At 31.7% G+C, this 144,179-nt stretch overlaps 8 protein-coding genes across 8 annotated transcripts; 4 read left to right on the forward strand and 4 right to left on the reverse strand.

Moving 5' to 3' along the window:
* Window positions 1-11,494: 11,494 nt before the first annotated feature.
* On the forward strand, window positions 11,495-15,882 carry LOC131845420 (BTB/POZ domain-containing protein KCTD9). The gene is made up of 6 exons (XM_059194484.1): window positions 11,495-12,270; window positions 12,997-13,196; window positions 13,832-13,967; window positions 14,434-14,508; window positions 15,317-15,435; window positions 15,760-15,882. The coding sequence occupies exons 1-6, from the start codon at window positions 11,718-11,720 to the stop codon at window positions 15,874-15,876; spliced, it is 1,200 nt and encodes a 399-aa protein (XP_059050467.1). The 5' UTR covers window positions 11,495-11,717; the 3' UTR covers window positions 15,877-15,882.
* Window positions 15,883-17,098: 1,216 nt separating this feature from the next.
* On the forward strand, window positions 17,099-32,356 carry LOC131845432 (methenyltetrahydrofolate synthase domain-containing protein). Its single transcript, XM_059194497.1, has 13 exons — window positions 17,099-17,287; window positions 22,073-22,295; window positions 26,278-26,438; window positions 27,087-27,173; window positions 27,846-27,934; window positions 28,398-28,472; window positions 28,850-28,965; window positions 29,462-29,579; window positions 29,857-30,024; window positions 30,555-30,644; window positions 30,968-31,018; window positions 31,752-31,925; window positions 32,264-32,356. The coding sequence occupies exons 1-13, from the start codon at window positions 17,248-17,250 to the stop codon at window positions 32,354-32,356; spliced, it is 1,485 nt and encodes a 494-aa protein (XP_059050480.1). The 5' UTR covers window positions 17,099-17,247.
* Window positions 32,357-35,834: 3,478 nt separating this feature from the next.
* LOC131845433 (uncharacterized) lies at window positions 35,835-39,546 on the forward strand. The gene is made up of 4 exons (XM_059194498.1): window positions 35,835-35,924; window positions 37,804-37,974; window positions 38,621-38,773; window positions 39,370-39,546. Exons 1-4 carry the CDS (start codon window positions 35,835-35,837, stop codon window positions 39,544-39,546), a joined length of 591 nt encoding a protein of 196 aa, XP_059050481.1.
* Window positions 39,547-40,224: 678 nt separating this feature from the next.
* Window positions 40,225-46,424, reverse strand: LOC131845434 (uncharacterized). Its single transcript, XM_059194499.1, has 10 exons — window positions 46,382-46,424; window positions 45,430-45,647; window positions 44,833-45,067; window positions 44,121-44,332; window positions 43,472-43,654; window positions 42,996-43,154; window positions 42,342-42,514; window positions 41,905-41,979; window positions 41,340-41,369; window positions 40,225-40,537 (listed from the first exon to the last, which is right to left on the reverse strand). The coding sequence occupies exons 1-10, from the start codon at window positions 46,422-46,424 to the stop codon at window positions 40,225-40,227; spliced, it is 1,641 nt and encodes a 546-aa protein (XP_059050482.1).
* A 394-nt stretch (window positions 46,425-46,818) lies between these two features.
* Window positions 46,819-51,904, reverse strand: LOC131845502 (uncharacterized). The gene is made up of 8 exons (XM_059194569.1): window positions 51,693-51,904; window positions 51,024-51,106; window positions 50,054-50,271; window positions 49,549-49,716; window positions 49,009-49,197; window positions 48,343-48,515; window positions 47,710-47,787; window positions 46,819-47,008 (listed from the first exon to the last, which is right to left on the reverse strand). The coding sequence occupies exons 1-8, from the start codon at window positions 51,752-51,754 to the stop codon at window positions 46,822-46,824; spliced, it is 1,158 nt and encodes a 385-aa protein (XP_059050552.1). The 5' UTR covers window positions 51,755-51,904; the 3' UTR covers window positions 46,819-46,821.
* Window positions 51,905-58,664: 6,760 nt separating this feature from the next.
* LOC131845435 (uncharacterized) lies at window positions 58,665-66,065 on the reverse strand. Its single transcript, XM_059194500.1, has 10 exons — window positions 66,056-66,065; window positions 65,138-65,286; window positions 64,178-64,329; window positions 63,053-63,135; window positions 62,175-62,392; window positions 61,485-61,640; window positions 60,959-61,114; window positions 60,295-60,467; window positions 59,173-59,250; window positions 58,665-58,860 (listed from the first exon to the last, which is right to left on the reverse strand). The coding sequence occupies exons 1-10, from the start codon at window positions 66,063-66,065 to the stop codon at window positions 58,665-58,667; spliced, it is 1,371 nt and encodes a 456-aa protein (XP_059050483.1).
* A 1,139-nt stretch (window positions 66,066-67,204) lies between these two features.
* Window positions 67,205-72,934, reverse strand: LOC131845436 (uncharacterized). The gene is made up of 10 exons (XM_059194501.1): window positions 72,931-72,934; window positions 71,613-71,713; window positions 71,181-71,332; window positions 70,820-70,896; window positions 69,880-70,106; window positions 69,254-69,418; window positions 68,676-68,834; window positions 68,226-68,398; window positions 67,896-67,976; window positions 67,205-67,301 (listed from the first exon to the last, which is right to left on the reverse strand). The coding sequence occupies exons 1-10, from the start codon at window positions 72,932-72,934 to the stop codon at window positions 67,205-67,207; spliced, it is 1,236 nt and encodes a 411-aa protein (XP_059050484.1).
* A 6,422-nt stretch (window positions 72,935-79,356) lies between these two features.
* Window positions 79,357-109,711, forward strand: LOC131845518 (T-cell leukemia homeobox protein 2). Its single transcript, XM_059194589.1, has 3 exons — window positions 79,357-80,195; window positions 92,813-93,041; window positions 109,145-109,711. Exons 1-3 carry the CDS (start codon window positions 79,643-79,645, stop codon window positions 109,443-109,445), a joined length of 1,083 nt encoding a protein of 360 aa, XP_059050572.1. The 5' UTR covers window positions 79,357-79,642; the 3' UTR covers window positions 109,446-109,711.
* The last annotated feature ends 34,468 nt before the right edge of the window (window positions 109,712-144,179 follow it).

A 144,179-nucleotide genomic window follows, 5' to 3' on the forward strand; every position in this document is an offset into this window, starting at 1 on the left:
ACTAAACGTGTAAAGTATTGTGACAAAAATATATTCATACTATTTTTATTAAACATGAATTAGAAAGAGAGACTACTAGAAAGTGATGACCGCGTATATACACTGTATTTAATACGAGTAGATAGCGTAATCAAATATCTTTAAGTGAAAAAATTGCGAAATGTGGCAACCGTCACATATACGTATAAATAAACAGTATCACGGATATCACAAAACAAATTAAATCAAATAAAAATATCTTTATTCATGTAGGTCTATGATATGTCAAATCTACCGTCAGTTCGGAGTGCTTTGGAGGTAAGAAAAACTGACAAAGAAAATCAGATCTTTTCCTTTCAAATGAACTTTTACCTACATGATTAATTCATTCAATTGGGAAGAATAGAAATCACCAACATATGCTTTTGCATTTCTATCAAAAGGAAACAGTGTAATCAGTGGTCGTAAACCGAAATAAATTAAGACATCGGCCTTCAAATTTGCAAGCTCTCAGGTAACCAATAAAGGCCAAAATGTTTAAGTAATTTTTAAATTAAGTAATTTTAAACAAATTTTTAAATCATACAAACTACTCATGCTTTACCTAAAAACTGTGTGTCTTTTCTATATAATCTTCATATCCCACCTTTCAGAAACACAACTTCTAACGCAAGCAGCTGGTAAGGCATAAATAGGTGAGACAGAGGTACTAACTACCACAGACGACTTTTTTTAAAGTCTATTTCGATAATATTATGACCGCGACGTAACTATGTAACTGTATACATATATCAAGATGACTGCATCTCAGTAGAACGCCTGTTGATGTTGAGTCAGAATATTCCATCGATTATTCACGTATATTACGCTTCATAGATCATGATTGCCGCGAAGTTGGTATATGTTGGTTGGTATATATATATATGATTTGATTAAGAATAATGCGCTTTTTTCTAGGTTTTCTTCTTTTTTTTGTTGACAATTATTAAATACATGTTTTTGTGTGTATTAAAGATTAAGATACGATGGGACTGACTTTGGTCCATCTCATAAATGGACAAAACTCTCTAATAATGTTAATAAAGAATAAAAAAAGGTTATAACTGAATATATTGATAATGGTCGGTATTATTAAAAAAGACGGAAATAATTATACGCGTAGGTATCTACATATATACCAAGAATGCTTGCAACACAGTAAAAAATGACATATAAAAAAGGATATCAAAATAATAGAAATATTTATATGAAGAATGGTGGACAAGCCGTCAGCACCACACATTTATAAAAATTTTCATACATTATTAATTTTAGATATTATTTAATTAAGAAATTTTAATCTGAATGACTTAGAAAGAAACAATACTATTTGATGTTTGATATCGGTTAATGAATCATTGCAAAACAGTGGCGCCGGCGCTGACCACTTGCCAAATGTTTATTGAAATTGTGTGCATCCGCAAAATTTATTGACATTAAATATATTTATAATATAATATATGTATGTTGGTTTATAATGTATTTATACTAAGTGCCATAAATAAATAAATATATATAATATTATTTTATATAATTATCGGTAGGTTGGGTACAGAAAATTAATTAATTGTTATAGATATTACAGATACCTATAACTATTGCAGATTATATTATATTAGATTTCTGAGACAGCGTAATTTTACAAAAAATACTGTATAATAAAATATCATAACAAAAAAATTGTTAAGGTTATTTTATTATATGTAAGTAGAAAGTAAGTACAGTATGATTTAAAATACTTGTCTAAAATTTATTATAATAATAGTGTTAGATATATCTATATCTATCTATCTTCATTCATATTCGAACACGAGATAAGCAGAGAGAATAATTGGATTCTCTTCAGTCACTCTCACGATCTCGTCTTATGCATGTACATGCATTCATATCGGAACCTGCATGCGGTTCCGATATGAATAAATATGAGTAATTTAATTTACGTGAAATGTTTGACTTTATAACAAAAAAATATTACTGAGAAAATTTTAAGTAAAACGGTTTTTATTATGACTCTATGTGTTACTTCGAGAAATAAAACAAAAATTCTGTTATGTTTAAAATTTGCACAGATTAAGCCAGTTATTAGATATATTATTTAACGCTTCCGCCAAAACGTGTGACAAAGCGACAAAGTTACAGACATCCAAAAATAAAACTTAACGCATATTTCGCGACATACCTATTCCAGAGTCAAGAATGAGGTAAACAATTTACAGTCACGAATAAAAATAACCAACTCATAGTGATGTAACAGATACCTAGTGTATTACTCAAAGGAAATCAAAAACCGTAATTTATCGACGCATTAATAAAAATATATCACATACATGCATCGATTATTTTTAGAATAGACAACGTTCTAAATACTTGTATTTAATCTGCAAATAGGTACTGGGATTGGCAATCAAACCCACATTCCATACTAAGGAAAGGTAATTGCCGCTTATTTATCTTTCAATGGGCCTCTACCATTTACTGCAATACGATTTCTTCCAATTCATAAAACTGGTGTTATTCATGTTGATGTATATATATATATATATTCCCTGTACAATATTAATAGTACTTTTGTATTGTTATGAAAAAGAGAATGGTTTAGAAAATCATTGTTTTTCTAGCTGACTGTACATTTTTTCTTAATACTGAACAAATATCCATACGTTAGTGATTAAGGAAAATGTTTACAAATCCATACCGCCTAGGTATATAAGAATGGTGTTTACATGACAAGTCCTATGATTAAAACAAGTTTTGAACAATAATACTTATACTTTTTAAGACCCAATGTAAAAAGTTTATAACTAACATACCTACCACTAGTTTATCTAGTCTGTGACATTAACATAATATGATGTTTTTTGTTTAGTTTAAATTCTAATGTGATTGAGAAAGCTCTTATTTTATTCTTTTTCATCTACATCTATCTGTCGTGGGATATAATATTTTAATATTTTATTTTACAATAACGTTGTAAGTATATTCAAATTGTTTCAAATTTATATTTTTTACACAATTTTGGCAACATAACATGGGCCATGGGCCATGTTGGGTTGAAGGTCAAATTATGTGCCAGACATTTAAAAGATGTCCGAATGATTGACGCCAATTCTCTATAATAACAATTCGTGACATCACTTCACGGAATAGCGGAGTCAAATAGCGTGAAAACGTAATATCTTCATAGCCAGTGTATTTACGACGTTGAATATTAAATTTACTAGGACTAATATATCAGATGAAAATAAAATGAAGGGCGAAGTAGATAATTAGTGTTATTTTCATGGGCGCCTTTAGAAAAAAATAGAATCCATATAGATGAGCGACGAATATACTTATTCGTATGAGTGAAAATTAAGATTTAATGCTTGACAGGATGATCACTAATAATATAATAATTTATTGCATCAAGTATAGTACATAAGATGTATTGTTGACCAAATAATATAAATGAAAACCACATATTCTGCCTCTATAGCAAGCATACATCAAAATCGAATTAGAAATTTGAATTATGCACTTCTAGTCTATCATAAATTCTTAAAGTTTAATAATAATATTTATCTAAAAAAAAATTCTGTAATAAAAATGTTTCTATTTCTATCTACGGGCTCCTAGAATGTTTTTTTCCACAGAGTTATTATAGAACTTTGCCATATAGGAAATACTAACAAATAATTTATCTTTAAATTTTTCACTAAATTGTAAATTTTTACACTTTCTTTCAAATTAAGAAAATAGCTCGAAAGAAAAAACAAAAGAATTGAATGCCTAAAATAAGGCAATGAGAGTTTTATGAAAAAGTATATTAACACATTTATATCTCATGAATTTTAAACATCAAACGGGTAATAATAATCAAGGTAATTAAAACATGGCTACTTCGCAAAATTTATAAGATTGAAAATGTTTGTTAAAATTATTCATTGGGTGTTCATTGCAGTTTGATTCTTTAAAGTTGGATATTAAAATTGGGATTGTTTGATTAACTTTTGTTACAAAAAACGACTATGAAATACATCCCTAATTTTCAAGAAAGCACAGCCATAATTATATCTACTATAAAAAGTAAAATACAATTCATTTAATTAATTTACAAATCAATTAAATTCTAAAGCAGTATGAAACGGTAATTCCTTTTTTGTGTTTTGTCAACTATAAAAGATCAATTTATATAATAAATAAACAATCAGTTCAAATGTCTTGCACATTTTTAAAGAGAATTTGAAGGGAATCAACAAGGACATTGAAGAGATCAGTACATAACTGTACTGATCTCTTCAATGTACATACTTATTACCATATTATAAAACAATATTTCATTATTTTCTCCAGAAAATAACAGAAAAGTACGCCTGTTGCCTATACTGTACTGTACTTTAATACATATTTTGTTATTATTTTATAATATTAAAATTACAGTAGTCATTGTAGAAGTTTATAGTAGTTGACTGCAATTAGTGAAAGATTTTTAAAATAGGTCAAATATTTTTCGTGATAATGCGTACATAAGAATCATTCATTTTTAGGCTATTATTACCTATAAAAAATGTATTTGACGAATTGACATACAGTCTCTATGGCTGCCGGTAGGGTACTCTAAAAAGAAAAATTTGGTAATTTAATTTTAAGATGTCCTTCAAACTTCAGTTAGAAGCTGTTAATATACTGAATCGTTCAACTTTGCCCTGCTAAGTAAGAGCTGAACATTAAAAGTTCACAATATTAAAATGTAATGGCTTAAGTTACAAATTAAACTTTGTTATGATCACGGTTATTATCAGGTCTGGGGTTCATATTTAATGCGCATTTTATGTTTATGAATCCTTCTAATAAGTACTTTCAGAATTAGTTTCCATTGGATTTGCATCAGTAATTTTATGTTGACATTGCTTAAAATATTCTGACTAGAACACAAATGATACTAATTTGAAATATTTTTCGACAAAATTGTATATACGTTCCTTGTAATCCACATCATATTTTTTGACATAACCGGAATGGCAAATATAGGTATCAACGGCTCACCGAAATGGCAAATATATCAGCTATAGTTCTATAGTATAGTATATACAGTACTAAGGATATAAATTTGTGACGTGGTGCCCTTTATGCGTTGCCATTCTTGAGAATAAAGAATGACAAGCGTTGACCTACCTCTTCTTATTACATGACACCTATATCTTCTTATTTACATGAATTTACATGAACAATACCGAAGATATAACTTCGTGAAATGACGACTATGGTGCCATTTATACGTTGCCAATTTTAAGGATCAAGTCATCCTTTGATTTACTACTATTTCTCACCGTTCATCCGAAACACAGATTATAAAGCAAGCTGCTTAGCGACTGAAATATATGAGACAGAGGTACTCACGGTTGGTCGTGGATTTGACTCCTCGCACGGTACAAACATTTGTAATCATGAGTATGATTGTTTGTATCAGTCTGGGTGTTTTCTATGTGTATTGTATGTATTTACAAAAAAAATATCAAGTATTAATATCAGTTTTCTTGTAGCACAAACATATAACACAAGCTCTGCGTACCTTGCGACTAGATGGCGTTGTGTGAATTGTCCAGGGTATTATTATTATTATAACTTGGAATAAGGACATCTCGGTATAAAAATTATATACCCAGTATATAATTTTCCATTTTAGTATATTTAGGTTAGCCAGCTTTAATTACCTAATAAACGTACAAATGATGAGATACAAGTGCTTGTGTTTTAATTTTATTTACTCACTGTTTATACGATACTGATAATAAACTTGTGTTGTTTCAACATTCTCAACTTTACGACCTATGTAGGTATTTGTAATAGTTTCACTAACGTTCACTGAAAACTTTCAATAAATGTATCAACACAATTGCCTAGTATTATCTATTAGGTTATAATATAAATACAGTGATCGAAAGACACGTTTACTACCAATTTATTTGTCATATTAATGTGGAGAAATGAAAGACGAATACATAGGATTTACCTCCATTACGCGAAGCTGAAAGAATGACAATATTATTTTAGCAGCTATATCTACCTATATTTTACTTGCTGTGCCCGTGGTTTTACCCGCATGAAATATATATATTATAGCCTATGTTATTCTAATGTTTAAGACATATTATTGTAAAGTTTTGTCAAAATTCCGTAGTTTTTGCTTGAAAGAGTAACGAACATCCGTCCATCTATCTAACCATACTTACAAACTTTCGCGTTCATAATATTAGTAATATGTACAGATAATCAATAAAAAATATTATTACTTTTACAAATTTCGATACCAAATATTTAGTTAGTTTTTCTATTATAATTTCATATCGCAATTATGTTATGGATTGTTTATATCACATAACATCTGAAACTTGTTAAATTCTATATTACAGTGAAAAACAGATACTGTGAAAGTTCAATATCTTGCTTATTGTTTTCAGCTGAATTTGCATTACGAATAATATAATTTAACTATGACGATTTTAAAATTAAGTCTTCTATCTATATTACTAATTTTACGTGTATTTCTTATCTTCCACCATTTATAAGATTTAGAACAATATATATTTGTAATACTAGTTAAGCATCTACGGTTTAACTGACATAAGGTGTTTAGGTAATATATGCGATGGACGTATGCAACTAAATCCACCTTTTGTCTACCAATCAATGTGTACACAATTCATAGAGAATATATACATGTAATATGCAATAATCTGTGGTATATATGTTCTATACATCTGTGTTTACAGATAGTATTACCGTAGCTAAGACATCAGGCAAATACATATTTCTTTCTCCACCCCAAATCCGTTTATATAAGTAGATTAAAAATTCAATTTGTAATACTACAGTATCCAAAAACAAAAAAAAAATAGCAATGAAATCATTAAAATAATAATATCCAAACCTTTCATAAACTTATTAAGTAACCCCTGATGCAAAAATAGACGTGTGCTGGTATTTATTTGTGTGGTTGTAAATATATGTATCGTTATATTGTATTATGTATAAGTATATCGTGAAATATTAACATTAAAATATATTAAAAAAGATAGATAGATAAATAATAAAAGAGGTCTGATGGAATATTAGATGTATAATGGAATGAAAAACCTGGGAAGTTACCCCATTTCTGTTTTTAGAAATATTCAATGCATGAAAAGAAAATAAACATATAGCTGTACCCTACTTCTTCCAAAAGGCGCTGTGTCTAATATATAATTTGTATAAATAAGCTAAATAAGCTTATAATACCTATTAAATATTTGCACCGTAGCAAGCAATTTCAACAGTAACTCCCAAAATTATGGTTGCGTCAAAGTTCGTGAATTACACTAATATAATGTATGTAAACCAATGGAAACTTGGATCAAGTTTGTTAGAATCTATTATTCCCATTGCTACAACTTCGGAGAAATGCAGTGCGGTGCGGCGTTAGGAATTATTTCCGTATCCTTGTTGAAATTCTATGTCAAACATTTGTAAATTAGATTTCCGCTTTATACTGGAACTAACTTTCATTTCCACACTTCGCTATTATCCCCATTGTTAGTTTTATCGTTGTTAGATTAACTTTTAGAATAATACATGATGTAGAAATGTTTAATTTCATTTTTTATATGATCTTTAAAAACTCTCAATACATTATTTATTATACAGGAGATGATGAGAGAACTGTGATTCCACTAAAAAAAAAACCATCATCTTTCACATTTTCATACATAAAATTAGTAGGCAAATTGAGAGTGTACATTTTTACTCACAAGTTAATAACAGCTTAACTTATTTTAAATAAATGTACAACCAAATAAATTATCATTGAGAGTTATTAAAAAAAAAATAGAAAATAAATCAATACTCACCCTCCAGAGCCATGAATATAGCTGCACCCATAACACTGTACAATAATAAACACAGGGACAAGAAAAGATGTGTAAACCACTTTTTTGACAGTGTCCGTAACTTATTGACGAACCAAAATGCGGATTTTTCGCCTGCACTCAGTCCACTCTTCGCTGTATTCATTGTGAAGTCCTTAAACCCCTCAAACTGCTTAAACATAAAGTCCGAAGCCTTGTTGTGATACATGTGTTGAAAGAACGGATTTAAATGGGGGTTATTATGGGGATCAGAGATTCGGGAACCTGCTGTATTTAATGGTCTTACGCGATATTTAGAGGGACCTATGTATATCGGCGTTCCAGGCGCTGCAACTCTAGGAGTACTAGGTACTGCCGAATCAGGTATTTGAAGCGTTATCTTCGGCCTCGAAAACCTTTTTGGTGGTGGAGGAGGGGGGTAAGTTGGGGGTACGTCTGTTGTAGCCATTGTCCGTTTTTATCACAATAAACAAGGTAAAACAAACGTAGCGCCGGCGTCAAAATTACATTCACGAATTTTTAACCAACGTATGTAGGTACACGATAGACGTCCGCGAATGCGAGTAGTGACTGGACACTGATTTTATAAATAAAACAGGGAGTTCTTCCCGTGTGTCATCAGTTGATATCTTCGAGCCCAGTGAACTTAAGCCAGTTTGTTCCGTGAAAAATCTGTGCGTAAGAGTGACTCTTTTCTCCGCGAAATGTCACGGTAAGTGCTGTCCTTACTAAATATTATAAATGTGACAGTGAAATACATTAGTTCGTTTTTAGCTTTCAGTCCTAATGACTCATATAATCATTATGAAACTCGGTGTAGATGCCATAATATTTGAGATGAGTTAGGGCATAATATATGTAGATTACAAGGAAAAAGCAGATTATTCGTATTGGTAATTAGTTTCCCATTGCTACCAGTATATCCAACCTGGTCGACCTCCACGCGAACACTATCGTGGTTAATCCCCGGTGATTTCGCATAGATGGCCTAACTGACCAGAGTTTATGGTCAAATTGTCTTCTTTTATTTCGTTTACCCGTCATACCCCACCAGCGTATATCGTTAGTGCTTAAATTAAGTTTATTTGAATAAATGATTTTCTATTCTATTCTATTCTAAAAAAAAAATATTACGTTTTGTGCAGTTAATCATTATACAATATCAGAATACAAAGTAAATAAATTTTTGGGCTTATATAATAAATGCGACTAAAACTTTCAGTTACCTAGTTTTGTAAGAAGCATATCATGTATATAAGACTATAAACGTACCAAAAATATGGACAAGGAAAATGTCAGTAGCCTCTTGACACAGTCTTTGGTCTCTACACTATAGTCTATAATAATAGAGTCATCATCATTTCTAGTATACTAGAGTACACTACATTTAAGAAAAAATCAAATGTTATAAATTTTAACACAATTTTGATGTCCATTATAAAACTATAATACAACAACCACTTTGTTCTATTGTCAATAACTTCCACGCGTAGGTTATATAAGGATTTTATTTCATTCTTTTAGTTACATTATCGACAAACACATTATACGATCACCACTGCAGCAAAATAAATGAACTGAAGATCTTTATAGACCGTTGGCAAGAACTGTCTCGATCATGTTAGCTTTCAAACAAAAAATCCGCATCATAATCAGTCTATTCCATTAATCATAATACTGGACACACAAATACACAAACGTCATACTTATAAGACTCCTCTTATTGCATCGGGGACTAAAAAACGCTAATACGCAAGTTTCTTCGAGTCAATCTAAATCCATCCAATTAAAAAGTCGTAACCGCTATATTTGTGTCAAGTCGTAATAATATATTATTATTATAACGTTGGATTCGTGTTTAATGGTTCTATTTCTGTAGAAGTTCCTTTAATTTTACATTTCTTGGAAAATATTACTAAAATAATCTATACAAAACGGAAAAAATATGCTTATTTTAAAATATAAAATATTTAAGTAGGCGTAATAAGCTACACTCGATAACATTTCTTGTTTTTGAGTATAATTTAATGTATTGAAAGAGTTTACTACACTTCTTTGACTGAATTTTTCTTTGAATTTACGTTGATTTATTTAAATTACGATTATTATTATATTATTCAACAGTCTACCACATATATATCTATATAAACGAAAGTATGTTCTATAAAAGCAATTAACTACGGTTAACTAAATATTTCTATGGAATTTTATACAATAACGTGATTTTATTCTTCATGCAATATAAGTACATATATGACAATCGTTACTTGTGTACTGTAAATATTATAATAAGTTCATTTTGTTACGTATACTTCTTTCCAATGAATAGCTTCTTGCCAATGACCAAAAAAATAAAAGTTGATTACAAAAACTTTCAAAGCAATAAAACGAAAGCAAATTTAATCTTTATTCTAAAATAAATTTCTAGTTTCTTTATTTTTCCATTCCTTTTTGTTAGACTCTGTTGATACTGCGATAGGTCAAGTCAGGTAGTAAATACAGTCATATTGATCGTTCAAGATTACGCAGATGGCCGTCATAAACTTTAGTGTATACTAAGTACAATTGTATATTCTTTTGATCTTTTTAGAACTGAAAAACAAATGGTAACATGTACAGTAGTCACATAATATACTATTGAAGTGATCATTATTAAAAGTAGATAAAGATATGCCAGTTGATCATAAATTAGTAAGCGTATAAAGAATTAGGTAGGTGCATAAGTATCCTATAGATATCTATACCCAAAAATAGATTGAATTGCAGTAAAATTCTGAACAGAGACTAAAGTAAACTATATGTACAATCTCTGGAAATTTTACTACAGTTCACGACTACGTCTCTACATCTCAGGGCTGAATTACTAGCAATAAAATATTTTTGTTTGAATTTTTTTTCAGAACATTTGTCTGCAATTTTTTACTAATGTAGAGTTGTGTAAACTCTACATTAGTAAAAAGGAACAAGTTTGTGTGAAATTATCCATACTTTTCTATTTTAGAAGCATCACAGACAGATTATACGTATATATACCTAAAGTACATACATAGATTTTGATTGAATTCTCATAAGTGAAGTACCTACCAACTTTTAAAACTTAGTGTTCATTGCTCTATGCTGCAGCGGCGATAAAACGATAGTATAATAAACTTCTGGTTGCTGGAGGAAAGAAGCCAGGACATGGACCCACATATTTTAAAATGGAAAATGATGATATGGTTTTACGATATGATGACATGCGACTAATGTGTCATCGTATTGAATTAACCATTTTACAACTACATAGAATGGGCATGGTAGCAATGGAGCCATTCCATAATTAACAAGTCTCTTCATCGCCCCACAGAAGACCTGTGAAATAATGCTTAATTAGGAACAATTTTCCATGTCGGGTTGACCTTCATACGACCCCCCCTGGACACCATCCTGATAAATTCCTGGTGAATTTTTCACGATGGGCTAACTGACCTCATATTCATCTTATTATCTTCCACCTGTGTTCTGCCAGCGTAAACCGTTAGCGAAGGCGGATGCACCATTCCATTATTCTCAATAAAAAGAAAAACCAGAATTTAAACCCTGTGCACAGGAAATTTACTTACTCTATGAAATATGCTGTCTAGCGTTTGTAATTGATTGACTGTCAGTTAATAGTTGTCATTGATATTCTTTGACTTGTTTGTCAGTCAGTCTGTCAACCCTATCATTTGATGAAAATAATAAATCAATCGCTTCCAAAGCGAATCAAAAACACTCAATTTACACAAATTATTAACTCGAACGACTCGACTATATTTTTGAATAATAAAACACGTAATGAAACGTATCTATGTTTATCAAAATAAAGATGAAGAGAACGGAAAGGTTATCGCGATGGACGATTCGTCAGACTTGTTTACAGAAGTTTCAATGCACTTCGAATTACCGCAAGAAAACCTTAAATTGTTTTTCTCGAATGGTTGTCAGATAGTCGATACGCGGGTACTTAAAGACGATGATAAGATCTACCTATCATTAGAAAATAAACATTCCAACTGCTGTGATATAATTCAAAAAGTAAGTCCTGAAGAATGTACCAGTGGAAAAGCTGTTTCTGACTGGATAACACTAAATGTAGGAGGTAAACATTTTATGACTTCTCGATCTACGCTGCAAGCCAAGGAGCCGTTGTCAATGCTTGCTAGAATGTTTGCGGACGATAACAACATGTATTTAATGAATCCCAGTGCCACTGACTCAAGCGGCGCGTACTTAATAGACAGAAGTCCCAAATATTTCGAACCTATATTAAATTATCTGAGGCACGGCGAGATTATTTTAGACAAGGATGTTAATCCTCGAGGAGTACTGGAAGAAGCAATATTTTACGGTATAATAGTTTAAAAAAATAATTGTTTGACAGTTTTTCTTTCCAACCAGTAGTAAAGGATAAAAGGCATAGTACCATGTCAGTTTGACCTCACAGTCTCTGTGGAACCATTCTGGTTAATTCCTGGTAAATTTGCCTTGAATAATAATAACCCGAGACTACTTGGAAGTTATCTAATCCCAAGCTAAGCAAAGCTTGTTTACTTAGGAGTACAAATATTGGCATTGAGTAAGGAATCAAAACTGGGACCATCAGAAGTAACATAGTGTGCTAAACCGCTAGACCGACAAGATCTCTGATTGTGATTGGCTAACCAAACTCGGTTCACACACATCCTCACATTTACTGGTCATCAGCCAATGTGTAGCATTAGAAAGGATGGGTGCACCAATTCATATTCATTATACTTAATAAAAAAAATTGGGAGTTTTGCACGAAACTATTTGGCAAATAAATAACTTAACTTTTTATGTATACAAACACAGTAAAGCTATATCACCACTTATTTAACATTTTTACGACAACATAAATTCCAATTAGGAAAATAAATTTCTAATGCAATTTATATTGAATGTTGTCTTACTGGGGGTCACCACAGTGAGTCAGTTACAGACACTTTAGTTACCACACTAAAATTCTACCTAACCATACTAATTTAATATAACCATATTAACAATATACATATTATTAATTGTTAATTATATTTTATTAATATAAATTTTTCAGGCATTGATTCATTGATACCTCAGCTGAATCAACTCATCGAAGAGTACATTTGCTTTGAGGGCAATAATCAAGCATTGACACGAATAGATGTCATAAAAGCATTAATAAAGACACCCACAACTACAGAACTGAGATTTCAAGGTGTCAATTTACAAGGAGCTGATCTGAACAAGTTGGACTTAAGATATATTAACTTCAAGGTAGTTTGTTACTCATAATTACTATAAACATCAAACACATTTCTATATTGCTTTATATTTTTGTGCAGTGATCTGACTATTGTTGCATACTTGTTATTTTTATATAAAATTCTGGCCATCACAACTCAGGGAAGAGAGTCAGAGGCATTTTCAATTGTGGACTGTGTAGTGAATGCAACACTTAATATGCGATATTTTACTGGATATATTTGAATCCAATGTGGCAGACAACACCATCTTTCAGTCTAAGTCCCTGTAGTAAACCACTATGCCACAATGCTCTCAAATATTTACAATAACCATTACAATACTATAAAAGAAACCTGTCTGTTATTTAATAGAATTAATCTGTTATTAAATAATTGTTCAGTATAATTAATTATTAAAAAATACACACAAATTTACTAAAATGTCTGTTAAATTTCATAATAACTTTCATAATTCTACAAGTTAAGTGTTCATATTACATATTTGGAATTTAGAATATATTGTTATGCAAATAAAAAAATGAAATTACAAATTTTCATTCAAATTTAATTATTCAAGTGATAAATATCCAAAATTATGAGTAGATCATTAAATAAAACAATGTTTTAATTAATGAAATACTCAAAATATCACAACTCTGTTTTCAGTATGCTTGCCTATCTAGATGCAACCTCAGTGGAGCCAACCTATCCCACTGCTGTCTGGAACGGGCAGACCTGTCCCATGCTAACTTAGAAGGAGCCCAGCTTCTTGGTGTGAAGGCCTTGTGTGCCAATATGGAAGGTTAGAATCGAAAATAATATTTTAATAAGCAAAGACATATTTTTTTATATGTCCCAATAAAGTACTCAAAAAATACTTGACTGGTTTTAAAATGTAATTCACTAGAGCCAGACTTTTTACTAAGTCACCTGCATGGGCACTTGTGTCTCACACATTTCAGTTGCCAAGCAGCTTGTTTTGTAAGATGTTTTTCAGTGGAAGTGTGAAACAAGACAGAGAAATATAGGGTATGATGATGACCAGTAATACTCTTCTAATACTCTTAATTGATGAAACTTTACAGTAACATTGCCTATACATCAGAATAATACATAGACTATAATTCAATAAGATATTATTTAAATTGCGCAAAATATAAAGATAAATGACAGTGTCATGTAAGTGTTATGCAGGCGAAGTTACGCAGGTCAGCTAGTAATTCATTCATATAATATTTAACTCTATTTTTTTTATTATATATTTACAGGTGCAAACCTTAAAGGATGTAACATGGAGGATCCTCTTGGAAATAAGACTGTGATGGAAGGAGTGAATTTAAAAGGTTTCTTTTTCATTATTGTATTTTTCTTAAAAAAAAAAAACACTCCAAAATTAGGCGAAGATTTTCTCAACATACACAAATGTATATACAGGCACCTCTAAAAAACTAAGTATGTAGATTGACTCAGTATTAGCAAAAATAAAATAAATAATCCTACTAATATTGTAAATCCTCGATTTATAAAATTGGTGTACAAATGAACTATATTCTATATATGACTAACACTTAGTATACGTTTTACTTTAATTTACAATGGTACAACCGCAGGGTTTTACTAGAAATATAGGTTATGTAGAAAGTTGTTTATGTGGGTACCTCTGTTTCACTGGGGGGAAGGGGATTGTTAGTAATGTGGATTGATAACCCCACTGCTAGCAATGTAGTCAGACGCCACGCGGTTCCCCCTGGAAACCATCGCGCTGGTGCTTTATAAAAAGTAAACCGTTAGCGCAGGCGGGTGCACCATTCCATTATCAACCCAAAAAAAAAAAAATCTTATTTCAGACGCCAATCAGCTTACTTTGTAAAATAAGTTTCGGGTGTTCAATCATATACAATTACTTTGCTAGCATATGGGAGCATAGGGCAACGAAATTATATGATATGAATGCATGACATCTTTTTCTTACTGAGTTTTTCTTTTCAACACATTACATGATAGTGTTATGTATGTATATAGGCGACTGATATACCATCAAGCGTGCAATCAATTTGTTTGCCATTCCATTTACACAAAGAAAAGTTACTGAAAATAATATAGTTCTTTTATTTATCTTTACTTAATTTAGTATTTTTACTTAATTTATAGGTGCCAATTTAGAAGGTAGCAATATGGCAGCTGTTAATCTTAGAGTGGCGACGTTAAAGAACGCCAATCTTCAAAACTGTGATCTCAGGGCTGCTGTACTAGCTGGAGCTGATTTGGAGGTAATTATAATATATATATCGTACTAAGTTACTGTTACAAAGGTTGCAATCCCCGATTCCTCATTATCGCATCACCGATTGTCCTCATATCACGAAACCTATGGAATTCCAGCATTAATGCAGTAAACTTGGATATAGCAATTTTATTTCCGTGTATCTGATATTTTTAATTTACAGACAGTAATCAGTTAATCTTTTATATTAGATTTTATTTTGTAATTTTATATTTTATACATTGCTATAATATTATGCTAAGGTAGACTATGCTGTCTTATATTCTTTGTGTTTAGTTAGTGGCAATATTTTAATGATTTTTTTTTTCAGTGTTGTGATCTCTCTGGCAGTGACCTTCACGAAGCCAACCTACGCGGCGCAAACTTAAAGGATGCAGCCTTTGAACTGATGCTTACTCCTCTCCATATGTCCCAAACTATTAGATAAATTGTAGTAATAGTAATTAATATAATATTAAAAATAATTATTTATATATAATTTTATTTAAATAAAGTTTTATTTTGCTTGTTACAATTATTTATTACTTTGTTAGATTTTAGATTGACCATATTATATGTGTGGTGTTGTCACATATGTAACACTTTAGTACTGTTTGGTATAAATTAAAATTATAATATATCCATTTTGTATGTGTTATTTACACTTATAAGCGTTAAAGATGGCCATTGCTCACAAATTGAATAATATTTAAACTTTTAAACAAGTCAAGTACCATACATTAGATGTGAACAATACATAACAAACCTAACAATTACTTGTTGACAACAGACATCATCCCGTACAATACTGTATTTTTTTCTTTTCCCTGTACCCTAAACACAAATTAAGCTGCCTGGTGAATGAAAAGGATCCAAAATTAACAAGTTAAAATTTGTAAAGCATTATTGCCTCAGTGGCATAGCAAGTTGCAGCCAATAACTTTAGAATCCGAAAAAAATTCATAGGAGGGAAGGGTATTATTAGTAATTATAACAGTTAAGTAGTAATGGCTAACCACTATTACCAATTAACAGTAGAAATCACTATTAACAATTTCTGCAAAATTCCCTATGATGGGCTAACTGACTTGACCTCATTCACACCCTATCATCCTCCACTGGTGCTAGGTAAGTGTTACTGCAGGCATGTATCCTTATAATCCATTAATAACGCATATCACAACTTGAAGAGATAAATGCGAATTAATTTTCCTTCTATTCTATTATACAAGTTTACTATATAAGCTTTACAGAATTTTACACAAACTTAATAGAAATAAACCCATCTTATGAAATCACACAAAAGAAAATGTGTTGACTATCCTTCAAGTCAACGATAATATAAATATGAAAATGCCGACATCTTAACAAATTCCCTCCAATTTTAAATTTACCGCCACCGAATTACTCACCAATTCGATGCGTTTCCTCATTATAATTCTTCAGTGAAATATAAATTATATTTTACGTATCCATGTGTATTTCTACAAGTAACTGTATTAATATTATTTATGACTATACATCTTTAATATCTAAAAATATGATGAATATGAATTATAATGATTAATATTATACACATAAAAAATGGTTTGGTAAGCAGTATCACGAACGCAACCATTATTTTTTTATTGCAATGTTGACAGCATTCGCGTTTTGTACTGTCAAGTTGGATGCATTTGTTTTTTTATTCGCGTTCTATTTTTGTGTGTGACGGTTCCGTCCGGCGAAGAAGTATCTATTTTCCAAATAAATTTGATGATTTTCGTTTAGATCGTTGAAATATTTGCAAAATATCTTCAGTTTAACACCAAAATTCAATATGCAGAACGGAGACGGTGCGCCGACGGCAGTAGAAACTAGTAAGTTTAACATTTTGTTGTCAAATTAATGGAATAACAATTGTTGTTTCGCTGTTTTCTTGCTATTTTAGAGTAATATTCGTAATTTGAGTTGTCAAAAAGTAGTTAATTTAGTTTTCAGTACGTTCTACTTAATTATGTAGGTACCCACAATAAAATGCGTCTAAAATTAAAGCGCCCGAAAGTGCACTTTTATTGATATGTTCGGAATTGAATTGCATTAAATTTGTAATTTCACTTGCGTTTGATTGTTTCGTGCATTTTCTATTGCTATTTGAGCTGTTTCGTTGGCTTATAATTATTGATACTGTGGGTAGCTTAATTGGAGTGTGAACATGAGTCACATTCTTGTGTTCAACCCACCACTTTTCGTCAAAATTATAATTTATTGGGCAATTGTGAGCTGTTCGTATACTTTTTTCTACAAAGAGAAATGTGAAAATATAGAGCGACAACTGGTATAATGATATGCAATAATCTCTTCTCATTATTTTCTGACTACCTTCTTAGTACTTTTAAAATGGCATTTCCAAAGGTCATTATTTTCTATTTGGCCTGATTCATCATTGTGAAGGTCTTGTAATGATGTAAAGTAGATATTACCTCATCAAATTGAAAATTATGTTCCCAACAGAAATTTAATGTGTTTATTTCCAATATTTGTACTGTTATATTGATATACCTACCATCAATATTAATTTTGTAAGACAATGATAGAAACTTACAAATACTGCAATTGGAAAAAGCTTTCTCTATATTCTCTGTATTTTCAACCTATTTTTTAAATCATATATTTCCTGGCAAATGAAGATAAACTTGAGAATGACAATGTTGGTAGGTAGGTATATACTTAGGTATAAATTCATGTATAAATTTGTGGAGTTGTTTTATATACTTAGTCTTCCTTGTTGGGACATTAAATATAATGTTCGGGGATATTAAAAGTAATGTTCTTTTAGTTGGTAGTTGACAAATTGTAAATGTCAATAGTTTACTCCTTTATATTTGTTGAAAGAAAAAATATATATATGGTACTATACTTATTTGAGATGTTTAAAAGTACCTAATACTTCTTATTTATATCAAACTTTTCTTTTACATTTTTAAAGGATTAGGAGGGTACCTACAGTTATCTCTGTCTTTGATGGGATGGGACAAGTCACTATATATATGTAGATTTTGTTAACATTCATCAAACAGGAGGTATACAGAATCTAAAATAAATATATGGTATTATTTGTAAAATTATTTTGAAACATTCTCCTTTTTAAACTTTTATAAGGTGAAAAAAATATACAATAAACATATATTTTTTTCACACTTTTGACTACTTCCTTAAGGGAAATTGGGTTTCATTTATGCCTGAAATTATTAATAGGAAACAAATACAATAATAAAAATGTAATTATATTTAAAAATAATTTAGTAACAAGGGATTATTTAGTGTGTAGATAAATCCTCCATACACATATATATTTTCAACATACTTTTTTTACATTCTCACATCTATGTCTACCCTATAAGAAATGTGGTCCTGAGAAAGGGAGTAGCTATAAATTTTGTTATAAACTATATCAAAATTATTCTGTCATTGGGATATTGTAAGTACCGACCAAAAAATACTACAATACATCTACTGCAGTTGGCACTTATTGTATGTTTACTTTATGATATGAGTTTAATATAACAATAATTATCTGCCTCTACAAACATACATCTCCGGTCTTATGCAGTTTTTCAACTTGTGCACAGTTATTCCAACTTATCTTAGTTGTATATAGACAGATTCTGATCCTGATAAACCAGCCCAGTTCCTAACCAGTACTTGAATTCTTAAACTCTAACTTATCTTAGTTGTCTACAAGCAGGAACTGATCATGATAAATCAGCCCAATTCTTAACTGGTGCTTGAATTCTTAAACTTATCTTCACTGATCATGATAAACAAGCCCAATTCCTTGAATTCTTAAACTTTAACTTATCTTAGTTGTCTACAAGCAGGAACTGATCATGATAAATCAGCCCAATTCTTAACTGGTGCTTGAATTCTTAAACTCTAACTTATCTTAGTCGTCTACAAGCAAGTACTGATCATGATAAACAAGCCCAATTCTTAACTGGTGCTTGAATTCTTAAACTTTAACTTATCTTAATTGTCTACAAGCAAGTACTGATCATGATAAATCGGCTCAATTCTTAACTGGTGCTTGAATTCTTAAACTCTAACTTATCTTAGTTGTCTACAAGCAGGTACTGATCATGATAAACCAGCCCAATTCTTAACTGGTGCTTGAATTCTTAAACTCTAACTTATCTTAGTTGCTTACAAGTAGGTACTGATCATGATAAACCAGCCCAATTCTTAACTGGTGCTAGAATTTTTAAACTCTAACTTATCTTAGTTGTCTATAGGCAGATTCTGATCATGATAAGCAGCCTGATTATTAATCGGTACTTGTATTCTTGAGTTTGTCCAAAATTTTAAGAAACCTGTTAATGTTTAGCTATAAAATTTAGAACTTGTTTAAATGCCAATGAGCACAATGACTTTCAGAAATTGTCATTATTAAAATTGATGTACTTCAGCTGTTTCCATAAATAACACTGTGTACTTAGATACAAGTATATCAATACTATATTGTACACTAGGTATGTGTAGGTACACACAGGTGTTATATTTCACTGTAATGTCCAATCACCTTGAGTTATGAAGCAAATTGTCTATGTAACATTCATAATGAATTTGGTAGTCACATGCAACATAATGTACTTTTAGATCTTTTATAATTTAGTTATTTTTTTAAACCGAATCTATCGAAAAAGCAAGAGTTTTATGTTGAATTTGAATACATCAAACCTTTTTTTATTAATCTTATATATCTACTATAAACGGCCGAACGCGACTTTCTCCGCACACTACTTACATATTACACATATCAAGTATTCCCATCGACTTTATTTTTAAACGATTTATTGATATTAATTGAAATTATGAAAATAATGATTTACTTAGTGCAAAAGACGCAATTTATCTACTTTAAGTACCAATATAGATAAAAGTGTTTATTATGATAAGAATTAATTTGGTACCATAAAGTGTGTACTGCATATGAAACATACATAAATAAAATATGTATACAAATCACAGATTGGGTGAAATTACTTCCACTTAGAGTACATTTACATTGCAGGATTACAAATTACATAAAATTTGTATTGGTCGATAAACGTACTAACTAACGTATAATTGATTACTATAATTTTATTTTATACTGATAATTATATCCAAATCGTAATTTAAAATACATTTTTCATACCATAAACCATTTATTGATCTGTGTTATTTAGTTTATTCCACAAAAAAATGTATCATATCATAGACAACACAAGATGACATTATTAGAAATTTAACATTATTGTGGTACAACTGTAATGTAATAAAACTATGGTAAAAACAAAAAAAAAAAGAAAGAGAAAGAAAACAACTGTTGTTGCAATTATTTTTTAAATAAATGAACTTATAGACTAACTAGTATCTGTTGCCTGCGTTTTGGCTGCTTTTTTTTCTTATTATTCTTGCCTTTCATTAAGTCTTTTGCATAGCGGTGAGAAGGTAACAAATCGACATTTTTGTATTTATAATATTAGTATGGATGTTTTATTCTTGTCTATAAAAGTGTGTGTAACATTAGTTTTATAGTTTTTTTTTTGTTAAAAAGGCAACAGTCATTTTACTATATGTACATCTATCCTTAGCTTTGATGTTTAGTTGTTATAGAAAGTGTTTTTCGCATTATAAATTCATAATATAGTTCAAAATTAGATCAATTAGTTACTAATAGTAGACATTTATTTTTATTGACGCAAATTAGCAACATACTCGGCCTTTGATTGGCTCCAATTTATTTTACCAAATTCATATTCTAAGTGGCTTCACACAGGAGGTGAGCATATCGTAAGCGTAATAAATCATATAGTGTAGTGTCCCAAGAGTTTCTCCCGGCTCTTACTGTGTCTCTTACAGTGCCGATACGACTTGTATGCACAATGGACATAGTAAGAGATTGCCTCCACCATTACTATATATTTTACACTTTATTTACAAAGGAACTTCTTGTAAATATGGAGCGAATAATCTTATAATTGTATAAATATAATAATAATAATGCTTTATTTGTACAACAACAAGATTACAAAATTAAAAAGGAGAGTACGTAATAGTTGAGTACAAATATTGTCAATAAGCATTGTTTTCTGACTACCCTCATACTGCTCTTAAAATGTTATTTTCTAAGGTCTCTATTTTCGAATTGTTCGTTGTTTCACAATTAGTGTCGGTGTATTTATAGATATTATATTCCATACTCAAAAAAGGACGAAAGTTTTTTTTTGTACATGATGTTCATACTATCTTAGAATGTTGATTTTTATCCCAGATCAATAGTTTAAAAGCGGACTTTTCTCGATGTACTTAATAACGTTAATACCATTTTTTTGTGTATTAGCGATAGTTATTTTATTTGTAGTTATAGTCATTGCAACTACAGGTAACTTCTTCTGATAGTGGTTTTCAAAAACTGAATATGCGATGCGACCCGTCAGGTAATCGCAAATCTTTAGTGGCAGGGTTTTAAGACATTCTACTCAATTGACCATACCTAGTCTATGTATAGTAGTCAGTCAGTCAGTTCACATAGTAATAATAAAATATATATGTCATTCTGTATTACAAAGACTGAAAGGTATCATACAATTCTCTATAAAGAAAACAATATTCATTTCCAGCCAAAAAGCCTATACCAGAAGAGGTGACGAAGCAGTCCTTCCGCGTTAAAGTATGGAGACACTTGGAGACAAATGGACTGGCGATGTTCCCTCGTCCGGTCTACAACAGAATTCCGAACTTCAAGGGTGCCCCCGAGGCGGCGGCTAAACTTGCCGAGCTGGACGTATTCAAAAACGCCAATACAATCAAAGTGAATCCAGACAAACCACAGGAAACTGTCAGGTTAGTGTTTAATGTAGCTAGATAGATTTAAATATTTAGACTGTTATAATTAAGAATGTTAGCTGTTGCATGTCATTGATGACTATGTTAGAGGGGGGCGATATCGACCCACCACCCCTCCGATCGATCCCCCGTCCAAGTCAAACGAGTATCGAAATTTCGACGGCCTGAGCCGAAGTTCGAACCCCTAGCGGTGCCTTCAGACTATCCCTCGAATCCGTCGATCGACTATTTGTATCAGTCAGACGGAAGTTCGCCTTCAGGCGCTTCAGAAGTTCTTCCGCGGGTTTGCAATGCCATCTACACTCGTCCCCTATCGTCCGGTGAAGCTGTAAATGCCAGCTGCGGCTAACAGTATTAGAGTAGTGAAAAATAAATGTAAGAGACAATTTAAAGATAAAACAGCATTGTACCACATTCTAAGCAATTGTAAATAAATAAATAAAAATAAAATTATCATTTTCTTCATGTATTATTTTTGACGGCCTTGGTGATCTAGCAGTTACACTCTTAGCGCCTTACTTCCGATGGTCGTGGGTTTTATTCTTCGCACGGTACAAACTTTGTATTCTTGAGTACGATTGTTTGTGGTCTGGTTGTTATCTATGTACAGTATTTATGTGTTTACAAAAAAATTATAACTATTTATCATCATGTAATCATAAATGCGCTGGATGGCACGGTGTGATTGTCCTGAGATATTATTAATATTAGTTCTTAGTCGTAATAATATATTTTTTAACTTCTTTTTTTTTAGTCGAAAATGTTCTCTCTTTGAATTCGGATTTCTTATGTGATTATTTTTAGAGATATAGGTATCTTCTACATATTATACGTCGTTTTTCAAATTTACTGTAGAAATCTATATACAAGAATACCAATATTCTACGTATATTAATTTATACTTCCGAATTAAACAACATTGTATGTTATCATTCAATTGCTACGCATACGCATGCAGAGCCGCGGGAAATCCATCTCTACTGCTTTAATGTTATAATAATTATTATCATTAATGGATGAACTTGGAATGGTACCTACGGCCCGTCGTGGAGAATTCACTAGAAATTAACTAGCACGAATTCTATCTAGGTGTGTACCGCGTGAAGGTCGACCGTAAGAGTAGGTCAGTAGCCCGCAGGATGCCTATGAATTCAGAACAGTTAGCCCGTCGTGGAGAATTCGCTAGGAATTAACTAGCATGGATTCTAGGTACTAACCCGTGGAGGTCGACCACAACAGTGGGTCACTAGTCCCCATTATTAACAATCCCATCTCCCAGTAATTACTATTATATTTGCATTAAATTACATCAAAATAAGTCAACATTTTAGTGGATTTCCCATTTCGTCTACGAAATTCACAATCATTATTATAATATTCCTTCCTTATTATATAAAATATTATAATCGCGGAAGTTTGTGAGTGTGGATGGATGGATGGTTGTTAGTTGCTCTTTCACGCAAAAACTACTGAATGGATTTTAATGAAACTTTATAATAGTGTAGCTTATATATCATAATAACACATAGGCTATAAATTACATGCGAGTAAAATAGCGTTTTAAAATAAAGATACTAATTGCTTAGTAATTGACTAAATAAGTAACCAAATGACTAGAAAAAATTACTGAAACAGTACGTACGGCTCGTTCCAGTGCGGAGGCGTATATAGTGCGTTACGCAAGCCGTGACCGATATCTTGAGTAATGCATTCCATATTGAGTGCTATAACTTTCTTGCATTGTTATGTAAAACAACGTTAGACCGCGAAAATAATCGAGGTTTAATAAATTTATTATAATCGCGATCTTTGTGTGTAAAATGATGATATATTTAATTTATAGCTGTGTGTAATTTATTATTGATCGTTTTACAGCTTTACTGTAATGGATCGGTTGACTGCATGGGCGTATAAATGAGGAAAACACGTAGATTATAATAGTATAATAATACAATGATTCTGCTAACCACGGTAGAACAATGAAATATATAAAAAAAACATGAAACAAACAACTAAAATTCTCTAACAACTAAAAATCTAAAATTATAAATAAAAAAAATAATAAAATATACAAAGTATTCGTGGCGGTCGGTCGCGTACTTTTACTATATTTTCGGTATATTATACGTTTATTTAAAAAAAAAAACATATTTATTTAAATTGTTACTGTTAAAAAAATATGTTTTTTAATAAATATTATAATGCTTAATGCTGATTTGTACTATCACTATTAGAAGTCCTCTAGCTGTAATCGCGTTCACACTTGAGTAATCAATGACAATAGATTAAAAATAATAGTATTCAAAGACTAAGTTTACTTAAATCAACATTGTTTATATTGTATTTTGATTAATAGTGAACTATAATTTATTGTCACTATTCAGAAGTCGTACGAAGCCGACTAGAGTTATCATACATACAAATGAAATACCGTCCCACCTTATTGAATGTAGAAACGGTCATCAGGACACATGCTACCCCTCTTGCATTGCCATTATTGACCACTACGGTCCTTCAATATCGAATTTGGGTTTGTATTGGGACATAGTACAAAATTTCCCTCACACCATTGTATGGTAACAGAATTAAATTTCATAAACATCAATGTTCACATCGAGTGAATAGTTGTTATAGTATGGACTTTCTCCTTATTTATATTGTATAATATAATATAATATCTCTGGAAATCTAACTTAGAAACATTTTCATGCATGAATGGGTATTAGTGTCGTGTCTGATGACTTAATATATAATAAGTAAATCTAAAAATAGATGGTAAAATCCGCTATAAAATATAAAAAAAACTATTTCTAGTTATAGTAGAATGCACTCCACTTCATTTATATTATACTAGCTGTACCCGCGACTTCGTCCGCGTAAATAGTGAAAAAATATTTAACTCAATTAACACAATATAGGTCAAATAAATAAGTTTCATTGTTTTAGCTTCAAAAATGATAAAAAATAAAAATAAATATTTAATCAATAGGCTAAAAAATAAATTTCAAACTTCTAGCTTTAAACATGACGATACATCTATATAATATACTTATAAAATCTACCCTTTCAATCCTCTTGCAACCCTTTTTCACATTAAAAAGTAACCTATGTCCATTTTCAGGATCTAGTCTATATGTCTGTTTCAAATTTCAATTTAAATCGGTTCAGTATTTTTGGCGTGTAAGCGAGACAGACAGAGTTACTTTCGCATTTATAATATTAGTAAGGGAGAAACCTGCTTTGCATTTTTTAGATAAAATGAATGCAATGACTTATTAAAATAAGTAGAAAATGTATCTAAAATTTATTAATGGATATTTTTTGTTGTATCGAGATTCTCGCTATCTTTTCCCATTTTTTTGTTTAATTGTTTGCAGTTCTTATCCTTGAATTTTGTTCGTGATTTATGGACACACACCACAATCATGTTTCGTTTATCTACCACTTGCCATAAAACTTGCTCAACTCATTATACTTTTTAGTAGTTAATTTTAACATAAACAAATACAAATAGACTAAAAACTACTATGTCATCATCTATATTTCTACCCACCAATGAAATGATGCACCGGGCACAGTTACATTTATCGAAGTGATAACCTGAAGTCATCATAAACTACCAATTACCTACTACTAACCTAACTACCTATTATATTACATTGTTTGATACATTATATTAATGTAACGTTATTGCATAACTATGCAAGTTTTATTATCAAAAAAAATAACCGTTATGTTAAAAAAGTTCTGTTATAATTTACATCTATTCTTACATCTTTCATCATAATAATCTATTTTACACTTTTAAGTAGTCTCTAAATTCTGATAATCATCTTCAAGCCAGTCACTTTTTTATCAGCTTTATTGCCATTACAGTTTTGTTAATTTTGGGTTGAAATAACGACATTTTTGTACGTCTGTGATAAATAATAAAACTTTCAATCTACCTTCTTCACAAAATTAAATTAAATAATTTTAGAGTCATATGCCTGGAACAAAAGAAGACCTTGTACGTGCCGGTACCACGCCTGCAAACTGGATTCCTTAATCATTTGGAACTACCAGAGGGGCAGACCGGCCCGGCTGCTATAAGGCAAGCAGTCTCACGGAATGGAATGGAGACATATGGAAAACCTATAGGTATTTTACAAATATAACTTTTTTATAAGCAGTTTTTTTATTGCATAGGAATGGTGGAAAAATCAGTTCTTTAATAGCCCACATTAGCGTAAGCAACACTGATATGTAATGTATGTAAATATTATAAATCTGAGACTTGATTTTGGAACGCAGTTGCAATAACTTTTTTTTTTATTTGAAATATTATTGGTATATCTAGCTGAATACAAACATAGGTATATTTTATGCTTTATTGCACCAACTTCAAAAGTACACAACGAGAAATAAAACAAAGGCGGTAGGTATATACAGACTCTTTGATATATCAAATCTATCGTCAGTGACAATAAACTCGCTCGTTCTTTGATTTAAAACTCTGATCTTTTGATAGTCGCAAATATAAACTGGTTAATATAATATTGCAATATATACAATTGTTATTTTGCGTATGTTTTAAATAAAAATTTACAGCAACTTTATTACCGAGTTAGATCTCTTTTCTGCAAATCTCGTTGGTAAATAGTTTTATTATTACATTATGGAATAGACTTTTCTTTATAGCACTGAAAAAATACTCTTGTGTTTTTTGGGTGCGGAATATAAGAAATGAATTGTCATAAGAGTAATAAGCCACTAGAATCTAGAATTAATAGAAAGCTTTATTTACAGGAATAGAAGATTCCGTTTCGCTAGATTTGGTGGTCATGGGTTCCGTGGCAGTGTCCAAAGAAGGATATCGTATTGGCAAAGGACGAGGTAAATTCTCACTACATTTACATACGTACAGACATATTTCACGACTGTAATGCAAAATCCAGTAGAGAGGCATTGGAGTTGGTATTTTTTAGTGGATTATAATGGAACTAGCTGACCCGCGCAACTTCGTCTGCATCACACTTAGTTGACATTTATCATTATATTTCACCAAATTATCATAATATCTTTTTAAGTTATAGCCTCTTATGTATAAGCTATATCCTGTAAAGTTTCATTAAAATCAATTCAGTAGTTTTTGCCCGAACAAATAACAAACATCCAACCATCCATCTCCATATCCATCCATACTCACAAACTTTCCCGTTTATAATATTACTAAGACGGTGTATCCGTCTACGATAACAGCTGACGGTACAGTATACCAGTGGAAGATGATAAAATGAAGCATGAAATCATGTCAGATAGCGCATCGACTAATTCATTAGAAATTAACCACGGTCCTATGTGGATATCAAGACTTAATACAATGAAATAACCTAAGGTAACAAGGTTGACAGATGTTTATATAGCGTTAAACGTAACATGTCATATGTTACGTTCATAATACCGACAGTGGACAATATCTTTGAATAGCCTATCTAGGCTAACAGTAGTAAAAGTATTTATATTATTGAATTTGTTGCACTATTACATGTTTTTTTTTATGACCAGGTTATGGCGACCTGGAATTTGGCCTTATGATGCACATGAAAGCAATAAGGCCTAACACCATTGTTGTGACTACTGTCCATGATTGTCAGGTATTTGTCATTATTTATCATAAATGTGCATGCAAAGACATTACAGCTTCATGACCAGAATCATTCACAGATTGAGCCAGCTATTTCCATATTAAGCAATACTTGTATTGTCGAGTCTAAACTGCTCATATCAATATGTAACTACATGCTTAATAAACAATACAAAACACCTAGACCAATACAATATAATTGTATGATAGTTCATACTAATAAATGTAAATATTTATTATGAGAATAGAACATGGGACCATCGTAACTAAAGCTGAGTGCTAAATTACAAACTATCTAAGTTTAACATGCAACATAGTATACATAGAAAACGCCCAGACCATAACGAACAATCATACTCATAAATATAAGTGTTTCTTGCAAGAATAGAACCCGCGACCATCGGAACTAAAGTGGTGTGATAAATTTCAAATAGTTTAACAAGCACGCTTCTGAGTATTACTTTTATTTCTAGGTGTTAGATACGTTGCCTGCAGAGTTGTTTGGCCCTCATGATGTACCAATCGACGTGATCGTCACACCCACACAGGTACCACAAATTTAATTTATCTTCATGACTATTATCCTATGTATGAAAATTGATTCCGTCGTTATTGTGATTACCGTGGACATACAGACAGACGCGGTGGGGAACTTTGTTTTATAGATGGCATACTTATCTCTTATTGAAAAGATTTTTGTTTTAAGTTTATATAATGGTATTAGCTACCTACTTCTCTTTTTGACAAGAAAATTTAAGGGAAAAAAGTAAATAACATAATTACTTAAACGTACGTAAATTGGTTAAAACTACTCCCATGTCACAAGTCTTGGAGTCTCCTCGGAAGTTTGTCTACTCGCTGCACAAGGGACTCTGCAACCGTAAGGTGAATCCATGCAATGCTAACAAGTTCGTCTCATACTTAGGTGATCGAAACCCAACGCATGAGTCAGCGACCAGTCGGTATCTTGTGGCATCTACTGTCCAATCGGCGTATTCAGCTGATGCCAGTGCTCTCGCAATTAAGAGATATTGAGATGCTGTGAGTATTGCGTTCTTGTTTATTTATTTTTTTTGTAATTCAAATGGCGTACAATTAGGCCATGTTATGGTAAGTGGTAACCATATTTTATAGACGTGCTATTCACTACAGACATCACATCATATGACGCCCGTGATATCCTTCACGCGATGCCGTTGTGTGTGCACTATAATGTCTTGCCTTATTATGATTTATCCTGTAATGTATTGCTTTATATTATGTATTTTACACACTTCAACTTAAACACAGTTTATTTACAAAGCAAGATGCTTGTTGGCTGAAATAAATCACAGAGTACCGCGAGGGCGACTTTACGTAGTCTACCTTGGTAAATTCATTGCAACATCTTTTTTTATATTATATGATTTTTATTTCCATTCTTATAAATCGTAAATATTGATCATTTAACGCAAGGCGTTGTTTGTGATATATTATTTCTAAGGGGCTATGGTTGAGAGCAATAAATGAGGGTTAAAGTTGGTCTATGCTTGCGCAGTGCGGGCCGTGCATGCGCGCTCAAGGAAGAGGACACCGACGTGGAGGAGCGCGCCCCGCCGCGACAGCGACGTCCGCGGCGCCGCACGCGCAGCCACAAGAGCCACAGCGAGGGAGAGGTACTGTCCACGGGAGTAGGTGGTACCACCACTACAACTATTATCCCTACTACTACCTCACCTACGATTACTACCACCCCCACCACCACTACTACTACCACCCCTACTGTTACTAATTGTACCGTAACTCAAAATTGGCTTATTTTGTCACTAGATAGCGCTGTGCATATAATGTCTATTGTTACCTCATTGTCTTTCACATTATAATTGGAGCGTCTTTTCTTTTTTTATACATATATATTTTCGAGACTAACAATAGTTTTATTTTATTTAACAGGGCAACACAACAGAAGGCGAAGAAGGGAAAAGCGGCAAACCGCGTCGTCCGGCTCGTCGCCGCAATAGTAACAAGTCGGCAGGAAAGGACGGCAAGGAAGGGAAGGAAGTAGATACACGTCCAAGGCGCTCCAAGCGGCCGCGCCCCGTTATTGATTTCTCCGTTAAGGTAATTTCTAATATATGTTACACTTCTTGCAAACTCTTATATATTTATGTTTATACTACTTTTTAGTGCATTTTATGTCACTTTTGCTTTGTTACTTTTTGGTTAATATCACGCATATAGTCCACTCAATTATCGCCTACATTTAGGAGGCTAGACAGAAAGAACTAATTCTTAAAATTACTTTGCAATTGGTCCCTTTTTTTATAAATGGACATACAAAGTCCAGGGTATAATCAGAAATTCAGTTGAATTTCATGCTAGTTCTTCTCAATTGAATCTGTATACTGAACTGGACGGTAGGGAAAATATATTAATACAAAAAAAATTAAGTTCATAAGCGGCTAAAATGTCCTAAATGAATAAATGATTTTTATTTGAAAGAATAACAAATGATTTCACAATCATCGCCACTAACTGTCTCAATTGTAGTATTAGTAGAACAACGATGATATTTTATATATATATATATTTTTCATAATCTTAATATATTTTTCATAATCTTAATATATTTTTAATATTAATGTTAACAGATATCAAACATTAGCCCAAATACAAGAGTGCGCGATCTAAAGCAGGCATTGTCGGATCGCGGTGTCAAACCACAGGTTATGGTGTGGAAGGTAAGAATTTCATTAATCTTTAATTTTAATACAAGCTTAAATTGGAAACATCAGAATAAAGGTACATTTATAAATTCTACCTGGTTGTAAATGGTAAATTGTTTATATACATCATATCAACACGTGACTCCTGTAAGTACTCTCCAAGCATACTATTCCGGAGAACTAAGATGTTATGTCTTATGAAACACAGCTCACAATGAATCTGTTTTGCGGCTAGCTAAAATGGGTGTAACAAAGGTGTATTCAACTGCGTTTAATTACTTTTTAATTATAACATAACTAATCCTATTATAATTTAAATTTCGTTCCTTTTTTCACAGGGTTTCCGTGGATTTTGTTATTTGCATTTCTTCAAGCCAGGACCACAGAAGGTAATATCAGCAAAATTTGTTGTTGTATAGTTGTTTTGTAATTTAGAATCGTATTTCCTTAATTGATAATCTGAACTATTATGAATCTACAGAAACCGATCTCTTAACAAATTAAAATGTCTAACAACCGGATCTTTCTCGCATTACGCGTCTTATATTTTGTCAAATATGATTTGTCTGATATAAGTTTAATTTCCAATATATTGTGTCAATAGTCAACCTAGTGAATTGGGGAAGTAATTAACACTATATGATGAACCCATTGCTTGCAAGTTCTTCGTAAATTTGTCACGATGAACCTGAGCCAGAAATGTGAAATGAAATGAAATGTACTTGGCACTTTTTTCAAATAACGTATATTGTATGGCCATAAAAATTCTCAATCATCTCCCAGACAATTATAGAAATGCTTGCGCTATTGGGGTATTTTTTACTAACTTTTCTAATGGTGTTGGCCGCAGCTGGCCTTTCACAGGATGTCAAGGAGCGAGGGTAGATGGCATTTAAACCAGTGGATGAACTTATGGAGTGGCTGAATTCCGTATCTTGTCTCACGGATACGACTTTAGTCTAGGGTACCGCTAGGGATTCGAATCTCGGATCATGTCCTCGTAATTTCGATATCTGTTTGAATTGGACGGGGGATCGATCGAGAGGCAAAGTTTTCATTGTCATCAATTAAAAAAAAAAACGTGTGAATTGAAATTGTATTAAAGCGTTGTTGTGTGGACAGGGCGAGGGCGACAGCGCCCCGGCGGCGAGCATGGAGGGCGTGCTGGCCGCGCTCGCGGAGATGTCGCTCGGCGGCAGCGGGGACGGCGCCCCCACCGACGACGACAAGCCGCGCCTGCTGTGTGTGGAGCCCGCCCCGCCCCGCGCCCCGCCCGCCGCCGCGCCCGCACCACAGGTACCGCGCACATAGAGCGGACACGAGCCGCGCCTGCTGTGTGTGGAGCCCGCCCCGCCCCGCGCCCCGCCCGCCGCCGCGCCCGCACCACAGGTACCGCCCACATAGAGCGGACACGAGCCGCGCCTGCTGTGTGTGGAGCCCGCCCCGCCCCGCGCCCCGCCCGCCGCCGCGCCCGCACCACAGGTACCGCGCACATAGAGCGGACACGAGCCGCGCCTGCTGTGTGTGGAGCCCGCCCCGCCCCGCGCCCCGCACCACAGGTACCACGCACATAGAGCGGACACGAGCCGCGCCTGCTGTGTGTGGAACCCGCACCACGGGTACCGCGCACATAGAGCGGACACGAGCCGCGCCTGCTGTGTGTGGAGCCCGCCCCGCCCCGCGCCCCGCCCGCCGCCGCGCCCGCACCACAGGTACCGCGCACATAGAGCGGACACGAGCCGCGCCTGCTGTGTGTGGAGCCCCCCCCGCCCCGCGCCCCGCCCGCCGCCGCGCCCGCACCACAGGTACCGCGCACATAGAGCGGACACGAGCCGCGCCTGCTGTGTGTGGAGCCCGCCCCGCCCCGCGCCCCGTCCGCCGCCGCGCCCGCACCACAGGTACCGCGCACATAGAGCGGACACGAGCCGCGCCTGCTGTGTGTGGAGCCCGCCCCGCCCCGCGCCCCGCCCGCACCACGGGTACCGCGCACATAGAGCGGACACGAGCCGCGCCTGCTGTGTGTGGAGCCCGCCCCGCCCCGCGCCCCGCCCGCAGCCCGCCCCGCCCCGCGCCCCGTCCGCCGCCGCGCCCGCACCACAGGTACCGCGCACATAGAGCGGACACGAGCCGCGCCTGCTGTGTGTGGAACCCGCACCACAGGTACCACGCACATAGAGCGGACACGAGCCGCGCCTGCTGTGTGTGGAACCCGCACCACAGGTATCACACACATAGAGCGGACACGAGCCGCGCCTGCTGTGCCCCGCCCGCACCAGGCAGCCGGCGCCTGATGTTATAGTCAGTATGGTCGACTAGGACACATCCGACATACGCGACAACGTCGCCCAAGGCACATTCAACCCAACGGATCCACCCGTTTTATCACGACCACACTTTAAGACACACACGACACTGTCCTCGCCGGCGAAGACGTCGATCTCAACGGATGCGAAATTACGATGGTCTGAGCTCAGCTCAAAGTCCTTCCGCGGGTTTGGAGTACCATTAGCACTCGCCCCCTATCGTGCGGTGAAGCTGTAAAGGCCAACTGCGGCCAACAGCATGAGAAAAAAGAAGCCCCTGCTGTGTGTAGAGCCGGCGCCGCCGCTATATATATCTCTCTCTAACGACACACCGCGTAAGCTGTACGTCGAGACAACGCCGCTCAATAGTCAGATAATTAAATCGCCTTTCACGCAGGAAGGATTATACGCGAAAGAGCACGCGTCAACTCGCGTATTCCCGCGTCCTTTAATAAATCATAAGATAAATAAATGAGTAACAATCAAAATAAAGGGGATTTTAACATTTTAAGATATTGAGAAACTATTCGGTGTGTGGAACTATGAAGTTCTTCTCACGGTCATTAATATATTATATTTTATAATTATATTGGTGCTCAGAATTAATATTACAGACCAAGTGATATGTCTCTTCTATCCTGTAAATCATTGTACCATTTATTACTCTTTAAAATAGAACATTGCAAGCAAGCTGGCATTGCTTCTTCTTCCTAATTGTTCCGTTATTTATTCAAATATTGCCGTATAAATATTCTTTATTGTATTATAATGTATAAAATATTTTTACAGGACATAGTGCATTGACTCCCGGAGGCCGTAGCGACCGACACCACTCGAAGTATCGATAACGATAATATTATTTCTAAAACACGCATAACCGTTGATCGCTTGGTTGCACACGGAGACGGCGCATCTGTCGCATTCCGATACTAATTGTTTAGAGTTAAGATTGGTTTTCCTTTGGCCGGTCCACAAGTTTGCACTGCTTGTTGAATATACGACACGGCCTGTATGTATTTGTTGCATGTACATTCATCACTATGGATAAATCATAAGTGCAGTAGAAATTAATTGCTTCAATACATAAAGGCCATAACGTGTTTAGTTTAACCGAAAAGAAGCGATTGTTCGATTTTAGTTTTTGCTCGGACGTCAGTTCGCTGGCTGGGTTTTTGTTCTTCTCAGTTGTAATGGACCGGCCTTGTGTTAGAGAGAGTGAGCTATATTTATAGAAAAAATACTTAATGATATATATCTTTATCGATGTTTTAGTTTTCTCTAGTCTAAAGTTAGATACTTTGTAACTAAATTTATTTACGATTCCTTGTTACAATGCAGATATACATTATAAGCATTCTTCCATGATTATTACGAGAAAAGAAGCTATATTTTAGTATATAGAATAGAAATGCTAATAAAAATAATATATTTTTTAATATATTTAAGGTGCTTTCGAGAATGGGGTCCCAAACTTTTATTAGAGATTAGTTTGGAAGGATTTGATTAGAGTTAAGGGTATTTATTTTAAAACATGTGGTTTGTGACCCCGTTCTAATGTTATTGTGTATTTGTGCCAACTTCGTGTACATCATGTTATGAATACATCACAATATAGAAATATTTTTAAATTCCCAGTTTGCATCAAATAAAATTGTAGTTTTCTAATGAAATACTAAAAATTAAAGAAATATTAAGTACTAAAAATTTTTAACATATCTAATCTATGTAAGTTGGTATAAATATTTAAGCCCTCGAATGTTACTTTTTCAGTATTAGGTAAATAATTTAAGACTTGAAAAGTAATATATAAACGACATAATAACTTATAATTATAAAATTAAAGAAATAAGTGACTCCCGTATAAAGAATTCTCAAATAAATTGTAGCTAATTATCATCTAATTTACATCAGCTTTCAAACAATAAAAACCGCATTAAAATCGGCCCATACGTTTGTGAGCTACGATGTCATAGATACAGACACGTCAAACATAACATCTCTCCTTTTCCGTCGGGGGTTACAAAACTATTTATCTAGTAGATTGCGCGGCGCACGCTCGCGTTTATTGGTCTCTTAGTATATAAATAAAGATGTGTATTTTATATAGAAAGAAACTATTTATATTAATGTATTTTTCGAAATTTTTAGTTTTATTTGGCAGCATAATAAATCGCTATACATTAATGTTAAGCATTTTTCTAATATTACTCAGTAGTGTTATGTCTCGCACAAAATGTGCCCCAATATTGTTATCTCACTCTGCAATTTTAAGCGATATATAGACTAATATAAATTATATATTTATGTATATAAATTTGTTACTTACTACTATTTGCTAGCTCATTTTGTAATCTAACGTTGAAGTAGCAAGCATAATGGACTTTTTTGTTTTGTATTTTTTTTTAAATAAACTTTTTGAAGACTTTTTAAGTTCTTTTTTTCTTTTTTCAAATTACACCTCTTCAATATTTCTTGCGTAATGTATAGTTATATTGTGAAATGTAACGGTATACTCGTAAATTATTAGTTTAAAATTTAATGTTGTGATTGTATTTTGAAATTTTGCCATTTAGGGTCTAATTAAATTCTATTTTTGTAGCGAAATGCAGTTTCACTTGTAGTGTCTAAAATTGATAAGTTCACAAAGGGTGGGGGGAGCCTTACTTTAAAGTCTTGTTCTCTTTCTTAGCCACTTCCTTTATGTAGGCACCTAATGGAAATTACAATGGCCTAAAATGGCCTAAATAGTCGGTTCAAATCTGACCAACACAAAAACACCGTCTGTTTATATTTGTGGCTCGATTCTCGATGAAAGAAACACCGATAACAAAACCTTTAATCTGATATATTGCAGTAGGCTGGCACTCTGTCACGTTGGATTAAAACATATACTCCTCAAAATATGCGGTATTTCACTACATCTTTACATTTTTTAGTCAAGTGTTTGGTTTACCATGACGTCGATTTGCTATTCGAAATAACAGACGTGACGGTATGTATGTATTTGTTAGAAGACAAACAAGCTGAGGGCAAGTGTAATGGTGAGTAGCAAATGTCGCCTATATACATGACGACATCGTTTGACTCCCATTATACCCAGTGGATGGAAATGATCTTGCTCTCGCCTGTGCTTAGGGTTTACGCTCGTTTCAATTAGCCTACCGTAGCAAATTCAAAAGGTATTTATCACGATGGTTTCCCGCGTAGGGAAACATGGTACACATCTATCAAAGAAGTCATTAGCCTCCATTACTAACAACCCCCTTAGATACCTCTTTGTAGCCATTATGCATTTTTCATTCCGAAGGACAAATGTCGTTCCTGCATAGCATGTCATTGCCCTGCAATCTTGTCCTTTAAATGAAACAAAATCAAGCTATATGGCTGAAATAGATAAGACAAAGTTACTCAGACAAACGAATTTGTATAAAGTTATCTTCGTCAAAGGGTCTCGATGGTCTAGCTGTTTAACATAACGCCTTACGTCCAATGGTACGGGGTTGGATTCCTCCCTCAACACAAACATTTGTATTCACGATATATATTACGTAGATACTTCTGTAGAACACACCCAGGCAATCGAATCATACTAAAATGTAGTAGTATTATACTTTATAGAAAAAATTGCCGACATCAATGCCGTGCCGTACAACACAGACAATTTATATTATTTTTTTTCTTTTCATTTTAATATTCTTCATATATGTAAGTTAGTCTGTTATGGTATGACCCATTAGTAGCCTGAATTAAATAAATAAAAAATAACACAAGCTCTGCTTAGCTTAGGACTAGATGGCGCTTACACAGCGAAAATACCTCAATAGTAACAGGGAAAAGTGCATATTATCACCATAATACATACAGACATTTAGAGTTGTAGATCTTTATCAATGTACAGGTACAGTACAAAACATGTAACATGTCATATTTATCAGATCTAGCATGCAACATGTTAGATATAAATATTGTCATTTGTATATTTAGATCATTTTGTCGATCTACTTCAAATCTAACATACCAGTACCTATTATCATGTTTATTATTATAGCATTTTACTTTATTAGTGTTTGCAATGGTCAAAGTCCTGTAAGTAGAATATGATGGGTAAGCCCAGAACGTTATCTTAACTTTAATAACTGAGAAAAATTTATTAATACATTCACATTCATCATTTTAATAAAGACAGTTAATGGAATTATAGTAAGGAACCATAAAAACTTTACCAATACCACAGGTTTTGATTATACTTTACAGTAAACTAGAATAACACATCGGTTAAAATTTTTATGCGGGTAAAACCGCGGGCACTACTTTTGTAAACTAAGAACACTATTAAAACTTGCCGGAAGTTATATATTAACGAAAAAACTAGACTTTTGGTTGATACAGTCTACGTACAGCCCTAAAATTTAGAGAGATATCTGTTGTGTGTTTAAAATAGGTTGGTATTCATTTTTCGGCCTCAATTTTGATACACTCAAAGCGACGACGCTTCCTAGACGATAATTGCGCCTAAGTATTTGCCTACACCAAATCTACTCTGTTCTTCTTCAATATTGCCCCTGATTTTATTATCGTATGTAGATATTTAGTTAGACACTAGTGTAGTACGTAATACTAATGATTTTTACACAATTATTATCAGCACATACAGAGAACACGAGGTCCTCATGCTTGTGCGGCCGCACAGTGCGATGTTAAGAATCTGTGGCGCTTACGTTTTGAGCGGGAAATATAAAAAGTACTCATTTTACTGCTCAAACGACAAGCTCCACTTCTGTTTTTCTTTCTTACTTTTTTCAGTTTTCCTTATTATTAATCTATTCATATTCATGTTTAAAATTAATTTGTTGTGAATTTTCAATTTCTAGCCGGAGGTAGAATATGTGCTTAACTTCGATTCCCCAGCATATGTATGTTTAGATGAATCCAGCTCCGTATACGTGGATACGTCAGGAATGGATATGATAACTTACAATGAAACAACTTCGTGTATGACCGGAGCAATAAAGTTCTTGCAAGGCCTTGATGAAAATGTTATGGTAAGATATAATTTTCAATTACAAATTGTTGAATTATTGAAAAAAATATCAGCGCAGATGAAAATCGTCACAGGATGTTTTGATGCCCGGGTCAGCAATCAAGCATATTATCCATCAAACCATCTAATGTTAAACGGCTACCGTAGGAGGTTCCTACGGTACGGTACGTTACATACGCTAGTACGTATGGAGGTTCAAAGCACCAAGACTGTTATGTGAGCGCTGCCGACCGTTAAGGAACCTTAATATACCCTTCTTGGAAAACCGTATTCTAGAGAAAATCACGCCAGGTAATTCATTCCACTGAGTTACCTAGTTTTATTGACCACGATGGCTTTACAGACTATCTATCTATTACACTTCGATTGCGACATTAAACTATCAAACTTCAATGGTGCTATTCGTCAGCGTATACCATTAACTTATACTATTTGCCCAGGCTAGTACACCATTTCATTATGACTTATTAAGCTTTATTAAACATTGAAAGAATTTCTCAAACAGTACAGTGGTTTTAGAGTTAAATTTTCGAAGAACTAAGCCTGTTCTCTGTCGATACAATATTAGTTTAGTTTAACTGTTGACCATAACTTATAATATCGCAAATATTATGTTGGCTACACATGACTTTTATATTATTTCACAGATTGAGGCAATAGTTGAAAAAGAAGTGTCGGGTCAGTTTGAAATGATGGCGACACACATCATCTGCGACTTGTGCGAGGAACTCCATCCTGATAGTAATTATTATAAGTATTTGCAGTATTTCGGATTTCCAGCGACGTGTCCCTTTGATGCTGTAAGTGTAACCTCAAAAAAAATATAGAATTTCAGAATCATCCCTTAAAATTCCTGCTAACTCAAATACAAATACAATTAAAAATAGAGACAGGACAAAACTACCGTTTTGTTTTTTTTTGTAAGTTCAACTCTTACTTAAAAAGTTAAATGTAGTAGTTACTGTAGTAGATAGATCTGTGTCAAGTTTAGTTTTTTTTTATAAGCACAATGAAATGTGCGGACTTAATGGAGTGCCTCATGATTAGTAGCCTTCTTATCGCATTGCCATATCTGGAAATTATTTGTCGACTCTCATGGAGAAGGGGTTTTAATTGTTATGAATGTCTTGATGGTATAGCAGTTACACGTAGCAGTACGTAGCAGTTACAGTAACACGGCTTTACTACGAATAGTAGCAGATTAGATTGCTTTGTTTTGTATTTTTGAGGATGATTGTTTGTGTGTTTATTGTCTATTCTATATTACGTAAGAATTGATAAAAAAATGTATTTAAGTATTTCTATCAGGTGTTTATTTATTCGCTCTGCTTAGTTCAGAACTAGATGGCGCTATGTGAATTCTCCTGGGTTATTATTATTTATTATTATATTCTAGGGTGAGTATTCCGTCCACGATTTTGTAATAAATACCGACGATCTACCAGTGAATAGTGCCAATGCAGCCCGTTATCAAGTCACCGTCAATTTCTACAACAACCCGGACTGCTCCAGCAAGGACGTAATGCAATTTCTATTCTGTTTAAAATTAGATTTCATCATTGAACCAAAATAATTTGTAAATTATAAGAGATACTTACGTAAAAGGTTTTTTGTTACCCCATTGTGAATATTGAGTATATTTTATAATTGTGTATACCTTTACCTATTTCCTAAAGATTTATAGAAGAAGTTTAGTAGTCTAGATTTTCTTTGGTGAAACTGAACGGTAAGGAAAGGGTATAATAGGATATAATATATATCTTTTCCCGATTTATGTACCTTAATCTTATGATACTACAACCCTTGCAGATATCTGACCATAACATGAATTAAGAAATATCTATCAGTCTACTGAGCAAGCAAGAAGTATTTACAATACAGACAACCAGAATAAACAATATTCTAACAAAGAATGTTTAGAAATGTCTTTCACCCAGAAAGAATAAATATTGTTTGTTTTGGTACATTAGTCTCCTATTATTATCATTAGTATACCTCCCGTCAAGTAGATTGCTTCCCAAAGAAATCTAGAGTGAAAAAAGGCAGTGAATTTACAGGATAAGAATATGCCACTTCATCTTAGACCTTTGACATGGCAAAAGATAGATAGATAAATTCTTTACTCAAGAATTACAGATACATGGCAATTCGTCATGTCCGATGTACTATTCTAGTTGTAATTATTTGAAGGTTCTTAGAAACAAAATATAAATTATCATTGATTAAATTTATTCCCTGATCATTCCTGAATTTATGCATCGTCAGGTTCATTTACATTCTCATCTTTGCTAGATTCATAGAATACTTCTTTGTCTTCTCCTTTAGCATGCCCATCTTCAGAATGTTTGGATTTCTTAGATTTCTTTTTCTCTACTTTTTTTGCTGTCCCGTGTTTCTTGCCATATGATTTCTTACTGCTTCTATTAGCATGCTTACTGCTCACTTTTTTGTCTTTTTTCTTTTCTACTTTATCTATATTACCTTGAGTTACTTCTTCGCTTTCCGATTCACTAGAATCTGGATTCTGTTTATCTTCTTTCTTTATTTCTATTCTCTTTTCGATGCTGTAATTACAAGTAAATATTTATTTTTAATTGGATTGGATAAGAGATTAGGTTGTTAGGCAATAGAAAAAAATGTACTACACTTATTTTCTCTTGGAATACTGAGAAAACAAAGCAAGGCATATAAGAAGAGTAAGCCACTAACTACCCATGCAGGCTAATGAAATTCGCTTAAATCTTGGAATAGTAAACAAGCTGAAGACCTATAATGATAAGCGCTAACTGTCGCCTATGTACTCGCTTTTTTTGTTTAAGATTTTTGTTTCTTAATCTATTAGAATAAAAGGTACACATATTACAATTACCACGATACAATAGTATTGTGGTAAGCTTAATATAAAATTTCACCAATGTGAAAACCACACCTAAATGTTGTCGTTGTCGTTTCTGAGATCAGCACGCACATAATTATAGACGAAAATTCTAAAAATTATTATTATAAGTAGTTGTGCGTCCACACCGTACCTAAATAGAAGGTTTTCTATATATTTTTCTTGTATAGATAACGATAAGTTACATTTTTATTATATTTAGGTATAAAACAGATCGATTTTATTAAATAAACCATTTTTAATTAAAGAATTCATCACCTGTCATCTGATGATTTATCTTCTTCATCCGCACTGTTAAAATAAAAAGACAGCAAATAATTAAGTTATTGATTACAAATCTATGTATGTTTACTTCGTACATGTTCTACCTACTAGTAGTATGTACAACAACATGTAGGCATATAAATAAAAATTAATAGCTAAATATAACGCTAAGAAAATAAAAACAGATAATGAAAGAAAGATGTTACCTCTCTCCCTTTTCCTGCTGCGTATCATCCCTGAAAAATTAAATTATTTACACATTAGAACATAAAATATGAATACAGAATGTATACGTATGATAATATGTACAGTAGTAGTAAACCTACTAGACAAATAATACACCTACCTACAATCAGAAATATATTCATTACTATGAATTTTATTGGCGTGCAACAAAGCAAAAAGTCTAAACCAATATAAAATATGTAAGTATACGAGTAGTCACTTATAAAAATACGAATGTTTGTATTGTACAGGAAACAAATCGGTAACGATCGGAAGTTGAAAAACAGAGAGAGAGAAGAGAATATCTTTCTAAAAACATTCTTAGTCCATTTATGTATAGTACCTACCTATGTATGCAAAATTGCAGATACCTATGTATGCTACAATTTAGTGTTATATCAGCTTCATTGGTGTGCTACTGTCTCACCTATTTCAGCCGTCTAAGAAGTTAGCATTCTAAACTGCGTTTTAATTTAAAGTATGAAATAAGACATAGAAATTAGACAGGGTCTATTAGACTAGTATAATTAGTTAAAATTATTTTACTCTTCCACATTATCCCAGTTGACGGACCACTCCTCGTGAGTTATGCCAGTGCGGAACACTCTTCTACAATTGTCTCTGCAAACCAAACAAAACGGGTAAGTCTCTACGTAATGTGGAAATGACCCGATACCCTATCAGTGACGCCAGGTTAAGAATTGTCCCTCAAAATTTGGGAGGTATTTGCGCCGATAAACGGAAATTTGCGGAATAAAATAAATCTTTATGGGGATGGGGAATATCTATATGTGCAGGATTACAATTGAAAGATGTATACTTTTACAAAACCGACAAAACACTGAAGTAGAAATATAAAAAACAGGCAGACCTTATTTTTTTTAAATGGTCACTAATAATATATAATGGAAAGCATCTGTCTTCAAATCAAAATTTTAGAGTGATTTTGATCGAAATTTAGATAAAAAAACTAAACTACTTACTCAACGTCCTTATGTATCGCACAAGATATAAACTGCCTGTTTTTGTAAACAGAGGTATAGAGGAACGGTCCATGACAACTATGGCTCTTGGGATCGATCTTACAAGCCGATATGACGCCTATCACTCGTTCCTTGCCTTGATATTTAACGATTAATGGTCCTCCATGGTCATTCTAGAAGAAAAACTTAGAATATTAGATTCTCCTACATATTTTATCTCAAAGTAGTATTTATAATATCTCATCGTAAGTAGAATTATCCGTGCGATAAGACTCATGAGTATATCAGTATATGTTATGGGTAACAAAACTAAAGGAATAGGAAGACATTCGATTTAAATCTTTTTCAGCATACTTTGGTTTCAATTTCAAATACTTTCCTGTTTTTGGTACGATGATACTTACAGTCTTGTCCAGATCCTTTAGTATATAATCTACAATCTATAAAGATTTTTATTCCAGAAGTATTAATATATTAATTCATTAAATGTACTTGGAGTGTACATGTAATACTAGTTTTGGATTGTCAGTTAACTGTACCTAGTCTCACGCCGAGCGGACGTCTAACGCGGAGGTTTAGCTAACAAGCCAATATTATGGAAATAACAACTAATATACTACGTTATTAATTACCGAAATTTTGTTATTAAATTACCTCACAAAAGCCACCTTGCATGGAAGATCGCCTAGCAGTGTAATCGTCAGGATCTCTCAAATGTCTTCCTAAATCAACACTGTTTGTTTGGGATGTATCAGCAGAATCTTCAATATCATGTCGACGACTTTCTACGTCAGTACAATTTGCGTACTTTTTCTATAAAATAAACAGATTATTTCAGTATAAAAAATATTTTATTTATCATCGTCCATTTACTTTTTGGTGGATGGTTCACTTGATTTGATTTATATCTACGTCATGCATACAAATAATAATTTTATTTAAAAATATTTTAAAGAAACATATAAAAGCTTCAATATCATCGAACTATCATTTATCTATTGTTTCACTAATTATGTCACATTTATTGTATTAAAAGAATTTATTTAAACCAAAAACAAAGTTATAACAATATATAATATAATAATATTTCCACATGGTAACAAAAATCATGGTATAGCTCAGGTACTTACATCACAGATTTCGCTAAGTCGCCTCATGATGTCTTTAGTGCAGATCATGTATTGCGTGATGATGTTTCTGAACTTCTGTGCCCATTTCTTAGCGCATTGCTCGTTATCCATGATGCAGACCTTCGCTTCTTGAAGACCCTTTGCGTTCTGTGGAATGTGCACCTCTTGGCGACGGTATACACCCTATTGTAATAATAATCGCTTTAGTACGTCTCAAGAGCTTTTCCGTCATTTCTAGTGTATACGGATGGTTCTTTATTTTAACAGAACGTAGTAACTATTCCTAAGGTAATAATTGCCGTCGAGTTAAAAAGTCCATAAAATAATCCGCCCCAAGGCGTAAGAATCCGTATATTTATCCATAGGCCGGGTCAAGAAGTTTGAAAACATAAAAAATCTGAGTTTAATTGCTAGAATTACGTGCCTTCCAAACTTAACAAAATAATGTTTAAATAACCATAATGAAAAATGAAGAAAACTGGCATTGCATACATATTCGTCAAATTTTGGTTAATCATCTATACGATGATACCAGTAACGATGACTATGATAATAACTCCTCTAATTACTTTTATGTTATGTAGATTGAATGATCTGATCTCTCAAGTCTATTCGTATATATTTATATGGTAAGTAAATAAATCTTTACCTCTCTAAAGTTGCTGCCGCTTCCCCATCCTGCGATGTATCCCTTTGTCCCTGGCTTTTCCAATTCCCTACTAATATTATTATAGCAAATAAGATCAGTAGCAAATTCACATCCTTTTTCAACAACACCGAGTTTGAAAGGTTTGTCTACTTTAACAATTGCAATATCGTTTGATGACCATTTTATACTGTCTTGGAAGTCAAACTTGTAATCTAAAAATATAAATTTAATCCATAAATATAATGATTAGGTATAATGTAGGTATTCATTGTTTTTATTACTTAGTTACCTACAACTTGAATTTTTTAAATATGTCAGTACATTAAAATTAGTAAAAATATGAATTTACGCAATTGGACCCGTAATAGTGTAGTAATATTAAAACTTGTTAATCATATAAATATATTTATATGTAGCTTTACACTGAACAAAATATCTAATATTGCTGTGTATTTTCCTAATCATTCCTAATCCTATTATTTAGATTCAGCCCAGACATTTTCTTTTACTGGCTGTTTCAGCCGTCATATACTCTCCTTTTATGCTTTTTAATCTTGCATGCATATCTTTCAAACAATTTATACATATTTTCTTCGGTAGTCCTCATCATTACATTAAATAAATAAAAAGTTAACTTAGGATCTCTGCTACCAACATTAGTGAAATGAAGTTTGTATGATACCTATTCTGAGTGTCAAATGTTTCAACTTACTTTTGGGTATACATTTCCAAACCACCTTTCTTCTGTGTTTACAGATGCAATCATTCTCCTTGTAATCAAAACTGTCTACGAATTGTGTGGTCCCGGATACAATGTAGAAATGATCAGCGTCTTCTACACACGCAGCTGATGTAAGCACGTATGATGCATCGACAATGACTCCTCCGCACAGCCAACCTCGGTATTTGTGTGCTTTGGCAGACTCTTTGGTAAGTTGCAAATATACCTAAATGTATTCGTCGAATTAAGAATTTAATAATCCAGGTTTTTAACAAATAGCATAAGTAACGGCAATGACATTAGTCATTCGTTGCCAATACGGAGTATATTCTTCATATCCTGTAATTTCACTAATTTTCACTAAATTACAGGGTACGAAGCATGACTCCGAATTGAAGGATGAGTGGCTTTAACTCATCCTTCAATGAGAATACAAAACAGGCTGTTTGGCAGCTGATATGTGAGACTGAGATACGCCTCCATGGGTATCTCAGTATTGTTTGTATACTTTGTAGAAGGTCTACTTCGGTATATAATGTACTGACTTTCTACTTTACAAAAGTGGGAAGATAGCTACTTCTATCTTACCATATAGGGTCTTTTGCCAATAGCCACCATCTTGCTATACAGTATTCTCCTTGTATCTACTATAGACGTGTTCTCATACTCCCAACCTTCATCTGCTATCTCAGCTATTTCAGATAAACTGTTTTTTGTATCGCTATTATGTTTCTGGTCATGATTATGATGAGGTTTGATTTTGTCGGAATTTTTCTCTACATTTGTTGGGTTTGCTACTGTAGCACCTGTAAAAAATACAATATTTTGTAATAACAATTCTTATGAATGAATAATAATTTGATTACAATATTGTATTTGCAGTAGTATGAAATTGAAAAACCACCTATAGTTATAAAAATAAAACAATATATAAATTTATAAGGCGTCATCTTCGAGAACAGTGATCCCAGAATCGAAGGATCGCTATAATTTGATGTATTCATTTAAAATTACTTCTTTTGCTCAATTTGTAGCAAAGTTCCGAATCAATGAATTTAATTACTTAGTATTTGATTAATATTACTAATACCAATAACTTATGAATATTCAGTAGTAACTTATAATAAGGCTGAGTAACGAAAAATAATTGACTTAAAATTAACTACATGCAATAAACTTATAGCTATGATGCGAATCATTTATTCTCTTTCTTCTCTTCTTATTATTTTATCAAAATAGATGCTAATTTGAAGAAGAAATAAGTCATTTTGTATTGTTGGTTGCTGATACTGTAAATCTAAAATCTAATTTAAATAACTTTCTATGATAATACTTTACACGAAATAAGGTGTAAGAAAATATCATCTTATAAATTAAATACACTTTAATTTACAAAAAAATATTTCTAAATTAATTTTCTCAGTTTTAAATTTGTTTTTCAAAATTTAGAAATATATGAATAATTCTCAATTGACTTTTTCATGCAAGTGAAAACAAGCTGGGATTGGCTAATTATGTACATTCACATGAGCAATATAACGGACATCATACATCGTCATGTAAGACTCCATGTATTTAGCCATTTATAAGGATGTGATAAAAAAAATTACAATCATAAGTGTCCTGTAAGAATTAATGATTCCGAATTTGAATTACTTAAATGTCAGGCAAGTGTCATATGCTCTACCATTGTATACTACTTCAAATGACGGCAACGGACTTGCAATTCCTCTAATGTTGCAGGTTCTAATTAAAAAAAAAAACTAAGCTATAAGATTTATTTTAGGAAACTCCCAAACCGATTTTAGATTTTTATTTACTTTTTTTAATATATTAATACCTATATGATACATATCATTATTAATAGGTACATATGTATCAATGCTATGAACACCCGGGCGAAGCCGAGGCCAACTAATATAGTGTAGAAATAAGAAATGCACAGCAGAATGCTCAAGAATTCTTTTATTTCCCGTATAATTACACTATTATAGCAGTTTCGTTTAAAGCAATTGGAGGTTTCGTATCATTTGTAGCCCTGAGTATAAAGCCGCTGCCCGGGAACACCTTGTCTCCTGTAGCGTCGACCGGTGAATCGTGGGCACGATGCACGATTTCGACACCTGTTTCTGCCTTCTTCTCTGGTTTTAACTCATTCTTTGCCGGCCTGTGTAAATAAAATTTATATTTTATTAGCTACTTGCCCAGGCTTCTGACTGTCAGAATACCTATATTATATATACCTGTATTATATACCTATACAAACAGGCGAGCTTAATGTCGTATGGCATTTTCCATCAGCTGTTATATACATGTACTGCCACCCTTTACTACTGAGAGTATAATAATAATATCTTTGGATACATTACTCAGCGCCATCTAGTCCCAAACTTAACACAAATTGTGTTATGGGTAATAGATAACTGATATAAATACATGGAGTAATTTTTTTGTAAAGACCCAAAGGGATATAATTGTACTCATGAATACAAGTTTCTACTATGAAACAAACGTTGCGAACTCACAACCATCGGTAATAAGGTAGTAAGTAGGTGGAAAATATTTTAAAATAACTTTTGAGTTGGCAATGGTTTTAACATGGTTTCGTATTCTTATACGGATCTTAACTTCCAAACTACTTAATTTGTTATGCTTTTGGAATGAGCAAACACGGGCGACTTTTTTTAACGTCAGTCATGATTATTTTAATGAAGTCGCGAACAGAATTAATAATAATTTTAACAACATATTTTGAGAACGGACAGAAAGATATTATCGGAATGTAATTATTCTAAGTATTGTCACAGATATCGTAATATTATTGCTGTTGTAATTTAAATATTTAATTCTATAACTAATTATTTTTACCCATCTGGATGATTTTTCCATGTCAACACTTTCTCCACGTGGGTCACTCCTGATCTGAATTGACGTCTGCATTTAGGTCTGTAAAAGAGAAAATATATATACCTACATTGATCTTTTCGCAAATTTGATAATGAAACGTAACAAGCATGTTAGACTATGCAAGCAAATTAATCAAATTCGCAATAAAAGCGACATATTTTGTTCTCTCTATTATTCGGTAAGTATTTTCTAATGTAATTTTATTATAAAACTGGCTGTTCCCGCGTGGAAATAATTTTTTATTTTTGGAAAATAAAAGTAGCCTAGGTTCCTCCTTATTACATCAGCTACCTGCCAGCCAGAGATTAGCCGGAACAAACAGACAGAGAGACAAAAATTGTAAAAAATTTTATTTTGGTGTATATACCGTATTTATATTCATAAGCATGTAGTAAAAAATATTTATATATTGTATACGGTTATTTCGATATTACGAACAGATACTCCAATTTTATTTATATGTAATTTAATTAATTTAAATAATTTGTTCTTTTTATGCGCGCTGGACACGACTACCGTAATATACATTTTTATATAGTTGTTTTATTAAAATTGTTAGTACAGACTTGTCATAATAAATAGAAATGTTCATACTCTAAGTCCTTATATATGGCACAAGAGATGAACTGTCGATTTTTATAAACACTTGTGTAGAGGAATGGCCCGTAGCACTTGTTGGTTCTTTCCTTCACGAGACACGCCGATATGACGCCAATTACGATGGAGTTCACTCCATTGCCGTAGACGAGGGGACCGCCGTGGTCATTCTGTTGAACGATTATTCTCATATAGACAGAGTAGGTAAAGAAGAAGATAAGAGAAAAGCATAAGAGATTATAAATTTATAGATTTTGATTATTTCAATTAAAACAAATGTATAATTAGCTTTAACATTGCCACATGCATTGCAACCGGACAGGATACCCCTAGGTTTATGGGACATCTCTATCAATGGTTAATGTACTAATACAGAAATGACTAATGTTTTAATAATGACTAGTTTAAATATATACTAGCTGTAATAATAATTATATTTTTATAGTAACTAGCTTTTGCCCGCTACCTGTGAGTGAAAGTAAAAGAATAAATAGACAGACCGTATTACACTTTCATATGTATTTAGTGACAAGCGTTAAATTAAAATGTTATCATATTGTATAGTATATTTACTGGAAAAGGACGTTGAATATTATTAGAATATCGTACCTACATATTATTAAAGTAAATATATTATAATTTTAGTGAACAATTGTCACTTGCCTCACAGAAACCTCCGTCAGCCTGAGACATTAATCTTCTGTCAACAGATTTATTTCCATGAGTTTCGTTGTGGTAAGCGGAGTGCATAACCAGGTTCGTTGGCACTTTTTCGGTTTTGTTAATCCGAGCATCTCTTCTCATATCTTCCTCATCAGAATAGTTTATATCTTGACAATCTACATATTTCTCCTAAATTAAAAAAAAAAGATTCTTTATTACAAATGCAATTTACTGTCAATATAATATTGCTGCATTTCGTAACAAATATACTGCTAATATTTCATATTCATAGGAAACCAAAGACAAACAAGCCGATGATCCACCTGGTGATTAGCAGGAATTAGCGCCCATGTAATTATATGTACTGGCGCTGTATATATATATATATATATATTAGTGTAAGTACATCTCGCTATTATTCGACCTATGTCAGACGTTGATTTTCACATTATTTCGTGAAATCTTAGTAGGTTTACGTGTCAAATAACAAAACTTTGTATTTTATAGGAAAAATTAATTATGTAAAACATTTATATTTACATTACAAATCTCCGACATGGTTTGCCCAATGTCCTTGGTACAGATCATGTAGTTGTCGATGATGTTATGGTAGCGGGAGCCCCAACGTCTTTTGCACTTGTTCTTATTTATGATTTCTACATGAGCCTCTAGAAGATTCTGTTGGTTGTCTTTCCTCCTGTTCACCCACTGAAATATTTAAAACTGTTGCAGAAATTATTTATTTGATTAACTATGTTGTCTCTATATAGAGACACATAAAAGTATAGGTACATGGTTAGGTAAATGGATACAAATATACATATAAAATGGGTACACACAGTAAAATAAAGAAAAATAAATTAATACACAATCAAAACTATCAATTAATTATATACATGTAACGTATTGCATATCTTTTTTTTTATTGGCATATTTTATATTTAATATACTAGGAATTAAAAGTGATATTTCATCTATAATTATTAAACAATAATAAATTTAAACCTATTTTAAAAAGTACAATACAGCTAAAAATGGAACTTACGTCATTGTACCTGGAAGTAGTACCCCAGCCAGCGATACTAACAGTAGTTCCAGGATTCTCTAAAGTCTGACTTTGGTTATTATAGCAAACTGGTTTGGGAATAAAGTCACAGCCTCTTACACGTCTGGTGAAATCGAAACCTTCTTCAACTTTAACAACAGCAATGTCATTGTTCATCCATCTGATATTGTCGTTTTCGTGACCGTCAAAGACATAATCTGCATAAAAATATACATAATTTTGTAACAAGTGAACAAAACTAAAACTTCATAGGTTTTAGAAATGAATCGTCAAAAATAGCGGAAGATTACATATGTACTTAAAGAAACTTGTTAATAAAGTAATGTTTTAGTATACACTTGGGTTTAATTATCATCATCATCATCTGCTTCATCCTTATCCCATTTATTTGGGGTCGGCGTAATATGTTCTTCGTTTCCATTCATCCCTGTTCGCAGTCATCGCGTTATTTACTTCCTTTCTTACCATATCATCTTTCACACAGTCCATCCATCTCTTTTTTGGGTTTAATTATATAACAATGTTATTAATAATAATGATTCTCAAAAATAGTTAATAGTAATAGCACAGATAACATAATATTGTAATAGTTATGTTATTATCTATGTGTAGTTTAGATGTTTATTATATATGTGTATGTTATTATATAAATAGTTCGAGTGTTATATATATGCGTGTGCTATTTTTAGATTTATAGATTTATACATATAAATGCAACTATTAATTAGTCCCACCGTAACTGACACACACTAGTGATTTTACTCCGTTTCCAATGGGATTTGTTGGTTATTAAGACCCGGGACTGCGAAAACCCCTCCAGGGCCGCCAAACATTAGTATAGATCATAAAATGCCTAAGTTTGAGTTTGACATTAGGGCTAGCTGTAACATAAAAGGAACATGACTCGTCCTTTAATAATATTTTTCTTTCAAGTTGAACACAGACTTACTTTTAGGGATGCACTTCCATATTGCTTTCTTTGCTCCATTCTTGATACACGGATTATTGTATCTATCATCTTCATCAGCGTATCTAAACAGATTATAATTATAATAATTTACTATAAAAGAATAATTTATTATAATATAAGTACACATGTTATCTATATATAAAATTAGTTTTTGTATGTATTCATAATATATTATTATTGGAATATATTCCAACTTCTCGGCGTATATATATATAATATTTAGATATTTACAATTATCCTTTACCTGGAAGCTAAATATCTATATATCACCTTTGTAAATGAATCAAGAATATTTTAGTATATAAGTTGCTACTTTTAGATAATATGTTTGTAATGAATTGGAAACATACATAATACAAAAATATACGAATTGCGATATTATTTTATTTTTATATAATTGGATTGGACAATCAACTTGATGGCCCACCTGATGGTAAGTGGTAACCGTCGCTCGTATCCATGAATATAGATACAATGGACATCATACAATCGTATGCCGCCGTTTGCACCACCTTGGCATTTCGGAGAACAAATTATCCTATAATTTTACTGCTTTATGCTTACCATTTAAATAAAACACATCTTAATACAGACATAGTCTTACTAGGTACAACGATTACCTCGGTAGAGATCAATAAAATTGTTTACTTGTATGTTCCAGAAACAACATAGAAGTGTTCAGCATCTTCAATACAAGCGGCAGACGTCATGATATACTCTTCATGAATGATGACTCCTCCACACAGCCATGTTCTATAGTTCGGTTGTTTATTATTACTTCTAGGCAATTTTAAATATACCTAAAACATTTTGCACACATTACGAGCGTATACTTATTTTTATTTTATTTATTTATTCAATTCAGACTACATGGTCCATATTATAAATACCTTATAGACTAACATAAGAAATAATAAATATAAATTCAAATTGTATCTATGATGGTACTGACGTCACTCACGGCACTGACGACGGCAATCTGCCACGGTAGCACCGTTAAGTTGTCCTCCTTCATGAAGGTGGGCATCTTAGACGCCTGCGGTGGTCTAGAGGTCTACTGCTTTTCTACCAATGCCGCTGGTTCGCACGGTACTAATATTTGTATTCAACAGTGTGATTGTTTGTATTGATCTGGATGTTTTATGTGTGTATTTACAAACAAAAATGTGTTTAAGTATTTGTATCAGCTGTCACCACAACACAAACTCTGCTTAGCTTGGATCTAGAGACGCAGTGTATTAAAAAATTAATTTGCGTAAAGTAAGTGAAAAAGTGGTTCTTTACTCTTTTTTAATACTATTTCTTTTTAGAGTACAAATACCTACATGCGTTCCTGTACTGAAACAAAAATACGGTGACCTGTTCTACTCTGTAGTCTCAATATTGATTTCAATCCAATTCAATTTTGTACTGTTCTCTTAAAGCGTAATCCAATTGAATAAATTGATAACAATGTTCGTTGATTTATTCATATTTAGGGATTAATTTTAACACTATTTCTATTTATACTTACAGCTCAGCCAGCTACTTCACTTGAGAGGAATTGACAAGAAGATATGTTAGATGTAATGTTTTATGTATCTTTGGACATAATATTTTTATGGTGTATGTATCTTACCTATTTAATATAAAAGGATGCGTGAATTGATTACCATATAGGGTCTGTTGTCTATAACTTCGTCTCCATTTATGATTCTTCTTGTGTCATTCAATATTTTCTCTACTTGTTGTGGTAGTTGCGTAGCCACTTCTATTGCGTCAGCATCTAGAAATACATATTATATTACAGTAATTAAAGAATATATAACTAGTGACCCGCGCTGATTCAATTTTGTTTATCTTACAAGAATTAAATTGAATAATCATAATAGACCTTAAAATGCAAATTGAGGAACTCACAATGGAGCTAAGATCTGCCCACATAGAGGTGGAGAACTTAAATTCGGAAAATAGGACATTGAAAAATGATTTACAAAAATGCCACAAAACTATACAATCGTTGAAAAAATTGGTCACTAATGAAAAAAACTTTACTACACCTATAAAAAATAGGCAAGAATACCCATGTACATCGTCTCCTAAAAATACAAATATTAGTATAAATTTGGAAACCTCTAATCAATGTTTAAATTATTATGCTAAAGAGCCTTCTAGCGAAAACTCAAGACAACGAAATGACCAAGATTTGACGTATTCCGTAATACAGGAATCAGCAACGATAGATGGCGCGATAAATGAAAATAAATGTATTAAAAATATTACGCAGCATGAAAAGGAAAAAAAAATTATTAAAACCACTATGGCTACAAAAACAAATCGATGCAACAGAAACATGCTCATTTTGGGTGACGAACAAGGAAAGGGGCTGTCTTCTGTATTACTAAAAACCCGCCGTAATAAGTGGAATGACATTTACAAGGTAACCTCATTTGTTAAGCCTGGTGCGGATAGTACAGCGATATTCACAAGTAAATGCTATGATAATCTGGCTAAAGATGACATACTGATTTTAGCTATAGGTGCAAACGATAAAAACCCTTTCAAGTTATTTTCTGACTTAAGCATAGTACTCAATAAAACAAGACACCTAAGAGTTTATATACTTCAGATTCGCTGGAACAAATATTTAAATTGTTATAAGTTAAACACAAACTTACAATTATTATTAAAAAATTATCTTAATTGCCAATTTATAATGATTGATGAACATTTTAATAATTCAAATGACAAATCATATATTTTAAAACAATATTGTAATAAAATTAATTTTAAAATTGACAGCATTGACTACGCAAGCACCTTTCTTGTATCAGGTAAAAATAATAAATATAATAAAAAACAATTATTGCATGTTAAGGGAACGATACCCTATTATTTTAATAAAATGACATTACGACAAAATGAATTTTCTATTAATAAAAATAATTATAATAATATGGACAAATTGAATTTAAAAAGTAGCGAATTATATAAAAAAGGTACAATTCCTTTCTATTTTTCTAAGTTAGACAAAACTAAATTGCCAAACAATCTTAATAATCAAAATTTTTTTCGTAAATGAGTATTGTGAACGTCTGAACCTCAAATCAGTTTTAGTTTTTCATCAAAACATTGCCAGTATATTAAAAAAAAAAGATACTTTAGAGGTACTATTACACGACCACCAAATAAAACGAAACAAGACCATAGACATAATATGTTTAAGTGAAACGTTTCTTAAAAAAGGTTCAGAAATTAATATATGCCTCAGTAACTATATATTGGCTTCCTCTTGGTCTCGTGATAATGAAAAACGAGGTGGTACATGTATACTGGTAGAAAAACGTGTAAATTTTAAAAAAATAAACATTGCAGACGAGTTATCATTAAGATATGAATTTGAATGCTGTGGCATCGAACTAAAAGAGCAAAACTTAATTGTTGTATGCATCTACAGGACACCGACATCTGATGTTTCGATATTTTTGGATAGGTTAGAACTATTATTAAATAAATTAAAGAAAAAACGTCGTAATATTATTTTATGTGGAGATTGGAATATAGACGTACTAAAATCGAATAAAAATTCAATCTCATTAGAAAGTATCTTGAATAATTATAATATAAAAATTAATTTAAAGTTACCTACCAGAGGAAAAACATGTATAGATATATTTGCTTCAAATTTACGAAATGCCATCGGATACACGGAAGAATTAGGTCTTTCGGATCATAATACGGGTCAATTCTTAACATTCCAAACTCGAAGTTGCCGTAAAGTGTGTTCATGGTATGAGCATAAAAGAGACTTCAGTCCAGAAAATATCAATAAATTCCAGGAATGTATGAATAATTTAACATTTTCTGAAATATTAAATAAGGCAGAAATAAATGCAGCATTCAATGAATTTCATGATTTATTACTGCTTTTTTATAATATCTGTTTCCCATTAATTAAAGTTAAAATCAGCAACAAATCCAAAAAAGTACCATGGATAACCAAAGGCTTAAGAAAAGGGTGCATTAAGAAGCGTGACCTTTACTTAAAATACATTCGTTCAAAGCCACATAATAGAGAGGAATACAAGAACTCGTATAATAGATACTCAAAAATGCTTCAAAAATGTATGTATACAGCACAAAAAAATAGAAATAAATTGCTATTAAATAAGTCTAAGAACAAATGTAAAGCGTCATGGAATATAATAAATAGTAATACAAATATACTGACATCTCGAACTGACATTACTCACATACGACATAAAAACAATGACTATAAAAATATATATGACATAGTGGAAATTTTTAATGATTACTTTATTGACATATCGAATATAAACAATAATATTAAATCTAATGACAAATCTAACGATAATGTACTATTCAATCATAATCATGGAATATGCAATAGTATGTTTTTATCGCCGGTCTCTCCCAATGAAATACAACGGACCATAAAGACATTAAAAAATACAAACTCAGTAGGTTTTGATGATTTAAACACAAACACACTCAAAATATGTTCAAATGCTATTGCCTTTCCTATATCATACTTAATAAATTTATCTATGGAACAAGGTAAAATTCCAACCCGCTTAAAGATATCAGTAATAAAACCGATACACAAAAAGGGAGATACAATAGAAATTGAAAATTATAGACCAATTACTCTTATTCCAATTCTAGCGAAAATTTTTGAAAAAATTATAGCCAAACAGTTGAATGCGTTTGTAACTAAACATAAATTACTTAAAACAAATCAATTCGGCTTTCAAAAAAATAAGTCAACTACACTGGCCTGCTATACACTTGTAAAAAAGATAACTGATGACATAAACAATAACATAAATTCAGTGGGCTTATTTCTTGATATGTCACGGGCTTTTGACTTTGTGAATCATAAAATTCTACTAGGTAAATTGGAGAAAATGGGAATAAGGGTAAAGTGCATGAATGGCTGACAAGTTACTTAAACGATCGTGAGCAATATACAGAAATAGGGCACATTATAAATAATGAAAAAGTGAATATTCGCTCAGCACTAAGAATAAATAGTTGCGGAGTACCACAGGGTAGTATCCTAGGTCCCCTTCTATTTTTATTATATATTAATGATTTACCAGACTCGATAACTCATAAATGTATACTATTTGCAGATGATTGTACACTTTTATTTGAATGTCCAAATATAACCAACAACCAAATTGCTCTCGAAAGTAATATAAATATAACGCTACAAAACGTTGTAAAATGGATGGAACACAATAATTTGCACATAAATGTTTCTAAAACGAAACTTATGCAATTCAAAACATATAAAAGACAAAGGCTTGACTTACATGTATATTATAAGGGAGAAAAGATTGAACAAGTAGAGTCAACAGTATTTCTAGGTATTACGATTGATGAGAATCTAAACTGGAAAAAACACGTAGATGGCGTTTGCAAAAAAATAAACAAATTTGTGTTCGCACTCTATAGACTGAGACAGGTTGCATCACTCCAGACGGCACTTAGTGCATATCATGGCTATATATCGTCAGTGCTACGCTACGGCTTAATAATTTGGGGCAATTCCACTGAGATCGAAACTGTTTTCAAAGCTCAAAAAAAATGTATACGAGCAATATGTAACTTAGGTAATAGAGATTCATGTAGACCAATGTATCAAAAACTAAATATTCTTCCTTTGCCGTGTCTATACATATTTGAAATATGTTTGTTTGTAAAACAGAATTTATCTATGTTTACATCCCACTGTCAAATAAAAAATAATGTAAGATCCTCCAGAAAAATTAAGTTAGTGTTGCCCAAAAGTAACTTAGCCCTATTTCAAAAAAATGTATTTTACATGGCACACAAAATATATAACACTTTACCCGCAGATCTAATAGAATTGACAGGACATAATTTTAAAAATAAATTAACCAAATGGCTGTTGACACACTGTTTTTACTCTCTGGACGATTATTTCAATTATAAATATTATAAATAATAATAAAGTAATAATAATTGTAATAATGGTAATAATCTATAAATTTAAATATGTAATATTAATCTAATTGTTATAATGTAAATATTAATATATGTAATTATTAGGTTTATTAATAAAATTTGCATGCCTACTGAAAAAAGGCATATTACAGCGCAGCCTGCTACTGTCACTGGGGCTTTATTGTTATGTGCATATCTGTCTGTAATGCGAATAAATGACTTACTTACTTACTTACTTACTAATAATGGTGACAATAAATGATAATTAACATTACCTAAAAAGTATACAAAAAATAATACGTAACATAATATACGTATCATGGCGGAGGATTACAATGAAAACAACAAAAAAAAACAATTTGTAATTTAAGTTTCATTTAAAAATAAATTGACTATTTCATGCTCAATTCAAGCAGTTAATTAACAACTCGATTTCCAAGAACTTGGCAACAAAACATGTGTCTTTACAGGAATGTAGAAATTAATACAATATAATTAATTTTAATTTCGAACTCTGCCTGATAAAAAAATATGTTCTTATTTAAATGTTTTTATTTATTGCCAATTTGGTGTCATCTCATTTAATGGTATTATCTAGAAATACCTTTACTGTCCGTTGTTATATATTAAAAAAAATATACATTACAAATTTACTTTAAATTAGAGGAAAAATAATATAATTTATAGATACTAACTGTTACCCACGACTTCGTCGGCTTTTTACATATATAATACAGCCGGTGCTCATCATCATTAAATATCACTTCAAATGTTGTAACTATTCGTTTAATCAAAGACAAACAGTCATACAGACCATTCACTTTCTAACTCATAATATTTATTCAAGTAACGCCCGTGATACCTCTCATGTATTGCTATTCCGAAGGACTGAGTATCTCTTATACTGTAATCTCACTCAACCGAAATACAGTTTACATAGGTACAAAACAAACTGCTCGATACCTGAAGTAAGAGTCTCTCTACCGTTGTAAGTCTACCGAGACTTAAGTTACATAATCTACTTAAATATACCTTTAGTTTTATATTTTTACAACAATTTCTACCAAACAAAAAAAATAATAATATGTAGGTACTACAAAAAACTGGCGGGTGTACTAGGGGACTATGATAATATGAGCATAAAGTCAAATCAACTAGCCCATCGTGACGGTTTCCAGGAACTTTCATTTGGAGATTGAACTGACTAGAAATAAAAAACGGGATTTTTCTTATTCACCCACGACAAAGAACGTAACTGCATTTTTTGTTGTATTCCATTTTATTTAGACCTAAAACTATACTTAATCCTAGGCTATCCAGACCCATACTAAGTACAATTTGCACTATGGACAATAAATAACTGATAGAATTATTTAAATATGTATATTTATTTTTGTATTTGTATCATCAATGTATATTATGTAAATACTTACTATATACTTATAGATAATAGTAAGCAATAGACTTAGTATTTTACTAGTACTGATGAATACAAACATTTGCATTAAAAGCATGGATAAAGCAAATCTAAGATAAGACTGTGTAAAACAGCTAGATCACATAACAGTATAAAATTCTGTAAGAAATATGAAATAAAATCAATAATAAACATGAATTGTTAATTATTTATTGAAACATTTATGTTTTCTATGTAGTAGCATTCACTGCTATCTTCTGTTTGTCTTCTGGATCGTTACTTGTTCTAACAATAACACCTCTATGTTGTTCAGCCTTGTCTACATTGTCAGTTTTCCCTGCCGTAGTATTAGTAGCAGTTTCATCACTTGGTTTCATTTTATCTATTTCATTTCTTCTCATCTTTTTTAATTCATTTTTACCAGGCCTGTAATCAAAATCATAAAAAAGCGAGTACATATTATTATCGTTACAGTTTTTTTATTTTTATTGACGCAGCCACCGGTTTACGTTGCCTTAGTATCAGTCTTGGTCAGTTGGCAAATACACCAGAAATTTATCACGATGGTTTCTAAGGGAAACACCGTAGAGGTCAACGTATCATGGTACATTGCTAGCAATGAATGGGACATTGCATGTTATCCGTCGACATTACTAAGAATCATCTTCCTCTGTCCTAAGATTTCAAACATTTTACACCCAATAAAACTACAAACTGAGTAACTATATGTATTCTTACCCATCAGGATGGTCCATCCAACTCATCTCAACTTCAGTATGCGTGATGCTAGATCTAAAAAGCTTATCGCAATCTGCACTGAAACATAATGTTTTAATAAATAAATTCCTGGATAAAGCATTAACGAATATTTTTTTTTTTAAATTAATACCATCAAACATGAGTTAAACAGCAAGCAATTAATTGCAATGATTCCTTTAACACTTGCGGCCTTATTACAAAAAGATAAATCTGGTTTAGCACTAGTAATAAACCATTCACCAATGCATTCCTTATTACAAAATGAAGTTTATCTCTAAATCGTGATTCGTCTATGGTCTAAAGTTAGACCTGCGATGCCCCTAGTTTAACAGTGGTCTAAATGCAAAAATACAAACTCCATTTTAAAAATTCTATTGTTAGTTTTAGTTTTTGGAAAAATATTTTAACTAAATTAAAAATATATTAACTAAAAATATTTAAAGCAAATTTTACGACAATAAAAACATATAAAAGACGTTAATTTTTTTACTCATTTGACTTTGAAATAGTCATCATTCGAACGATCCAATAAAAATATCTCGCCGTTCCTTTTCTCCGTATAGGACTCCTACTTGTAATTTAAAACTGATTTTCAGCCTAATAGTACATTAATAAATATTATATATTAATGAAATAGTTATAATGCAGACATAGATAAATAGAAATAAATTTATTTTTAGTTTATACATTTTTCTTTGAACTAATATTATTTTTGATCTTTTCAGTTTTCTGGTAAAATGGAACGTAATTGTACGGTGACAGACATGAGTGACTGATTTCTGTATGGAATACATAATGAACGATTTAACTGTAGTACTAAGTAGTCCTCTGTTAGATCTGGATTCGTAATAATGTTAGGCTTATTCCTAGTATTAACTTTAGGAATGGTTTAAACCACGACCATTTAGACCACGTTTCGTCCGAGTTTTAACAGATTTTTTGTAATAAGACCGTTAAAGTTAAAGCAACATTTACTTAAAATATTTTTCAAATCATACTACTAATGTAAAATCTATTTCAAATGTATAATTTTAAATTTTGTTCTGCAAAGAAAGGATGAAAGTTCTGTTAAAGGTCTGAGTAGAAATAAAAAAGCCTTACGCGAGATCCTTGTATATGGCACAGTTGATGAGTACTCTATTCTTATAAACGCTTGTATACAAGAAAGGTCCATAACACTTATTGGTCCTCTCCTTGACGAGACATGCTGAGATGATGCCGATTACGACAGAGTTGGGTCCGGTACCGTAGACGAGAGGGCCCCCATGGTCATTCTGTTGAGAGTTACATCGGAAGATATGGCTAATATGAAAATATACACTTCCATATGTAATTGTTTTGTGATGGAACTATATTCTGTAGTGTAAGCCATATCGAGTATTTACTGAGAAAGAAACTAAAGATAAACGAAATAAATAAGATATCGTGCAATAAACTGCGATACCATTTTATCCAATACTTAATGAATAATTATGACTATAAGTTGCAATAATAATAAATTATTAGTTTTGCATAGCTTTCAATGTTCACATTAAAAATTCAAAACTTATAGAAAAATTATCATATGTATATATTTGTTTCAGTAGCTGTACGTGTATATATATACAATTAGTAGTTATATTCTTATGTACATATAACTATTAGTTCTTGTTGTTCAGATTGAGTTCTACATTTCTAAAAAGATCTCCAAAATTGTTAAGAAGAAATTACGAATATTCTGTAAAGTATTCTAAATTACATTTGTATACATTGAAGAAATACCAACTTCACAGAATCCTCCACTACGAGATATCTCTTGTCGTCTCCCATCTTCATTATGATATGCAGAATGCAATTTTAGTTGATTTGGATTCAAGACCTTCCTTAATTCTTCTCCCGATTCTCCTGAATACATTACATCAGTACAGTCGGCATATTTTTCCTGTATGGCATAATTAATATGGTTATCTTTGTACCGATTTATATTGTACTGCATGTAATTTATTTTAGGTGTAATCTGTATATTTGTTGCAATTTTATTTGCTACTTTCCTTTTGTTGTTACTAATAAAAATAACTACAGTGTTATGGAATACAATATATGATATATACTGTTATAAAAAATACATTTGTAGGTTCTGCAGTCTTTAAGAATAAGGGGGTCTCTATAGGCTTTGTATGAAGGTTTAAAGGTTTAAATATTCTGTTTTGTTTAAATATTTAGAAGTTACGTTTTGATATAATTTTATACATTTTCTTCATTTATTATAGTTATTTTATTTCCTATTTATATAATATAAATAGGAACCGTACCTGACATATCTCACTGAGATCAGGAACTAAATCCTTAGAACAAATCATATAGTTATCAATAATATTGTGGTATCGGCGACCCCATCTCCTTTTGCATCGGTTTTTCGATATAATTTGAACTGAAGTTTCTAGAAGCTCTTGTTTTTGTACTGACATCTGAAAGACAGTTTAATTTGTTTGTTATAAATCAGGTATATACAAAATACCTCGATTGAGAACAAATTTAATATAGATACGTCCATAACAAAAGGAAACTACTCAGAGATAATCTATACGATACATTATGGATTCCACACGTCTTACCAATGTTGCTTTCATGAGAGAGAGAGATGTATATGAGAGTTTTCTTTGAGTTTATTTGTCACAAAGAAAAATCAGACATTTTTTCTTTTTTACATTAGATGATTATCAAATCATTCAACTTGTACTTAATAGGTTTTTTTTCTGAATTTATGTAAATTTATTGCCGTCTTATTATTTTTATTATATATCAGTAGCTAATCCGTGGATCTCCATCTGCGTTATATATTAATCATATTGATAATTTTACATGGCCTTCATAAATCCTAGGCCATCTAACACTATTTCTTTCTATAGATCCTGAGATTAGTGCGTTCGATCAACCAACCACACAAACTTTTAGGTTTATAATTTTAATATTTTTAGGTTAGGAGAGTTGTAGGTACTTACATCATTATACTTATCAGTACTCCCCCATCCAGCAATGGAAGCGACTGTTCCAGGTGATTCTAAAGAACTACTTTGATTATTATAACATATAGGACGCGGTATAAAATCGCAGCCTCTAATTTTCCTTGTAAAATCAAACTCTTCTTCCACTTTAACGACTGCAATATCATTGTTCATCCATCTTAGATTATCGTTTTCGTGGCCATCGAAGACATAATCTGTAATAAAATATTTTTTTTATTATTGCAGTTTCTTTCATTGACGTCATTGAGTGACAGAATGCTATTAGCATTGAGAGCGCCTTTCAGTTCCATATTTTCAATAATAAATCCACTGCTTTTCTGATACTAAATCATTATTTAATCTTGTCGAAGCTTCCGATTTAATAGATAATATTTTTAATTATTTTAATATATACCGTTTTCAATATGGTCAATGTTGTGGATCGATCGATTTGTATCTATTTCAGTTCCTTTTCTCTTTTATTTGGAAATTGTATGTAATACAATGAAATACCAAACAAAATTATACATCTCATTAATAAACTCTCAACTCTTTACATCAGACACACTTACTTATTGATTTTTACATAATACATAAGTAAGTAATTAATTATACTTGTATTATTACAAGTAGGTAAAGACCTATAATTAACTATGTAATCCGTACTTTCCTTAAATATAAGTGAGTAATTCATAATATTCAATTTTTTATAAAAGTATCCTTCTCGAGAATTCAAATGTGACCAAGCTTAAATAAAAATTATCAATGTCATTAAATGAAATTATTCTAAATTCTAGTTACAATTTATACATTAAATTGAAATAGTAAATGCATATAATATATAGATGTATATATTAGTAGTAAAGTAGTCTTACTTCTAGGAATACATTTCCAAATGGCTTTCTTGGCACCATTTTTAAAACAAGCGTTAGAAAAACGGTCATTACGTTCATCATGACTGCAAAAGTAAAATTATATCAACCTAATGATCAGACGCAATATCTTTCTTTAATTACTAGTTGTATTTTGCGGTGCTGCTTGCATGAAACACATGAGACATTGTACGTAACGTAAGCTTTTCTTTCTAGTCTTTAGTTAATTTAAATAATTGATGTTTAATATAAATGTATTTTAATAAATTAAGCGCAAATGTAAACACAAATACACTGCAGCTAGTGGAAAAAACGTATTTTCCCATGTTTATATATATATAACATATAAAGGAAAACCTGTTTAATGTATTGATATTATAAATATATGTAGCTTTTTGTGTATGAAATAGTACCAAATTCGATGAAATAATTAATTTTAATTTTAACTCTAAAATAATATTTTAGAGTTTATAAATTACTAACAAAATATAAAACCTTTCATTTTTATAATAGTAAAAGGAAAAAGTGTACAAGATGATTCTTCTAAGAAAAAATAGACATTATTCCGAAGACTTTCAATGTACGAGTACAAGTTTTTACTGCTGATGCAGTTACGTATGTTACACTAGTAAGACTTAAATTTTAAGATGAATGAAGCTTCATTATTACGTTTACCTTTATTTAAATTTTCACCTAAGAAATCATCTTGGATTTAAAAACGAATATGTAACTTAATATTCGTTTTTACCATACCAATTACCATTACCAATTATTCTTATCTGTACCATTACGGATTGACTTACACGAAAAGATATGTAGAGTAATGTTTTTACCAAAACACTTCGTTGATGCTAACAGGTGGCGTTAATATCATCTCCGTAAGTAAAAAGGATCGCCTTACCTCAAGAGATCAACTAATGCATCTTTCCAATTTTTTTTCTTTCTTACTTTTGGAAGTATTAGAATGAACATAGGATACTTTATATTAAAAAAATGATGAAAAACAAAAAAATAAAATATCCACATTTTGTTACTTCAGCGCCATCTAGCAGACAGTAAGGAAGTTATGCGGGTAAAGCCGCGGGTAAAAGTTAGTAGTATATCAAATACAATAAGAAAAACAGTTACACTGAAGTTCCAGATACCACATAGAAATGCTTGGCATCCTCGATACAGGCGGCCGATGTAAGAATGTACTCTTCATGGACAATAACCCCACCGCATAACCACCGGCGGTAGTCCTTATATTTGGGATTGTTTGGCGGTAGTTTTAAATATACCTGGAATTGTGATACGCTTTACGAAAACATTCTTAATTTGAATGTATCTTAAATCCAATTCTGAACTATTTTTAATATTAACGGTCTCGACGGTCTTCTAGTCTAGCACACCTTACGTTCTATGATAGCCTTACGTTCCGATGATCGCAGATTCGATTCCTCGCACACTACAAGCATTTGTATTCATGAGTATGATTGTTTGTATTGGTCTAGGTGTTTTCTGTATTTGATGCATATTATGTAGGTATTTACAAAAAAAAGTAAGTATTTATACCAGTTTTCTGGTACCCATAATACAAACTCTGCTTAGCTTGGGACTAGATGGTGTTGTGTAAATTATACCGGGTTATTATTATTATCTATATACCTACGGATGAGCTAAGACATTAAACTGACAGGATGTGAAGGTATAACATATTTACTTCTAGTCATGGTTTGAAAGTCCTCCGGAAGTGCAACGCATGAGTGGTATCATAAACGTCACTAGTTAACGTGATGACGTGATGCAGTCATGTATACAAGCGACGGTACCAATTATCATCATGTGGATTGTTTGGTCGTTTGCTATTTCAGTGAAATAAAAGCAAAACAAATGAAACTTCATTTGTTATAGGTCTTAGGTGTTTTTTCTTATAAAGTCGTTGCCAAAATTTCGGTCTACTTGCTGCCACCTAGTAAAATAATTACACATGTAATGGGAGGGAAATTGGGGATATAACGTATCAAATACGTACTGCAGACCATTGTTATAAAGCGTGCTTCGGTGTTAACATTAAAATGTAGTCATCACCCTATGATTATTTCATACCATATACGGTCTATTTGGACCAGCTTCGGTGCCATAAATTATCCTGCGAGAATTATTGAGCAAGTGTTGTAATTCAGTAGCATTTGTGTTATGTAAAATGTCTTGTATTTTTGGTGTTACTGTTGTTGCAACATCTATTGCTTTTGTATCTGAAATTAAACCATCGGTGAAATACTTAAAATATGTATTTGTACATATATATTTTATCAAGTGTTTCAAGTATAAAAATTGTTATTTCATCTATTTCTTTAAATAATATATCTTAAATATCATTATCCCAGATGGGTCCACTAAAGGCATTGTCGACAGTCTACGCCGACGTTGTGGTAAACATAACATTTCTGCATTTTGTAGAATATATTTGAAACCAATGTGGAGACAGAAAACAGACCTACCGACATCTCTAGGCTAATTTTGGTTTGTTACATATGTATTGAACACCAGAAAGATAGGAATATATTTACAAATTGATACAAAATTATTTTTTTCATACTATGTAGGTGGCAATGAAGGATATTGATATGGATAATGCCCATCTGATAGTGAACGTTTTCCTACAGTAGAGTAGCCTATGGATGTCTGAAACATCAGTGGTGTCATGTGTCGATCCTTAAGAAAATACCCTACTCGGAAAAAACACCGTTTTCGTATTCAAACTCATAACCTTGCGGGATAGTCTATAGGTTAACTAGTCCAAGACGACATTTACTAACAATAAATATAAATCTTTACCTTGAAATATAACAATTATAAACAATAAAATATAATGAATATATTTACAAAATACAGTATTCATGTTTACACACGTTCTCTGTGCTGAGAGCGTAAAATTTAATTAAAACCTTACATTGTAACTAGTCATAAATTTCACGGTATAATGAAGTGTAACCATTGATTTTGTTAGGAGTATTTCAATACCTGTTTTCATATAGATAATGCATGCACAAGATTTATTTTAATTAAAATATGTTTTTTTAGATGTAAATAATACCTACTTATAATTTGTGTACAATGTTATCGAAAGGATCGAAATCGAAATTCAGAATAAATTCTAATGAAACCAATATTCTTTAAAAAAATTTGAAGGGTCAATATCAGAATAAGACATATATTTATGTGTGATCTGTATGAGATTTTTTAAATTATTTTTTTAACCAGTTCAATGAAAATATAGTTAATTAATAAACATGAAAGTTTGTTTTGCTATTCAATCATCAATGGATTAATTCATATATTTAGTATAGAGATAGATATTATCCTATATTAAAACATTTTATAAGCAATACTCGATACAATTAAAGATAAAGGAAACATATCGCAATCACATTTTTTTTTAAATCAAGGAACATCGAATGAAAGTTGAATAAGAGTTCGGTAAAACGTGTATAGTTAGGTCCAAAATTATCACATTAAAAACAACAAGTCTCTAATTAGTTTAGTTTAGGTACCAGGAAATAAATAAATTGTAAATATTGGATGCAAAATAAAGTTATCATTATTATTAAACAATAAGTATAGCAAAACAATAAGTGATGTTGTTAACTCGTATAATTTTAAATGTCTTTTTTTACAATTTTACAATTGTCCATATATATTATAGTATTATTTGTACTGACATTACAAGTATTTATCATTTTTTAACCGTTGTTTAATTCATTTCACACACACAGTCTGACTTTTCCCCTGCCTACGATTTCTTATCCTATTCCAATTCGGTATCGAACTTGCAGCTGTGCCAAGGTTAGAATTCCTAACAATGTTTTGAGTTTAAAATTTAGGTGACCTAAAGTCACTGCATAAGTCTACCCACGGGTCTTAAGTGTCTGTCCTCATTTTCGTCCGGAGAAGTTATAAATGCCAGCTACACCGAACAGCATTAAAGTATATAAAAAAGTAAATTTCATTAAAGTGACCAGTAACTAAATAAAAACTATACTGTAAACATATTTGTGTGAAACATTCCATCAAAATGTGTTTAGAGAGAAATAAAAACACATTATATTTATTTAATAAAAAATATCTTTAATATCAAACTTTGTTGTATCTAAATGCCCGGATAGCCTGTTTTTAGTGATGCCCATGCTCTTGATTTGTTGATGATATGCGATTATTGTGGTGTAAAATATTTCTCGAGCTCGATGCTATATTCTTAGCTGTTGATAGGCTGAAAACAATTGTTTTTGTAACTACAATGGTATATGAGCTGACGGGTATCTGATTTAAAGTGGCAACCTAACCCTATAATTATACTATAAGAACATAAACAGCACCAAGAATATATCATGCGAACATGTTGAAAAGTAACATAACATTAACGCTATACACTTGAAAAGAAACTAATAATATTTATATGTGTTTGCGTGTTTTGTATGCATAATTGAAGTAATGCGAGTCAGTCTATAGTTACATTCCCCATGAATTAACCACGATAGCTATGGTTACATACATACTGGAAACTTCGTGAAGGTCGAACAATTAAGAGTAGGTATAAAGATAGCAATACGGTTAGTAGCCCTCATTAGGTACTAATAATTCCTTCCCTCCTTTCAGTAGATTAATTTCTCTCATGTTAGAAATTAACTGACTTTTAAAACATTAAAGATGCTTCATTCAATTTATTTTTTTATATCTTCGCCGTACGTGGACAAATTTTTAAAGATCTTGAATTAAAGATACCTATTTATTAATATGTTATATACCTATTAATAAATAGGTATCTTATAATATATACCTGATATACCTATATATAATGATATACCTGATGTCATGTTTTTCCCAATTGTATTCAGTTTCGCTCATTTGCGTCTTCTTTGCCCTCAACAATCTTTTGCATGTCGATCTGGAAAATAAACATAAAATGAAACATAATCTATACTACCATTTACATTTATAGGGATAATATGCAAGTTGAAGCATAGTCCACTTGAGGATAAGTGGCAACCTATGAGTATATACATTAACAGCACAACAATATCACTTTACTTTGTGACAGCCGTTTCTCCCCTCAATTTGTCAGTCTTTTCTTCGTTATCTTGTAGTTCATTCGTTATTTTGTAGTTTAGAATTACACTATATTATAAAAACATACTGCATATCCTTGTTTATAGCACAGTCGATCAGATGTCTATTCTTCCACACGCTGGTATAGAGATACGGACCATAGCACTGATTTGTTATTTCCCTCGTTAGACAGGCTGATATGATGCCTACTACCACAGCACTCTTGCCTTGTCCGATGAGAAGAGGACCGCCGTGGTCATTCTGTATCAAAAATACTATGAACATTTAATATAAAATGGACGAATATGTAGATAGTATCTTGCTTGAAGTTCCTATTAGTGGGAGCCCCGGTGTTAGCAATGTATGGTACATTCCACCTCTACGGTGCTCATAGGCTAATAAAAATCTTCATTACTTATATAAAAATCTATGCTTTCCATCTCTCTTAGAAACTTAGATCTTATATAGTTGACATTTACAGTTTGTTTTAATCAGTTAAAATAATGTTAGAAATACATTTATACATAAAATGCAATACCTCACAGAATCCACCGGATAATGTCTTAGCTCTTCTCGTGTCGTTATAATGAGCGCCGTCATGAATCATCATCTGATCCGGTTTAATCATCATTCGTCGTGATGGACCATCTTCTTCCTCATCAGAATACACCAGTTCTTTGCAATTCACTTCATTTTCCTAAGACATAGTGTTGAAATAAGTATTAAAATTCTTAAACTGTAAACACAGGTAAACAACGTCTCAGGTAAAGATATGAAAAAAGATAAATCTACTGCCTAATAAATACAGAAAGTTACAGTATATGTTTGTTTAATTGAGTTAATCTTTGAACGACTACCGGTCGAATTTGAAAAATTTTCTTTTCATTTTACAGCCACTTTTGAGTAATTTCATGGGTATCAGAAATCTGCTATGATTGTAAAGAAAAAAATATAAAAGATATGCTAATGGGAAATGGAATACCTAATAGTTATAAGTGTCAGCATTTCTTTTAAATTAGGCTACGGGCGAAACCAAGAAATCGAATCTGCGACCATCAGAAGTAAGGCGTTGTTCTAATCCGCTAAACCATCAAGGAGTATATTATAAATACTAACTCTGCAAATAGTACTCATAGCATCCGTATCCATTCCGTCTTTGGTACATATCATGCTCCCATCAATGATGTAATGATAGCGCTCGTCCCATCTCTTCTTACAGTTCTTCTTTGATATCAGGATGACATCAGACTCTAGTAGAGCCGGTGAATTAATTGCAGTTCTCTCTTTTACCTGAAATATTCTGTTTAATTTTATAATGATCAATTGTAACTCTCTGGGTGAGCAGAATAAAAACTAAACTATCTCTTGATTGTTTTCTTATTTATATTATTAGTTTTTTGCTAATGCTAGTGCCCAATAATTCAACTTTTTAGGGGAAGGAGATGTTAGCAATTGAATCTAGTTGCTAATTATATAAAAATAGTATGCCATATGAGGTCGTTCACGCGATCTTCCTAGAAACGATAGTGGTTAAATCTTGGTTAATTCGCCACGATGGCTAACTTGACTCTCATCCAATCATCCTTCATTGGCTGTTGCAGAGACTGTTATCATTGTCATTTATTAAAAAATAGAATGCTACATGAAGAAATATCTTGTTATGTCTATTATAGTTTATCCTTTACAAACAATATTTAAAACATTTCTTATAATATAATTTTGTAGATAAAAAAAATTAATACCCCGCTGATATCACCGAATTTATCCGTGGAACCCCAACCAGCGATGTTACCCACTCTGCCAGGCTTCTCCAATTCCTCGCTTTGATTGTTGAAGGCAACCTTCGCGGGGATGAAGTCGCAGCCGCGGACTCGCCGTTTGAAGTTGAAGTCATCTTCAACTTTCACTACAGCTATATCATTTGCCATCCAACGTATGTTATCGAATTCATGACCATCGAACACATAACCTGAAATTGAGTAATAAATCAACACTGTTTGTACTCACGACCTCTACTTTTTCATGTTAAAAGGTAAGATATGTACGTCTTTGTGATCAATCTATCTTCACATTAAATCTTAAGATCTCTTAATTTTTTTTGTGGATAGATAACAGACAGACAGGCTCGCTGTCGCATTTATAATATAAACAATTATCAAATACAATAATAATAACACTCGACAAATTACACAACGCCATCCATGCTAAGCAGAGCTTGTATGTATACTAAATAACTGATATATAATAAATACTTATTTTGTATGTATCTAATTACATGCAAAATATACGTAGAAAACGCTCAGACTAATACAAACATTCATACATAGTAATACAAATGTTTGTACCGTGTGAAGACAAATCGAACCCGCGACCAACGGAAGTAAAGTGGTGTGCTAAACCGCTAGACCACCGAGGCGATGTAAAATACAATAACAACGGAAACTAATAATACATATACCACTGTAATATCAGACTACAATAAAAAAAATTCAGGTATTAAATACAACATTTGAAATGCCCCACATTTTGCTAAGTAGAAATTTTACGTTGCAGGGGGGCTAGCCTTGTACTACTGAAATTGTAGACCGAATAGCAATTATGATCCGTCAACAGGACGCTCCCCACCAATGCTCAGATATTGCGCCTGATTTTAGTGGAGTGTATAGACCGTTTCAGACTTACTTTTCGGTACGCATTTCCATACTGCTTTTTTCGCACCATATTTAATACAGTCGTTAGTACTTCCAGCTGGGATCCATCTACAAAATATATTTATATATAATTTAAAAACATATTAAAGATGTCGTATTTTAAATATTTCATATACCTACCCCTAATAAAGTTAACTTATAGGGACGCTAAATAGGAATATAGTTGGGGTTTGAGTTGTCAACCTTAAAAGCGCTTAATTATAAATATATTTTGTTATGATTGTTGTTGTGTTAATAAAATAATATAACAATAATAATAATAAAAAAACATATTTTACTATCAAGCTAATAAGCTATAATTTAAAGGTCGTTATAGGTATATCCATATTTACCGATGTGTTCCCGATATGACGTAGAATTGCTTTACGTCCTCGATGCAGGCTGCAGAAGTCAGAACATACCGCTCGTGAATTATGACTCCACTGCACAGCCAGCTCGTTTCTGTTATCTGAGGGTCAGCTGTTGCAGCTGGTCTTAGGTATACCTTCAAATTTTATATTATTTAAATAAAAACGGTTTCTGCAAGTGAAGCAAGAACTTTGTTTCCTTTTTTAAGAAAATTCCGCTGGCGTTGAATAATAATATTTGATACACATAAATTTTATATGCAGATGAATAGAAAGCTAATATTTTTATTGTTATGGAGAAACAGGTAAAATAGTAAACGTAACCTTCTTAGACACTGAAATTTATATCATTATAATCTTACTATGTAGGTATAGATCAGCTTTTTGATTTGATTGTACCTAACACTTATTCTTTACCATGTAAGGTCGTCTATCGCCGACTTCATGCCCTCGTAATATTCTCCTTGTATTTGGTAATAGTTCGTTACTTGGTGGTATTTCTACTCTTGATAAAGGTACTAAAATTATATTAAACAATTAATTATCATTGCATAGTACACTAAACAAAGACGCTGTCAGTCGGATTTTTCGGAAATTTTCGGATTTTAATGCGGTTTAATAGATTGAGTGATTCAAGAGGAAGGTTTATACTATATGTATATAATACTATATATGTGCTCCCGTGCGAAGCCGGGGCGAGTAACTATTTTAATAATATAATTGGGTATTCAATAATGAAGATGTGTAATGTGTGTAAATTGTTTTGTTTTTTGTGAATGGTGTAATATTGAACGGATTCAAAATAGGTACATAAATATGGCAGATCATATTCTAGATTAACCCAAACAATACAACTCATACGGCGAACTACGTGGTTTGCGGTTAGTAAAATATAAAAGTCCTTGGCTGCTTGTTCTGTTGTACTCACATTCATCTAAATGCATAAACGGACGTTTAAGTTTGGTAGGTAGGTGTTTACGGATATTTACGGGTACCACTTATTTTTAATATATGTACATAACTTAATTGTACAACTACGAACCTAAATATATGTTATGAAGGGTAATAAGAAGACAAAAATCCAATATTAGAACTTTAGTTACATACATAGATTAAAAAAAATAAGGTTGGTATTCTATAATTTTATTATTTTCTCTTTTAAAACATTTAAGTTCAGACAAATCTTTCCAATATTATTTTTATAGTAAAAAAACAATCATTTTTAATGTAATCTTATGCGATAATAACGAGATGATTGCGAACAGGGATGAATGGAAGAAAAAACATATTACGCCGATCACAAATAAATGGGATAAGGAAGAAGCAGATGATGATTATATGTTAATTTAAAAATTATAAAACGAACCTGCTCTGGTAGTTATTAAACAGAATAACAGATGTAAAAACGAATTAATTAACATACTGCAAGTCTACGATAACAGAGTAAATAAATTACATTTTGCATCTGTATGTGGGTAGGAACTATTAATATCATGCTTCGTTGAAATGTGATTGCTTCTATTCTGAATATATTCTACTTAATTTTAATCAAATATAGCCGTATTTCATAATTAGAAAAATTGTGTCAAGCCTCTTTATTAATGAGTAGGTACTGAATCTATAGATGGCACAGTGCGTCATGTGATAGATATCCGTGTTACACCACATTTGTTGTCACAGCGAAGCTCCAGGATGGCTCTGTATTCTGTAATTTGAGTCATATTAACCAACTTACCCATACGCTTCAACCAACACAGCTTAGGAAGCTTACTAGTTGGGTTCGAACAATGTCTAATTCGGAATATCTACCTGAAATTTACTAATTGATGAGAATCATGAATTGAAAATTGAATCTGACTTTGAAAACAAAACCTCTCACCATTTTCCTTGTAATCGGTCTTTAGCACGATTACCTAATATTTATTTGTTCTGTAATTCAGACTGATTACGAGCATCGTTGTTGGAGTGCGAAACATTCGACTACGCATTCGATTCCAGTTCTTTCCATCAATTTTACAAAACTATAAATCTCCAGCATACATGGTTTCAGAGCGACGTGGGTAAAAAATGTGTATATGGGCATAATATTCATAGATAAACATTTCCATTTCATAAGCATTTCGTACAAATTCCTGTTGTAAGCTGTACGTGTACGCGGCGGATGCTTAAGTGTGCTTTTTGTTAATAAAACAAACTGTATCGTATCTTTAAAGTTTAATAGATGGCGCTTTAAAACTTTGCTACTCGACACTAGATGGCGTCACGTATATTAATGATTTGCGTTTGAATTAATATTTTCATTTATAAAGTATTCAGAAATATTACACTATTGTTATTGATTTTACGTTTGTATATTGAAATTTATATTTTATAATGTCTTCTTATATAATATACCTGTGACAAACTTTATACCTTAGTTCGATTTCATATAGCGTACCTATATAAAATATTATAAAAGGAATCGTGGAATTTATTTTTTATTAAAATCAATAAAATTTCTACCTTTATACTTTCATATGCATTTAATGAAAATCTGTTAATTTGAAATTACAAACACACTTTATTTATTTGTACAGATTAGATACATTTTTAGTGGAATTATTATCTACAAATATTTTCTAATAATGTTATTATAAATCACACTCACATCATACGAGATTTATTAATTAATTACGTAGAGACAATACTATATTTATTTACTAATGCTAGTAAAATATAAATACCGACTCGGTAGATAGGTATTTAGAGTCGGTTGTATCGACTACCACAATGTGAAAAATAGCACAGTGAGTCAAACAAAACTCATTAATGTTGCAGAAAACGCTGTCAAACTAACGCCCGGTTGTTGGAAATGTTTACTTGTCTGGTCAATACACCCTTTCGTCCATTAGCATCTCTCAATTCTCGACCGTCAAGTCGAATTACTGGAATATTTTTATACTGTGAATAAAATTTTTTCCACTTTTACACTGATTTTGGTTTCAGTTATGTTTCCATTAGCGAACCCATGAAATCGTGTTTATAAAGAAATTATAACGATAATAAAAAATACCCTGGAAGCCTATAACCGCTATTTACCGTGTCCAACTATGAATCTCAACCCTCCAATTGAACCATATGATCATAGCTACCATTTTATGAAAAACATGTTTTTTTTCTGAGTCTTTCAAATATGACTTGAATTAAATGAACGAATGATTTAAATTATGAATGCATATATAATCATTCATCCATAATTTAAAAGCTACCCTCTTACGACAGGTAGAGCTCTTGCCATGTTCTTCGATCTACCATCATTTTCTTTTGATAATACGACACGACTCCAATTTTATTTTCAATTTCCTTGCTGTAGCTGTCTTTGTGTTCCCTTCTTCCTCTTTCCTTTCCTTTTGTTGTAATTACTTCTTTATTTCTTCCTTTATACATAACAATAATAAACTCTTTATTTTGTATGTTGAAGAATCATAACAAGAAAAACAGTAAATAGAAAAGTAACATGATACCAGAGTTATATAGTATATATGTATGTATAGTCATTTCAAAGAGTAAAATAATTTCTAAGATCGGTACCATAGTTGAGGAGTTTCGATAGTAAGTACTTACCCATAACAAAATCCGCTCTCTCTTTCACTCTTTATACTAACATTTAGAATAGATAATGAAAGTTTTGAAACTGTTACGTAGAAATTATAAACTTTTTGATTCAATCAAGACTAACTGTGATAAATTTCCCCAAAAGAGATAAACTCAATTTGCCGAGGCTTCAATGTTTTTCTTTGTCTATATATTATTTAAGTTAGATTGTCTAGAATGATGACTAATAAATCTTTTTAACCGACTTCAAAGAAAATGTTGGCAGTGTCATCTAAATAGTTTATGAAGAAAGTAATTACCTATTAATGACAGGTATGTGATGAACTTTTTTCGATCTTGTATTTTAAACTATATCTATTCGTTTATCTTTACACACTTCTAGTTTCCATACAACACATGGAGGACACCAGGAGTGACATACGATGACGTGATGATCGTGGTGTTGTTCATGTACATAGGCAATGATTGCCACTTACGATTAGGTAGCTATTCAGCTTGTATATCACTCCAATTGCATAAAAAAGAAAATATTTTTGATTACTCTGCTAATAATAGATAGGTATCTTTTTTTAGCTAAATAACCCGAATACTTAGTATTAAACATTTTAAGAGAAGAAATACTTATATTTATAAACTAATTAATATGAAAATATTATTATAGACAATATAAATTATAGAACAATGGATTTTAGAATTAGACCTTAAAATATCTGTAGCAGTATAAATATTCAAATATTTCTTTTTTCATATTGATTCCATAATGCTAATAAGGGATGACATAATATTATTATACGACAGTATAAACCCAAATGGTCGCAACTTCTTCAAAATGTTATAAAATGAAGTTAGAAAAAGGTTTCTAACGATATTAGGTACATCATCACTTTTGTTTCAGTTCCAATCAGCTCGTTACTGCAGTAATGAAAAGAAAGATCGATCTTTCCCCATTGTTCGCAATATAGGCATAAACAGTTATGTGCTACCAAATTACAGCAATACCGATACTGCTCCAATTAACGTGTTGTTAAATTGCCAAAATGATCAATAATTTTAATTTTTAATTACATTGATAAAAGTTACTTTAGGATTTTAAATTATAAAAGGACATATTATAGCCCAATCTGACAGATAATGTAAAAGCTTTTAAAGCGTAATAATAATATTGCTATATAAAATATAGGATTTTGCACATAAAATTTGTTCGATATGAGTTTACAACCAATTCTAAAAAAACGGCGTTTTTATTTCCATTGTACATTTTGTTACACATGTTCATTAGTAGATACTACACTGATTTTTATGGTTTTTTTTTATGTATTTGATAATGTGTTCTCCAAAATTTTATTGTCAGGATCTGTGGTTATTTTTTTTAATTGAGTATTGATATATTTTTGTGACCGATAAAGTTTAGTTTGTTGACTTTACATATATTAATATTGGTTGAGACCAACTTCTCAGCAATCTATGGATTCACCGTGCGGGTGCCGGGTTCATTGTATGGCCGAGAGGGCTCTAACTCTGAGCTATTCCCGGGATATGTGACCTTATATCTACTTATAACGTTATATATATACACGTTCTAGTATCTATATATACAGGCCAAGATCTTTTAGATTATTATTGAGTGATTTTGCTGGTATTCCTCTCGCTCCCACTCCGATTGCATATAAATTAACCATATATTTTTCGTTTATTAGTTCGTAATATTTGTTTATTTTTATTGCATGGACTTCAGCAAATTTGAAGGTCTTATTAAAACTTCCATTGCGTATTAAAACCGATTTAAACTTAAGGCTCCAATGTACTGTACTGTAGACAACCACTCAGCATTGGGTTAATTATCATATTTATCAATGTGGCTAAGTGATCACGAATTCACGAGTCGACTGTGTGAATTTTGCTCCCGGTTCGTGTTTATGGGAAGGAAATTTAACTGAAGTTAGCAGCAAGTAGGTACCAATAACAGCCCCGGCGGTCTAGCGGTTTAATACACTGCTTTACTACTACAGCTCGGGAGTTCAATTCCTCACGCGGTGCAATATTTGTATTAATGAGAATGATGGTTTGCATCCGTCATCAAATAATATAAAATATCTATTAGTTATATGGGTTCTAGATACAAACCAGAATTTGTTTGAAACTCGCTATTAGTTATTGTCCAGGGTTATTATTATTATATATTTAGGTTTTATTAATTATTTGTAAAAAATAGAACTGTTATCTTTTATCTCCTGCATTCTGAGTGTAGAATATACTTGCACGTACAATATGCACGTACCCATGTAAAAGTTTAAGATACTGACTTAGAATTAACTTTAATAAACATTAGTTAAGCTCCTTAGTATGAAATTTGAGTATAATATTATAAATTCCTACCACTAAAAATGAAATAAATATTCTTATTGGTTCAATATCACCCATAAAGTGATCTTATTTGAGACATAAAGTTGTAATATCCTTGAAGTCATATCTACAAGTATATTACAGCTTATACTCAAATTTCATACTAAGGAGATAATAAAATATTTAATTTATTTTATTTCGTAAATTATACCTACACTTCTTGTTATGGTAGGTAGGTATACCTTGTAATAACAATAATTAAATATTTATTATTTTTCAGGCTAGTTTGGTAAATTTGTTAATATTACAGTTTTCTTCATAAAACATACTTCACAATCGCAGACACAAATTAGGTACACAAATATAATTAATTAAATTAAAATTTTAAATAAACACAGCACAGTCCAGCCTCCTCGCAATCATGCCTATGTTGATTATAATGTTTTACATAGTCAACTAACAAAGTAGTAACTCTATCGTTACCAATGTCCTACTTGTAACGACAGAGGTACTAACTAATGACGTAAAAGATAATACCTATAGTATAAAAAAGTATTGTAAACCCTAATGATACTGATGTAACGCTGAATAAATGTCTATTACTATTATTTCGATGGCCTCGGTGGTTTAACGGTTTATCACACCGTTTTACTTCCGATAGTCGTGGGTTCCTACACTATGAAAACATTTCTATTTATGAATATTATTTGTATTGATATGGGTGTTTTCTATCTATATTATATGCATTTATAAAAAAACGTATCTAAATAATTATATCAGTTACCATTAAGTAGGAACACTATTTTCGCATAAAATTAAGTATCTCAGTTGGAGTACATAATTATTACGCAAAACTATTATTTTAGTAGGAAAATAGTTATTTGAGGTTACATATGTATACTACAGTTAAAAAAGATCATCAGCGGTATAAAATATTTTATAGGTAAACAGTAATTACTGAACCGCATTGTATTTACACATAGTGAGCACACAATATTTGATTGTGTTTAGGACAAAAAAAAATCACTCATAAACATCATATAAATCATTGAAATTATCTGAACTTATTAGTTTACTAATAATTGTAATATTGTTAGAATAATAGTGCATACTATTAATTACTTATAAATAATAGAGGTCCAAGCGAAGAGCCTAGAGGAACACCAGAAGTAATATTCTTGTGTTCGTGTATAGAGTTGTCCCTATATTAATTACGATATAACAAAATTCTAGTACTAACCTATTTTATGGTTTTATAACATCTTTCATTGTAATATTATGGAATGCAATAAATATTGAGTATTGAAGGTCTAATATTGTCATGGTATTAAATCAAAGATGTTCATCTTCCTATATATTTTACCTAAAAAAATTGCCATTTATTATTCGCCCCAAAATATTTTTTTTAATATGGTAGTTACAAGGAGATATCTGATCATATGACTGTGTCAAGATGGTATAGGCTTTTATGGAAATCAATTCCATTTGAGGTTCTATTTGCGTTCGACCATTATTGTAAAGCCAATCGCCATTCTCTGGATCTTTTATCGTACAAACCATAATCTAACACCCTTTACCACTCCAGCTGTCACACTCAATACTATAAAGTAGCTATCTTCAACAATATATTATCCCCACTTATCTATGGCCATAACATGAAACTTGGGATCTATTTTATTATAAAGTGCATTGTCTACTACGGAGGAGCCCAGTCGACCGCCGAACGTAAATAATTTAACTGTCTTAAAAGATTCAAAAATAGTTTCCTAACATTGCCCCCCTTAATATGTACACCATTTGTCAGACCATAACTGGATTTAAACGACGCGTTACAAGACAAAAGGTCCCGCCCTCTGATAAACGTATAGTCATTTCTTTCTAACATAAATGATCATATAAGCCATCGAGTATGTTTGTCTCTTTTTTACATGTAATCTTAGCAATGTTTTCATAGTTACAAAAGCAGTCAAAATGTGCCAACTGCCTTCATAAATTTAATGAAAAGATACATTATGATATTGTAACATAAGAGTCAAAATAGAACGGATTGGTAAGGTCGGGGGGAACTCAATTGAAGCGAGACATGCTGCGAAAGGGACGGAGTAAACCGTTCTGTTTAAGTTAGTAAGTCCAAACGAGTTTTTATGTTTGGAAATCGTATTAAGCTTTTGTTGGAAACTGTTCCACTCAACGGGCATAGTTGAGTCGTTTGTGCGGTCAAACTATCGTGTTCGAAATTCGAAAAGCAGTGGGGGTGCGGCTGATTGGCTCGTTTCGCCTGATATTGTGTGTAACGACTCGGCTGCGGGCGGTTGAGCGTAGCGCGCCAAACGGAGCTTTTTCTAATAAGAATCACGAGTTCGAATGACTTATTTGTTCTGAATTTGAATTCAAGTAAACAAAAAAAAATACTAGAGTGTTTTTTTAATAATTAATGGCAACCATTAAATGTTACAGTGAAGATAACTATTGAGTGCCAGTGTTATTGAAAAGTTTTAATAACTAACAAAATGTCATCAGTGCATTCAGATGATGACCAAGAAGAAATAAACGTGGACTCAGATAGTAGACTATCGGGCCATTGTGACAGAAGCATAGGTTCAGATGATAGAGATTCGGAACACAGCTATCATGATAGATACCATGATTCTCCAAATGACCACATGACTGACACACAACCTAGAGTAAATTTACCCTTCAGTATATCACGGTTATTAGGAAAACAATTTGAAGACATAGACAAACGACGAAATTCTAGAGAGAGTGACGACCGAAGTGATCAGGACACTGAATCGGAAAGTGCTAAAGATGATGCAAAAGACAATACAAGTTTACCATTAAATTTTTCACACAATCCCGGTCTTTATCCTAATTCTGGTTTATTGTTGAGACCGGGGTTGGGTTTAGGAGGTGGATATGGATTTTCTACTAATCCAGGGGTTGTAAGAGTGCCGGCACATAGAGCTTTAGGAGCATTAGGTGCGTGGGGTGTAGCATTAGATCCTATGAGGCAAGCAGCAGCAGCGGCGTTTGCACACCAAGTTGTTAAGGATAGACTGAATGGTAAGTAAACAATTCTGATACTTACAGTTCTGTTATTTTTAATTTTCGTTTTTGTAAATGATACGAAATGTTTAGTGTAACTAGTAGTGAGCCTTTTGTACGACCTCAAATAAGAAAAACATATTATGTGCGGACTGAAAAATTATATGTTGAATCAAATATTATGTGTTGTGTGGGAATAAACATAACTGTATATAAGAAATATATGTGAAAAATAATAAATACTCAAATAGAAAGTATAAAAGAAAATATTAGATATATAAATAAGCTCACAAGACACTAAAAGCTCAGAAATATGAATTAATTAAATAGAATTATTTGAATCTTTTACAGTATTTTTTTAAAGCATGTGTATGTATATATTGTTATACCTATTTATTATCATAAGTCTTCCAAATATAAAAACCAATCCTACTGTTTTAACAGATATTTACGATGTTTATTAAAATATTATTTTAATCCATTTAACTCTTTCGACTAAGATAAGCAACATTCCAGTAGGTACTATACAAAATAAAAAAGCGACCACAAATCTTCATGCACAATTTCCTTATCCAAATAACAAAAAAAAAACAAGAAAAAAAGGGTGACAATGTCCCTGGCGATTATACCCTTGCGTGCGATGACACACCTAGGAAACTATTTCCTTTTTTTTCGTTCTTTCCGGCGGTAAGGTGAGATTGAAGGCGCCTTGTTCACTGTAATTTGTCGCGCCGCACCGCCGCCGCGCCGCGCCGCTCAGCTTCTTTTATCACAAATTGGTTGAATACATTAAAAAAAATATAAACATTAGTGTATTTGTATTTTAATTGAAAATTAACAAAATATTAAACAATATTATGTCAGTAGATTGTGTGATTGTGTTTGAAAAAATAACGCATTTAATTAATTAATAACTAATAAATCATATGCAATAACAAAAAAAACCACTGTATTTTAAATCCTGTATTAATAAAAAAGTTCAATGTCTAATAAACCTATTTTACGAATAAGCGGAACTGTTACTTGTCCTGTTCTTTATACTTACATCTTTCTTAATTTATGAAACGTGTAACAACAACAACAAAATTGGTTAGGTAATAGTTAAAAAAGAAACCTAAATTCATTAAAGATTTTAGGTATTCTTAAACATAACAATTACTGTTAGCCTTATCAATATACATTTTAATTATCTACATTGATAACACGTAATATATCTGTAACCTATTTATAAACATTTCTATTTACATCTGAGCAAGAATAGTATTGAATAAATATTTATTAAAGAAATCTGTATTTATAAAATCTATTGTATACTAATTTTTTAGCCGAATTTGCAATTTGTCAAGCAACAAATTGGAGCTACAATTTACGACGGACGGACGGATATCACGGGCGACGGATTGACCACGCGTCGGTCGCCCTGCGTTTTTGCGACCACCGGCATAGTGGAAACATGGACTTCCATTCTGTAATTGAGTCAATAGCTCCCTGGATCTATATTTATTTTTATAGCATCGGAAGTACTTAAGTGGTGACAAAAAATGTCGGGATGTGACACAAACGGAGAGTATTTTAAATAATATATTTTTTGTATAAATCTGAATATTTTGAGGTTGTATGAAATTACTTATACCGGTTAAATAATAATGAGGCAATATTCTTATTTAATCGCTAAATTGGAAGTAGGTATTTTATCAATAATTATAGATTACAGCATAATTAGATGTTTTATGGATTGTCATTGCAAAAAGTAAATAGTAATTACATAAATTTCTGTAGATAGATAATACACTGTAAGTTTGAATCAAAATAAAATTTTGAAATATTAATTTTCACATTATTACTGATTTATGTAAAAAGCTATGAATTGTTATAGGTAGGTAGATACTTGTTTAACATTCTGGAAAGATAATATATTTTATTAACTAAAAACAATCGAAAGCCGACGTAAGACGTTAGTAATACGAATAAATATGATATCTAAATTATAGAAGAGAATAAGGTACGTATATTATAATTTTCAAATACGAGTAATTGAAAATAGTTGGTGCTGAAATTCAGATTACAGGAGAATGCGTCTTTTTCACGTTTTTCACTGTGGTATAAAAATAGGAAAAAGACAAAATATTAAAACAGTAAGTAGTAAGTTCAAAGACTACAGTCGCAACTTACCAATTGTTATAAATCAGGAAGAGAATTGTTTTAAAACAGTAAAAACTATAAGTAAATAATTTATGTTGACAAAAAAAGTGAATGTTTCACGAAATCAATAGACAATGTAATCGTTCCGAGTGCCCTATCTAGTGGCCATTTCCGCCTCAGGGTCATTATGGTGACCACAAATTTTTACCTAACCCGCGTCCAAGCTTCAATTACTGACTGATCTTTTTGACGCTTTTATAGCGGTGATTTCACAATGTTCATTGACTTTGAAACGGCAGTATCAATCGTCCACTCTGTCAAAAGTGAACGACATAAGAAGATTTCACAATGGTATCTCTGTGTTGTCCTCCTTGACGATAGAGCTCTTCGCTATTTGCCTCCATTTGGTACGGTTTTTAGCTATACGAGGACATTGTACAATGGACTGCTGATTAGTCGTTTTTATCACAGTCCATACTGATGTTTCCTATCTGTCTATTTGTTTCCTTTATGCGACTCATAACATATGTTCTGCTCAACAAATCTAACAAATCTGAATGAAATTGGAGGCGTTAAATTGTACCAGAATGACAGATATAAGGATTTATTTTTGCCATATAGTAGATGAAGTTGCTGGTCATAGCTAGTAGGTACCTACATATGTTATATTCATTTATGTCTAAATACTAGCTGTATCCCACAGCGAATCTCACGTGAATTTGGAAAAAATAAACCTGTATGTTAATTTAGAATATGATGTAGGTACCAAATTATATTTGAATCTGTTCGGTTCAGTTTTTGAGTAAAAAAACAATCAAACATTCATGAAACATCACAAACTTTTGCGTTTATATTATTATGGAGATTCTTTATCTTTTGCTCTTAATTAGTTTATATTATACATGTTATTGATTATTCTAGTATCTATATATAATTGGGGATTAAAATATAGTACCAATACAAAAACAGTACCTACGTAGTTATAAAAAACAGCTTTCTAAATAAATCAGTATTATATTATTACGGTAAGTATCATATATGACATTAGATATACTAGGTATATCTAATGTCTAAACTTTTGTAAATGCATTTTTATTGTTACTATTTAATTTCGTTGGTACTACTGTTTTGTAATGATATCTTATGTTCATTGCCATGTGATGAGTCATTACGAGTCTTCTCGGCTTGATACAGCATAATCGTTTTAGTTTGCAATTCACTTCAATTGCTTTGACGGCACGACCTGTGTTATTCTATTATTTTGGTTAATGAATGCCTGAGTCAGAATTTAGGTCACAACGGAATTAGGTAATATTAAAAATAATTATTATCTTATATTACTACTACCTAATAATAATACATTTCCGACTTCCTCAGTAATAACATCTTCATATATCACAACTTCTCGCACACTTGACGAGTATTGTCTTCTTTTGACATGTTTATCATCTCTATCGTTACAAATATCTTTCACAACACAATTATCAAAAATTTCGTCTATACAAAAATCAGGATGAATTGAGTATATTAGAAACAGTACTGAGCATTGTACTACACTGGGAAACTAATTTAATTTAAAACACTGCAACATAATATCAAAAAATATAGGTACTTTTTTATATAGTAAGAAAACCACTGAAATATCAACGGATATTACAGTACTGGATTATCATGACAAAAAAAGTCACAAAACGACTTTTATACGTTAAAACACTATTAGGGTAATTATATAAACAGCCTGATCTCTTCATTACCCGGCCTAATTGTTTGAAGTCCGCCGCCATAACGTAATGATATAATTAATAGGTACAAATAATTGGCATTTTACAATAGTTTAGTTATTTTATTAGCGCTCACCGCTATTTGTATCAATAAAATAATGGGATTGGGGCATTTAAAGCCTTTAATGTGTCTACCGCGACGGTAATAATGTTTATAAACGGGTAAAGACGACTAAATAAAAAGAAAACTATTGATTTGAAGATTATTTGAATATACAGATTAATCCTTTTCATCATTACATTAGCTAACATTTTATAACTATGTATGTATGGATCTTCATTATGATTAAGTGGAAACAAATGTCGCGAGAAACAAAAACATAAAGTTCATTAATTTCTCTTATGTTTTTTATAATATTTGTAAAACATAAGCACAAAATTAAAAAATAATATATACTGAAGCGAATTGGGATATTTTCGAATCCATTCCATAACCGAAGTAACTAATTCAAAAAGCTATTCCAAATTTAATATCGGTAGTAGGATTAGTAGTTTTTGAAAGATAACGCTTGATTGACTTGATTGGCAAGGAAAAAGTTACAATACTTTCATTTTACTATTTTTATTCAAAAAGGCAAAAAAATATAAATTATTGGAAGACTTGTATTATAGTTTAATATTTGTAGTATTGCTTTTTTCCCAGGCAATCATTGGTGTAAAAAGCTTTTCTTCCTCCATCCCCCTTATTTATAAGCGAAACTTAGAAGTACAATTTCGTTTCTTACAACGTTATTTTCATGGCCATCAAAATGCACAACAAAATCATCGATAGAATACACTAAACTAAGGCTCACATTACCAACACCTCCCCTCAAAATAGGGTTGCCACCAACCACTTCTTTGTTCACTTCAAAATCTTGTTCTATTTTAGGCGAGATTTCTACATGAAACTGGAATGGGAAACAAGCTAATGGGCTACCTGGTAGCAAATGGAAACCATTGCCTATGTCAATGCACATAAAGAGTGCCATGATCTTCACGTCATCGTACAGACAACTAAGATGTTCTGGCTCTGTATCCTGTAAATTCACTGCTATATCTTACCCTGCAACAGAAATGCCTACTACACAGATACTGCTCTGCAGCTTGCTAAATTATATGAGACAGAGGTACCCACACACTCGACTTTGTACAAAGTCTGCTTATTTTATTGTATAATTTAACTGTAATTGACTATATATGTGACAACCCTAGTGGAAACCTCTCAGCCCGCATTTCCCGCGGGTGGCAGGATCGTTGGTGTTATGAAAATTTGACGCGAACCAATATGCGATGATATACTCGTGGGTTATGTTGTTTGCATGTGTGAAAATAGACGCCCGCCCTTTCTCGCCGGTTGTGTTATTGCTATCGTGTCATATACTTTATGTTATTACATATAGATACCGTTTTCCATCGTACATGGATCAATAGTAATAATACAATATAAACTCATGTTAATGTTTATTCAACTAAATTAGCGTTCCAAATTTGAAATAATATTGATGGACGCTGAACAGACCAGCAGTGAAAGGTGGACAGACCTACACGCGATTCCCTCCAGAAAGTATCATGATAAGTCCTGATAAACTTGGCACGATAGTCAAACAGACCTAACCCTATCATCCAATACTTAGCACAGGCGGGTGCACCATTTATTACAGTCATAAAATATTATCTTTATTAAATTATAAGTAGGTACCCATCTATGTATCTCAACAATATAAAACTAATCAATTAAACACCATAAAGTGTATTAACATTTACCACTGTCGCTGTTTACGACACATAAACCGACAATATGGGGATGTTGCCATAAAAATATGCCTAAATACTGATATATTTTATCACCAATCCATAACGTGAGAGGTTATAAAAGCTGCCATATTTCAAATGTGTAAATATATGGGTGCCGGGCGGGACCAGCCGTCCGTAAAATATTATATTGCAGCAACACACCGCCTTAGAAAGATTAGAACATCACTGAACAATCTAAGTGGTATTGCATATAGTGTTTTCAAATTATGATGATAATATTATTTAACTTATTATTGCGCACTAAGATCAAATAGATATACATAGATACCTTTATAATTGGCTTTAAAAGCAATGGATATATAATAGCACAGAAAAAGCTGTGGTATAGCTTAGTTATGCTTCAGTATAAATATATCTAATTGGGACTCGCTTTCAGCGTTACCATTACTTAGTTGATATTCCTGTTATATAAAAAATATCTATTAGTTGTATAATACTTACATACAAGCTCTGCCTCGTTGATTACACAATACAAGCTCGCTGTATGTATTGCTAGTTAGACTTTCCTGTAAAATCTGTAAAAAAAGATTTAATTCACTCAGTTACAAGTACCAATCATATTACACAAAATATCACGCAAACAAAATTCCATCGCCGGCAAGTTAATTACGTCCGTGAGACGTTCACATGACGCGCCGATTATCTACACGCGTGCTCATTAAAATTTTGTCCCTTCGCTGTCATCATTCGACCCACTGGGGTTACCTAATTGCGGATAAACGCGGTTTCGCCCTGTTATGAAAATTATAATCCAGATGAACATACCGTACGAACCATAATCCATTACTTTAAGACCTAGAATCGTTCAACAACGTATTTTACTTCTGTGACCAAAAGACAGGTAGGTACTGGGTACTAGTTGTCGCCCCGGTTATTTTTTTATAATTTCATCGTATTCATCTATGCCATGTTTAGTTTTTATTTTATATTTTTACAGCAAATTTCATTAAAATCCATTCAGACGTCTGAGATTGGTTGAACAATACACATTCGAAGAATCCATCGACTCATAGGTAATACAAGAAAAAATAATTCAGAATTCATTTCATTACATATAAAAATGTATTAACATTAAATAAATGGACGTTCTTTTAAACTATCAATCTTAGGAACTAGTGATTTCTAGAGATACCCAGTATTTCTTAAAATATGTATCTGTAGACATAATTATATTAGGAATGTATAACCACTATATAAGTTGTTGTTTTACACATATTGAACAGGGTGTGTACTAAAAGCACAACGTCATAAAGGTAGCCTTCGTTGAACCGAACGAGTGCAGTGTTACTCCAATATGCAACGTAACCCGTACCTCGATTGCATTCCGCTTTCAACCGTTGAATTTTCCATGAGTCGGTGCCGTACACCGGATTCCCGCTCGTCGTAACTAGTGGGAACTGGGAGTTCGCTTGTTGCGTGCAATATGTATGAGATTTGTCCATTTATTTTTCCGTTCCGCCCATTGTCCAGTTTTGTTTGGAAACGGTGACATTATTGCTACACTGTTGATGAGAATTTACAAGTTTGCTTTGTAAAGCACCGATAAGTAAGATAAAGGATAAACAAGGCCTGATTCTAGGTGGTATAGCAAAGATAACATAGGAAGGGACCTTTGCCCAGAAGTTCGACAACATAACTTAAAAATATATAATACAATTAGTTCAATGATACAACAGGGAGGATTACATTTAGTTCTTAGCGGATCTGTTACTATCCTAAATTGGAGAAATTTGATATAAGTAGTAGTATAAGTAATCATCATTATCATCATCATCGCAGCCCGGAAGACGTCCACTGCTGGACATAGGCCTCTCCCAAAGATCTCCACGACGATCGGTCCTGCGCTGCTCGCATCCAATGCTTTCCAGCGATCTTGACCAGATCTTCTGTCCACCTTGCGGAGGAGGCCTTCCCACGCTGCGTCTTCCGGTCCGTGGTCGCCACTCGAGGACTTTATTGCCCCAACAGCCATCTGTCCTACGAGCTATGTGGCCCTGTCCATTGCCACTTCAGTCGCAATTCTTCGGGCTATGTCGGTCACTCTGGTTCTTCTGCGGATCTCCTGATTCGATCACGCAGAGAAACTCCGAGCAGCCTTATAGCCCGCAGCAAGATAGCCTTCTCCATTTCCCTCTGAGTGACTCTGAGCTTGTTCATGAGGCCCATAGTTAGCGACCACATCTCTGTACACATCACTGATTGGTCGTAAACCTTCGTCTTGAGACACTGCGGAAATTTGGACGAAAAGATATATCGGAGCTTCCCGAACGCTGCCCATCCGAGTTGGATTCGACGATTGACCTTTTTCTCAAAATTGGACCTAGCTGGATAGTTTGCAGTTTAAGTATACGTAGTGATGGACAATTTCGAGTGTAGAATCTCTGATTTTTATATAAAGTAGATATAAAGTAGTTTGGAGTAATAATTAAGACCAAGAATTCTTTTTCCTAATAGTTAACTAGGACACATTGTTCTTGAAGTTAGAAAGGAAATAACTAAATAACTGAAGTTAGAATACAACTTCACACATGGAAAAAACAATCGTATTGAGAGTACGTTTTCCCCTTTGAACAGTTGAAAATTGTACCTAAATCACCATGAAATCATACAAGTCACAGTGGACGAAAACTCAACAGGCGTAGACAAATACGACTATCGGAATGATGGAACGAGTGTCTGTAATCCCAAGTGACGTCTGCGCCCAATTAGACGTCAGGCATTCGTCTTCCCGTCCTTTCTTTTTCGCGCGCGTCGAATATTGGACGAAATATGACTGAAGTATAGATACAACGATGTGCAATAAATTCATTCTATTTTCAAAATTTTAAATTATAATTTTTCTATTTTACTCTATAATAATTTATTAAAACGAATAAAAAAATTCGGTATATTTTAAATATAGAATGGAATGATGCAACTCATTCCATTCTATATTTAAAATATACCGAATTTTTTTATTAGTTTTAATAAATTATTATAGAGTACCTACTGTTTTGAGAATAATTTACATTACGAAATAGATAATGCGTGAAGAATTTTCGAGTCCAAAATTAATTTCATCATTGTAAAAATAAGAAGGTATGTGTATTTTTTCCATTAGTCTCAGCTTATATTTTCTATGTTACAGCTCTTAGTCTGTAATTCGCATTATCAAACTAGTTCAAATAACTTAAAAGTAGTTCTAAAAGATCTCTTTGGTGTTATACCTACAATATTGCTATCAACTTTTCACGTTTACATATCTGATATGTAAATGTGGCGTGAAAAGTTGAGTGTTAAAAGTGAAAATTTGATATCGTGCTGAATACTTCTGCCTTATATATGTAACTAATAAATTATAATAAAAGTTTTCTATTGAAACTAAGTCGTAATATAAATTTGGCTTAAAATAGTAGCTTTTCTAACATTTACCTCAAAATAATACACGTTCTTAAAAGCCCTGAAAATGCCAGAAGGGTGTAATAAAATGATAACATTATATAAAACAGATTCACTTTGAGTGCCCAAAACCCCAACCGGGGGAGAAAAGGGTTGCCCAAAGGGATAATATCATAAAGGGATTACCCTCTGAGATGCTTAAACCCTTCAATGTTAATTTGTTTGTTAATTTTTCTTTACGTTTATCTTTGATATAATTAGTTTTACAGTGATGGCGAGTGATAAAATAAATTATAATGGTATTTTGTATCCATACTGTATCTCTGTTTGTTAAAGTAGGTACCTAAACGATATAAGTTTAGGAGTATAAATAAGAGCGTCCTAATTATTTTGCTTTGCATATTATTATAAAAATATACCTAAAACAATTGTTATTATATTTTTTATTTTCAACATAGCTAAAATTACAGTGTATCCTTTCTATAATATAAGTAACTATTTGGCAGTATATAAATCTATGATTTAACACCAATATTTTAGTACTATATAACAAATCAAATAAAAAGAAATTACAATGCTGTACAATGATAATAAGAAGAAAAAAAATCAAAATTGGAACACAAAAGCCTATACAAAATGTTGTAACTAACAACCACTGTCGGTAGCCACATAGACGGGCCCATGAATCATACGGCGTAACCGAATTAGGACCACGGAATCTTGTTACGCCACCCTTTTCTACCCTGATGCCATGTGACACAAGTGTGCCTACCATAGACTATGTAAGTAATCGCTTTTATTGTTTTCTACATTTAGTTGAATACACTTTTTTATGTGCTGTAGAGACAAAGGGATACGCTGTAGAATTCTTTACATTTGGATTGCAGCATTTTAGTATGTAATAAAATTGTGGAAGTCATTGATTTTATACCAATACAAAAGGGAGAGTTTGGCTTTAAATGACATTCATTTATATATGTACCCATGTACTAAATTCATTTAAGGCGACTTTTCTCTCGCACAATTTGGAACCCGAACGATCAAGGCCATATTATGTCGTCACGAGACATGTTTTATTTACATATCGGCTCGATTAGACCTACAAATTTAATGTTATCCGATAGATCAAATCGTACGAACAAAATAAAAATTCAATAACTTTTAAAGGTATTAAATAGTATAAATATTTTAATTCATTCATTCATTTGACATATCGTCAAAATACTATAGACTAGGTACTCTTATTAAGCATGAATCAACCAGAAAGTATCATGACTTTATTTTAAATACACGTTGTATAAACAATTCTTTTATAATGTTATAAAATATTGAGTGTTCATTCTGCAGAATATAGGATGTAATTTCATCTGAACATGCATTCGAAATATATTACCCTCCTTTCTTTGGCAGTCTGGTAGCTATTAGTTACTACAGTACATGACGATTTTATACATACTTTATAAAGCATATAATAATTTATGAAGTATTATGTATAAAATCATTACGCAACATGTCAATTAGTCATATATGTTTATAGTAATTTTGTTACGTACATAGCTTTACGACGCATTAAACGAAATTTTATACAAAACAAACAAGAAACACATTTTTTTACATAATATACTGCAACGCTCTGCCAGTTGTCACGGTAATAACAACAAAGATACCTAAGTGTACCAAAGTAAATGGTAAATAAAGTACCTTTGAAATTCCTCGTATTGTAACACAAATTACTACAATATAACTATGCCGTTCCATTGTCTGGCAATCAGAAGTAAAATGCACGAAATAGCGTATTTAAACTCTAATATTTAGTGAGGACATAAAAGTCACTAAGTACGCTCTTAAACTATGGTTAAGTTACCCCCGCAATTGAGGACAATTTGCGGTCACGTGAGGCAACCATTACCATTCTGAACGGCCAATAGGAGCGCGTCTTTTAATACATTTCTGTGTTTGAGTAGAGAACGAATGAGTTGGTAGTTTGAATTTAGAATAGGGTAACAGGAACAGGGTTGCACTGGACAGTTTATGTTTGAGATTTTCTTGTATACGTATACATTAGACTGAAAATAAAATTACGTACCCTAGTCGAATATAAATAATTAAAAACTGCACAATCTTGAATCTTAATATATTAAATTATATTATAAAAAAATTCCAATACTTAAGCTTAGTATTAACTAACTTAACTTAACTTTATTAGATCTATTTTACTTAGATTTGTTTTGATACATCTTAGTAAATTCTATGTAAAGTTATAAATACTAGTCCATATATAGGTATACTAATGTGAAGTCATTTTACGGTCTGCGAATCTAAAATGAATTCGAAATGACTGTATCCAAATGGTCCACTATTCATGATCATTACATTGTCGATTATGAATTTTGAACTGACATTGAATCAAATGTAATATAGTTAACGACATGATCTCATCTCACGGATCATTTAATGCAAATCGATCGATTACGAAAAATACTGGTCATTACGAACGTTCAACCAATCTCTGAGCTCCATATAAACGAATATAATTTATTGAGGTTCGAATTTTAAAATGCAATTACTAGTCAGCCATGTTGGATGTAATTTTGAAAAGAGAACTTACGCGTAACCGCTTCGACGAACGATTGGTTTCAATGTTCCTTTTTTGAAATTTATACGTTGGTACCCATGGATTATTTGTTATTGTCTTTTAGAGCCAGTTATCGATCAGATATGGCATTATGTCATCAAAGTATTAAGACTAGCTTTAATCATAAATAACATTAACTAAAGAATATTCGATTCGTATTGTGTGTAACAAACTTTAGTCCAGTCATTTTTAAGGCGATTTTCCACGAACGACCATCAACATATAATTTAACATTTATTATGAATGAGAAATTTTGATTGCTGCCTCTGTCTGTAGTAATCACGAAGCGCATTTATAGGCTATGAGTAATTTAATAGCGAATAAAGTTTAATCAGATTTTTATTTATTCATGACTTTTGTTACTCGAATGCTATTCTTATTCGTGATTTCCATTATAAAGATAAGACTTCGGATAATAAGACTTTTCTGTAATTATTCAGATGCGATTGTTTGATAACCGCAAGTTTGAAACAAACATTAAATCTATTTTTATTACTTTTAATGTATACCTACAAACATATGTTTTTGAACGTGACTTTGTCCAATGTATCCAGAATTAAGATTTGAAAAAGAAATTAACTCGTTTTCCTATGGGTTCAATGAATTTTATTTAAATATAAAAATCAAGAATACTCTCATGGCGAAGTGGTTTCGCTACCTTCGCCCAACTTTTTCAGGTGCCTAGTAGTGTTTTATGAACTATGTTTCTAGTGATCGGTGTGTTAAGGCAATGATATTACAGGATAGCCATGACATCTTAGTGCTCTGATCAACGCATCACGGCAAGACCATATTTCTGTTCATATATATATCGACGACGATTAACACTTACCATCAGTTGAGCCGTAACCTTGTATACCATTCCTACATAAAAAATCACTAAACTGAACATTTGATTTCAGCATCATTCCCCATCACAAGGCGGATTGGACACCCATACCAGAACAGAACGCCACCGAAACGGAAGAAACCTAGAACCTCCTTCACAAGACTTCAAATAGCAGAGCTAGAGAAGAGGTTCCACAAGCAGAAGTACTTAGCGTCCGCAGAGAGGGCGTCACTGGCGAAAACTTTGAAAATGACAGATGCACAGGTCAAGACGTGGTTCCAGAACCGACGGACAAAATGGAGGTTAGTTGTAACCACTTTACTTAAATTATGTTGAAGGTAATGTACCGACTTAAAACGGATGAGGATCTTTTGTCCATGCTAATATTTATCTGTGCTAATATTCTAAATGTGAAAGTATGTATGTCTGTATTGTCTGATTGCTTTTACTTTTTCACGACTAAACTGCTGAAAGGATTTTAAGAAAATTTTGGCATGAATTGGTGTACATAGAATATAGGCTATCTTTTATCTACTAGAAGCAGACGAAATCGCGGAACAGCTATTATTTCAAATTTGTATTATTGTATGTGACTACGCAAAATGAGAATTTATTTTCATGTTTATTTAAAGTGTTAGTGTTTTTTAAAAGATCGGAGACTTTGAATCTGTTATTTATACTGGTGTGTCGTGCTGTAAACCAGCGGTGCGGTTTAGAAATAATCGTAGTACAGACAGACTTGATTCGAATTAGAGATTATATTAGATAGTTTTTATTCTTTGTAGGCAATACAATACTAGGATAGCTAATGCTTTTAATCATTATTTTCTAGACTTATAAATTTCGCTCAATAATCATATATTCCTTCTATATCTCTTTAAATAAGGATTTTATCTATTAAGCGACTTTCTAGCGACTAAAAAAATATTTTTAATGAAATATACTATTGCACGATGTATAATATATACATTTATTCTAAATGTCCATGCATCAGAACGTGATAGCGTGGGCGGGTAGAATGCAAATAAAATAAACTACCCGATGACAGACTAATGTCACGATTCCGTGCACCTACCTCTTCTTGTTCTGAGATGTTAAAACGTCCGGCGGTCTGTTTTAATCAAGTACAATCTGAAAACAATATGTTTTACTTTTCATTCTTAGATGTAGTACATGCATATTTGTCAGATTTAAAAATGGAATTCGAAATGGAGGGAAAACTTGACTATGTAGCGATTCGATTTTTGAATTTTTATACCACAAATAAAGCTATCGCAACAGAACATTTATGCATGACTACCACAGACTAAATTCATGGTTATTAGAAACAAAATAATTGAACTATAATGTAGTGATTATTTACTCAGTGATTTAAGTTATTTTGATAATTAGTTTAAAATTTCATATAATATCAAAGTTAAACTCATATGAAACATGTTTTGCCACTAAAGCGATTTTTAACACTTTTTATCTCAAGGAACTGACAAGAAACTCAACGGGTACTTATATTATTCTATTTATCAATAAATCAGTCGCATATAGTTTATTCGATGATAACAAATATAATTAATTAGGGATTGGTAAAACCACACACGTTATTAATTTAAATAGGTAAATATAGATACTCCCATTTCCATACTTGTGACGGCTAGTTTGCTTTATGTACTTAATAAACTTATTTACGTTGTTACTAACTATTCAATTGTAACTGTTATAGTTTTAAGTTGGTAAGAGTGAGTTTTTTTTAAAGAAACGGTTTAACGGCATACCCTTTTATTTCCAATGGTTGCGGGGTCGATTCTTCGCACGGTACAAACATATGTATTTATGCGTATGACTGTTTGTTTTAGTCTGGATATTTTATAGGCTATATTTACAAAAAAAATGTATTGAAGTATTTCTATTAATTGTTCAGTATCCATAATACAAGCTCTGCTTAGCTTAGGAATAGGTGGCCCTGTGTGAATTGCCCAAGGTTAGTTAATGTAGGTACTTGAAAACCCCCTGCTGTAGTCTGGAGAAAACATCGCCAGGTAGTTCATTCTACAATCTAAGTTTTCAATCATTTAGGTTATAGCGTGTGGGAATGTCGAATGTCGATTGCGAGCGGTCCGATGGCAAAACGTAGCCGTGGGCATCATGTCAAACAATTCTTCAAAGCACAGTCAGTTATATATTCCAGATTTTCTTTCAATCATGCGTCTACTTCCCTGGTGTGACCCATGTCACTAATATATCCAATATGATGTTTGTTACAAGTAACAAATTTTTAATCTTATATATACATAGATATATCCAAAGTTATGTTACAATTTATTTACATTTGTAGGAAAAGAGGAAAGTATACAACTTTTGTATCGATATCGACGTTTCACGCGTCTATTTGGACAATCGATACATCAATTTAATTAACCTGTTTAAAAATGAGCCGATAAAATTTAACAGAATCACTGGCGAGCTGTCTGCTTACAATAAATTATTGGAAATGGCAATTAACATGGAAATTAATTAATACAATTCAATCAATAAACATACACGTGTTCCGTAAAAGCTTTCAACTAGCACATTAATTTTGGACCTGTATCTATTAATATTATTATATGTATAATAAGAGACAGAGAGAGACAGCTAGCTTTTTGTTTGCACATGTAGTTTCATTTTATAAACCATTGTATTGGTTTTAATATTTGAAGTGGACTTTATTTCCGATTTACACATCTGTACCTACTTAATTCTGTCTTTTTTTACATGTTGATAATAAAATTCAAACTGATATATTTCTGTACATAGAAGATATATAAAAGTAACTATTATTCAGTGACTTTGTCAATGTATTTATATGTGTGTTTGTGCACGCTAATCTCAGAAAAGACGTGATTTTCACTAATGTGCAAAGATTAACTTGTTTATTTTATTACACTCGATTTATAAGTTATAAACTAATGTTATTGCGAATACCGCGGGTAAGATTTCTATTAGGTTGAAAAATCAAACTAAACATATTTTTTTATTATAATTAACTTATACATACATATATCCGCCATGTAGATACGGTTATCAGTTACTATATGCACATAGCAATTAACACTATATATCTACGTTTTATTAGAGTTGTCACCGACCTTATGAAAATTTAACTAAAGTTAAATGTTAACAAACAGAACTGATCCGAAATTGAAGTGGGCTTGAAGAAGAAAACAAAGCTTTCAACATTAATTTATGCTAACAATAACTTGCAAATAAAGGCTTGAAACTTATTTTTGAGGCTGTTGATTAAATATAAATAAAAATGACATTCAATGTTTGTAAAAAAATACCCTTAAGGGGGTAAAATAAAATAGGGGATGCAAGTTTTTATGTAAACACGTCATTTTTGAAGTTAGAAGCTTGAAACTTATTGTTGAGACTGTTGATTAAATATAAATAAAAATGACATTCAATGTTTGTAAAAAATTACCCTTAAGGGGGTAAAGTAAAATAGGGGATGCAAGTTTTAATAAAGATCTTATAAACAAATTAACAATAAAAAAACATAGTTCTTTATCAAAGAGTAAAATTAAATTCCATATTTGAAAACCCATGTATTTTAAAACTTAAATTACAAATATTCCACGCGCCATTTGCACAGTTCCATTTTTAAATCTATCGGATAAATGTTGCAATTCGAATATGGAATTTCACTTAAACACAAAGGTAAACAAATATCGAATTAAACTATAAGCTGAAGGCGGTTGGTGGCATCACAACCGATTACGTTCTAATGGACAAGTGGTGTTTGTGTTGGGCAAAGATAACGCGTGCTCGATACGGCGGCGGCGCCATGCCACCGCTCGCGTTACAATAAAAAGTAGTATGCAGCCTCTCGAGATGCTCGTGATCTACTGTCTGATAGTGTTACGATATATTGTATTCGGTTTCGCTGTAGTTCTCGATAGGCTTTGTTGGATAATGTATTGTTTATAGGTACTACACGCAACTTTGCTTGACTTTTATTAAAATGAATACTATTCTGCAAGTAATAATACGTTGTATCATTCGGTATATACTTGTATTACATAATGACGTGCAATATTTATTCATAATAATAAAAATTGCTAGTAGCTACTAATTCTTCAGAATGGCTAGACCTATATGGCAATTTTTTTATTCTGAAATTTATGCATTAAAAATTCCATCCAGTATAATCTACAAATTGAATTTTTTTTACATATAAACTTCGATTAAGGAATTGTCTTATTTCTATTTCTATATCAACAAAATTAAGAGCAGTTGTATATATATATGTATATCTATATAAATCGAAATTTACAATAGGTATTTTATACATACATTTTAAGAATCACCAGCCTAACGCATGTATTCTATATTTAAATTAATTCTTTAGATTAATCAATATTAAAATGCTTGTGGTGAATTTAACGAAATGAAAGAAAGAAAACCGCTTCATTTCTAACTTTTAAATTAATCATAAATATTCGTCTTTAATAATTACAATTGAATTAGAAAGAAAATTTGAGTTTTTCAATTTTTTTTAATATATTTCATTAACCAAGAAAAAATACTACTCGGTCACTTTATCAGACGTCTCATTGTATTAACCAGCCGTGTTAATGGGTGGCTTATCACTACCAAGGGCTTCTTGTTTTTGTTTTGTTTATTATTAAAAGTTGCTTTATCGTCTAACGAGGGGCGACGTGGCTAGAACGCGTTGATAGGATTTGTAGGTGCATACTTGATTAATTTGCCGCGTAATTTCTCTGACTGGACAACGTTGTTATTAATTTATAACTACAGTTCATTCTTTATGATGTATAGTTCTATAGAATGTATTATTTAATGATTTTGACTAGTCTAGTTTTAAATCAACTTTAGATAGAAGGCGATTTTCAATGCGATTTTCTCACGAATTCTTTTAACAATCAATACGTTGTTTATAGCCGTTAATTCGTTAGTCTTACAAGAAAATATAATGTATTAGGTCGCAAACAATTTATTGCAATACATTTTAATAACATAATTTAGTTCTTAAATAGGTACCAACCTATGTACTTTACGAATCTAACTGCTAAGCGTTCTTTACTCTTTCAAATTAAAAGAAACCTGTTAAAATATAATCAAATGTCTAATTTATTTTGAGACAAATAAAACATTATTGTCATGTTTTATTAATACACATAATTATAAAGTCGGTGATATACTGAAGCCCGACTTAAAATCGTTTTAAAATACCAACAAGGCGAGACAATGTTAATCAGGTTTTGGAATTTGGGCTCCACAAGTCCAATACTGTAAGGATTTAAAATAAAATACTCATTTAGATTATGATAAAATGTTAAATTTATTGTTAGGCTTGAGATAAAATTTTTTTTGCTTAAGTTTTATTATAGTTTCTGTGAAATATAAAGTTTATAAAGTCGTATGAAGGTAAATTTACTTCAACTTTAGCTCACCTATTTCAGCTGTAAAGCAGCCTCTTTGTAAGCTTGACGAGTGAGATATGACAGTGAAATTACAAGGTACGAAGGCACTGGAATTTCAACTCGTGGACTACAGGTATCACATGATGACGTTGATGTTCAAGGCATATTGGTAAAGGTTATACAACACCCTTAGGTATCAGTTTGATGTCCATTAAGTTATATTAACAAAGATGTTAATTAAATATAATATATTTACATTAGCTGTGCCCGCGGTTTCAACCGCGTGAAATCTATAGCCTTTATTATTCTGATGTACCTATAAGCAATATTATTGTAAAGTTTCATTAAAATCCATTCAGTAGTTTTTGTGTGAAAGAGTAACAAACATCCATCGATCCACACTTACAAATTTTCGCGTTTAGAATATCCGTAAGATAAATACAATTTAATATGCAAGTTTTCTATTACTTACGACTTTATTAATTAGTAGTATTAACAATTAAAACGAATCCTCCTAATTTGGGCGCCATTTCTCCGACGGCCGTCGAAAAGTTCTCATCAAACCTTTTAACCACAAAAACCTCTGATTATTCTTATTGAGACGACAATTTGAGTCCGATATAGATTACAAGCCAGACTCACCTGACACACAAATTAAGTGGCATTTTATCTATGACAAATGGGTTATGGTTATCAATCCGGAATGACTCCAATAAAAATATTGGGCTTCTGTGAACAACCTCGTTATAATATCCGTCTAAGATGTTTTGTATTTTTAGTTACATGTGGGTACCTATCATTTTATTAATTAAATGCTGAAAAGTAATGTTAAATTGATGAAAGAGTTTCATTGTACTCAACATTTTAATGCGCAATAATTTGTAGGTTCTCTATTGTAATTTGTAGGTCTATTTAAACAATTGTTAACAATAATAATATTACTAGGCTAAAGAAATTACTATGAACAAACAGTACAGTAAATAATATAAATTAATTTCTTTCATCTATACATATAAATAAAATTGGAGTGTCTGTTTGTAATATTGAAATAACCGTTTTTTATTACATACATGCATATGAATATAAATACGGTACATACACCAAAATAACATTTTTTACAATTTTTGTCTGTCTGTCTGTTTTTTCCGGCTAATCTCTGAAATAGCTGGACCGATTTTGACAGGACTTTTTTTGGCAGGAAGCTGATGTAATAAGGAGTAACTTAGGCTACTTTTATTTTAGAAAAATACAGTTAAATTCCACGCGGACGGAAGTCGCGGGAACAGCTAGTGAAATATATAAAGAAGAAGAAGAAGTTTTAGTAGGTTTTGTTCCAAAGAATAGGTACATATTACGCGTGTAATACAAAGTAAGTACTATTAAACAATACTTCTTATCTTAATTTTTTTAATAGAACGGAAGCATATTTAGCTTATGATCAATCAAGATGCATCGAAAAATAAAATAGAATTGAAATCAAATTCGTTGCAGAACAATAGTATCATTGGTTTATTAAACGCACACCTATACTATAGTAAAAAATATATGACACTCTATTCAAACAGATAAAGATGTGACAATATAATAAATGAGTTATCGATAAATAATGTTCGTGCACTTGCGTAATTCGATTACACTCATTGAATGTGTGATTGTCTATACAAGTTGATAGTCATTCAATAGTTCCTATTTTTTTGCACTCACAGCTTCCTCATATATCGACGTTAATTTATTCGTAAAGATTTTTCTTCTTTATGTCTAAGTTGTCTAAACTTTGTTACAGGTCACAAATTAGGTACTTCTTCAGTAATAATTATTTCGTAATATATTTAAGTATAATTTAAATACCAATAAAAAATAAACTCAGTTTCTAAATGCTAAAGCAAAATGTTAGTGGATCTTCAGAAATTTTGCACCAATCAAACCTACTCGGATCAATTTGCTCCCCAAAAAGGCTAAATCGTTGTAACAAAGGACAGCAGCGGTTAAGTGGCTATACGGCTCATACATATATTGTACACAGCATCAAGCAGGCGGTAACATGGGGAAGCTAGGGAGATAAATATTGTATGAAGAACACAACTCGGCAGTTTGAGTCATCAATTATTTACTGCGGCGGAAAGACGTACACTCGACTTTTTACATGCATTGTTCCCGTTCGTTTGCTTTATTGCCTATTTTTGTGACTTTTACGTGCGTTCTTTAGTTTATTTTATGCGCTTTCTTGAGTTTACGTTACATATTCCTTCATATTATCACCGTGCCTTTTATCTAGAATGGAATCTCTAGTTAGCCGTTTGAATACAAAAGGGTTTGTTATAAAAATGATATTATTTTTTTTATTCTTTATTATATTCTTAGTTATTTTCTTCACTGAAATTATAACTTTGATTACTACGACTGTAGATTATTTACTATACTAGAGGTATTTTAAATAGAGTATTTAATTAAATTCATTGTCATTGTAAATTACGAAACAACGTCAAAACTGATAATACAAAAACATTATCAAGGAAGCTCCAATTGACTTTCATAACACTTTCCAAGTAATCATCTTTCAATTCATAGTAAGTAGAAACACTCGAAATTACTATTAAACGAGAAAGCCATTACGAAGTAATTTACTTGCTATTCACAGATTGTAAAGGTCGATAGCTATTTTGTTGGAATCACTCGATTCTGTATTCCGACAATCGACAAATCGAATTGGCGTGGCACGATCTAACACGTAATGTACCCACCAATAGCAACATGGCGGGCGTTTCGTTTATTTATTTACACACCCTGCTTCATTTTCTTTCTGTAATTCTTTTCCCTTGTATAAGTGAATATTAAAACTGGCCGAATTAGGGTCCTAAATATTTTCATCTCAAATAGAGCTCTTTGTTTTACCGCAAACGGTCTATTTTCGTTGAAGATATCTTCTTACGATTTAATTTCTGGATATGTATTGTTTGTGAGGGATAATCGATTGTATTCCTTTGCTTTTAAGGTAGACAATAGATTAAGAATGAGTCGTTTGATCTGTGACGCGTCGCATCAGATGTCTTTGGATAATTGTAGCTTGTAGGCTGTCTTCTCGGGAATTAGGAAACAAATCCGTTTGCTGATTGATACGGGGATCGTGGGGAATTTTCCTGCTGGAGAAGACGTGTTTCTCTTCGGTTTATTTTATTGTATCTTGTTTTCCTTCATTTAATCAAGCGAAACAGACGAAACTACAAATTATGTGAACACTTAGGTTAAAAATTACATTTATGATAAAATATGATACATTTAAAACGGTTACATTCTTGTTATATTCTTTTTCATCTTCATGACTGAGGAACTGTCAAAATGCGCTGGTGTTCAGGGCGCTTAATCTTACCCTAAAGAATCACTCCAGTTTCTGCTTCCTTTTATACTTTACGTGCAACTTAACTTGGCTGATTTTTTTTAAACAATGTGTATCATTATTTAATCACTTTTAATCATTGTAATCAGTCGACATATTTCAACAAGAAGAATAGAATCGGGAAGTAGTATATTTACAAAAAGCGTATTTTAATATTTAATATTCAATCTAGTATTTATATTTTAATTGCTATTATTATGGTTATATATAAAACTAAACAGAATACACTTAATTACTGTATTTATATCTATTCGTAGTGAATACTTGGCTATTTTAGTTACTCCAAGCTGATACCTCTGTATTTGATGCGGAACATTTCAAAATCATAATAAATTCATTTAAACATTTATTATGAATGAAGTTTTTACGAGTTCAACATTTTAAAGATTTAAAAGTTTTGTTGAAATTTATTTTACTGTCTTGATAACTGGCAACCGTAGTCATATGTAGATATACTTACATATTGTAAATAATCTTTTGCTTATAACAGTTATTTAGGATATTTCGTAAGTATATGTATTACTGTATGTATAGGCAATCTTATATATATTCTTAATAATTTCACAACTTGCTACGATTAGATATTTTTAATGAAATAGATATATTTACTCATACCTACTAACGTTTCAAACATTTCTGTATACAGTACGTCTTTATATTTGTTATTAAGATTAATGCAAGTAATACAGTAGATACCTACATGAGTGCAACAATATAATATAGAGAGATCGATTCAGGCTTTTGCTTGTAAAACCACAGATTATAGACAAGAGGGTGAGTGCCCCCCTAGACGGCGTTGACAATGTTTAGGTTGATTGTTAAAACATCACACCGTCGTCGTCGCAACACTTCGTTATATCGATATTCCGTTATATAATATTATTTTATCGATGCTCTTATAACTAATATTTTAAATAATTGAAGATTTTAATTTAACATGTATTAAGCGGTATTCGCACCTGCTTATATTGAGTCTCAAGTTGAGAGTATCGATAAATTAGATACGTAAATACAATTTATTATTAACCATCGATATTTTACAACTTATAATTAAGATTGAGGCCTGAAACGATAAACGTAAAAATTGTACAAACGAATCTAATTAACGCAGTCCCCCTAAACCACTAAAGTGATTTTCAAACGCAATTTGAATGAAAAAATAAATGCGATATGAAAAACAGTTGAGAAAGCCCAAAGTAATTAATAAAGCACATCTTAATTAGCCGGGATAAATTTGTTAGAATCAACCGCCGCGCACCATTCGCCGAAATGAAGCTACCGCCTTTATATAATCCCCCTAGAAAAGTCAAATGAGTGTACTTTAACAATTTATGCCCCGTTTCCGGTTTACAAATGACGGTTGTTATATTAATAGCGGTAATTATTAAGACTTTTCGTGTCATTTCATAAAATATATAACTACATATTTTTATACATTTAAATTATGTTTATTTAAAACTTACCTGGTACTTATATAATCTTGGAAATGAAGTGTTAATGTAATTATTTCTACATATACTTGATATTAAAACAACGGTAAGTGCGTTGCATATATCGTTCAATAACTTTACTATTGAGAGTATTAAATGTTGCGTTTCAAATAATTGATGTGGTTAATATAATAAAAAAATCAACACAAGAGTAAACTTTACCGATTTTAAAAGTAATCACCAATGTCAGAGTATATTTGCAAAATTTTCGAATTAAGTATTTTCCTGATCCGTTACAAACAGTTAGGTATATTTATAAAAATATTGATTATATTACTTAACATTAAAATAAGTAAATTTATGAATTTCATGAAAACCGATATACTGACCGTCAAATAGCATTACGTGCATAATGCGAACAACACTACAGACTGTACACATAATCTGTACATAATCTTTAAAGATTAGTTACAGACTACGCTACACATAGTCTCTACTCTGTAATGTCTTATTACTCTTTAAAACTAAAGTTATATACCGCTTGTGATAAATGTTAGATACAATAGAAGCGGCTCATTAATTTTGACAGTTCCAGTACTTAACCAAGCTCCCTGGATAGCCTTATAAAATAATCAGCTCGAAATTACTAATTGCCACCCCGCTACGTTTGGCTTATTTAAGGAAAGTTTAATTGTACCTCACTTTATCTAATTATAAAGACGCAGGCTTAACTCGAAACGCTATGAATTTTGCCAGTGATGAGCTTTTGTCGATTAATCGGTATCGATAATTATTTTTATCGTCAAAGAAGTCAAAGAAGGGGATTGTTATAAATATGTTTTAACGTTTTACAGATCTTTTTAATCTTAAATATTCGGTAAAAATATCAATAACCTATGCAAACAGATTTATTAATAATAATATAAACTAGATAATGCTTGTAAAGTCCAAACTAGGCGTGAATAAACTAACTTAATTGATTTCATATTTTTCAGCGTGCCTCATACGAGTATAAATAAAATTGGAGTGTCTGTTTGTAATATTGAAATAACTGTTTTTTACAACATGCATACGAATATAAATACGATACAAATACCAAAATAACATTTTTAACATTTTTTGTCTGTCTGTGTGTCTGTTTGTTCAGGCTAATCTCTGAAATGGCTGGACCGATTTTGACGGGACTTTTCCTGGCAGGTAGCTGATGTATATGACATGATATGATAAGGAGTAACTTAGACTACTTTTATTTTATAAAAAATAAGTTAAATTCCACGAGGATGAAGTGCCCGTGCAGCTAGTTGATAACATAATTAATTATTAAGTTATTTCCAATTTTATCCCGGTGTCAAATTCTCTTCTCCGATACATATTTGATATTTGCTTAGAATGTTGTAGCTCGGAAATCAGGCCATTGATGTGTTATGGGACACTTTTAAACTATTAGGTTACATATAATAATTTTAACCTTTTATGCTAATTTTTACAAGAATTCATCGACGGTATTTGTATGATGTGTACACCTCAGTCGCTTACATTAACCGTCCTAATAAAGTTCTTGCTACAATAATAGACTTAACGCTTTGTTCAATCATTCATTATGTCGGTATATTTCGTCCAACATAATTAGAACTCTACGAACTCGTTACAATTCTCTCTTTTGCCTGAATTCTCATTAAAACGAAGGTGAGGTGGGAGGTCTGTATAGAATAGACTTTTGAAACTTCGAGGTAGCCGTATATCAGTCGAAACTTTGAATTCAACGAATGAATTAACTTTATATTCATACCATTGTCTGTTTTAATAAACGTGAATTATGACGTTAAACTTTCTTCGCGTAGGCTTGTTTGAGAGATCATACATTCACACATCCCTAATTAATTACTTATCATATATATTAATTAATAAGACGCAAAATATACTTATCTAATAAGGCAGATAATTTCAAATAACTATGAATATTATTTCTTTTCCTATTAAATCACGATAACAGTACAGTTGAGAAAATTTTTAAACACTTTTTTTACTTCAATTATGTATGCAATAGAATTAATATTAAATAATTAGCAAACTTAACATTAAATATCTATTTATTTACGTAGTAATTATTTACGTATATATTACGTATATTTTTTTTATTTAGATTAAAATCCCCTCATAAGGATATTTTCCTTTTTTGTCCTCAAATATGTTTAAAATATTATATCATAATATATTGTCAGTTCGTTCAACTTTGAATAACATTAAACATGTTATATTATTGCCTATTAACACACAGTGCCCAATCTGTTATTTATTTAAGGCCCGTGTACCACGATAAAGAACATTAAAGTGAAATGTCGCGATTATTATCGGGTCCAACGCGGCACCGAAAATTTTCAATTACGATAAAAGCATTTTATATAATTGAGACTCTTTAACTTGCTCGACACCGCGAGATAATATCGTCTCAGACTTAAAAGCTTCATTCATCTATACAAACTTATAAGCGTACAATCAAACGATTTTGCACTTTATAACTTCATTGTGAATATACTACGGTCGATATTCGCTCGTTGCACATGCAAATTAATGCTAAACAGACCACTCAAGGGTTTGTTGGTATCTTAATTAGTGCAACATAAGGACCATGTACTTAGCTAACAGTATTTATCTTAATGTTGAGGAAGTTTTTGCATTAAGTAACGTTCAAGCTTAAATTAAAGCGATATAACACATTTTAGTGCAACGGAACTGGAAAGTGCGGTAATAAATATCAGAAATACATATTTGTTAACTAAGTATCATATAAAAATCACTAATTATATCCAGTGTCGCTGCATTAGGTTGTCAGATAGAGATTTTGCAGCCAACCTAATGCACTGAGAGTGGAGACATCTTGCTCATATTTTCTAATAACCTCTACCCATCTACACTTCTGTTAACTTACAAGTGCATGAAGACTATCCCAAAAATCGTATGTGGAAATTATTTATTTAAACTTTAGAGTCGGCAATGAACAAGTTAGAATTGTTGGTTTTGCTGAAATGTTCTGAAATTAAGTCCATTGATATACCGATTACATTATTATACAAACATTTTAAATTAAATGTTCATTATATTCTTTAAAATAAATATGTTCTCTGATTGTTAAATAAATTGCTAAAAATTAAGAATAATATTCATAAGTGTTTGTGATCATATTCTGTAATTACACTTTACGGTTAAGTTATGTTTAACATCAGGTAAAGTTCAAGAGACTTTTACTGTACTAAATTAAAATTTTAGGACTAAGAGACGCTTAAAGTAAAGTATGTTCACCCCTTTTAAGTAGAGGCCACTAAGAGTTAAGTTGTTGGAATATTATATACGTATCTAACTGAGAACTAAATATAAACTCCTAGATGCGACAATATCGTTTCATTGTTGAGCGTATTTGAAACAATAATCTATCCTTTATATAATACAACTGTACTGTAATACAATATATTGACAACTAAATAAATTGAATAAAGACTGAGAATTTAATAAAACATTATTATTATAGCTATTACAAAATAAATATTTGAATTATTGTATTCGTATGTACTTATTATGAAGTACTAGTATTTAACTAGAATAAACCTTACGATTAAACACGGTAACCATAAAAATTGTTCCACAATTAGCAAAGATTATATATAGATATATAGCTAGTGTATGTTTTTAAACTTATTAGATGCATAACCTTTCATAATTTCTAGAATTTCAATAGTTAGGTTTTAATATAGCTTCGTAGCATTTTCTTTGATTTTAGAAGAGCTATGTCTTTCTAGTGCCATTCTTTTTGCCATGGCTCATTATAAATCTTGTAATAAAAAGATTTAGTAAACTTATACAACGTTGAGAAATTTATAATTGTTTTTGGAATATCTATACGAAAATGTAGTATCTAGTATGTTTGTTAAATTAATAGTTTTTTTGTGATAATAATAATATTTAATATTATTCTGGCAATTTATCTAAATTATAGACAGTAGGGAAATAAGGGAAAAAATTTGAGTATCTAAATATACTCAAATGAGTATATTTAGATACTCGCCACTTCCAGGTACTTCCTATCATTAGCTGGGAAATGATTCAAAATTACGCGAGTGCACGACTTGTTGCTCAACTAGTCCAAGTTTGGGTTGTGGTTACAGCAGTATCTGATTATGCGGCTGGGTCAAAACGACTAATATTCAAATAATAGCATTGTCATGTTATTTATATCAACTTCAATCTACCTATAGCAAAGTAGATTTATGATTTAGTAGATATTCTTAAACGGATATTGCATAAAATTGATGAATAAATCAAAATTATTTATTCATACATTTCTACGGCTTCACAACGGCCTAAATAGAACTTAGATTCTAGAATAAACTATCTAAGCCGTAAGGTGATGGCGTCGGTGTAGCCACCAATGATGATAAGAAAAAGCAGCAAGAGAAATGAAATATAATATTCTTATGTTATTAATATTACTAAAAACGTGCAAGTACAGTTAGTAAAGTAAATGTAGGTTAACAAATACGAATACAAAAATTTTGTATTTTTGTGTTTCACTTAAAAATGTTCAAGTTCAAGGAATCTTGAACACAACCAATTTAATGATACCATCCATTTTAGAAGCACATTGTTACTAACTTATACATAAATGTACAAACAATGGCTTGTCACTTATATTTCGTAATATTCCAAATATTACATCGACGATTAAAAATCTGTCGACTGGTTGAGCAACTAATTTGGTGTTACAACATAAATAATGCAAACAGTAAAGACGCTACCTTAAGAGCGGTCGTGGCGGCTCAAGTTCTAAGTTTATGAAGGCAGACGTCGCGCTTGACTCCTGGGATCAACTGATGATATCCTTATATAAAACAAAAGAGGAATTTTCTTAAAAATTAATATAAACGTAATCTGTACCTTATCTTACTAATCATTCAAATATAAAGTTTGTTGGTAGATAGAGTAACAGTGAAAAATAGTGGTTCCAGAGGGAAAACATAGTCTCTATTAGGCGAGTGATGGTGTGTGCCTACACACTATTAATATACAAATATAATTAATAATTAATTACATTCTAATTGAACTTAACAGATGAAAAATATTCTTAGTCTATTAAATCTTCCATAAGAATATGGTATTATTTATCAGGTGACGTAGTGATAAACCTTCACAAAAACACAAACTCACAAAATTCACATTATCTCTCTTTATAATATGTCACATATTACAAATTCAATACTAAATTAATATATGACAAATTCACAATGAATTAGCTGGCCATCAATGGAAATAATCTAAGTATTACAAATTCCATTCAGTCAACTAATTCAGCTGTCGTCATTTGCCTCCAATTAGCCGATGACATAAATCAAATTAAGGCAAAACGGCACATTTCTAGCTCATGTAATATTTACCGACATTTCAGAAGGTCCCATTTAAGCGGCAGCTAACGATAATTGTTTTAATGTTATTCGATTCAGCCGCAGTGTTCATTATTTATGTGCCAACCCTTAGAATTATGTTAATGGAGACATAAAGCTAATGTGTACCTTAATCGTTTTGAATTAAGTTCGATCTTGTTTAGTTTAATCAAACTACTGGATTGATTGTTTATTCTATGAACAGGGTTTGGTCCATTTATTATTAATTGGATTTATAGCGATTATAATTTAATGTGTCGGTTATTGAGTGTTTATCAAACGGTCAATATCCAATTCGTGCTGTTTGATGTAAAATGTCGATTTTATATCGAGATTAAAATTATTCTCTTAACTAGACATGAATAATATATGCTATTTATATATCTAAAAGATATTATTCAGTTTAACGATTATTCAAAACTATATTTTCTATTCGAGATTTCATTTTTAATTCATTCATTCAACTGCGTAAAGACACATTTCATTATAAAAGTGTTTGTCTATTTATTCCATACTAGATATACAAATGCATAACACTTCACTAGAGAAAGTAAATTATTTAGTGTCATAATAAAGAAGAATTATCAAACCTTTTCATAGTTCAGATAAAAATATATTATGAATCGGGTAATGTCATGTCATGAAGTGAGTCATTATTATAATGGTTGAGAATATTCTCCATTCAAAACTATTTGGATAATGATAATAAATATTTAATTTTTGTTACAGACGGCAAACTGCAGAAGAGCGCGAGGCTGAGAGGCAAGCAGCGAATCGCTTGATGCTTTCCCTTCAAGCTGAAGCGTTAAGTAAAGGATACATGCCCGAACCTCCACCAGGAGCGGCCCCGCTGTCAGCGCTTCATTATCAACCGCCAAGTAATACTGCACCAGCGCCTCCCACTAATACAGCGTTAAGCGCTTTACAGAATTTACAACCTTGGGCTGGAAACCAGAACGGATTCCTGAATGCACAAGCGGCTTCAGCGCCACCACCCCATCCGCCTCCTGTCGCTTCACCTATATGTTGAAACCTAATCTAATTTTGTATTGGAACATTCACATAAAACTTTGAACAAATTCTGTTTAAAACATGTTTTGTATATCCTACATGAGACATGATATTTTGTTCTTGCTTGTAAATACATATTACACTATTACAAAGCATTATGCTCATTAAAAAAATGTAAATAGAATGCGATCTCAATACTCTATGTATCTCGGAAGCACAATATAATGTTCTAATTTTAAAAATCGATAATTGAAAGTATTATTATGATAAATTAAAACGATTTACCCCATGAAGTTACTTATCATGAAATAAATATAATTATTTTGTAGTACTTATTATTAAATATTTAAGTTAAAATAATTAAAAATATAATAAAATAAATTGTGTTATTAGAGCACTACAGTGTTGTACATTTTAAGCAATATTGTCTACGTTATATATATATTAAAAAAATACTACACAAATGTTCAAGTAAGTACTTAATTAAAGTTGTAATCATCTTGAAATTTCATAGATTTTTTATGTCTTCTATAACTAAGTTTACTTAATGTGTTTATTGAAATGAACAGTATTATATTAAACATTTACTGAGCTATCTCATATTTCGTAATTACTAATTTAACTGATTAAATGTATATATAGTAATGTTAATATAAGTGTATTTTTATTTTTTGTAAATATATTAAATATAAATATTATTTACGAACTTGGCTCTTAAAACTTTGCGCTCATTAGCTTTTTCTTGGATCTCGCTTTGTACTTATTAAGTACTAGAAGTAAGAATTAAATTTCAGTTATAAATCAAGTAAACGCTTATAACTGTTATTTTTAAAAACAGTTTTTTTTACATTTTTAATATACAGACAAATGTATTACGTCACTGCAGTACATGTCATAATATTGTTATAACTTTATGAAAATTGTTTATATTTTTTTTCTTCCAACGGCTACTATTCACAACCTTATTACCAGAAAGATAAAGATCAGTATTAAAAAATGTAGGCATTATATCATTTTCGATATTGTATGCGTGTGACTTCACATTGCGACGTGCTTACTGTTCGGTGACCAAATTGCTAGAGTCGTTTTTGTTAGTTTGGTCGCCGAAGTCAGCACTGGGTTTCAAGTTAAATCCGAATTCTATCTTCTGGCACACAATATCAGTTATGTTGTCTCATTATAAAAAACTTAATTTTGTTTCTATTATTATATTCAATCATTTTGTTATATTTAACTGAGAATACATTATTTATGACATTCCACGTACTTGTAAATATTAAGACTACTTAGGTATTGTATGTATTTAGCTCAATTATTCAGAATTATGTGCAAACGTAAGGGCCGTGCGTAGACCAGACAAAATTAAAAAAAAAACAATGACCATTCTACAGTGCGTATACCTAGTAAGGTAATTTTATTAAAAGTATATTTCTATTTTTTTGGGTACATTTTGTACCCATCATAATAGTATTGCACCCTACAACGCCCAAGAGTTTGCATTCTCTGCAAGTAAACACAAACAAAAATGAAGTCTGCGCAGGCCTTAAGAAATTAGTGTTCATACATACGGGAAAGGGGAATAATAACATATACACAAGATAAAATTATTTTAATTTAAGCATACCTAATTACAACGGTATAAAATATATTATAAAATCATTCTACGGACATTGAAATGCCACAACCCTATAAGCGGATTATGCATTCCATTTTCAAATATATAAACATTATATTTTTAGTCAGTATTATTTAGTCTCTAATATATATATATATATATATATATATATATATATATATATATATATATAAAATATTTAAAAAAAGAATGGCAAAAGGCCACGGAACTTCCTCCATGTGAGATTTTCCCAGTTTTTGGAACATTTATCATCTAACCCTGTTCCACTCCTAATGCTCGTAGCGAAATGTTATATATGAATATATATATTTTCTATAGCATTCCACAATAAATGGGCTATTCAACACTGAAAGGATTTTCTAAATAAGACCAGTGCTACCGATGAACTGAACTGAACTGAACTGAACATCAAAATTCACAGGCTTTACCCGTTTATTGTATTTGTATTATAAAATGTATTGTATGTTGTAAAAGTGCCAAAAGTATGTTTAGGTACTATAAATGCCTGGCTTCATCTACTTTCATTGGCAAACACAATAGAATTGTTTCCATGAAATGCCCAACTCTCGTATGTATTGTACACAAAACAAAGAAATTGTATAAATTATTGTTCGATTAAGGAGTTTTCAATAGACATCATCATCCAAGGGATGTTTTAATAAAATATGATAATATGAAGTGTGTTGTTTTATTATGATAAACTAGATATTCCCACAGAATCCTTTATTTCCCACTCGTTTCTATAGAGGATACTTTTCACAAAAAATATCAAACTTCATCTGAACTTAGTAGAATAGAGGTCCAAGATGGGAATAAAAGCTTTATATTTAAAAATCTGAATATAAAGAAACAAAATCGGTAAAACATTTTTATAATATTTCGTTAAAAAAAAATAAGGTGTAATTGAGAACCTCATCCCATGTGAAGTTTTTGTTTTATATACTACTAGCCGCAAACAACATTATTGTTTTTGTACATATATGCGACATATATGTACATGTATTATACATATCTATAAATCTTCTTTTTGAATTAATCAACCTATTTTTAAAAATAGCATTAAAATTCGTTGCGTATTTTAAAAGATCAAAGCGAACAGATAGCGGGAGCGTCTTCATATTATATGTAAAGATTACCTGTACAATTTCAGTTAAGTAACTTAATTGAAATGGCAAATAAGCTAACAATTTACCTATGAATCGGTAGCCACCGACACATATATACATGAACAGTACTTCGGACATCACGTTATTAAGGACAGAAGGACTAACATGTTATGTCTCTTATCCTGTAATTTCACTGTATTCTAACACCCTTTAACTGAAAAATAGCTTACATAAAAATTTTTGGCGGCAGAAATAGATGAGATAGAGTTACCCATACAGACGACTTTGTACAGTCTTCATCAGTAAAATAGAAGTTCAATGAAAATAGTGAATAGGTAAGTATAGTACAAGCTGTAAATAATATGAATAAATGATATATATATATATATATATAATATCACAATAATAACCAAGGAAGTAAAGCGGTGTGCTAAACCGCTAGACCACCGGGGCCGTCTATATATATACTAAATCTAAATCTATATATAAATACAGCCAATCATAATCATGAATACAAATGTTTGTATAGTGCAAGAATTGATCTACTAGGTGTAAGGCGGTGTGCTAACTCATCTAGAGCGACTTTTTTTTTTATGGATGATAATGGTATGGTGCAACCGCCTGCGCTAACGGTTTACGCTGGCGGGGCACCAGTGGAGGATGATAAGGTGAACATGAGGTCAGGTCAGTCAGCCCATCATGACAAATTCACCAGGAATTTATAGTATAGTACATTGTCTAGTAATGGGGTCATGAGTCCACATTACTAACAATCCCCTTTCCCCCCTCTAGAGCGACCTAAACAGTCTGAAATGAATCAGTCACTAAATATTACGAGAATACTTTGTAAAATGGAGAAAATATATTAATAATAGACTGACATATTAGGAACAGAAAGAATGAATTTAAGTATCAAAAAAAAAGAACGTAATATAAAAGAACTATAAATTTAAATACAAATTTAGAATATAAAATACATATCTGATTAGTCAGTTACAACACTCCCCCTTAATCAGAAATGGTCAAAAAGCTATAAAAAAGGAATTACAAAAATAAATATTTTGCCAACCCTATACCTACCATGCGTTTCTTAAAAACATCAGCAGGCAGCTTTTGAAAATATTCTAAAAATGAAATTTTATTATATATCTTTTTCTCTATAAATTAAAAGATATATTTCGTTCTATTATAATACAAGTCACATGACCAAAAATAAAGCCAAAAAATATCAAAGAAAAGATAATGAAAAATAACAATATAAGTATGAAAATATACATCACTGGAAACCGGTGTCAAATAGGTTAAGCCGTTGCTAAGATTAGAGCCTTCAGTTTGTATCAAATATTCAACTTAGTTGTAAACTAAATTGTAAGCCCCCTTGTAATCACGCGGTAAATTAAATCCAAATCATTCCTTGTGTCTTTGCATGAAATTTATATTTTTTTCCAAAGTTTCTCATCTATAAAAGTAGTAGGATATTTTAATTGATTGAATAATTCATTTACCTACTATTATTATCAGTGATAAAAATAAGTCACTAAGTTTATAATAAATACTAAGTTATAAATATAAATCACTAAGATTATAAGAATAATAGAATTATAGTTCTAAAAATTTCATTATTATTTCTGTAATTTATTCAGTACTTTACGTACTGAATAATACTCATTAACAAAAACAATAATGTTGTTTGCAAACTATAACTATGTTTTCTTTTATATTTGAATTTCGAATCAATCATCAACTAAAAATTTTCATTTTGCCACGCAATTAATATTATTCGTATAAAATCTTGACTAAATAGACTACATTTGTTTTTATGGATTTAAAATCAGTAGAAAATATGAGAAAATGAAATTATTTAAAAGTCATTATGTCCTGCAGTAGGTTAATAATGGTTTTTGATCCAAACATTCCCTTACAATTTTCCTGGTCTCAAAGTGTCATAGAAAAAAAACAGATTAAAAAAGTAATAGCAGCAAAAGACAATTTCTTGAATCAAAAACAATCGTCTCGAAACTACTATAAACGAAATCGATTTAAACATATTTCCGTCGTCGAAAACGGTCGATTTAACGACAATTAGGACCTCCATTACTGGTTGTAATACAATTTTAATGCCTCAGGTTTTGTATAATAACAAAGCATTATAAAACGTGACTTCTGTGCCATCATTAACCGAGTTGTAGAGAAAAAAATAAACGAATTGTTTTTGTACCTTCACTCCGATTACGTTCGTAACGTTTAGAAATTGATACATTGCTGTTAATTTTATACCCCTCTGAGTCATTTTTCAAACATAACGAGTAACAGAAGATGCATTTATGCAGACTCGTATATTGTAAAATAGGATTGAATTAGTGTTATTTCAAATGATTTTTTAAAGGATGTCCCCACGTAATCGATATTAAGCCACAAAAAATATATCCTGGCGCCATTTTGGTCAGGAGTCACCTTGGACGTGAGTTTGACGCCCTAATGGGTTAGGATTATTGATGTTGCTTTTTTATTTTTTTGCCGATGAATGAAAGTATAGAAAGAGGGCTGATAACTATAAATATTTTCTTTTTCGTTTTGCATAGTACATATACATTTCTTGGATCCTAGTTAACTATTGTTACAGCCAGTTTATTAATTGTGGACAAAGTTTTCATGGTTGATAATGTGCACCCTCCTGCGCTAACAATTTACGCTGGCGGTGCACGAGTGGAGGATGTTAAGATGAGCATAAGGTCAGGTCAGTTAGCCCAATCGTTATTAAATAACCAACATTTAACCACGATGGTTTCCAGGGGGAAACGCGTGAAGGTCGACTTAACATGGTACATTGCTAGCAACGGGGACACTAGACTTTATTACTAACAATTCTCTTCCCCCCATTTCTGATAATTAAATAGGTGACAGGAGATTTAACGATAGAAATATATTCTATAATGGAAAATTCAAATGGGGTAGAAGGAAGTACTAGCAATTTTTTTTTAATTTCATGTAATTTTGAACACCAAATTATGATGAGAATATAAATTAAAATAGTGAAACGTTTTGAAAATTGTTTTATGACAAATTTAGCCATTTATGTTTTACAAAATCGTTAAAAACTGTCAGAGAAACTTTAAAAATGTCATATTATTTGGATCGCGTGATGTTTGTACCAAATTAGTCACAAAATGAGACGTGAGGGCACGTCTCGAACTCAACGCAGGAATCAAATCGGTGACCGACAATTTTAATTTTAATGGTTGTGGCGTGCAAACTGAACTATTATGTTGTATAGTAACGCTGTAACAAATTGCTACAGAAACTGCTGGTTTTTTTCTAAATATGTATTAAAAAATATAGTAGGCAATAAAAAAGATGTATAATTTTTAATCAAAATATAATATAAATATTCTGTTCAATAATTAGCTATAATCTATAGCTAATTCCATATACTTTTTTAATATATGTACTTAGTCCATAGAGTTCAAAGGTCATGGTGATGCACCCTGCACCACGCTATGCCTATATTTGTCTTTTACTCCATAACCACTATACTGACTTGAGTGGTTTTTTACTAATCTTGAACGTATATATATACTGTACTATATACTATTTTATATTACACAAAATTAATCAAGTTATGAGAATCCGGACCGAGCTGGGGCAAATTTATGCATACATACCATATATTAGGTACGTATTTTACTGTATACTCTATAATCAATATTTAATTGATTTGAATATGAAATCATTCCGAACGTCACCCCAAAATATTTTTGTAATGTACTAACGACAGAAATTGGACAATAATATGAAAATTACACTTTTAAAACACCATACACACACTACACTAGATATATATCAATATCCCGCAATGACCAATTCAAGTCATACTGTACCTACTACAAAACAAAGCAAACTTGTCATATGCATTCTGCTGAACAATTTATTCGTCACGCCACAAACGTGAAGAGACAAGCAGTTATATTAGTTATTTAAAAAAAAATTAAAACTTGTAAAGTTGTTCTATTTCATTATCCTTGCGTGACAATGGCCTTTGTATAAAATTTGTTTTTAAATCGCCACATACCAACATACCCAGAGACAGACCGTAATAATGTGACGCCTGTTGTTCCCCAACTTCCTTAGTATAAGTAGTAGTTGTAGTACGGACTGCCTTCTGAAGCAATGTTTTGATACTATTGGCCACCAATAAAAACATGAGCCATTTAAATTTAAAAAAACAATGATTCTGAAAATAGAACTACGTCAAAAATCTCTCTTCGAATTTTATTATTTTGAACGAGAAAATTAGAGATATACATTAATATCATTATTTTAATAAAACCTACATTCTATAATATGTAGCTAACCTTTACTATACGTTGGGTTATCAAGATTTAAAAGCATAAAGAAAAGTAATAAATATACATACATAATATCATAGAACATAAATATCCAAACAAATACAAAACAATGAAAGATTAATTCAAATGTTTACACCGAAATGTTTGCGAGGAATCTAACCCGCGATCATCGGAAGTACCACAGAAGCCGTCAATACTATACCTTCTAATAATAAAAATAAATAATAAATGTTTGTATTAATACTAGTAATTACTTAGATTTCCACGTTCAACTAAATAAATCCTTCAACTCTATAATATTTGTATATGGTAGATATACTCAAATGAGAATCTCAATTGAGTCCAATGTATTTTTAATGAATTCATAACTTGTAACTCGCACTAAGCACTCGCTTAGCTGTTATTTAGTGGCGTGGTGTGTGGAAAGCAATTAGCGTGTAAGTGAGACTGATTAGTGTGGCATCACATATAATCCTGCGCTGGAACCAATCTGGGGGCACCGGGCACTTCAGTTAGTAATTGTAACAGCGGATGGAGGTACCGGAATTATACGAGTATATTTTCAACTGACTTCAAACAGCTAAAGGATATTATGATATATTACGTAACTTAGTCGCTAGTTGTAAACGGATTTTTTTATCAATTTAAAAAGTAAGAGGTTCTTATTTCGTATTAATAGGTCTAAGGTTTAGAGCATTCTCTAGCAGCTATGCATTGTCACCTACAATTCACACCTGTGAAAAAAAGAATTCTGAGTACCTGTTATGTAGTATAAAGTAAATTATACATATAATACTCACCCGTCACTATTCTACACACCCTTCTATTCTATTCTAATAAGTTATGATTTTATCGAGATATATATATGTATATATTAATATATATATATTTCGAGTTACGAAATCAAATTCTGATCACTATGGACAAATAGATCCAACTTAAAATATAGGACACTTTATATCTCAATTATTTCGTTAAATATTTTTTATTTCGAAATAGGCAAAACAATACTTACCGGGTCGGCTAGTAACTTGTTGTTTCATAAAAAAAAATTATCTTAGGATATTTTATACAAATCGCGAATTAATAGAACTTAAAATATTTCTCTGTACATTTCGTAACTCAACGACAAGAGTCAAGCGGGATTCGTCAGTCTCATTAGGAAACCGCAACAGTATCAAGCTTTGATACACAATCTGTATCTTAATGCTATAGTTACAACGTTCAATTTTACATGATAATATATTTATTAACTTTCTCATACTAGTACATATATATGGGTATCTAATTTAAAACGTAACTGAGTGCTATAATTTATAAATTAGGTATCTACACGGTTTAATATTTTCAGTACCAAAATTAGGTAAGCAAGAAAAGGGTACAAATGGGTTCAAAACTTTCGAATTAGAAAACATTATGAATTTAAAAGAGAAATTATAACATTTATATATACCTTTCTAGTAATCTTCTTCCGCCTAGCGATTTCCCACTTTATGCCTTCCTAGTATAAATATTAAACATTGCCATATCTAACATATCGTTGAATACAAGTAGGTACCTATGTAAGTATAATATATAATTTATATCCGGCAGATATAATTGTTACGATAGCATAATGGCGAACATTGTCACTCGCCATCAGGCCCATTAGATTATTTATGACATTAGTAAAAAAATAGGTAGGTACCCTGGAGTCACTTACCATTACACGAACCGTCAGCTTGTTTATTACATTTGTATAAAAAAAGTTAGGTACCCTGGACGACTAGACTAGATGCACACAGTACAATCAAATCGAAAAGCCTTAAATAATTTATTAGCCAACTTCAATTGTTAAAAAATCCTCCCCTATTATTTTCATCGCCCTTACGCGATAACGCTTTTATACGTTCCCCTCAAACGGGAAAAAATGAAATAAAGTGTAAATTTAAAGTTTAAATTGACTTTGACGGATGACAAGAGCAAGCTGACCCGTGATGCTTTGATCGTCTTGTTCTCAAATATTCAGGACGCGTCAACACATGACGTGAGTTCGGTGCATGAACACTTGTGAACGACATTTATATTTTTTTTCCAACTATTATACTCGTACTGTTCCGAGAAAAATGGATGCGAGCGCAGAGAGCAGGTTCAGTTCCATATCCCCTTGTATATTAAATACGTGAAACAAAAACTTTACCCTTTTTTACGAAAATTCCGCGGACGTATGAATAATATATCAGTATTATTATAAATGCGAAAGTAACTCTGCCTGTTTGTCGCGCTTTTACGCCAAAACTAGTGAACCGATATAAATAAATATAAAATTAATAAAATAGTCTAGACCCTGAGAAAGGACATAAGCAACTTTTTAATGGGTTGAAATTCGTCATTTTTTAAGTTAGAACGGTGAAAGTTTTTTCATTGTATTTTTGGGTTAGATTTCATAATCTAACCCAAAAATAACAAAAATAGTGACTTTGAAGCAATAAAAAAAATCTTTATTTTTTATTACTTCACTATTCTACACGGGCGAAGTCGCGGGCACAGCAAGAAGTTAAATAGTGGTAGTGTAAGTAAAAAGAAGGTAAGTAGTGTAGTAAAAAGTCGTCTGCGTAGGTGCCTCTGTCTCCCGTATTTCAGCCATCTAACAGATTGCTACGTAAGCAGGTTTTTGGTTTTAGGATGCGAATAGGCATTAGAATTAGAATAAAAAATCTTAGTCTTCTGTAATTGCAACCAATTAGTGGAATCGCGTGTATCATGTTAACGTGATGTCCGTAGTGCTATTCATGTATATAGGCGACGCTTACCGCTTTCCGTCAGGCGGATTATCAACTTGTTTGCCATTCCAATTATTATACAAAAACAACGATGAAACTGCTACAATGTCGCTCTAATAGTTTTTTTTTATTATTTAATATGAATTAAAGAATTATCTTCACAATGATTATCAACCATATTAGTTAAGATATTCTAGAATTGACTGAAACTTTAATAATATTTTTTATACATAAAAAAAAATAAGGTTATCTCACTAAATTAAGCTAAATAGTTTATCTAATAACTATTTTACTTACTAGTTTAGCTCTATTTGGTAAATACAATATTTTGGTGTTTATTGCTAAAATTTGATAGTAACCTATTTTGTGTATAATATAGGACTTTTTTGCAATTCTCAAACAAGAAAATAGAAAGCGACCTTATAATGTTAATACAGATGTATTTCGAAATTGTTATCATTTATATTTTCACAAACACTGCCATATTTTGGTGTGAACTGTCTTAATCACATAATAACACACACCCCAGTCTTGACCCTTTCGTATCATACAATTATATCTTTCATTACACTATCTCATGTTACATCTGATATTCGTGCGAATTCATAATTGTCCATCGCCAATCATACTACATCTCAACCAGTTTTATCTGAGTCATCAGATTTCAACAATTACCCTTTGTAGTTCAAGCATAGGAGTATAAGCGGAGGGGGAGGAAGTTCAACGTAAATTGGCTATAGTACTACCCCTAAAATTACAGTATACTCTAGAGGCATATAACAAATGCTTGGAAAACGTCACACGGTTTCATCTAACTCCCACGCATTGGATGTATATATAATATATATATATATATACATACAAATATTGACAGTCAGCTTCAAAAATGTACGTGAAAGCGTGCAATGGTTTGGAACTAAATTATCAAATTTATAAGATAATTTTAAGGTATTTTATTTATTGCACTACAATGCTTTATAATAATAAAACTCTACTAATACTACACATAGTTCTGTATATTATTGCATTGGTTTAAATAATCTGTATAGTGATACTATTTGTAATGAAACCTATATTTATGTACTCAGATACAAATAAAATTCATATCTATCTATCTAAATATATTGAATACTACACAATTAAATTAAAATTAAAACAAAAGATTGAAATAATAATCAAGTTTTGTACTTGATTCGGTTATCTTGATGCGGCCCTATCGTTAACACAATCTTTACCAGACAACTTTTGGAAAGAAAATATTACTCAAGAAGGAAGGAAGGCTGAGAAAAATAGGTTAAAATAATTATTTTTGTAAATATATTTCCATTCAACTATTTTACTAAATAATTATTAAAATATTAAATGACCTCATATGGATACTTTCTTTATTGTCATTTGATTATCATTAATATTTATTAATCATCTATAAATGTTAATGCGTAACAAGGCAGAAGGCGTCGGCACCACTATTTAATAAGTAAGATTATTGAACAAATATTTGTACCAACACCTTAATATCAATGTTACAAATTGAATAAATTATTTCTTATTCAATATTCAAATAATATTTAAACAACAATAAACAATTCATAAGCTAAACACCGCATTCATCAAAACAACATTATACAATATCGCAGTGTAGTAGCGCCGCGTAACAGAATGGCAATAGCTCTGTACTTTTTATTATCACATAAACCTACCCCCATACAAAACAATAACACAGTTTTTCTAATTCCCCTGACTAACAAGTGCACCTTCATAAACTTCCAGCCCCACAAAGCTTTGGGGTTTCGACCCCTAGGGATTACCAGTGTTAACTGGCACTTGATATTGATTCTTAACAATATTGAAAATTCAACCGTAATTATTGTAGCATTAAGCATGAAATTGTCAACTTTGGATATGTCGCTTAAGTCATTGCTATAACAGTTTATATAATTGCTGTAACTCTCTTTAAATTTAAAGAAACATGGACTTTAAATATTATTACACAGCGTTAAATTTAGATTGCACTAAATATGGGAGTGACGACATTATAGAATGCAATATCGAGGCGTGATTCCCATAATCTGTCGGGTGGTACAAAAGTACAGAATTTTGCACTTGACTCGCTGTATATGGATAACATCTTGTTCAAAGAGATTATAATTTGGTAGGGTGTGCCTGATGGTCCCAGAGCGCTGTCCATTGTGATGACTCTATCGTTGATGCTGATTTTCACACGGTATGTAAGCACAATTGAAAGTCAATGGGTCGTATAATTTTTGATGATCAAAACATTTGTGTAACGTAGACAATAAACCAACTTTAATTAAAAAAAAAATCCTCTTTAAACATCTTTATTAAAAAAACTATAAATAAATACTGTTGACAATTTAGACAAGAAATCAGATATTAATATGTCTAATTATTTATTTATATTTACATGAGACAATGTTACATGCCTGAAGCTAAAATCATTCTCTGGTAATATGATGTTTCATACCTCTAGCATTAGGAAACTCCTCGTAATTAATTTCGAATCAAATTATTCAAATTTCGAAATTATTAATTCTTATTCTATTTTTGAAATTTATTTCAACAACAAATAATGACGAATTAAGTACTCAAAAGAACTTACACCTATTTACGAACTATTTTAAAAAGTATACAAATTATCGTGTTAATTTATTTTGTTTCTTTATTATTTCTGTCTACAAACTTCAGCAAGCGAAACATTTATATAATGTTATGATATCTTGACGGCAAATCTCATCTGAACAAAGTAAAGTAGGACATACTTCATAAGAATGGCTAATGTAAGTGTAGTTATAATACACTCAAGTACAAGATCCACTCCATTACACTGGCGATCAATATAACAATAAATAAATTAATAATTTAATTCGCGTAACCCACCCCAGTATAGTGTTATCAGATGCGCAGCGCATTGCATATTACAGGCGTATTATATTAAGGGATAATTCGATCAGAACCCTCTGCCGCTGTGCCGTTTTATTGTCCCGCACTGTATTAGCTATTCGCCCTACGATGTCGATTGTAAGTTAGGGTTGCCAGAACTATAATGTTTTAGATATTAATATAAATATTGTAGTAAATAGTAACAATATTTATCGACTATCTTTTTTATGTAACTACGATGGCAAAAAAAGTGATAATTCAATCCTGATAGTAATGAGTAACCGTCTCATTAAGGTATATAAGAACACGGTAGTTTTTATATAATTGAAATAAGTTTCGTATCATAAAATTGTTGTATGTTAGAACCTTTTTCTTTTATTTAATGATCATGCCGGCCGAGGTTACTACAATAAGTAGATTAAAAATGTTAATAAAGGGAATAGCAAATATCACGCGGATAAAGTTGCGGGCATCAAAAGAGGGCCAAAAGGGGCAATAGGGCAAAAGACCTATTACACATTTTTTTATCTGATCTTCTGGAGGTTTTTCTTGGACATTGTTATTTAATATTGCATACTATTACTTTTGTTGGCGACAGACCTCTTTTTATGGATATTTCTATTTTTATATACAATTTTTGACATATATTTTTTATTATATTGTTTTGACACATTGTGTCATATACGCTACCACTAAATACATCTATAATTTTCGTAAGTAATTTTATTTATATTACCCTATTTCACTGCCGTTGCCAGCCGCAATAACTTTTTTAAGTTCGATGTATGTGTTTATATTATTACTCGATATTACTCGATGGATTTATATTATTTTGTTTAATTCCGCTACAATTAACATGTGTGAGACTACGAATATTCGGCGTGGAAACCTGACCAGCACTCAGCGCGTAGTGAAATGGACTTCCGCAAAATAACACCTAATTCGATTAAATTTATATTATTATGTATTAGATTCTTAAGTAGTATTCTTAAGTTTAGTATTAGATTCTCAATCTAAAATATTATAATAATAATATAATCTTTTCCTATTATTCAAGGTCATCCCAATTATAATATATATATTATATATATATTATAAAGAGATAATAGAGTTGTTCCGAGCAAAAACAATCTGAGAAATTCTTTCTTTTTTTAAAAGTACATTATTATAGAGTGACATAGGTTATATCAATATTATATAATATTAATATACCTACAGCAACTATAGTAAGTATTAGATAAGTGATAAATAAGGTTACAATCAAATAAACACAACATTCTATTTAAATTTAAACCTAGATATAGGTACTGAATTAGACCTAGATTATAAGTCAAATGCATTATTATTTTTGCATAACAAAAATACACAGTCCGCAAGAGAATTTAAAAAGACAATTCGAGCGCATGGCGACCTCTTTTAAATACGTTTTTCAACCGTTATCACACGAGTGACAGCCCTGTCGCTTTTTTTAATTCGCTGTCACGGGCCGACACTGACGGCGCTGTTTTGTTTGTGAAACAACAGATTGCTTACTAGGTTTGTTTTAAATAACTAACACTCTACAGTGGTAGATGTTTCACTTGGCTAGGCTTTGTAGATTTTAATTTTCTTCTTCATTTATATTGGATCTGTTCTATCTGTTATTCTGATGTATAAGCTATATTACTGTAAAGTTTCATCAAAATCCGTTCAGTAGGTTTTATGTGAAAGAGTAACAAACATCCCTACTTTCGCATTTATAATATTATATATATTAGGATAAAGATAAGAGACAGCTTACGTTCATGTCTTTCGTTAAGCTCTGTTTAGTCATTTAGTCGTGATAAAATTAAAACAAACAGAGAGATACACTTTCTCATTTACAATATTAGTATGGAGGTATGAACTAGTAGGTAGCTATTAAAGTAAGCTATTAAAGTATATTATATGCGGTATTTTTTTTAATGGTTGATAATGAATGGTGCACCCGTCTGCGCTAACGGTTTACGCTGGCGGGGCACCAGTGGCGGATGATAAGATGAACATGACGTTAGGTCAGTAAGTTTTTAGAAGGAATCACGTGGAGGTCCAACTGGCATGGCACATTGCTAGCAACGGGGTCATCAGTCCACATTACAATCCCCATTCCCTCCTGTGTGATGTTGACATGAAATTTCATCAATTTTTAATATGATATCGCTTATATATGATGCCTATATATACATATATATATGAACAAAGTAACGGCATATAATTCTCATGTGATCCCCGTAGTACCACTGATGCGTTGCCATTCTTTAAATGTTATCTCCTGCCATCATTCCTCTGTAGTCTATAATTTCACAAGCTTATAAAGCGACTTACTTGATAGCTAAAATTGATGAGACAGAGGTACCCACAGAGACGATATTGTTATTCTATTTTTATAGATTTGATCCTCAAAATAAACTCGCAATTCCTAACCTTCCAGCAATTACTTGACAATAAACCGTTTGCATTGCTATCGCAGATTTTATCACGCATCTAGATCGATTATAATTTGATCAAGAACAAATAAATTTCATACTCTAACCATTTTATCTAGAGCCGGGCTCTTTTGTAAAGTCAAACAACAATAGTATAACGAAGGGAATTGTTATGCTGGACACATTATACAACCCTCAAAATCGCGTTAAAACTCAATAGAGTGAGATCTAATAGTATCTCTACAAGTTTGTCACAGTCTTATAAATTACATATACAGTACAATAATTAATCATTTATTTAAATGGCTTACCATATTTTCAGGAGAACAGTAATGTAAAACTTAAAATTCAAGATATTATTAATGGACAATAATCTAAAATATGCAGACGAAATCGCGGCTAATAGCCAGCGGTATTTCAAAGTTCTAACGAAATAAACTGTGATAATACCCGATAAATTTAATAATTTCTGTTCAGCAATAACACTATGAGCAGACCATATTAATATTATCTGTATTGTGTCAGATAAAAAAAATGTTTTATCGATAAATCATTAAGCTATTTAACTACTAAAATAACATAAAATCTTATTCAATTCTACGCCGCATCTATTCATACATATGTCTACATATGACCCTTCAGAACTGAAACAATAAGTTAATTGTTTGCTGAGATGGGGCGGGTTATTGTCCAACCCATAACTTTATTGTATCTAATAAATATTTTCCAGTTGAAAAATGTTTAATATTTTTTAAATTATTATTATTATTAATTAAAATAATATTATTAAACCGAAAAAAAGATTAAAGTAAAGTCTAACAAATTAGTAAACGCAATAGAGTATATATTTCAGTTAGTCTATAAAGTGACGTATTCTGTGGAGTTCTGTCTGACCCGTATGATATCTTTACATTATTGATATTAATAAAAAACTGATCTTTATTAGAGTAATAAGAAATTGATTGTCTTTCTGTCTCTCTGTATATTTACACGTATGCGCAAAAACTACTTAACAAAATAAATGCAGTTTTCATCGATGTTTTGCTAGAGATCTAATTTAAAATACAGGAATATATTTTATTTTATACAGCGTCGCATCTATTACTGTGCCAAAATTCATTAAAATTGATTTAGCAGTTTAGGCGTGAAGGATAGCCTAACTTTCATTTGTATTTACAATTTTAAGTTAGACAATGCATTACCTATAATTAGCCTACGTCACTTCTATATAGTTTGCTTATCTGTGTAGATATAGCCCCTCAACTGTTGCAATAAGTTAATTGTTCGCAGGGCCGGGGTTATGGACCAACCCATAACGTTATTGGGATGTCGTTAAGGGTTTTGTTTTAGTAGGTCACTTATTATTACGATTATAGTCTGCAAAGGTTATGGAATTACTAATAGTGAGATTGTTCATATAGAAATATATACGTATCTATTTGTTTTTGATACAGAGTGAAGTATAGATTGAATTAAGTAACTATGTCATCATGGGGTTATAATATTAACATTGGATACGTATATATTGACTATTAGATCATTTTAATTCAATACGAAATCATGAAATGGTTGCTAAAATACCTATTCATTAATAATTTTAATTATCAAGTAAATTATCGTTGTTACAATGATATTAATATTTACAAATATATCATACATAATGATGTATGATATATTTGTAAATATTAATATCAAATATGGAATAGTATTTCAATCTCTGTATGTATGAAATGCAGAATGTATGTTTACTGAAGCTGTATGAAGCTGTAAAATATTACACAGTTAATTTATTTTCTTACCATTCCTTTATATTTAAATTTAAATTCAATTAATGAATAATGACAATGATTTAAATAATTTTATTGTTTAAAAGCTAGACATTTTACAGAATTAGAAATAGTAACAATATGTCAAATATTTGATTTTATTTATTTTTTAATATAAACAAAGATCCAAATTTAGGTAGATTTTAATTTGCAAAAAAACTGTATGACCCTCGTATTGGCGTATAATTAAGTTAATCTACGTACAAAGGGGAGGCCGCGTTTGACGAATTAAAAAGGGGACGCCACGCCATACATTTATGAGGTTTCATCTGCATGACTCCAACAAACAATTATGTTTATTGATATAGTTAAACACTCAGAGCGAGAAGACAATATTATAGAATACATTTCTTTAGACAACACATTAAAAACGAGTACCCTAATAATAATTGTTTGTTGCTTTAATTTTAATATACCGTACCGATATTGTCAACCCTTACTGAGCAAATAAAAAAAGTTACAGCAACAAAACTCCATTATATCTCATAAACCATGACGTTGGCGAAATCACCGAAAAAATTGGGGGCAGCCATTTAAAAAAAAAGAAAAAATCTAATTTCCGTAACACGGAGCTGGGGATTATTAACAATGACTGTACTGGTGGCAGTGGCTATGTAGAGTCAATTTGCCATTCCTAATTAATTTACTTCATGCTCTTCTTGTCATCATTTACGGATACCCTGATCCTAGCACAAGGATTTCTAGTGATTCTCTCAGACTAGAATACTAAAAGTAAGCATAGTTTTCGGTGGAACTATTAATCCTACTTGCTTTTGGATTTCTTTCTGCACTGGCCCATTTTTCTCCCGTTCAACTGCAAAGATCAGACGAGACGTAGAGACCTACGTCTCGTAATAGTATTAGAAAGATAGAAAGTGTGTAAATATAATTCTATAATAACACATTAAAAAAGTATCCGTAGCAAAATATGATTGGATAGAAAATCTTAATTTGGAGATCAATCATATTTTGGAGAAATGTTGAAAATTCACTTTTTAGTATTCATTCCGAGTCTGTGTCAATTAAATTATACGTGTCGTCGATATGTGCTCCAAATCTCTATGGTGAAATGTTCAGAGCTATATTTAGCTAACTGATGGTCAGTTGAGAGTTACAGACTAGAACTTTGTCTGATCTATAACTCGCAACCCGCTGAGACCTATTGTCCGGAACTATCTCTCAACACCATAAACAAGTAACTATTTATAGATGTTTACTGTGATTCACTAGAGAGAGAGACTTTCTAGAAACTTGTCTGGATCTCACCTATTCCTGTCACCAAGGTATTGTTGTTTGCTTGCATGATTATAGTCCATTGGGAAAACAAAGATGTTAAAACATATGTGTTATCCACATAACAGTTTTAATCCTTAATTCCGTTCTCTTATCTTAGTCTTCCGAAATGGCAACATTTGAACCACGGTCGTATGATGACGTGATCCGTTGTACTATTCAACTGTATAGGCGACGGTTACCACTGACCATCAGATAAGTCGTCAGCGTATTTGCTATTGCAGTTATATTTATACAAAATCCTAAACTACTAAAATTAGTAACAATTTTAGATCAATATTGATCGAAAAACTTGGCTAAAGAGCCATTCAAAATGTTATGACAGATCATGAATTATAAACACAGCACCAATTGACATTAAATATGCTATCAACCACTCTTCATTAGTATAAATGAACGAAAATTGATGAGAAAGAAATTAAGTTCATGAGAGATAGGCTAAAAAGTACTGTTATAAATTTTTATTAATTTACATATTTATGTCACAATACAATTTATAGCTAGACAAATTTACCATTAAGGTAACAGTACAGACAGTAAAGTGATACACATATATATATTTAGAAATTTATTTTATAATTTTGATTACAGAATGCAAAAATTAACTTTAAACAATAATATTATAAGAATTTCTCAACACTAACTTCTCATAAATTTCATTTAGTTATTTATTGCATAGGTAGTTTATTATATAATAAAATAACGCAATATTTATATTTTATTTATTATATTACAACTGTAAATACAAAAGATCTACTGACAATGAATAATTAGAGGACAAACTGACAACCCACCTGATGGTAAGTGGCAACCATGACGGCCGGTAACATTTCCCACATATGTTACTATTATTTTAGAATAGTATGTCATGCCTCATACCCTTAATTTTCACCGTCATCTCTCATCTTCCAAAGCTGCTTGACTGTAGAATTTGGTGAGACAAAGATATCCACGTAAACGACTTCTCGGTTATAAGTATAGGGTTTTTCAATTAGGGTATATTAAGGATTGGTAAGGGTCGGTAATGCGTATGTAAGATACGTAAGATATTTCAGGCATCCATAGACAACAATAACTGTTTACCATCATATGACTCTATGCTTGTTTGCTACCATTGAGTCATGAAAAATGTATATAATAGTAATAATCCTTGATAATTCACACAGTGCCGTCATTTTCCAAGCTAAGCAGAGCTTGTGTTATGGATACTAGACACTGATATAAATACATTGACACTCGATTTTTATAAATACCCGTATGTACATATTACATATAGAGAACACCTAGAGCAATACAAAGAATACTCATGAATACAAATGTTTGTACCGTGCGAGCAATCGAAACCGGGACCATCAGTAAGGCAGTGTGCTAAACCACTAAACCAGCGAGGTCGTCAAATATAGTACGTATGTATGAATAAAGCATTTGTTATTATATTATGATGCGTGAATTTTGAAACCTATCATCGCCACAATACAGAAAGAACCCGAGGCCCCACATTCGGAACTCGTATAATCAATAACTCTGCAACAAGTAATCAAATTACGTTGAACCCGCTAGATAAATTTTAACAGCATCGGCGAAATTACGCGCTAATTGCGTTTGGATCATCTGACGTTGTTAGTGAGATGAATCCGATGAATGTGTTAATGTACTACATCATTTGCAGCACTACAAGTTATGTATTATCCTAGTTATTTTAATGTATCAATCAATTTGTAAGGATGACGTAACATTTTTCTATATCGTAATTTTACTCATAAAATTTTCTTTAGTGGTTATGTTCTTCATCATCATTACCTTGCCTTTATTCCATTATTTGGGATCGGCGCAGTATGTCATTCTCTTCCACTGCTCTCTTTCGGTCGTCATATTTGGTTATTGCTTATCGGTAAGATTATACGTTTGTCTTCCCATCTATTGATGTGGAAAAGATGCATAAAAACATTGACCATGATTAGATTTCTATTCCTCAAACGTAATGAATAGAAACTAAACATACAAATGTATTTTACGAATAAATGTAAATATATTTTTAACATATTCCATATTTCACAGAAATATTTTTGTTATTACGAACGTATTTTCTCTGATTAAATCATCTCTGCTTTACAGTATAACAGTCAACAATTAGTATAACATAGTATTAGTGTATATATATTACTACAAAAAACCATATATTTTGTATATAATCACAAATCACAAACAGTACGTCGAAGCCTGTAATAGGTCGTGTATACGTTTTGAAGTAGTAGCGTTATACAAACTTTAATACTCCGATTAATAGAGACCACTATGGTTAATTACTTAACGCCGCTCATGGTGCTGCGTAGGCGCTGTTTATGGGTTGCGCGAAACAACCCCAATATTACCATTGCATTAGTCTGTATTAACTTTTATAGTTAAACCACCTATAATGTGAGGAGGTAATATACTTCTATAGAGAGACTTATTACTTTAATATTAACTTATCTACAAAATTTTATTTATCCTTTTCTGGTGTGTGTATGTGTACATATATGTATATTTATGTATTTTTTATAAGTATTCTTATTACTTATACTATAATCATTTATATATGTTTGCATATATTATACATAGTAATATATGTATGATTGCATTGTGACGCGTACTATTTATTGTACGTATTTCCACCACTCCACAATTCCTCTCAGTCACTCAAAGGTTGACTGGAAGAAATCCCTCTTTTGGGATAAGTCCGCCATTGTACGTAATTATTATTTAAGTCGATTGTGTTCTTTTATTTATAATTTCTATTGTACAATAAAGTATTACAAACAAATTTATTTTAAATATTGTTTACATACATATACATATAGTATAAAATAAAGTCCCCGCCGCACCGCTGTTAGTTTGCTTACAAGTTTAAAATTACACAACGGACTTTAATACAGTTTTGTGCAATAGATAGTGATTCAAGAGGAAGATTTACATTGAATGATACAGGCGTGTTATAGTATAGAACAGGCCGAGAACTTCAAAGATTGGTAATGCATCTTTGGGAAGCCGGGACAGGTCGCTGTTTCTAAATGAGCTGCAAGGAATAGAAACTCCGATTGCAAATCAAATGGATTTAAAAAGCGGCTATAACTTGCCATATTTAATTCAATTTCAACGTGGCAAATCTGGAATGGCAACGCACGAATGATGTCACATGATAACGTGACGTCATCAGTGCTGTTCATATATATAGGCTACGATTGCCGTTTACCATCGAGTGGACAGTCATTTTGTTTGTATTCCAATTACATAAAAAAAATAGAAGTTACGATAAAATCACATCTGTATTGACTCTTGGGATATTTGCTAATATGAAAATGTATCCCAAGAATATATTCGCCGACGTCATACAATATTAGGGTACCGATAAAATGCACCGAAACCCCAAGGCGCGTCACGTACAGAACCAATCGAAATCACGGCAACGCGGCACTTCGTATCAAAATTTCATTCTGTATACCTCGTGGTGAATAACTTAAGAACTGATACTGTACTTCCTGTAAAGTAAATAAATACAGTTGAAGAATTACTTATGAGTGAATTCTTTTGTAGCTACTTTCGTGAAGAAACATTAAAAATATAAGTATACCTATATAGATATATAAATAATACCTTCAAGCACAATTATACAGATAAGTACGTATGTGATGGTTTCCTAGAATAACATGAAAGTTACATGAGAGAAGCAAACGAAATCGCGACCGTATCTTCTAAATATAATATAAAAACAATGCAGTAGTTATATTATGTATTAAGAGGCCTATTACAAAATGATGCCGCTCAACTTTAGGTTTAATCGCATGGATTTACGCACACATACAGTAATACACGCACACAGACGCAAATAACCGTGTAGCTCAATCGGTGTGGATTTAGTATGAACCATTTTGATCCTTGTAATATTTTAATTAATAATGTGATATGTTTCTACTTAACTAAGTAACATAAACTACTTATTGTATTTTTTTAAATAACGCGATTTATCTTAATTATCAAAGTGCTAATAATGACCATATTTTTTTATTATATTATTCCTAGAGGGTTGATGTCAGGATGCTGGCCGATTGTACAACTAAAAGCCAAAACCTTAAGTAATATGAGTAACAAATAATTGGGACAGGAAGACGAAATTACTATAACATAAATTTACTAATTAATTCTTCTTACGTATTAATTCAGTTTATTTATTAATAGATACAATATAATTTATTATAAGAGTCGGATACATTATTGCCATATTCACTTGTTCTAAATATTATACTTAGCAAATAATTATTTTATTTATATATAATAGTTGTGTTTTCAAGGCTTTGTTTTGATTTAAAGGTCCCATCCTTATATGTATATTAGGTGTGTCCGCGACTTCGTCAGCGTGGTATAATGAAATTGACCAAATAAAGGAAATATATGTATTTAGATTATAACCTAAAAAAGTTTCTTTGTTTCACTTAAACAATGACGATACTTTTATACAACCTTTCATCTCCGCTTTTAATCCCTTACAATACTTTTTTCGCACTATAAAGTAGTCTATGACCTTTCTCAGGGTATACTATCTGTGTATATGTATATCTATCTATATAGACTACCTGTGTATATATATGGTAGTGAATTTACAAGGTACAGGGGAATAACACCCGAGTTTTCAGGAATGGCAACGCATGAAACAATGTGCTGATATGAACATGTCAGGTACTGCTCATGTATATAGGCTACGGTTACCCCTTTCCATCAGGAGAGCCGTCAGCTTGTTTGCCATTCTAAGTTGTAAAAAAAGCTTCAACTGCTATCATTGCTGTTCCTGCATCATTGACGTCGCCGCATGATATTGGCTGATATTGCAGCTTCTCGTTCTTGGTTGGCCGATTCTTGATTCTTGATAAATAATTAATTGTTAATGTCAAACCTTTTTATAAATTATTATAAGACGCTGATGATTATATGTAATGAAATCACCATGAGCTATAGAGATTTTGGACAGAACCTTAAAAGACCTTAGAAACACCTCTGCTCTCATTGGCGGGACTACTTTTATACTTTTGCTGGAGATTTCTGAAAGACTCTCTGTGTCATTAACATCGTCTCCCTTATGGACTTTAATTGAAAGTTTAAAACTACTGACAAATTTGAGAGCTCATTTTTATGGAAGCACAGATAGTGATTTCCCACACTAAATGCTCAAACTTGAGGAAGGAATTTCTCAAAAGCATGATCCAGTCATGAAATTTAAGCCCGCCGAACATGTGCAATGGCGTCCCATTGGATATATTGCTTACTAAAGAATTGAAAGACAATTTAATTGTAGACCATTATAACCGGTACGTTAGCTGGGCAACCAGCTTATATACCAAGAATACCGATGATTCCAACTGATCTGCCAATACCATTTTAACGGCTTCAATTTCCGGTTAAAATATCATCTACACATGTAATAGATCTATGTATGTTTTGATCTTAAAAAACTACGCAGATTTTGATTCGTTATTTAATAGACAGAATAGATAGACTCAAGAGGAAGGTTTATATATAACGTCCCAATACTGTACACGGATCTTTAAACGCGCGATAACCTATATATCCCATATTCACGCGGGAGAAGCCGCGAGCTAAAAGCTAGTCTCTAAATAAAAACATTTATAATGTTGTTGACTTTTCACCCAAACACGCATAATTATTTGACATAACTGTACAGTAATGAAAGTCCAACGAGTATAATAACAGAATAGCTGCAATTTAGAAATATCTGTATTGTGTAAAATAAAATAAAATTGGATAAAATATCTCTAAACATTAAGGAATATAATTTATATATTTTTTGGTAATTTATTTACAATCCACATTGCATACTAGATGATATACACTATATAACACAAGACAATATAACACAAGAAAATAATAATGGTATTTTTATAAACAATAACCCTATTTTAATTTAGAAAAAAAAACTGCAAAATAAACATAGAGTAAAATTGGTTTACATTTTCTTACATTTTTCTCTCAGATAAGCGTTATTTTTAAAAATACTAAAATGTTCTCTTTTTTAATTTTAACAATTAATTGCCATTAGTGTGACGAAATACCATGCTCTTGTGCTTTTCATAGTCCAGCAGGGTAGGTAGGTTTTATTTGTAGCATAACTGTACTTTTGTCTTGGCATGCTAAAATAAATATTATATATATATATATATATATATTTAACAACAACTTTAAATTAATATTCGTAGAAATAAGTATATATTAGCAAAATTAATTAAATATTACTTAAATTATCAAAATTGTTTAGTCGCTCTATACTAATGTTCACTGACCAATGTCTATCTTAGCGGTGTTGTAAAAAATGGCATAGGTCCTACCTCGACGAGCGCTAGCGCAGCACTGAGAATTTACTTTTGGCGCAACGGAAGTTATACAACTTTAAATTATTATTATTGTTTATTTTTTTCTTAGAAACTTATATTTTTTTTTCAAATTTCTAATTTATAAGTATATTAACTTTATTATTATGTTTTTTTTTATGCAAAAATTTCGTTCTATTTATGAGAAAATTAGAAATGATTATGGCAAAGTTTTGTTGAAATTTCGGGTTTAATTATGATCAATTTTTTAGATATTTAAGTTGAAAATGAAAAAAAGGACGATGCTGTCTCAATTTATAAAGTAATTATCAAGTTTTAGTAAAGATATCATATCAATTTATGTTTGTTTATTAATGAACGACGACCCCAAACTTCTGTCATTTAGCGTTTTTGAATAAACTATTTTAGAAATTAGGAAGACTAACAAAGAGAAAATTAACATTTCAAAGATGTTGTTTTTAAGATTAGATATCTATCTATATAATTCAGGAATCAAAATGTATATCCGACTCTTAATTTCTTAGAACCAGAACCCCAAAGACACTGCTTTTAGGCCAAAAAATGTGAAAGGCCTCTTAAACATAAGTTACGTATCAAAATTTTCAATCACTTTCTAAGATCATGTTTATATCAAGGTCCAAGACTTAGTGGTAAATAAAGTATTCACCTCAGTAGACTACTTGACTGCTTGCAAAAAATCACAGGATCATTGTCGGCCAGTAAGAATTCGCAAGTTATTTTTACATGATTCTCAAAATAACTAGATTATCTCAAGAGACTACAGCACGAGGTTTATGAAGAAGGGTACATTTAGGTTTCATAAGTGACACTCCTGGTGTTTTAGGTTATCGTTTACCATCAGAGTGGCTATACGCTTGTTCGCCACTATTGTCTTATAAAAATCAATCTCCGAGCATTTGTCGATACCTTTCAAAATAACACCGAAATTCAAACCCAATACCTAACATAATGCATATGCCAATACCGCGTCACAAAGGAGATAATATTACGTACGAAGAATAAAATATATATCTATAAGAAATGATTACACCCTTACACCCACTATACACAAAAGCTACACATCTTGCAAAAGAAATGTTCACCGCAGGATCGTAAATGTCCCTGACAAATTATATAACAATAATGTAGCACTTACGCTGTAGGGGCCAGACGATACTCTTTGCAAGCTAGGCACGTACCTATGACGTTTTCGGCTGAGTTTCAGTTGTAACGGGTATGAACAATCGTGATACTTAAAAATATATTTTGTCTGTAACATTACAAATGTTACAAAATATTAACAAAAAAAGTTATACAGCATTTAACGGATTGCTAAAGCATGTGTGGTACAAACTATGTCACAGGATGACGTGAATGGAATTTTAGAAAATTGTATATATACGTTAGATTTAAGAACAGCATTCTGGTACACAGGCGATAAGTTAAGGAACTTTTAAAATAATTATAATAGCCCAGGACCATTCATGCAGCGCCGACTGTCCCCAAGTTAAGCATAGCTTGTGCTATGTGTACTAGACAACTGATATAAATACTTAGATACATTTTTTAATACATACATATTTTTTATTACATCGTTTTAGTAAATGTTGAAGTTTCTTCGTCAAAGTTGTCAAAACTATGGAGACAATAGTACAAGTATCAAAATCAAAATAGTAAACATGCAGTATCTTATAAATAATATCTAAGTAGGCAGTGTATTTAGGTGGGTTCGTATTATTTCTAACAATAGTATTAGACCTAATCACTACGCAGAACAATTTACTATAACCGTAATGCTTATATTTTCTGGCGATGATAATAAATGGTAATAGTTGTTTTATTTATTTAATGAAGTCTAATATTTGACGAACTCAATGGTCTAGTGGTTTAGCACACCGCTTTACTTTCGATGGTCGCAGGTTCGATTCCTCGCACTGTACAAACATGAGTAAGATAGTTTGTATCGGTGTTTTCTATGTATAGTATGTATGTATTTACGAAAAAAATATATTTATGTATTTGTATCAGTTATATAGTACCCATAACACAAGCTTTAACTAGCTTAACTTGTGTCTCGATGGCGCTGTGTGAAATGTCCTGAGATTATTATTATTGTACCTGTATTGTAGTGACTGATGCCAAATAGTTAGTTGTAGTGTAGATTTGTCTTAATAAATACTTAAATTTATGCAATCCTATTGCATATCCCATTTAAATTTTAAATGTAATCTCAGATAAGGTACGTAAATAGTAAATAGACTAATTTATAAATCATCGTAAATAAATAAACCTTAATAGTGTCGTAAAAAAACAATAATATGCGTGTACTTAAACGTGTACTACAATATAAACAGAATAAAAAAATAGGTACGTTTTAATACTTACGACCAATTAATTACACTTTTATAAGCATTTTATCTGTCCTCAGTTGGGACTTAAAAGGTTTTAAAACATTCAATATGTGAGGGAAATCCTCACAAATCACTCACTGGTCAGCATCAGCTAGTGGCGTAGAGTGAACTCCAAATATTACACAAGGTTCCGTACAGTCTAATTTACCAAATGAACAAAATTATAATTTTATTGTTCCAGTATTAATACACAATTTGTAAATTCAAACTTCTGACTTCAACAATTATTATTTATAAATTTCACCTTAGCTTTAAAATAAATACTTTTTCTAATCTGAATTTTGCTTGTACAAATAAAAAACTCTTTTTTACGTTTCTGTTACGTTATGATAATGATGATATGATATAGATATAATAAGTGAATTTAATTTATTTTTTGTAATTATAAGAATTTCAATATAATTTTACAATTTGTAGGTATCAATCTTAAAATTTCGTTACAATTTATATTTTATTATAATATATAATTATTATTTTGAGAAAAGAATGACTGTATTTCTCAACTTTCAACTTTCTGTATCAACATAATGTAATTAATATATTATTTGTAACGTCACAAGTCCAATATTTGATAAAAATCAATAACAATTATTACCAAAAAGTGCAAGAAACGATCCAAAAGATTATCAAAGGAACCCAAACCGGACAAATGATAAAACAAAAACCACAGATAAAGAGTCAGAAAGGTAAACATTGAACACGTATTGGGCTAAATATAAATGTCTCTTGGAGACATTAAGATAGCCGCTGGAATGTTAAAAGCTATTTAATATTATGTTTCGTACAAACTTTATTATGGTCTCGGGTATAGCTGATGGAAAGTGCGACGACTACACGAGGTCCACGTGTCCGTGGGATTTCATAATACAAATTTATTATACCATTAAAAAGCCGTCCATTATGATTGTTTATATAGTTAAAGGACTTTTAATCATTATGTTAAAAATATTAATATGTATTCAACGAAATGTAGCATTGACATTTTACTTATTTTTTGACATTTCTGTAGGTATATCACGACAAGTATAGGCAACAACCGTTATCGTCAAAACAGGTGTTACATATAAAATAATTTTGGCATATTTACTTTGTGGATATTATTTTGTGTATTATTTGTAACATTTTTAATCTACTACGTTGAAATATAAATTATATAACTAATCGTAGTAAATTAAAAGTGTACTTTCATTTTCATAATATTTTGTTTTAAATACTTGCAAACTTTTATTGAGCACAGCTTGTAATAGGGCGACATATAATAGACATATAAATATTTTGTTTTAAATACAAACTAAATGAAGATACGATTATTATGATTAAGTGTGACTGACACTGATGAACATAAGTATTCGTATTGCGTGTAAACCGATCATCGAAAGTATGCTAAACCTGATATTATAATAAATATGTATTTTTCTATTAAAAATCGAAAGTTTACTACAGTAATATTACAAGTAGGTCTATTTTGTTCGGCACTTTGTTGGAGCCGTACAAAGTAACATCGCTTACAAGCCGAAGGTATTTAAATGAAAGCGCGATAACAAGAGTATTAATGAATGTGTTTGTGGCTCCACGCCACCAACAACTCGTGTATAGCATTCATATTACACATATGTCTAATATCTAAAGTTGTTCTATATTTTTATTAGTCCACAGCACTGTTGATAGTTATCCAAAATAGTTATTTCTGAACTTACGTGTTTAATATATACATTATTTATATTATTAGCCGGGACTCAATACGAATAATTATCTATATATCTATACATATAAATAATATTGGAGTATCTGTTTGTAATATTGAAATAAATGTTTTTTACTATATACATATGAATATAAATGTGGTACATACATCAAAATAACATTTTTATAATTTTTATCTGTCTGTTTGTTCCGGCTAATCTCTGAAATGGCTGAATAGATTTTGACGGGACTTTTATTGGCAGGTAGCTGATGTAATAAGGAGTAACTTATGCAACTTTCATCAGGTGGTTTCATCAGTTGGGACATGAGATAGTACCTACCTGGGTATATCTTAATAATATTATAAACGCGAAAGTTTATGTATGAATGTATGTTACTCTTACAGGCAAAAACTACTGAACGGATTTTGACGAAACTTTACTTAGTTTAGACATCAAAACAACACAGACTATATTTTTATTGAAATTTAACACGGGTAAAAACGCGGGCACAGTTAGTATCCATATTACTAAAACAAGAGTAAAACAAAGGTCATTCGAATAACAAAATTAAATATTCTGTTCGCATTTACTCGTCAAATAGAGCTCTCATAGGCGCCACAAAAAAAAACATGTCCTTTTTATGTAGGTAGGTACTTATTGATAAAACACGAGCCTCGTAAACCGAGAGAGCGCCCTCAAATCAAGGTTATCTGCACGTCTGTTCTGGGCCTATAAATCGCTTGGTGCTGACCAAATAAAGTCGTCACGATATCGTATCGCTATCGGCCCACGGCTAACGCGAGCTTTATTTGCGACAGCTTTTGTATTGCGGACGATTCACGTTTTGCGACTGATACGGTACAAATTTATCATTTTCTTCTTTAAAAATGTATATGGAGACATATAAACATTACACAGTAACTATATATTATTTGTCGATCGAGACAAATGAATCCACAATTACTATTTAGCTTGGAACTAGATGGCGCTATGTGAATTGTCCTGGGTTATCATTATCGTTCTATATGCTCTAATAGAGCATATAGAAAGTTTAATAAATAAGGAACTCTGATACAAAATAAATATTTTCTTATTAATTTAAATCAAAAAGACACCTCTACTATGTAATATTATGTTATACCTTCTGGTCAAACTGTATTTCTATTCTGTAAGTACAGCTACTCTTCCATTTTTCCCTATTTTGTAAAATGTCCCTGAATTTTCTTATTCTGAATAATTGTATTAATTTGATATTATTTTAATTATATTGTTTTTCATTTATATTCTCTTATTATTAAATTCTTCTTGTGATAAGTCAGAGTTTCGAATATTTGTTAGAATAAAAAAATGTGACTATTCAAAAGTGCTTATATTAAGTTTGTCTGAATAATATTATTTCTATTTATATTTATTGTTAAATATATTTATAGATTATTATAGAAATGAATATACAATCTAACTATTTTTCCCATAACTTTATTTAAATACTTATCTATTAATGTAGGTACCTTTAGATATGAAATCAGCAAATATATTTCGATTTATCCGGAGTCTGTGTAGGTACGAATCCGCTTATCTCGGTCTCAGCTAAGTTGTGCGCGGGTTCAACGCTCCGGTTTATCAGGTAAACATAACGACACACCTCTGTGACCTCGCGGCTAAGATGACTCAGAAGCCATTCTTGATGTAATAAAGAATTATAAAACTTTGTATTTTTATTTAAGAAATATATTAAAAAAAAATATATAGGAAAATTGCGTTTTGTTATAACGTATAGTTATAACTAAATTAAAATACAAATAAAAAGACTACATTATCAGCAGTTATATATAGATATACTGTATTTTTGCAATGAGAAGCGCCGCGTATTTAAACTAGTAACAAACTGAAAAATACATAACTTATTTTTTTTTTTTATATCTATAGAAAGCTTTATTATTAGAGATCTATATAAAATAGCAAAATTATAAAAACAATAGATACGAGAAAAAAAAGTTCATAGCAGAGCAATGCAATAGGCAGCCTATGGACATTTCAGATCTAGACAATTAATATTTTCGGGCTATCGTTATGTACTGACAATCATTGTAGAATTCAGATAAATTTGAATTAATATCTAAGCATTCTAATTAGGATTAAAAAGATGATTATTACGACTTAGGTACATTCAAAAAGTATTAGAATCTAGTTCTACTTACATACTTTCTGAATATAAGTCGTAACTAAAAATGAAAAATCTCATAAGTAGCTACATATTGCAAGTCTTGTGTGCATGAGAAAAAACTGTACACTTTCATAAGTTATGAAAGTGTATCTACAGTTTTTTGGTCCTTGAGATCTCTAGGGTGTGATAGATGCCTAGGTATCTACCTAGTTTTATAATAGAACTCATCACAATAACAAGACAACTAGATAATATAACAAAAGAAGAATCCATTATCCAATCAAAAGGTAATTGCTTTCATATGAAATGTGACAGTTGATTTATAAAAAAAACCAGACAGACGGTAAAAGTTTTAAAATGTACCATGCAAAATCAAAAGTCATTAATGTCCAATAAGTTAAAAATTTAAGAGACTGCTATAATAAATCATTTTTTATTTCATCTCTGTACCAATTTTTCCCAGTCTTTTTTCATCAATTTAACACGAACAAAAAGTGGCACTCAATTGTAAGGTTTATGCCGAACTTTTTTTTTATTATAGGCAACCCGTTTAACATTTTTGACCAATCGCAAGCGAGTATTGGTGACCGCGCGCCGCCCTCCTCGACTGTGATTGGTCGGTCGTTCAGTACAGATTGTGTGATGGCGGGAAACGAATTTAAGTTTAGGGCATCTCATTCTTACAATGACTAGTGCTGAGATACACACGGTATCGAAAATTACCAGAAGAAATTTATTTGTCCATTTTATGATTTAAATAATACAATTGCCATTATTTACTTCCATTTTATTCATGAAGGATATTTAGCCGCTTATGAACGTCAAATTTTTATATTAGGTATATTTTTTCCCTACCGTCCATTAAATTGTACAATGTCAATTAGTAAAACAGACTAGTCATAGAATGCTTGCAGAAAAGTGAAGTATAACTATAGTATAACGGTATCGACAGCTTACTAAGTATATATGTAAATTGGTATAAAAACAGCAGTATTATCAGTATTATTCGACGTCAAAGACTATAGACTATAGATATTTTATTCACTTTTACAAAACCGCATATTTACCTGCTTAGTGTTAAAAAAAGCTTACGTTCAATTATTACATATATGAATTTATTTAACCGTGTATGTAACTACCTGGAAATTGGTAGGGAAATAGAAACCAAAACAGGAATAATTTTTAGTCATTTACAGAAAAGCAATCCTCGAGGAGAGGTCGTTGCCGATTCTGATCAGTATCTTTAAAAAACCTCGAATATGAAGTCATAGAAGTATCGATCATGTTAAATTAAGTTAATTTATCGTGGATGCTCATTTATTTTATCGACTATACCCAATCACTAGTAAACCTAATTGAGACGGAACTGCTTCGAGCGGAGTTACACTAAACGTTGTTGAGTTTCGCCGCCGTTTGCGTCTTTAAATCGGAGCCCTAAACAGACGGGCTTCATCATGCTGCGGATTGCTGCGGTCAATTACTAAAGTACGTGACACAGAATTCGATACATCGTTTACTAGTAGGTAATCGATAAATAGTGATGTACGTCACTATACAGTAACTGTGCAATTATCTTGATTATTATGATATGTATCTATAACAGTGCGTATTTGCAGAAATATGAACTTTGTAATCTTTTGTTCAATGGAAGCAGGTAATCAAGTTTTATATAGGTACATATCTACATGCTGATTAATTTCGATTGATTCGCATTCAGATTAGCTTACAACTGGCGGTAGAATAAAAAAAATATAATAATGCCTCGTAATAAAAACAGTACAAGTATTAAAACCATAATAATACATCGATATCTACCTATCTTCTTATTTAAATACCTATTCAAATATTTAAGCAGATTAATATGATGTTACCTACTATTTAAAAATAAAAAATTATTAAAAATATAAATAACTAGCTGGCTCGCACGGATGTATTATACCTACATATAAAACTTCCTCTTGAATCACTCTATCTTCTAAAAAAACCGCTTCAAAATCCGTTACGTAGTTATAATGATTTAAGCATACATAGGGACGGACAGTCAGCAACTGCGACCAAATTTTATACTATGTATTGATATCATTAAATAAGATATCAAAGTTCTCTCGGAAACGACTTATCACGACCTATATATAATAATAATATCCCAAAAACAATTCACACATCGTCGTCAATTTACACCATGCGAAGAATTGAACCCGCTTTACTTTCGATAGTCGCTACTTAAAGTAAAGAGGTGTGCGAAAACCGAAAGGCCACCGTGGCTACTATATATCTGGAATACGCATAGGTTTTTCAAAAGGAAAGGGACAAGTAAAAGGATAGGGGAAACTAAAAGCTTTTCAAACGTGGGACACCTCTACTGAGTGTATTTAAATCTTTAATCTCTACCCTGATAGAACGGTCATTCTATCATTGCATTTGATTGTACACTTACCGCACTCGCCACAATTTCTTTGAAGACCTCCCAAAAGATTCTGGTCAGTGCTATAAAGGTTTAGTATCTAATAGGTCGTATCTAGGGTGGGTCTGGACCAGAAAAGTCTGGGTGGGTCCCCACATGCCCGAGGCCGTATAATTTATAATGATAGATGTAATATTACTCGTATCTGTTAATGGTAATTGTGTAAACGAACTATCCGGTCTAGTATTCATTTCGTTGGTAAAAGAACGCCTTATACTTCAAATGTCTCTGCTCTACCTATCAAGCCCGACAATCCTCACAAGTCAGGTCTCTGGTGGGGTTCTGGTGGGATCTCCCGTGCAGATTATAGCCCGAACATTGAACTAGTTACCAGTTCAACGTTGCTACAAACGGGTTTGTGGTTTGAACAACGAAGTATTTTAATTCTAATATAATAAAAGACACTCACAATCAAATTTAAACATTACACTGGCTTTGCTCCCAAACTTGCACAATTATCTTTGCCGGGAAGTTTTGAAAGAAATACCATACTACACTAGCACAATTACCACACATCACGAAAAGCAGTAGGTACTACTGCTTTTCGTGAACAGGTACCTTAATTTACATTAAGATTACCTAGTATACAATAGATAATATAATACCTGAAACAAAAGAACAAAAATATTTTTTTATCTTTTAGGGATGTTTGTAACCTTTTTTTTTTACTTGGAGAAAATCCCTCATGGAGACCCGCCTGCCCCGAGGGAGGCAAGCGGGTACTGTGCGACTCCTACTCACTAAAAACTTCAAGGTGTCCCGACGAAGCGTGTTTGTAACCTAGGTTAATCTGTATAATTGCGGAGGTGGAATGCACATGCGAAACCCCGGCATAGGCGCTTGAAGGTACATTTTGTGGTTTTTATTGTATAAAAATCCCACACACCTCCCGCCAGCCCAACGGAGGGATGACAGACTATTAAATATTTTCCACACATTAATAAAAAAAAGGTTAAACTATATATCTACTTACCTTTTTACGTGAGTAGAATGGCAAACAAGTTGATAGTTCTGACGGTAATCACTGCATTGCCTGTGCCTATACACAAACAGCACCAAGAACATCATTTTATCTTGTGACGCCCATGACAGGCTTCCTCCGTTGCCATTTCAAAGGACTAAGATGGCATGCATATGTGTCCTGCAAATTCACTGCCCTATCTCAACCTACATTCGACACACAGCTCACAAAGCAAGCTGTTTGTCGACTAAAATATATGAGATAAAGGTACCCACGAAGACGACTTTGTAGAAAACCTCCTTGGTTAAATATATTTATCTACATAAGTATATTAATGTTATAAGCTTGCTGTGAACTCTGAAATAAATAGATACACA

Source organism: Achroia grisella, unplaced genomic scaffold (assembly GCF_030625045.1).
Source record: "Achroia grisella isolate CSIRO2021 unplaced genomic scaffold, CSIRO_AGI_Agris_v1 utg474, whole genome shotgun sequence".
Classification (NCBI taxonomy): Eukaryota; Metazoa; Arthropoda; class Insecta; order Lepidoptera; family Pyralidae; genus Achroia; species Achroia grisella.

Excerpts from the sequence above, each read along its gene's own strand:
- LOC131845420 (XM_059194484.1), top strand. The coding sequence starts at position 11,718 with ATGAAACGTATCTATGTTTATCAAAATAAAGATGAAGAGAACGGAAAG. Across the intron at positions 13,968-14,433 it reads CTTGTGTGCCAATATGGAAG|GTGCAAACCTTAAAGGATGT; the intron begins GTTAGAATCGAA and ends ATATATTTACAG. Across the intron at positions 15,436-15,759 it reads TAGCTGGAGCTGATTTGGAG|TGTTGTGATCTCTCTGGCAG; the intron begins GTAATTATAATA and ends TTTTTTTTTCAG.
- LOC131845432 (XM_059194497.1), top strand. The coding sequence starts at position 17,248 with ATGCAGAACGGAGACGGTGCGCCGACGGCAGTAGAAACTA. Across the intron at positions 22,296-26,277 it reads AAACCACAGGAAACTGTCAG|AGTCATATGCCTGGAACAAA; the intron begins GTTAGTGTTTAA and ends AAATAATTTTAG. Across the intron at positions 31,019-31,751 it reads TCAAGCCAGGACCACAGAAG|GGCGAGGGCGACAGCGCCCC; the intron begins GTAATATCAGCA and ends TTGTGTGGACAG.
- LOC131845433 (XM_059194498.1), top strand. The coding sequence starts at position 35,835 with ATGCGGTATTTCACTACATCTTTACATTTTTTAGTCAAGTGTTTGGTT. Across the intron at positions 35,925-37,803 it reads TCGAAATAACAGACGTGACG|CCGGAGGTAGAATATGTGCT; the intron begins GTATGTATGTAT and ends TTCAATTTCTAG. Across the intron at positions 38,774-39,369 it reads CGACGTGTCCCTTTGATGCT|GGTGAGTATTCCGTCCACGA; the intron begins GTAAGTGTAACC and ends ATTATATTCTAG.
- LOC131845434 (XM_059194499.1), bottom strand. The coding sequence starts at position 46,424 with ATGGCTAAATACATGGAGTCTTACATGACGATGTATGATGTCC. Across the intron at positions 45,068-45,429 it reads TTGGCAAAAGACCCTATATG|GTATATTTGCAACTTACCAA; the intron begins GTAAGATAGAAG and ends GAATACATTTAG. Across the intron at positions 44,333-44,832 it reads TTGGAAATGTATACCCAAAA|ATTACAAGTTTGACTTCCAA; the intron begins GTAAGTTGAAAC and ends TTATATTTTTAG.
- LOC131845502 (XM_059194569.1), bottom strand. The coding sequence starts at position 51,754 with ATGACGTCTGCCGCTTGTATTGAAGATGCTGAACACTTCTATGTTGTT. Across the intron at positions 51,107-51,692 it reads GTTGTTTCTGGAACATACAA|ATACGCTGATGAAGATGATA; the intron begins GTAAACAATTTT and ends TAATCTGTTTAG. Across the intron at positions 50,272-51,023 it reads ATGGAAGTGCATCCCTAAAA|ATTATGTCTTTGACGGTCAC; the intron begins GTAAGTCTGTGT and ends ATTTTTATGCAG.
- LOC131845435 (XM_059194500.1), bottom strand. Across the intron at positions 64,330-65,137 it reads GTCCAAATAGACCGTATATG|GTATATTTAAAACTACCGCC; the intron begins GTATGAAATAAT and ends TCACAATTCCAG. Across the intron at positions 59,251-60,294 it reads GCCATATACAAGGATCTCGC|TGCAGATTGCGATAAGCTTT; the intron begins GTAAGGCTTTTT and ends ATTATGTTTCAG.
- LOC131845436 (XM_059194501.1), bottom strand. Across the intron at positions 71,333-71,612 it reads GCGATAGACGACCTTACATG|GTATACCTAAGACCAGCTGC; the intron begins GTAAAGAATAAG and ends TAAAATTTGAAG. Across the intron at positions 70,107-70,819 it reads ATGGAAATGCGTACCGAAAA|GTTATGTGTTCGATGGTCAT; the intron begins GTAAGTCTGAAA and ends ACTCAATTTCAG.
- LOC131845518 (XM_059194589.1), top strand. The coding sequence starts at position 79,643 with ATGTCATCAGTGCATTCAGATGATGACCAAGAAGAAATAAACGTGGAC. Across the intron at positions 80,196-92,812 it reads TGTTAAGGATAGACTGAATG|CATCATTCCCCATCACAAGG; the intron begins GTAAGTAAACAA and ends ATTTGATTTCAG. Across the intron at positions 93,042-109,144 it reads AACCGACGGACAAAATGGAG|ACGGCAAACTGCAGAAGAGC; the intron begins GTTAGTTGTAAC and ends TTTTTGTTACAG.